We start from the raw sequence: 138,422 nt of genomic DNA, 5'->3' as shown, positions 1-138,422 counted from the left end.
GTAAATAAGCAAGCAGCCAAAAGTAGCTTTGGAATTAAAAATAATAATAAAATAAATATTCACGGTAGAATAAAAGCAAAAAGGAAAATACAAAACTGCAAAGCAACTCTAACCTAACTCAAGTAATCTCCAAACTAACAAAAACTCCAAACACTAACATGCACAAACAACTCTAATATCACCCCAGGGAGGGTTTGAGCTTCCCCCAATTTTTTAAAAAGTGGATTTACATTTAAATCAACAACAACAAAAACTTTTTCTTTATGTAAATCCAGAAATTCAATCACTACATTACAAGTCACTGATTTGAACTGTGCGGTTTTGTTTTGATCTTTTTTTGTCTTTGAGTTCGATTTCGGGGGGCAGCAGCCTGCTGTTCAACGCGTGAGCCAATTAAAAAATAATTTTCCCATTTATATTGTTAGTTAACGTAACTTAAATTATGTTGAAAATTAAATATAATGCTATGGGTTTGGGGAACTTTGTACATTCTCTAAAAAAACAAAAGCAAACTATATCACCACTAAAAACACTTGCGTGCATTTCACTTTAGTTTTTTTACGTTTCGGTTTATTAGCTTAGAGTTAGCCAAATGGTTAGCCAAACAGCCGAAATCAGTTTAGTTGAGCCCAAACGTTCCTCCGCACTTGGTTAAAGACAAACTTTTTGTTGGCCTTAGGCCTGGAGACTCTAGCCCCGCGTTATTTTTTATATTACCTAACTTACTTCGCACCTGCTCGGTCCTCAAAAACACACGTCCTTGCGCACGCTCAGGGCTAACATTAGCTTTTAGCTTGTTACCTTCATCGATATTTTGGATATGCTACAGCTATAAGACCACACAAATAACATGAAATAAAACTCACCTCTTTCTTGGAAATTAATCTACTAGACACGCAGACGCTTTCCTCTCTCGGTAGCGCGCACAGGTGTTTAAACACACGACGCACATAAAGGTTAAATGAGCAGGCGACACCGCAAAGCTCAAACTTGAGGTGAACAAACTGACATGAAACGCTCACATGTTGTTTACATCTGTGCTAACGCTTCTGATTGGCCAGAGGCTTAAAGTACATTTAAAAAGATTAGTCTATATAGTTATTTGTGTCTCTTCAGTTTAGGCCCACACACTGGAGTAAGGTTACGGTTTACATGTTAAATGTCACTGCCCTTTTATTGACTTTATTTTAATTGATGTGTCATCTGGCTTTATCGATAAATCCAGGGATCATCTGCAAATCAACTAATAATCTTAAATATTGATAATAAAAATGTATTATCTCCAATTTAATACTTTTTTGGATAACCTTTTCCTTTCATAAATGAAATAATTTACTTGTATTTACTTGTATTACCTAAACTTTTATGATGTGAAACAAATGACAAATATGCAAAACACAAAGTCATCAGAATGAGGGTGAATACTTCATATAATTCCCGTGTGCAACACGGTGCATTCATGCCCCAGGTTGACTTTGTTCAGGTAATAGGTCTGTAAACTGGGGAAGCCTCAAGTTCATCTAGATGTCAAATTCTTCCCAGGCCAGCTCCTCCTCCAGGGATGGATACAATATCACTTATTAGATGATTGTGTGCAATACCTTCGTTGTAATCATCCTCAGTCAAGAACTATAAGAGCTCTACTTTTCAATATAAAGCACCTTGAGATAATTGTTGTTGCAAAATAGCAAATTCACTGAAGAAATTAACTAAATTTCTCACTTTATACACAATATCCTTTTTCTTAGTATGTCACTGTCACCGTCTCTAAAAATTAAAAATTAATGTGCAGGGGCAAAACCTGCAGACTGATTTATTCTATTCAATTAGTGTTATATGAATATTTTAAGCGAGAGTGCACCATTATGGATCGATAAATCTCAACCACCCAATACAAAGCTGCATGTGAAAAAGGAAAAAGGAAAAACAAAATTATAACCCCTAAAAAAAACTATTTTAAATGATGAACCAGTGCAAATTATCAAAAATGATGGAAGCAATTTTAACTACTATTATAATTTACATCTACTGGTACAAATCAGATTCTTTCTGCGGGGGGGGGGGGGGAGGATCTGAGGAAAGCTCCAACTGATGCTTAATTTTATAACTGTAAGTGTATATTCTGGATTTAAATATAATTAGAGTCCCTTTTATTGAAGCCAAATAAGCCTCCGACTGAATGCTCCTCTTATAGGGGAATTGGTCTTATGGGATGTGATACAAAGATTTTGTGTAAAGCACTCTCTGGGAGACCAGATGAATGTGTGCCTAATTTGATAATAGATGGTCAACAAGGTTTTGTTAAAACGAGACAAGGCTATAATAACATAATGTACTTTATGAGAAAAACAATAGTAAGACACTGTGCTGTTATCACTGGATCCATGCAACCATCTCTTACAGGTGCTCCACAAATATGGACTGGGTGAAACATTTCTGAAATGGATCCGGTTATTGTATACAAACCCGAAAGCACAAGTTTTAACTAATAATAAAATATCAAAACCCTTTAATCTACAGCAGTCAACCAGGTAGGGCTGCCCTCTGTCACCAATTCATTTTGTGTTCGCAATAGAACCTCTGGCCATCGCTGTGAGAGCAAATACAGGAATATCATTTATCAGGAGGAGGAGGAAGAGACCATTTAATTTCTTTATTTGCAGATAATATTATATTTTTTGACTAATCTGAAAGATAGTATCCCTAATTTAGTAACGTTGATTAAAAAAAATGGAGAATTTTCAGGATACAAAATTAAAAATTCTAAATCAGAGTTAATGTTTCTTAATGAGGAAGAAAGAAGAAGGCCTGTTGTGGCCATTTAAAACAACTAAAGCAGGCTTTAAATATTTAGGCACTAGGATCACCTCAAGCCTCAAGGACATCCCCTTGTGGGACTAATAAAGGTATATCAAAGAACCTCAAATTATGTTCCCCTTGTAGAAAAGGTCACGGAAACGCTAAACCATTGGTTAGAGTTTCCGTGCCCAACTAACATCAGCCACCAATTATTTTTGCCCAACAACACCTCCCAGCCTGGGTTGACATTGAGCAAGAATCTGTTTCAGATCTTCCCTTACACACTTTTCTACATCCTTCAGACACTAAGACGTTAAAAAAAGAATACAAAGAACCCTTTCTTGAAAAATACAATTATAATTTGGCATGCAGCACATAAACATGTGGATGATCCTCCATCGCTTTTGCAATTCACCCCTATTAGGGGAAATGAAACATTTACTCCTGGTAAAAATGGAGGATTTAAAATATGGAAAAATAAAGGAATTCAAAAAGTTAAAGACTTATATGCAGATAGCAGGTTGCTCACATTTGATCAGTTATGTAAGAAGTATTTAATAATACGCCCAAAGCACTTTTTTAAATATTTACAATTGAAAAATTATTTGTCATCAAAACTGCAAAAGATTGCTGAACTTCCACCATTAACAAAAACAGAAGAGGCATGCTTTAAGAATACAAAAGGGAAAGGTTTCCTCTCTATATATATTATCAATAAATGATAATATATATAGATAATATATATATATCATTTATTGATGCTTTCCTCCACAGACTCAGCAGCAGATAACCTGGATGCTTGGAGACTTAAGATCCAGGAGGACGGATGAAAATGACTAGAACCAGGCTTGCTTAAAAGCACAAAAACAAACAATAAACACACACTTTAAACTCCTGCAATATAAAGGGCTCACGAGAACCTATATAACACCCGCCAAGTTCCATCATGTGTCCAATGATATTCCAGACATCTTTACTAAATGTTTAGTTGAAAAAGGAACTCTTCTCCTTTGTCTATGGGAATGTCCTAAAATCCAGGAATTTTGGAAAGATATCAAATGTCTGTCTGAAGTGTTTAAGGTAAAAATCCCTTTCAAGGGTAAACTCTGTGTACTTGGAATATATCCAAGGGAATTTAAACAACCGGAAAAAAACCGACGAAATTACTGGACTATGGACTACTTCAAGCCACAAAAGCCATTGCACTGTTGGGGGAGTATGGATGCTCCCTCCATGGGACTCTGGAAGAAGGAAATACTCTCTAGGCCTGGAAAGACTAACATATACTGCCATGGGCAAACAGTGGCACTTTGTGAATATGTGGAAGCCATATATGGATATTTTAGGGCGGTGAAGGATGTTTATGAGAAAGAAGGAAAAGAGGGGAGAACCTTGTTTACCCAAATTCCTCGTGAGAACTATGCTTATTTGTACATTTGAATATGATGTAGGCAGGTTTGATGTATGGATGGGTGTGTGAATGTGAGGGTGTTCAAATGTATGTTTGTATTGTAAAACACAACTTTTTAATTAAAAATATATGGGGGAAAAATACAATTAGAGTCCTGACACTGGACTGTATTTAAATTTGTCTGATTATGATTATTATATTTTTTTTAAATAAATGGCCAAAGACGACAGTAAGAATCAGCCATGGAAAAAGAACGTTTAATGCAACAATATAACCATGTTCATAATTTTTAGTTACTGAGCAAAATCTTTAAATATTTACATCAACGCTGAGTAAATATTTCAAAGAACAGTACCTAGAAAGTGCAGATGCTTCTTTGTTACTTCGTAAGTAAAACTGACATAGTAACAAATCATCGCTACTGTAAAGTAAAAATTAAGTGCAATAAAAGACGCACAAAAACAAAAGGTCCAAAAACAAAGAGCAAAGATAGAAATTGAGTCTCATTGTTATTGGATTGGAAGTCTGTTGTCTGCTGCGTTACAACCCCAGAGAGGAGACCGATTAACAGGAACACATGTAAAACACTGGCAGCCACGAGTGCCAACCCCAGCCTCCTAGTAGATCCACCAATGGTATGCTTTTGAAAATCTTAGAGGACTTCTTTCTCTATTTGAATTTTCCAAAAGATTAAGAAAACTTCACCTCTGTCCCCGAGGTCAGTGAGATTCAACGTCACCTGAGAGTTTTAGTAAATTAACCTGTGGTATAAATTTGAAAATCCGACATCACCTCGAGTTTTCACATTCACACACTCGGGTGGTCCTGGCCGCCCACCCTCAGGGTGCTCCCATCAGGCTTTTACAGCAAAGGAGTAAAAACTAACCATATGCAGAGTAAACATGAGACAAATATGAAGTAGCAAATACCTAAAATCCAAAAATCCAAGTCAGTAATTCAAGTTTAAGACATTCTTCAGTGATTCAGACTTTCACAAAACAAAATCACTGAAAACATGCATAAGTTTTTAAATTAGGAGGAACGTGCATGCATTTGAAAGAAAAGTAAATCAAAAAGCCAGAAAGAAAACCTAAATACTCAAATATATACATATACACAAATGTGTCTTGAAAGTGTAGTTTTTCCTGACGCGTCTATAAACCACAAAGCTGAGTTTACGAACACGGACTCCTTTCAAAGATCTTTGGTATCTTATCGAAGCGCTTGTGCATCAGACAGTTCTTGGCCTGCCATTCATCCAGGGTCATCAGTGCTGCTGCTGGCCCAAAGTGTCTCCAGTAATTTCTGAAAATAAGGGCAGAAGACGGCGTAACTATGAAGTTCAACATCAACAAAATGGGTGTCATGGCAGTGATTATCAGCATTCTGTTGTCTGAGGCAGTCTGCTCCCGGCGCTCCACTACATGCTGGTCTTTTAACCCTGGAGTCTTTAGTAAGTTCTTATAACACAAAATAATGATAAAAATTAAATAAAAAGAATGAATAAAATCAACAGGCAAATATGCCACACATAAATCTCATAAATAACATTAATTATTAAAAACAAGACAATAAATGTCTCCCACAGGCGATAACTGTTGCTATAAATAAGATGAGGGTAATACTTCATGACTTAATAAAGTTACTTTAAGTGCTGCTGCTTATTTCGACAGAAATTAAACCTATGAAACTTTAAACTGAGTTAACCTGGGATAAAGTACAAAAACATGAGTTTTTTGCATCACCAACTGAACACATGCAAATTCCTGCAGCAGCAGCGCTGTGTGTTTAGGCAGAAAATAGCTTTAATTAAAAACATCCGAGTATATCACACAAGTTAAATATACAGGGTTGACACTGAGGTGCCCTCTTACTGTACTTTATTTTTCCCCTCTGCAGAGGATGTGCAGATAGTACAGGTGTGCAACTACTGCAGTGTGTAGTTGCTGGAGGTTTTTAACTTTTTTTGTTCTCTGTTGTATTATTGAAGGGACTACAAAACAATACAAATTTTAATTTACAATATAAAGTGCCTTGAGATGACTGTTCTTGTGATCTGGCACTGTAAAAAAATAAGTGAATTGAACTTGTGCTTTACATTGAGGGATTGTACCATGAGGCAGCCACAGGCAGGAATGATTTCCTGTGTTGTTCAGTTGTGCATTTAGGTATTCTCAGACTCTCACCAAACCTGCTCATGTGACTGGCCAGCACGTCATTGAGTGGGTTGGAGGAAGTGTCCAGCATTGTCCTCAACTTTGACTCAAAGTCTAGCTCCATCCCCACAGTTTTACTGCCCTTGCAGATCAGTTTATGGACCCTGTTGGAACCCTTCAACCTGCTGCCCCAGCATGCAAGTAAACATAACCTGCTCCTGACAAGTGTATCCATTCAGCATAATTTACTATGCTCATCCAACCAGGAAGAAAAGCCACCTTCATAACACTGAACCTGCATGAAACATCTAGTTAACCCATTAATCTTGCTTTGCATCATTCCTCAGATCTGCCAAATGATTGCTTGAAAGTGAGACTTCAACATAGTTATAAAGAACTGCAGAGAGCGCGACGTACCTGCGGGTGAGGTCGGAGGGATGCTGCCACTCGCTGCTTTTCACGCCTGCTGATACACAGCTCATCAAACTCCGGAGCTCAGTTGTGACACCTGGAGGAAACAAATGTCTTTACCCTGCATAGTTTAAGTATTTTTAGTTTGTTTCATTTGTTTGTTTTAAAATGTCTATACTACACTCCTCCACAGTACTGTAGACAGAGCTTAAAATGTAAAAAATAAGCTGTATCGTGCTGAAATTTAAAAACTGTTCTCTGGTGTTCCTTCTCAAAATCATGTTCTAATAAATCTATATAATGTGTAAATTAATGGATATTTTAAAAAGGAATGCATAACAAAACAGTAAACAGGAGAAAGGCCTGATAATTTAGATATCAGAGTGCTCCATTCTCTTTGCGCAGACACTAGGTCAGCTTCTTACCATTACTGACTCCTGGATTCTCATACATATGACTGACAACTGAATGCACATAGAGCTCCTTTTCCTGCTCCCACTGCAATTCACTGCCGAAGACCATGGATCTAAAGGAAAATAAAAACACCAAGTTCAATCTAATCATGTCAATCATGAAATTATGAAACTATAAACACAAAGCCTGCTCAGCTAAGAAAAGATACAATAAGCTGCAAGAAAAAAACAAAACAAAAAACAATAAGGCAGATACAGACAACCTTGACATCACAAAGCCATGAAAAAAAAAAAAAAAAAAAAAAAGAAAGAAAACGTGTGAGTTACAGTAACATAGCTCCCTCTAGTGGTGGCAGTGATTACTACAATACCTCTGAGAGGCGCTCTTGCCAGGCTGAAGGGTTCTGATGGGCTTTGTCGCCTCCGTCTTTGGGACAGAAACAACACTGCTGTCCTGGGTGCTTCTGTTTGAGTTCTGTACTTTGGATTTAACCTGAGAAAAAAAAAGTCAAAAGGGCAATTTGTGTAATGTCCAAGATTTACGTAAGTGATCCCCAATATTACAGTTGATATTTATATTTAAAAAGTAATCCAGGCAAATAAGATAAAGGCTGAGGTAACATACCTGTACTTTGAGGGGAAGAGTGGCTTCATAGCTGGTTTCCACAGCAGTGTCTTCTTTCTTCAGTGTGCTTTGGACAGGCTCAGTCACATTTTCCTGCACCTCCTCCAACACCTGACAGCTCTGCTCTGCTTTCAATTTGTCCGTTTCGCTGTGGCACATAGAGGATTCAAATATTGGAGGACCGATATCCCACACCCCCTCCAATTTACAACTTTCCAAACAATTAGTGTTCACGTGCTCCAAGAGAGGTTCGCAACTACTTGGGATCAGGTTGTCTACTGTGACGGTAAGGCATCCAGAGGTTGCAGTTTGTTCATGTACCCGTGGGTCAGATGAAGTTTGGGGATGATAGTCACCCTTGGCTGAGTTAGTTGTAAGCTGTTTGGAGTTCACCAACCCGGCCTCTTTATTTTCATTGATAAACGAAAGCGATATATAGCCTTTATCCTCTTCCACGTCTTTTACACTGAGACACGTTTCCCTCTTCACCTCATCTGCTGGTTCTTCTGCCACAATGAGTCCAGCAACGGGAAACAGCCCATCTTGAAAGATTTGGCAACTGCGACTCATGTAGCCGTCTTCATCTTCCAAAAATCTTAAAGGGCTATCGGGATTGAGACACAAGATGTCATCCACGTCACAGTCAAATGTCGGTGAAGGATTTAAAACCCTCTCATGCATCAGATCTTGTGCTTTGGTCTCTTTTTCGAGAGATCCTCCTCTTTCTGTGGAAGGCCCATATTTTGCATCTTTTGAGAGCAGCTGAGAGCTCACACTTTCTTTTATTTCACTCCCAACATCTTGCGTCTTAGCTGTCAGTTCAGGATTCAATGTGGAAAAAGGGGATGCCAATTCCTGTTTCACAGGAGTGCTGTAACATTCCACAAAACACCCCAGGTCAGGGGACAAAGCCTTTGGATCAAAGGGCTTTTTTAATGGGGTCACATAACAGTCGTCAGGACTGGATTCATGCAGTTTTCTTTTATTTGTGCTGTTGTTAATGATCTTAATCTTAAAATTAATAAATGGCTTAGAAAGCCGTCTCAACTGGTGCACATCAGCTTTTTGGTCACAACTGATGATCCCTGGACAGACAGAAAAAGGTTTCAACTGGTCAAATATGGGTGGACTGAGTCTTCTGAATATATTTGTGGGATATTTGTCATCTAGGTCTATTGGAAAAAGAACGGAAAAAGCACCATTTTCTTTTTTTTAGTCATTAAATAATTGTTCAAACAGAAGTTTATATCAGATTAACATCTTTTTTTTTTTCTCCTTAATGCATTAATGGGCAACACTATACAACTCTTGGAAGAATATGAACTCCTGCGTGTCAACAGCATTTCCCCAAGACTCACTGTGGATTCTTTGCGCCATGTCCTTTTCTGTGCTCGTGATGAATGTGTCCTGGATTCCTATTCCTTCAGTTTAAGGGAAGAGAAAAAATGTACGCCTCTGTGTTTACATCAAGTCAAGGGCGCATGTTGAAAAGCACAGAAAATAAAGATTACACTGTTCCATGGAAATTTCTTTCATTTTTTCCTCTTTTTTTGTAAGTTCTAGGTTTTTAGAAACTCAGCAAGTTTATTCTGTTCATCTGGATGCAGCCTTTCCAGGGGGAGAAATATTTCATCACTCATCCAAGTAACTTCCTCAGTCTCAGCTGACTGCAGGCATGTCAGTATACAGCTGTACCGTTTATAAGCTTGAGGAAACCTGCAGTCAGCTGAGACTGAAGTCGCCATTTGGATAAGTGATTAAAAGCTTTTCCCACTGAATCTGGATGATGATATTTCAGGATTTCCCAAACTGAGTTACTGAACATGCATTTAAAGTTACCAAAAAGATTCAGACTTAAGTTTTAGTTTATGAATTAGCATTTTTATTTTGTTTTGTTTAAAAAAAAAAAAAAAAAAAAAAAAAGCTTTGGCTCTATGTTAATGCAGACATCATCATACTCTGCCCTGATTCATATTTAATCCATGCTTATTGAATACTGAGCAAGACACATGAAGCTCCAGTCATCCTTTGGAGAGCTTAACAAGTCCTAGCCACAAATGCCATTAGTGAGCTCTTAGATTAGTCTGTGAATGGGTGGATGACTGGATGTGTATAGAGCTTTGGAGTCCTTAGGGACTAGTAAAGCGCTATATAAATACAGGCCATTTACCATTTAGATTATTATTGAGATCATATTTTTTAAATTTATGTGCAAACAAAAAACAAAAAACAAAAAAATGGAAACACTATTGGTGTGGAGCAGGGGTGGGGGAACTCCAGGCCTCAAGGTTATCAATATCACCCTGGGTCAGCAGACCTGAAGCCAATGATTTGTTCATTACTGGGCATGTGGAGAAGGTAAGACATGTTAAGGAGGTAATTTACCCATTTGAATCAGCCGTTTCGGATCAAGAACACATCTAAAACCTGCAGGACACCAGCCATTGAGGTCTGAAGTTCCCCACCCCTGGTGTAGAGGGAAAGCTCTACCAAGGCCCACACTGAGAAATCAAAGTCACATCAAATCATCTCATTCAGTCTTTTCACATACAATTTGGTCAAACCACAACTATGCAGATATTTTACTCCCCATTTGAATTGTATTAATAGCAATAATAAAAAAAAAACTAGCTCTACCTTCATAAATATAACAATTACCAGTATTAATACAATGAAATCAAAATGATAACCTGCCAAAAAACAAACAAAAATAACAACGTGTGTACTCACTTGTGGCAAAGGACTTATTTTGACCCATTAAGGTAATAAGGCTCATTTACACTGAGTCAATCACTTTCAATTTAAAGACCAAATACCGAAAACGCTAAAATATTTCAACCTTAGAATATGACTGCATTACATAATAAAATTTCACACAGTGAATACCACCAACAAAATTAAATAAAACTAAATTATGACTTCTGTAAGTCTGAATCAATGATGTTTGTAGCTATCGCGGATGGCAGGCAAACATTTCTGACACTTCATGATTACTACACCTCGGGTGTATTTAAGGTAAGAGAACTTTTTTAATATTACTTAAAAATAGTTCCCATAAATAATGGTAGCTGATTTATAAAAGCTTAGTTTATTACATGGCTTAAAGCTAACATTAGCTATTAACACACTTAGCTGCCAAGTCCGCTACCCGTTCGAGCAACACCGAGACCCCCGAGCGGACGCCGAGAACCAGAGGAGCGGATGAGAGCGGTACGCTGCCCGTCTGAGAGACTCAGTAACGGGTTTTTTTATTTTATTTTTTTTAAAACAACTAAATTTAACGGCTTTAATATCAAACCAAACTCACCCGCTGAAGCTCTCACCTCCCGCCCTACTTCCTTCCTTCACTCCCGCGTGCAGGTGTTTAACAGGCGACAGGGAACAGTCGACCTTAATGGGTTGGCGGACTGTTCAGTTCAAACTTCCGGTTGCAAGAATTTAAACTTTCTTCAAATAACTTTAACTTTATTTATGTTTTTAAAATGTGTTAATTACTTATATTTATTTTTTGATTTAAAAACTTTAATAATGAATTAATTAATATTTTAATTACAATTATAACTAGAAAGTGCATTTTCTGAAGAAACTGCAGTGTGAATGCTTGAATCTGAATGTATGCACTGAAATGAATTAATTACTGAATTTAAGTTAAAAATCTTGAATGAGATAAAAAAAAAAAAGTCCGAATTTAACCTGAAAACAAAAGTGCTGAACTGCTAAAAGCTGAAGGTTACACAGAAGAAGAAGTTGGAAAAAAGCTGAAAATGTTTTAATTGTAAATTAGAAAAACCTAAGAAATGAGAAAAGAACATTTAGAGTCAGAAAACATCTGAAAGAATATTAAAAGGTCATATTCTTTGAATCACTGAATGACTAAAATGTGATCCCTCCACTTGGACCCACACAGTTTAAAAAGTTTACATCTCTGAGCTTTGAAAGACAAGATGTTGGAAAAAGAACAACGATGGCGACGTTTTGAGGGTAAAATGATGGCTTTAACACTGTGGACACAGCAGCAGTTGAAAGAGAAGTGTTTAAGATGAATTTTGGCAGAGTGGCAGAGAGAGCTCGTTAAGCAGGCAGGTGTGAGCCTGGTTGCTATAGTGACTGCACCCAATGGCTCCATACACACGACACAGACATGCACCTCACTTTTGCTGCTTAAAATGAACAGAAAAGTCAGGCCCAAACAAATTCTTCCCAAATGAAAAGTACATGTCGTATTGACAAAATTCTTTCACCGTGAGCGACAGCCATGTCTAGTCTACCAAATTCTCAGTTTTCATGCCTGTGGAGTTTATTATATGGACGTGGTGACAGTGTAAAGACACCATGCTCTTCTGATTTTCAAACGAACCTTCTGAGCCATTTTAACATTAGAGTCTATGGAAGAGTTGGAGGGAGGAGGCTGTGCATTGGTGACATTTATGAAAGAACCATAACACCTAGTACAATAGTAAACACATTGGATGAAAGAGGACAGCCATGGCTACGTTTTGAGGGTAAAATCATACCTGTAGAGCAAACGCTGTGGACACAGCAGCAGTTTTAAAAAAGATTTTAAGATTAATTTTTTTGCTCCTCTCACTCTAGCAGTTGAGCTGTCTCACTCTAGCCCCAACATTCCGTCCCATACACACCCATTATAAACTCTGAAACGGGTGAAAAAACATCATGAAACTTAAACTGGAACTGAAGAAAAAGTATAATAGATATTGAAAAGATAAATACAAGTTGAATAGTTGAATGTCTTGTCTTCGTTTTAAAGTTTGAATGGTGGCTCTATGTCAATGTATGTGGAAGTAGTAAGAGTTTAAAAATGAGTAAGTTGAATGAGGATTTGAAGGGTCTCCCCATTGAAATACATTATAAATTTTTGTTGAATAAAGTTGAATAAAATTAAAAATATAAATGTTAAAAATATGAAAAATAGAAGCAGTGTTGTCCAAAAGAATAGGAATCTAACGGTGTTTGAATGGTTTTTCTAAGTTGAACGGTTTTGAAGGAGTGAGATGCCAAAAAACGTACGGAATATATAATAATAACTAGAAAGTGCATTTTCTGAAGAAACTGCAGTGTGAATGCTTGAATCTGAATGTATGCACTGAAATGAATTAATTGCTGAATTTTGAGTTAAAAATATTGAATGAGATTAAAAAAAAACAAAAAAAAAAAACGAATTTAACCTGAAAACAAAGGTGCTGAACTGCTAAAAGCTGAAGGTTACACAGAAGAAGGAGTTGGAAAAAAACTGAAAATGTTTTAAATGTAAATTAGAAAACCCTAAGAAACGAGAAAAGAACATTTAGAGTCAGAAAACATCTGAATGAATATTAAAAGGTCATATTCTTTGAATCACTGAATGACTCAAATGTGATCCCTCCACTTTGATCCACACAGTTTAAAAAGTTTAAATGCCTGAGCTTTGAAAGATACGGTGTTGGAAAGAGAACAATAATGGCGACAATTTGAGGGTAAAATGATGGCTGTAACACTGTGGACACAGCAGCAGTTGAAAGAGAAGTGCTTAAGATGAATCTTGGTACAGTGGCAGGCAGAGCTCGTTAAGCAGGCAGGTGTGAGCCTGGTTGCTATAGTGACCGCACCCAATGGCTCCATACACACGTACACAGACATGCGCCTCACTTTTGCTGCTTAAAATGAACAGAAAAGTCAGGCCGAAACAAATCGTTCCCAAATGAAAAGTAAAAGTCGTATTGACAAAATTCTTTCACCGTGAGTGACAGCAATGTCTAGTCTACCTAATTCTCAGTTTTCATGCCTGTGGAGTTTATTATATGGACGTGGTGACAGTGGAAAGACACCATGCTCTTCTGATTTTCAAACGAACCTTCTGAGCCATTTTAACATTAGAGTCTATGGAAGAGTTGGAGGGAGGAGGCTGTGCATTGGTGACATTTACGAAAGAACCATAACACCTAGGACAATAGTAAACACATTGGATGAAAGAGGACAGCGATGGCTACGTTTTGAGGGTAAAATCATACCTGTAGAGCAAACGCTGCGGACACAGCAGCAGTTTTAAAAAAGATTTTAAGATTAATTTTTTTGCTCCTCTCACTCTAGCAGTTGAGCTGCCTCACTCTAGCCCCAACATTCCGTCCCATACACACCCATTATAAACTCTGAAACGGGTGAAAAAACATCATGAAACTTAAACTGGAACTGAAGAAAAAGTATAATAGATATTGAAAAGATAAATACAAGTTGAATAGTTGAATGTCTTGTCTTCGTTTTAAAGTTTGAATGGTGGCTCTATGTCAATGTATGTGGAAGTAGTAAGAGTTTAAAAATGAGTAAGTTGAATGAGGATTTGAAGGGTCTCCCCATTGAAATACATTATAAATTTTTGTTGAATAAAGTTGAATAAAATTAAAAATATAAATGTTAAAAATATGAAAAATAGAAGCAGTGTTGTCCAAAAGAATAGGAATCTAACGGTGTTTGAATGGTTTTTCTAAGTTGAACGGTTTTGAAGGAGTAGGCTTACAAAAAACGTACGGAATACAGAATAAAATATAATAATAATAAAGATTAGAATAACAATACTGTGAATGCTTTTCAAGCATTCACACTAATAATAATAAAGATTAGAATAACAATACTGTGAATGCTTTTCAAGCATTCACACTAATAATAATTAGACCTTTATTCTGTGACATTGCCAGGGGAAATTTGGGACATGTCCTTATTTAGGTTCTAGCTTGCATTTATTTTGGGGTTTGGGATTACAAAGCTTATGATACTGGAATTAATTTAGATGTACCTCTATCTACATAGTGCCCATGTACATTATGTGTACAGTTTCTTTCTAATATGACTGTTTTGCAGGTTCTGCAGCTGTGCTCCTGGTTGGACTATGTTTGAGTCTCGCTGTTTAATTTTCTACCACCAAACAAAAGTATCTCACAAAACATAATGAAATGCTAAATGGATGCTAAAAGAGTCAGTCAAGCATAATTTCATCAAACAAAAGCCAAGGCCCCAAATGCAGGCCTAGAAAGCAGTCTGCAACCATCTGTCAACCACTAAGGAATAATCTGTAGTCCCTGTTAAACTGCTGGTGAGTGGTTGCTGATGGTTGATGGCAGTTGCTGTAGAAATGATTCCTAAATCAATGGTTAGTGAATGGCTGCCAGTCAATTAGTGGAAAGTCAAAGAAGTATATGAGGTGAAGATGTGAAAAGTGTTACACAATTTGGAAACTTTCCCAGCCCCCACAGAAGGACCAGGATTTTCAAACCTCAGGACAAATTCTCCGAGTCCAGAGTGTGATTTCACAGAACAGTATTGGCTGCTCTTGGAGGGAATCGTGAGCAGAAAATATAAGCGATCACTATCATCAAAATTATACTAAAAAGCAAAAAGCTTTACTTCTATTGTACTGCTGATTTACCTGCAGACAAGAAGAAAATCCATCTTTACCCATGAATAAACATTTTTCCTTTGGAAAAACTTCAAGCAGTTCAATCAGTGAATGCAGTGACATTCATCATGTCTGGTCCTCGAATCCAGCATTTTTGTGTTAACCTTCTTTAACAAAAATAAAAATCTTTTGTTTTCATACTTGTCTGCTTACTATGAGAAACTTGATATTCTTTGTGATATTCAAAGTTAAACAGCATGAATCATTTTGAGTCACTGGATTAACATCACATTACATCTTTCAGTTTGCTTTTCAGTCAGGTCTTGAGTCTGTGTTGGTGCGTGGCAGATTCAGACGTTTGATGAACAAACAGAGAGAAAGCAGCATGACCTGTGGCTGTATACTACCCACACAACATAATTGTGTGAATATAAAACCTGGAAAGTACTGATCTGCTCATGTGCGACAGACGATTACTTCCTGTTTATGCCCCACTGGTTGAGACACATCACACCCTCTTCACCTTACTTACAACAGATTTTATGCAATCACCCAATCATCACCCAGACTGATGTCTGACGTCTACACTGGGGTTACTCTATAGTTCAGTCACATTGACTCACTGTGCGAGTTAAAGAAATAAAACAAAAAACAAAACATTAAATGGCAGAATTTGTTTTTTAATTGTTAGTAACAGAAAACATTTGGTCACTATTTACTGTTTTAAAATTACAGGATCAAATTGCCAGCGAGTTTTCTGTAATTTTATGAATCTATACATTAAAGTTTAAGCCAAGAGAGTCATACATGTGGTACAGTGCAAGTACAAAGAGTTCTCCTTTGGCTTTTGTTTTTGATTAGGGTGTAAGTATGGCAGCAAAATGTGAGCAAAAACTCACATGACTGACTTTGATGTAAGTGGTGCCCCATCTGGGAAATCAGACTGTGTTTCATGTGATAGCAGCTGCTACTGTGCAGCACACAACTGCTGTGCATATGATGCCTGACAGGATCTATGCTAATGCACAAATCTATGGTGTGCCCTATAATGTACACAGAGAGCTTCACCTCTGAGCTGTTGTGTTTGATTATGTGAGATGAGCAGTGTGCTCGGAGCCATTGTTTACTATCAGGCTGAGAGTGCTCTAATGTAATGTAATTGCATCACCAAGGCTCCTTCTGTTTGTCATTACTTCCTCTTTGTTTTCTGGGAAACCAGTCACGCCACAAATGTTTATACACTCTCTCTGTTACTCATAGTATTAGTAACTTTTTGTGCAGCTTAATCTCATGACTTAAACTCCTCCTGACTTAGTGAAGAATGTGAGTGAATAATTTCATAGCAGTGCAACTTTCTGCTGGGTGGATGTTATGGATGTTATTTTAAGCTGTTCATCAAGCCCTCGACCCCTTGAATTTCAAAAGTCCAAATGATTCTTAAACTGAAATGAAAGCAACTCAGGAGGGTTCAAAGAAGACAACAAAGAGCTGAAGGTGCTAAGAAAGGTTCCCAGAAGCCTTACCTTTAAACCAGCTTGTGGTCTGAATGGTTTTGTGGTCTGACCTACAGTAAACCTACTGAATCTTACTGGAAATTTTACACATGCATTGTTTGCCATACATGGACACATCAACTCACAAGGCTCGACTTCTGAGAAACCCTTTGGTGGTAAATCACGCTGTGGTGACTGAAGATGATGCAGATGAGGTTAATTCAACTTGGAAGGATTAAATAGGGCTAAATACTAAAATTCAGATCCCGTGTGTGAGAGAGAGCTGGTTGATGAGCTAATTAATTCTTGTGGTGGCGGAAGAAACCAGAGCTCTGGGAGAAAGGACAGGAAGAGCAAAATAATCAAGTCAATCAAATCAAGTCAAGTAAGCAAATAATCACGCCGTAATGTTCTTCTGAGAAATCTCAGATCTTGTGTTCAGGTGGATGCTACACATCTAGACCCTCCTTCCATCCCTGAATTGCCACAGTGCAAACCAGTGAGAGTGGACGCCATGCAGGACAGAAAGAGTCCAGGAGCGCTGGAGAAGAAGCGCAAAGCACCTAAAGTGCCAGCTCTCCAAAATCCCCCCCACTGGAACCTATTCTTCCACAAACTACACCTAAAACATCCATCCATCTATCCACTTAACTGCTTGTCCAGCTCAGGTTTGCAGGGTAAGCTGCAGCTTATTCCAGCGATAGGCCCTCAAATTGGGGTGTCAAACTTAATTTGCTTCCTTTTATATTCCCAAATGGGCCAGTAAAACCACTACATACGGTAATGACATATACTGAAGAAAGATTATTCCCCTTTTTTAGTGTATATTAAAGTGGATTAAAAAAAATCTTCCATTTAATAAACCTTTTATCAAACAGATAAAACAGACTTCTTAAGAAAAGTCAGTCAGTGTCTCAACAAACATGCATAAAATATGGATGAATGGTTAATAAAAACACTGGCTTTTGTCTTTCTGTAAGAAATAAACATTTAAGGACTCAGAAGAAAAGTCCTCCACCCTTTAGACTCATAACTTTTATCTTGTCTGGATGTCTGGAGGCATCATATTGTATTGTCAGGTATGGCTTGTGCATGAACTCTGATAGGCTGAGATCCCAAACATCTCTGCATTAGCTGCATATCCCAGAAGGAGAAGGAAGGAGGCCCACTTCCCCCCACTGACAACGCCCCGTAGCACCACCGAGCCCGAGGCAGCACCCACATTTCCCCTCACTAAAACACTTTTTTGTACAGTGATGCATGAAGAGCAGAACTGCACAGACAGCACAGCTGCCGTTTCCTAAACAGAGCAAAAGTGAGATGGTGAGATCAACGATGCTGGAAACAATGTGAAAGGGAAAGAAGGAAGTTCTGGAAATTTCAGAGGAAATTTCACCTGCTATGTTTTTTGTTTATAGAACAAATCCACAGGAAACCTCATACCCCATGTAAGGCTTACATACAAAGAAAACACAAGGCTCTGTTTTTTCCTCCATTTTGATGTAGCTGATCTGAGGTGACTCTGGGCCTGGAGGTTGGAGACCCCTGTGTTAACCTAACAAACACGGCTTTGGATGCTATACAAAAAAACCAAACACGGCCAGCATGTGTTCAACTGCTTATTAATGCAAATAAACATGCTAATGTGTGTAGACATGGTCAACACAACCTGTATATATCTATACCTATTAAAGTGGCCAGTGAGTTTATATACACACTATAAATGTGTATATACACCCAGTGATGTATCAGCAAAAAAGCAATGATGTGATGTCACAGGGCTTTACTTCCTGTATATGACCCATTGGCAGAAACACATAGTTTACAAACATGTAGATGATTATCAGACAAGGATCCTATATCATCACAAGTTTATAAACATTCATGGCAGTAAATGTAAAGCAATGACAACAAAAATGATCAAATAAGAGTATTATTGTTGTTATTATTGGCATCATCATCCTCAATAATAATAATAACAACTAGAAAGAAAGCTTTCAAGTGCATCACAAAAACAAGATGTTATCAGAAAACTGAATGTACTTGCTGACAGATGTTTAGTTCAGATTCTTTTGTCAGCAATTGTGATTTGGACAGACCCCTGCTGTCATTTCACAGTTACTGGGATCTTTCTATTTTTAGAAGCGTCACCAATTCCCGTAATAAGCTTTAAAAGGTTAAAAGAGTTCATTTACGGTACCCTGTGCAACAACAGTCGATACATAGTCACCCAATCACCACCTAGACTCAGCTCAGCTCATGAAACCATATATGGTTAAGATTGGCTCTGGCGTTTCTATTGTTCTGTCAGGAAAAAAAAAAAGAGTGTGTGAGTAGCACACGAGAGCTGGCTGCGACACAAACACAAAAACACAACACTGTAAATCACCCTGGGTGAGAACGAGCCAGGCAGTGGGTCCAACGTGTAAAACCGCAAAACAGGAGGGCAACTGCAATAAGAGGGAACAGAGAGTTTAAAGAGTCTGAAAGAATAGAGTCGTCTTACTGAAAAGCAATTTCTGATTTTGAGTTGGTGTACAGGGGTGTAGCTCTGCTGCCATTTACGGGAAATTCCCAGCTAATGTAATATCTGGCAAGAAGCCATAAAACATGACTTTGCAGGTGCACCATCTGAAAGTTTTGAGCCAATACTTTGACGTTTGCAACCACCCAGACTCTTATTAAGAATAGGATCCATGCTGACATCTTGGCAGCATAGTTTATACTGCGCTGCAAAGCTTCACAGTTAAATCACCATATTACTCAGATTACTCAGATTGCGCCGGGCTATTTGCTTTTCATTGTGTGAAACAGATTACACCACATGTTTCACTTGTATTCTTAGATATAACCTGCTGGCTCAGATTCAGAACAGCTACAATAACAACAGCAGGGCTTGTTGTGGGTAGTTGATACGCCTTAATTGTAGCAGTGTTTCCTAGAGCCCGAGACACTAAGAGAATTTCCCCAGAGGCCTCCACCTTTCAATCAGCCACACCTCAAAGGTGCACTGCTACAACCCCCATGCCCAATCAGTCTGCACAGTATGAGCACAGCTCCCCAAACAGCCTTAAAAGATTAACAGTTTCACTTCTTGCAGATCACCAAATAATCATACGTCACATTACTTCAGAGGTGTCCTAGAGGATCCATAACAGTGGAATTCAGTGGGGAAATTAATGAGGAGAAACTGTTGGTCTAAATACATAAAGGAGTCTGCAAACAAGTACATTTTCCAGTCTAGTTATCACAATAACATATCTCACTGGGATTTCCCCACATGCATTATTTGCTTTATCACACACGGACACAAGAAAGTGCACTTATTATGAAATCATAAACCTCAGACTGGACTTCTCAGAACTCATGTATATTTTGATAAATCACATGACCCTTGTTGTGATACCAACCATAGATACAGTTTCCAGGAAGAGCATAAACACAGAATAGTCATGTCTGGTTTCAGAAACCATTTTCATGTTGTGGTGAATATTAATATGTCAACATGGCAAAAGTTTTAAACCAGACACTGCTCAGGTGCTGTTGAGCGACAGTTCTCCAGGATATCTGAAGCTTATCTTTGGCTGTGGGCTGCTTTTTCACCCATTTTCAGTCTGTGAAGGAATGTTTTTCTGCTTATTAAGCATCTTGACACTGACCTAGCGATGCGTCTATACATAACAAACATTTGAGCAAAGAACCCAATTTAAACTTGGACTGGTGTAAAATTACATTTTTGCACCAACAGGTTGCTTCCCAAAGAGATGTTAGCTGGAAAATGTAAAGGAAGTGAACACATGGGGAAGTGGAAAAGAAGTGGAAAAATAAAAACACTGTGAAAGTCATGATGATTTTTGAGCCTCTGGGGCAGATAAAAAGAAGCACAACCCCTTTGATGTTTCACACAATGTGAATCCAGAGTTTGTCCTTTATCCTGTCAGTGCTGATGGCAGACTTCACATGACACTTCCAGAGGTAATAATCTGGTAACTATATTGATTTTAATGTTGTGACTGACTAGTTTAAATAATGCTTGAGCCCCGGGATAATTTGTAAATCTGTAAAGCATGCAGTATGGATTACCTAAGTACAGTTTATTTACCTTTTTTACACCCAGTCAGTAACAAATAAAGTCAGAGAACAAGACTCAACCTTTGTATTTGAATGTCTGCAGAGGCACAAGAGCAGTGTCGGGTTACAGTGGAGTTAGTGCCTGAGCTCCTCCAGACTGCTATAACACAAAGGACCTGCTGCTCACGCCACCTCAGCTGCCCACCTCCGCCAGCCTTCACTGGATGCTAAAGTGTCACCAGATATGATGTGTAAAAAAAAAGAAAAAAAAGAAACAAAGCAAAGAAACAAAATCAACTCAGGTTTTTAATCAGCAGTTTTTAATCCATTTTGAGCATAATAGGGGAACATAAAGCAAAAAAACAGAGCAAGAAGGATAATCTGGGACAAAAACACTCACAGTGACTGGCCATGCAGGTACAGAGTACACATTACAGGAGGAATCCTTTAAATTAATGACATATACGTTATATAATAAGAAAACAGTACAAATAAGTAAGCAAAAATAAAGAAACATCCACATTAGAAAAATATTTGCAGCATTTAGATAATAAGCTATTTATAGTGTTGTATGCATATATACTATGTGCTGTAATGCTATAGGACACTGAAAGTGCACGCCCTGGTGCTGCATTACGAGTCTCCGAGCTTCCACAGCTGGTTTACATCATTAACACTAACATGGGGGATCTGGCTGGAAGTAGGGGGGATCATTGTTATTATATTATATTATATTATATTATATTATATTATATTATATTATATTATATTATATTATTAGCATTATTGCAGCAAAGAGTCTGAGAGCTTCCACAGCTCATAGCGCTTTGAGTACTCCAGGAGAGTAGAAAGGCGCTATATAAGAATCAGTCCATTAACAATTTCCCAGAGAACTTTTCACCTGTGCACCAATCCCTCACAGCTAGTGGAATTACAATCAACACTGGGATCAACGCTGTAACAGGATACAGTTTCTAACACTGAGCTGAGGTTTGTCTGTGTGGGAAGAAATCAATGACCTTTCATCAGTCACAGCGTTTTTTAGCATTGATGAGGCCACAGAAGAGCCTCAAACTACTGTTGCCATTTTGCTTTCATACAAATAAAATTGAATTGAACAGTGTGGAAGGAGGAACTCTTATGTTAGAGTTTGGCACATCAAGCCTCTAATATCCTGTAACATGGATTTCATTCTGTAACTGTCCTGTCCCAAAAAGCCGCCCGGCAAAATACAGAAAAGCAAACCCGCAGAGATGAAATATTAATGCAAGCATACTGCTACTTAAGTAATGCAGGGGAAAGGACGGAGAAAGCATGGCTATAGATTTATCGTGCACCGAGAAGCTGCTCTATCCTCCTCCTGTCTCCACATCAGCTTTTGCTTGCGGAGCCTTCTTAAACATCACACGAGGGTAGATGCCTCCAGTCTGGCCACAGCATTTACTATCAAAGACAGAGCATTAGTTAGACCATATTGGATGAGCATGTCATTAAATACAGCTGTTACAGTCAGATAAATACCTCCAAAGTCTATATTTGTAGCACAGGAAGCACACGAGGCCGAGCACCAGCAGGACAATGAAAGCTACTACAATGACACCGATCTGGGAAGGAGGCATTCCTGAAAAGACAAACAGCCAACAACATCTAACATGATCTCAAAGGTCAAGTAGTTTGTTCAAAGGTACAAAAACAGGCATTTTCTCAGAGCTTAATACCAGTCTTGAGAAATCTGCATGCAGTTGCACTACAGTCATAATAACGCCACAAATAAATGCTGTAACGCTCCACAGCGAGGCCATTTCTTGTAAATATCCATGATGCTAGGATTTCCATGTAAACATCAAGTATCAAAATTACCAAACATTCTTCTAACTTAACCCCGCTGTATTGTCTCTAATAGAGATCCAGAGACTTTGGACTATATAAAAAAAATGATATTTTTATTTCACCTTTGTCTCCTATTGTTTCTTCTTTTTCTGCCAGGCAGGTGACTGTAAAAGAATATTAGATGTTCACATTAGACTTAAAAGATGGAAGAAAAACATGACAGAATGCAAATAAGAGAAGGAGATATTCAGAATAATGCTCGTCAAACATGTTCAGTCTGTTAGTGATACTCACCAGTGCAGCTGGCCGTATAGTCCTTTGGTGTCCTCTATGAAGAAAAAAAATAAAGACACCGGGATAATGATTAAATGTTTTCTGGGGGTTGGCAGAACAGCGTGTTCAAATTAATACTTTTATTGTTGTATTCTAAGTATTTCAGCATGTTTATATTTCTGCTGTTAACTAAACCTCCCCCATCAAAACTAGAGTTTCTAATTATGCTGACCACTGTTGGCCATGGAAACAGTGATACCTCAGTCACGCAGGTTCCACTGAAGATCATGTTGCCGATGCATTTGGAAGAGACAAGTTTGCCAAATCTGCTCATCGTCACCGGCTCCATTTTATTAACGTGAGTTGCAACCACGGTTTGCTGAAACACAAACCCTCCACATTCTATCACAACAAGCCAGGCTGCACGTAAATGAAGTACAACCCCATGTAACCTGCATTTTCATACATATTGATGGAAGCGCTAATGTGAAGTTAAGACTTGGTAGTAACTGTTACACATCAGAATACGTGAAGCTGCTCTGGTACGGTTTACTTACAGATGCGTTGGACCAGGTGAATGTGCAGCTGGAATCACTTGGACCCTGAGCATAAGACAGATCTGGGATGTTATATGTTGTCTCATGATCACGCTGAGTGACGTTGCACTTGTGTGCACCACCAAGATGAAGTAAAATACCTGACAACAAAAAGTGTTTTAAAGTTAAAATAAAAATATAATTGTGCACGTGAAAATGGATTATTTTCTTTTTCATGAATATCTGGAGGTTCGACGTTTACAGACAATACCTGAAGTTTAGACACAACGAACTTCAGAACTAACAGAATAACTTTGCAGATTACAACATTGACATTAATCAGATTAACACACTATGCTCTGCGCTCCTTTCCGGGTGTGGGTGAGTGGTTGGGTGTTAAAGATCCCTCGCGTGCCATGACTTTAAACTCCTCACGTGTCTCGGAGACTTTGTGAGATTTTAGCCACGGAAATGAAAACCACAAAGAAACAACTACAACTTCAGGAAGGGCTCGCATGAATATTTACTGCCGATTACTCGAACGCGTTTACAGGCTAAAAGTTTTGACGTGCCGGTGACACAAACCGGAATAAAACAGCTGAGTAGGTGCGCGGATTACTGATAAACACATAAACACAATTTCCTCTCTGCCCTACAGGTTACAGTGTTTGTTTGTTTCCAGTCAACCCTTTAACAAATAATCTGATGAAGTTACTCACTTATCCCCATGGCTGCCGACACCATCCCCATCTTGAACGTGTTCTGCTTTGCCAGCTGACTGCAGGTGTATTTCCCGTTTATGCGTGAGGGAGCAGGAGGGGTAGGTGGCGTGTAATTCCAGAATAACCAAACCAGCTTGTACACCCCTCCCACATCTCATATCATAATAATGAAAGAAAAGTGTTTACTGTCATTAACCACGAAACATTGTTTAGCTTTCTCGATTTAATGTACTCGGCAAGCAAAGGATATCCTGCACCTGCCCCACCCCCATAGATGTGACACTTGGTTGCGTCCTAACCGCGCCTTTTCTTTTCTTTGAATAGCCAAAGCAAGAAAGTAAAGCCTGAGCAACAGGCTACTGTCTATGGAAAATAACTTTCCAGGTCAATCCTGGGGACACCACCTGTTGTCTCACATGTCAAAAAAGTTGTTACTACAAAACTGACCCGGGTATAATCGAGTCCGACTGAGGGCGTAATTGACCTGTAATTAAATGGAATTTGAAATTACAATGTAATTATATTTACTTACACATCCTTAAAGGTATAGGCACACTAAGGGGGGTAACAAGTCAGATTTTTAAAGGAAACAAAGACATAATTATACTGTGTAAGTACAATGTCATGGTAACTTTGGTAAGTATTATATGGTAATATATTATATTATATGGTACCTATTCCCCCATCTTACATAATAAGTCCATATCCAGTGCATGACAGTGTACTATTATTTCGTTGTACATTCTTGTATAATGATGATAAAGTATCTTATCTTTCTTAAGTACGTGGTCCTTTTTGTTATGCGGCACTTTTTTTCTTTTTTTTTTCACATGGCCTTCATGCATTCCTGTTTCCATCTGGGGCCTCTGTCTTCCAGTGCTTAGCTAGCTTCCTTTTAAGAGGTCTTTAGACAGCTGATAGGCCACCTGTGGACACACCCATGCCTCAGCAGGTGATCACTGTCAGCTAATTGTCCCATGCCCAGCCATTCCACAGTGGATTAAAACAATGTCAAATAACACACTAAAAACATGCAATACAAACAGAATAAAATCATGCAAATAAAAACTACACTTATAAATAAGCATTAAAAATCAGAATAAAACCAATATAAAAGATAAATAGAAATTTCCACTGTGTGACATTTATATATGTGTATGTGTGTATATATGCTATATTTATTCTTATATTTGTACTCCGTCATTCCCCTTTATTTGGTGTTCCAACTCTGTAACATGCAACTTCTGTTTGTGCTGTGCTACTGGAAACTGAATTTCCCAGAGGAACCCACCTGAGGGATTAATAAAGTTTTATCTAACCTAATCTAATCTTCTGGAAGAAGATGGACTCAGTGGGCTCGGATCCCATTAAACGCGTTCTGTCTATGTGAACTTTGCAGGAGGCCCAGTTAAACCGTGATGAGCAAATTCTGCCCCATGTTTCCAGAGAACAGGCCTCCACTGTGCAACAAATTTGTGCATTAAAAGATATGTTGGATCCCGCAGAAATGAGAAGTCTCTAATCAGCCATCTTTTCCCTCTTTATCTACAAGTGCTTCTTTGATCTGTGCTGTCCACGCACCTCCTCCACCTCCCGAGTATCCGGAGCGCCCGCTTCCTTCGCCCAAAACGTTTACGGGTAAATCAGATGTGCCTTGATTTTCCACCAACAAAGTATAACTTATTAGACAGACAATGCTAAGACTGCTTTCATGGTTCTGCTCTCACGGAGGAGAGCTTTAAAGTGGGCACATTCTGTCCCTTCCTTCCCTCCCCATCTCCAGCTGCCTCCCTCTTCCCGCTCCACCACAACCACCCACACATGCAGGGCCTTGGAGTAGGGGTATGTCACCAGGGTGCAGAGGAGGCTACCCCCCCCCCCCCCCCCCCCCCCGTCCCCTTCTGGCTGCCTCTGCCTCAATTTTATCCCACAACTTAGACATTCACATTACTCACACTCTCATTATGCATACATATAGGATCTTGGGGGTGGGCACAATACACAGAGTCCAAATTACCATCAGGGTGGACACTTCACCCCTGGCGTCGTTGCCCACCTCTCAATTTTGAATACACGTAGACATTGAGGGCTAACAGGAGGGACTATGCGCTTACCTGCTGCTTCTTGGCAGGTAGCTCCATGCCCTCCTGGGTTTTAATTGCACCTTAGAACACACATGCATCAACACTACAATGAGCGGGTGGAGGGAGGTTTGGAGTCTTCTCTCACCCCCATTCTCTGCGGCCTGCTGGAGCGGGGGGGCCAGGAGGAGTTGGCCGTCCGACTGCGGTCTGGAGTGTGGGGCCTCCCTGCTGCTGCGGAGTCGGGGCGGTCTGCCTCTCCCCACCGCAGGGAAAAGGGTAACACCACCTGGGTCTGGGTGCAGTTCCCCCCTCCAGGGGCAAGGGTACCTAGACCCGGTTTGTAGAGTACGCTTGGGGAGTGTGATCGTGTGTACAGCGTCTCTTTATGTCTGTCTCCATGTTGGTTGAATGTGGAGTAAGCGCATATGAGAGCATGAGGGTGGGAATGGATGTTTGTATCTGTGTCTATATGTCAGGTTGGGTATCAGACGCCACCTCTCTGGGGACATCTCAGGCCCTCCAAGGTTTGGAGGCCTATCTCCACCCACCACTTCCCCTGCCAGTGGCGGACTCCCTCAGGTGTCGGTGCGTTGGTGGTTCTTTGTGTCTGGGGGTGGGCGTCCGGGTACACACCGGCTCACTCCTTGGCGGCCGCTTATCGGGGCCTGGAGCCTGGGGCTCGCTCGGGCCACTTCGGAGGTGGGGTGCCCCCGGCCTCTCGGCCGGGGGCTCGGTCACTCAGGCACAGCTGGCTGCCGGCGGAGCTCATGGGCGCGTCACTGCAACTCCCCCTGGCTTCTGCTCCGCGGCTGCTGAGTGAGCCCTCATCTGGGACTCTCCTCAGCTCTTACTGGGACAGTGGCGCGGCTGCCCCTCTGTTGGTCTTCCTTGGTCTCTTGTGTTCTGGGGGCCTCTGGATGTCTGGAGTTTTGATCTCCTCCATACCTGCTTCATACCCTGGAGGACGGGGCTGTGGCTCCCCACACTCCCTAGCAGATCGTTACATGGAGAAACCTTTGGAATGCAAGCGCGCTGATCCACACAGGTGTACACACGGGTATTCACAGACACGGACTACAGCTTTCTTGGCTGCTGCCTCAAAGCACATTGTGCGCTGTCTATCTTGCGTGCTGCACAATATCGTTTATTATTTAGTATCTACTGATATCTACTGCTAGCTAGTTTATTGTGATGGTGCCGTTTTTTTTATTATGTTGCTCTTTGTTGTTTGCTTTCTCTTCTGTTTTTTTTTCTCCATACAGGTGACCCAGGTGTTTTGTTTTTTTTTGTTTGTTTTTCTTTCTTTCTTCTCCCCCTTCTCACCGTCTCTTCTCCCCTTTGGTTTTCTTTCTCTCCCTCTCTTTCTTTCATTCTCTCTCCCTGTCCTATCCCCCAGTCATGTCTGTCCCGTTTGTAGCAACTGAAAATAAAATAAATTCATAATTATAATAAAGGTCAATCAAATGGACCAATATGGCAAGGCCATGATGATCCACTTGGTAAAATAAATCCGCTTGGCATCTTTCTTGGCCTTAAGACAACAATTCTGATGGCTAAAGATCCAAACGGGACACACAAAAAATAAAATAAAATAAAATAAAATAAAATAAAATAAAATAAAATAAAATAAAATAAAATAAAATAAAATAAAGTGGGCACAGGTGGTTTCAAAACTAACCTGAATCTGTTTTGAGGGGTTTATCCGCAAATTCAAGAATCTTTTTGACAAAGGATCCAACTGTGACGTGGCGGTGTATAAGATGTTTCACCTGAAGCAAGGTAGGAGGAGTGTGGCCAGTTTTTCTATAGACTTTGGGATTTTGTTTGACAAAGCCGGACCAAAGAAGAAGAAAACTTAAGATAGGAGCTGGCTGCCAAGGATCTCCGTAATTCACTTTATGCTCTTGTTTCCATGTGTATCTGGTCGGATAACCATGTGGGTGAACCACATGGTTATCCGACCAGATACACATGGAAACAAGAGCATAAAGTGAATTACGGAGATCCTGCATATAAGAAGTGTCTTGATGCATGCTGATGCAAGATGGAAATCTTCTTCTTGAGGTTGTGTTTTCAGTGGAAGAAATTTGTTCAGAGAAACAAAGTATCCTGGCTGAGTGACGAAAGGTTTCTCCCAGTGAACAACTACAACTCCCTCACCCCTTTGGAGGGCTCTCCTCCATGTGGTGAGGAGCCTAGCCGGGGGAGAGGTGGGTCTGAATACAACGAGAAACAGCCTGTGCACCTCTCACCTTCTGAAGAAGGGACGTTTTGTTGGCACCTGCCCTGTGTGAACAAAAGATCGGGTGTAAGTGTGGGGAGACTGGCAGGCAAGATGAATGATAACTCCTCCCCACCAAGACTCATGGTTTCAGCCACATTCATCATTAATGCTCTCACTCACTGTTTGAAAACCTTAAGAGACTCCTAGGCTGAACAGAGCTTTATTGATCAAGTGCTAGCAAAAGAGCTTAACATCCCACTTGTCACCCTTCCTGAACAGGGACAAGTTTCTGCTTTGAATGGTCCCCATTTCCTGGATATCACACATCACACTCAGTCCATGTCATTGTCCCTGTCTGGTGAAAATGTGGAAAGATTAGTTAGTTCATGTTTGATGCACAAAGCACCCAGGTTGAGCACACACAATCCAAATATAGACTGGGCAAAACTGTGTAAGAACCACAGATCTCTCTGTTCCAGTTTAACCCGGTCATTTCTGGTCAAGTTACCTGATCTGTCCTCAGTCCCTTTTCTGTATCACGAACTTGCAGAAGTGTTTAGAGTTCGCTCTTTCTCTCCCTCCTCATCGCCCTGACGATTGGGGAATAGACCTGCTCCTTGGTGTTCCATCACCTAAGAGTCGCCTTTACGGCCTTTCCAAACATGAAAGGGAGGCAATGGAAAAATATTTTTGACCCTGGCGGAGCTTTTGTAAGGGAGAAGGACCGTAGAAGAAGAACCACTGTCACCAGCAGCTAATATATCACAGATTGATTAGCATTTGGAACAATCCGCCCCTCGACTTCCTGTCTTCATCTATGATCCACCCTGTGTCTGTCTGTCTCATCCTGCCCCACAATATGAAGATCCATAACATTTTTCATGTTTCCCAGCTCAAGCCTGTCTGGAATGACTGTTGAATGACTGCATTCAGTGAAACCTGGCTCTAGTGATTGAGGTTCTTTTTGTTACCTGCAACGAAACTCACCTGTGTGTGGTGAGCAATTATAAATACTGAGTGAGCTGAAGTGGAGTGGAAGAAGTACCACTGGCACCTGGGATTGGGATGTATCACTACTGTAGAATTGTTTTTGCTATCATTGCAAATAAATTCCCTATTTTGAAGGAGCTTCTCACTTGACTCAAGCCTGACAATAATATGGCAAGTCCCCTAAAAAGTACAGCATACTTATAGTGTAAGATGGGGAAATTACTAAGAGACTATGTGGTACTTAAAATTACTTAATTCATTGATATTATGGACTATTTAAATTTACTTACAGAAGTTTGTGGGACTCCTTTCCTGTAAAATACCTGAAGTTAAGCAGTACTTATTCATGTACTACCTAGTTAAAATTATATACAGTTACTTGTAGACTACTTGCAGCAGACAAAGAGCTATAATATAAAACCTGGAACAACAAATTTGCATAATGCATGACTTGTGCTTTTAGACAAAGTGATTTTATTCTTTGCAGGTGCATTAGCTGTAAAATTAACATGAAACTGTGACAACAGCAAAAACAAATACAAGAAACGTGATACAGAAAAATGATTTGGTGAGCCTGATCACACACACACACACACACACACACACGTTTGATAAGGCAGGATTCATGATGCATTATTTAGGACTAAAACATTCATAATAACTGGTCATAATCACAAGCAATCCAGTACTACAATACAAGTACACTGTACTTTATTATTGCATCTCAACCCCAGGTAGTGTATTTATAATTATTATAAACATATATATCTTATATAATAGAAATAATAATAAACATATTATAAAAATATTAGCAACATTTGGATAATAAGTTATTTATAATATTCTTTATAGTGTTGTATGCATATATACTATGTGCTGTAATGCTATAGGACACTGAAAGTGCACGCCCTGGTGCTGCATTACGAGTCTCCAAGCTTCCACAGCTGGTTTACATCATTAACACTAACATGGGGGTCCTGGCTGGAAGTAGGGGGGTCATTGTTAATTTATTCATGCTACTGGGTCCTCAAAGTGCACTCACTGGTGCAGCAAAGAGTCTGAGAGCTTCCACAGCCCAGAGAACTTTTCACCTGTGCACCAATCCCTCACAGCTAACCGGCAAGTGGAATTAATGAAACAGCGCTGTAACAGGATACAGTTTCTAACACTGAGCTGAGGTTTGTCTGTGTGGGAAGAAATCAATGACCTTTCATCAGTCACAGCGTTTTTTAGCATTGATGAGGCCACAGAAGAGCCTCAAACCGTTGTTGTCATTTTGCTTTCATACAAATAAAATTGAATTGAACAGTGTGGAAGGAGGAACTCTTACATTAGAGTTTGGCACATCAAGCCTCTAATATCCTGTAACATGGATTTCATTCTGTAACTGTCTTGTCCCAAAAAGCCGCCCGGCAAAATATAGAAAAGCAAACCCGCAGAGATGAAATATTAATGCAAGCATACTGCTACTTAAGTAATGCAGGGGAAAGGACGGAGAAAGCATGGCTATAGATTTATCGTGCACCGAGAAGCTGCTCTATCTTCCTCCTGTCTCCACATCAGCTTTTGCTTGCGGAGCCTTCTTAAACATCACACGAGGGTAGATGCCTCCAGTCTGGCCACAGCATTTACTATCAAAGACAGAGCATTAGTTAGACCATATTGGATGAGCATGTCATTAAATACAGCTGTTACAGTCAGATAAATACCTCCAAAGTCTATATTTGTAGCACAGGAAGCACACGAGGCCGAGCACCAGCAGGACAATGAAAGCTACTACAATGACACCGATCTGGGAAGGAGGCATTCCTGAAAAGACAAACAGCCAACAACATCTAACATCATCTCAAAAGGTCAAGTAGTTTGTTCAAAGGTACAAAAACAGGCATTTTCTCAGAGCTTAATACCAGTCTTGAGAAATCTGCATGCAGTTGCACTACAGTCATAATAACGCCACAAATAAATGCTCTAATTTATCTGTGAAGTCATAAATAAACAGAGTGGGTTTAGCACTAGTTTATCAAAGTTTGATCTCCTCACTAACTGGTGCTGAAGATCAGTTCTCTGCTAACATGAGCCACAGCGAGGCACCTGAGGCCTGAGCACGCTACCTGTGTATCAAATGCCTACCTGTGTCATCAATCAGAGCTTGTGGAGGGCAGACGGCTGTAAAACAACATCAGAAAATCACATTAGACTTATAAATGAACACAGAAACTCTAACACGGGCTGAACAAATAAAGACAAAAATTTTATTTAATTAAATTTAGCACGGTGATACTCACGGGTGCAGCTGGCTGTGTAATCATATGCTCTTTGCTATGAAGAACAAAGACACAGTGATTGTGATTAAAGGTTGTTTTCACAGCATAGAAAGCGAGTGGACGTCTTTAAGTTCTTTAAACTTAAAGACGTCCACTCGCTTTCTTTCTGAGCTCCACAGACAACCATGACCTGGATGACTGAGAACCCACACAGACATTTTCACAGTATATTCATCTCATCATTTCCAGATTAAACCCCTCCTATGAACACACTGTTCACCCCACAATGCTTAACATAACTCAGAAAATCTCCTCCCTCACATGTTTGCATTTTTAAACGTTTTTTTATGACTTAATTAGTTCATAACAAGGTATTTTTTAAAGAGTCATACCTTTATCACGCAAGTGGCTGTGAAGCTAACGTTGCCGATGCATTTGGAGGTGATTAGTGTGCCAAAGCTGCTGCTCATCACGGGCTGCAGGAACAGGCCCCCGTGGTGTGCGATCACAAAATCCTAAAGTCATCGAATTTAAATAAATAATTAAGAAAACAATTCAACCACATTATATTAAAACAAGCCAGACTATCACACTGTAAGTAAGTCATAATAGATCCGAATGCCTTCTCACTGCACACATGTTGATATGTCATAGCTGCTTATGTTGGACAGATCAAACTGCTCTGGTTTAATCACACTTACGGTTGCATTGGACCACGTAAACATGCAGCGGGAAGCCTCGTTTCGTATATCAGGGGACAGGTCTGAGATGTTGTATGTAGTCTTTTTGCCAGCGTGAGTGACGGTGCACATCATGTCACGCGCACTGCAAAGCTGAACAAACACCCCTGGGAACAAAATGCAGTTTGAAGTTAAGTCATGTTACAGTTATGCACATGAATATTTTATCAGCACTTAGTGCACGAGACAATGAAGGTAAAGCTCATGCTGTGAGGTCAAGGACTACGTAGGTCAAAGTAGGTCACGGTTTCATTTTCTGTGTCAGATGTTAAAGTTGAGTTTAACAGTCATGTTTTGGTTCAGTAGGAAGAGATGAATAGATCAGGATGTGTGAGCTTACTACAAGCTGCCCGTTAGAAACTCAAACTACTTTCAGTATGCTGTGTCGTCCCATAAATACTGGGTCACGTGGTTAGTGGCACTACTCACACACATACACAAACAGCACCGACACGAGTGACAGCAAGGAAACCTACTCCACACCCCCTGGCCCGCCCCGTCCCGCCTCCCGGGAATTCCCTCAGTAATGCCGAAATTTTAATACTCGTGACTGGTGACCCCATGTGTGAGTGTGATATGTGAGTTACGCCGCAGATGTAAACCGTGTTTACACGCAAAACAAAATCGATGAAACCAAACCATCTGTGGCGAACACAGAACTATTAATTCTGCAATAAATACAGAATACATGCAGAATACTACAGAAATTACTACGAATACTAGTACCGCCCCGAACTGCATAAATAACAAAATCTAATAGTGTAGGAGTACAAATACTACCGGTGCAGCAGCTTTAAAATAAAGCGGTAAAAATCACAGCGAAGAATAATTATATTATAACATATTCAAATGTCCTTAAAGAAAGCCGATAGTGCTACTTCACAGAGTGACGCAACAGTCAGAACATGTATTCGCTCCAAATCTTTGCCTCTCTGTCATGCAGCTTTCACGCTTTGTTTCCAAGCAACAAAATAATAATAGTAATGATATTAATTATCGTTATTAATTAACAGGTCACTCACATAAGAGCGCAGCAGGAAACATCTTTCGTCGCGCGTGATCTCCACTTCTTTCATGAGCCTGCAGCCAGCTCCTGGAGACTTCTGTCTTGTGCTCGCATTTTTTCACATCGTTGCAGGAAGTGAGGCTTTCAAAATAAAGTTAGAAAGAAGAAGCTTAGATTTCACTATTTCCCAGACGTGGGTGAAGATTAATATTGGTCTTTAAATCAAATTATTTTTTTCAATTGAAGTTTCACTTTATTCCAGGTGTAGTTTTTAATCCAGTGTAGGGGATTTCCTGTTAGTGTGTGAGTGTGTTTGAGATGAACCAAAAATAACAAACCATAAAGTAATATGTTATTTATCTATAATAATGCAATAAACACGACCAGTTATTAAAACCGCTGCTGAAAAAGCAATGAGTGATGCATTCAATCCAAATGGAGCAGCTCCTGCAAGCTTGTTTGGCACCGATTAAGAGTAGTCTCAACTACTGTGCGCGCGCGCGCGCGCACACACACACACACACACACACACAGCTTCAGGCTAGTTTATTATTTCTCATATTTGAATATTGTGCTTTATGGTTTCAGATTGCTGCATTGAAGTTAGGCTTGTGCTTTTATTGTTAAAAATCCTAAGCGGAACTTCGTACTTTTGATGATGCAAGCGGGAGTAATGTAAATGTAAAGTAACAATACCATGAAAATGAGGGAGTCGGTGCAGCAGGACGGGAGCGGGTTTCGTCCTGATGATGTGATCCAAGAGGAATGGCTATGCACTGGGCTGCTGGGATTAAACCTAATTGAATGTGATACACGCGCTTCTGCGAGTACAAGCATGTACTCCTGTCCCTCAGAAACTAATCTCTAATCCTAAATGTAGTCAGTTTCAACAGATGCTGACATAAAATTCCCTAAAAAATCAGAGTGAAAGAAAATTAAAAGCATTCGTGACCTGATGTAGCTGAAAAAAAAGTTAAGACCGCACCAAGGTTGAGGATCAGAAACTCTGTGAGTAATGTGCAATAAAGAAGGTGCTTTCACGTTAAAGTAGACATCAAATAGAGCGCTGCCTTGCCCACATTGTTTCAAGCTTCCAAGAAGCTCATCAGCAGAAATACAGAGAAAACAGAGAAAGCAAAAAATCCCCTTCATTGTTTCACTGTATTGTCAGACTAGCTTCTTGGAACTGACGTGAGGGTTACTACAGTTCAGGTAGCTTTTCTAGAAAGAGACATAAGGACTCACTCTGAATGCAAGAAAAGAGTAAAGAGAAGGCACACAGCAGCTTGTGGTACAGTCACAAATACTGGTTTCCACAAATTTTGCTGCTTCAGTTTTTATGATAGCAATTTCCATGTACTCTAGAATGTTATGAAGAGTGATCAGATGAATTGCAAAATCCTTCTTTGCCATGAAAATGAACTTAATCTCAAAATTTCAATTTCCACTGCATTTCATCATTCAGCATTTCATGCCATAAAAGGACCTGCTGAGATCATTTCAATAATGTCCTCATCAACTCAGGTGAAAATGTTGACGAGCACAAGGCTGGAGATCATTATGTTATGCTCACTGAGTTAGAATAGCAGACTGGATGCATTAAAAGGAGGGTGATGCTTGAAATCGTTGTTCTTCCAATTAAACATGGTTACCTACAAGGAAACACGTGTAGCCATCATTGCATGCATCCTCCTGGCAACTGTGGTGGAATTTGTAGCAGAGCCGAATTGAGCTCCAAATGGCTCCAAAGATAAAATATATCCGTGTGCACGCTCCTACATGCTGCAGCTTAAGGGAAGTGGGCTGACGTTTAAGGTCCTGCGTACATTTCTGCAGACACACGTACGCTGCTGGGGGACTTCCATGATGCACCGAGCGTTTCACTTTCTCTGACCATGTGTTTATATAACACTCTGCATTTAATCATCAGTTATCTGGCTCTCTTCCACAGCATGTCTTTTGTCCTGTCTCCCTCCCTTCTGCAGGAGGATTCTTCCTGTTAGATTGGCAGTGGGAAGGAAAATCTTCCCAAAGCAGTGCTTGCGCATAGGGAGTGGTCAGATTGTTGGGGGTTTCCCTGAATTACTGTACAATACGCTGTATGATCTTTACCTTCCAATATTAAGGGCCTGGAGATGACTGTTGTTGTGATTTTCACTAAATAAATAAAATAAAATTGAACCAAATTTTCCCTCTCATCTGAAAAGCTTCTGTCCCTGAAAGATGTGAAAAAAAGAAAGAAGTTGCACCCACAACACACGATAAAGACAAAATCATGATCACAAACAGAAGATTTTATTGATTTTAAACAAAAGGAAATCACACTGCGATACAGCTGGGTTAAATATATATTTCATCTACAAAGCAAACCAGCTTAAAATTGACCCTCACTAGTGAGGAGTCTCTTCTTACAAACTTTTCCACGGAGGCCCTGAGAGGTCAAACGCACTGCAACTTTGGAAAACAAGGAAGTGAGACAATAATGTGACGGAGCAGCTGTGGAAGTGACAAACGGAGAGCAAACAGCTAATAGCACACATGTATCTACAATCTCACATCAATTATGTGATGATTGTGTTTCTACTTGTGGATGTTTCTCCAAGTTCCAGTGGATTTGATCTCTCTGGGCCATCGTAAATTTCACATTAAAACCCGAATAAAAGCCCTTCATCAAACCGTCTGCATGCATAGTTTAAAAGTGAAGAAAAGCCATGTCTTCAGCTGCTCCCATTGGGATCCAAGTGCATCTACAGATAAAGTGCTGCAACTTTAAATTTGTCAGGGTTTTCTTGTAAACTGCTGCAGGCTCCTTCTTTCTAGTACCTGCAGCAGGCGGAGGTCAGTCTAAAGAGGCACACAGCATTCACTCAATCCACTGATTTTAAAGCTTAAGTTGCTGATTTGTTTCTCATAAAAATTTAAATCCTCTAATAAATTATGACATACTCTTACTTGGTAACCCTGTAGTAGCAGAATAGCCCATGAAGTCATGAAAGTGGCCTTTGTCAGGGCCATTACAGCTCTGATCTACTGACCCGGTGGACACATTTTACACATTAATGCACTAAAACAATGACTTTATTATTCAAGCGTATTTATTATACTGGGGGTCCTGAGTGGAAACTCTGCTGTGTTTCTGTAACTGCCTGACAAAAACACAGAAAAACAAAGATATATAACGGACGAATATCATTAATAAAATACTGCAGAGGCATCAACACAAAGTTTGAATCCAGCATGTGCAGAGAAACTTTTACACGCTGCTCTCCGGATTTCCCGTCTCCACATCAGCTGGTATTCGGACTTTCCTCTGCAGTGCGGAGTCTTGCATCACGGGCGCACCATTGTTTCTTCAGTGACAAGAGAATAACTATTTAAAACACGTCAGGTAACTGTGATGCATTTATATGCTGACACAATTAAAAGAATACCTTCTAGAGCGCACGAGGCACACCATGAGGCCTGCCAGCAGTAGGACTGTCAGGATAACCATGACAGCAATCATGAAAGGAGGGATTACAGTCAAGCAGGACTCCCCTAGTACCAAATCACAAAAACAGTTTCCTCAAACCACTATTTCCTTTTTAGGAATTCTAGTTCTGTGATGCATGACTTTTGTTGTGCTGTAAGAATGAAAGTGAAAGACAGCTGTCTGTGGTTTTGCAGCTGCAGCAATTTTACTCCAAGTAACAGAAGATGCGTGTGGTTGAAAATTTCCAGCATCTTAATCACCAATTCCTTTTAACTTTGATCTAAAAATCATACGTTATGCAGATTAAGACTTTTGTCCCACCTTTTCCATCAAACAGACCTTTTGCAGGGCAGGTAGCTGTGAAAGAAAGAGAGAAAAGTCATAAAAAGCTCAAATGATATGAAAAGGAGAAGAAAATATTCAGAACATTGCTCATGTGGGAGGACGGTGACTAACTTGTGCAATTGGCTGTGTAATCTCGAACCGTCCCCTGTGGAAAATAAACAGACAATTAGATGTCTCAGTTTATCTGAGAATTTAACTGAGAGTTTATCAGTTTACTATGTGGTTGCGATACTTCTGAGCATGTTTATCAGATTTCCACAGCGAGCGAACACACTCCTAAACTAAGCCTCTGCGCCCTTACTGTTCTTCGAAAACACTTTGCCCACAAACCATGCAAGCACAGAAACTTCACCCTCACATCTTAGATTGTCTTTTATGCTCTAATGTACCTCTAAGACGACATGTCCTTCATAGACAACGTTTGGGTAGCAGCTTGAGGTGACGAGAGTGTCGCAGCTGCTACTTATCACCTGCTTCGCGTGGTCCAGGTGGTTTGCGAGGACACTTTTCTGAAGTCAGAAAATAAAAAGAAATTTTAAAAAACAGTTCATCACACAACAAAATCACATGTTCTTACAGATATATTTGAATAAAGCTTGACCTTAAATGTATGATAATAGTGTTAACCACATCTTAAAATGGGAAGCTGCTCTGAGTCGTCCTACTCACGTCTGCAGTGATCCAGGAGAACTCGAGCTTGGATCTGTTTGCATCCATGAAATCAACAAACTTCTGGATGTTGTATTTGGCTGTGCCACCACCGTGGGACACATTGCACATCAAGTCCTGTATGCTGGAGAGCTGAAGTCTACCTGTGGACAAAAATGTGCTTTTATTGGTATTTAATCTTTATATTTATGGTAAACACAAACAAGCTAATAAGACTCAAAACCGCCATTAATGTCTTTATGCTTGTATGAAAAACAGACATTGTCCTAATCCGTGCATACAGCTGTACTGGAGTGACGAGCTCAGGTATACTGATATACCAAACTTGAAAAATAAACACACTCTGCAGATTAGAGGTAAGATAAAGCTTAAAAGCGGTGTTTTGGGTTCTTTAAGTATAGGAAAAGCTCTCATGTGACAGTCTTTGTGCCGCCTTCTTTTTTCTTCTCCAATAACTGTTAAAGTTTCAGTCGGGGCATTTTTGATACATTCTCACTTCCCTTGAAGAAATACGGGATTGTCTGGACAGGTTTCATATTAGGTCTGACAGCTGGTGATTCTAGACCAATAATCACTCGCTCAGATCTGAGTGGAGCCTACAGTAATTAGTCACAGCAATCAACTCCACTGACTTCATTACACACTGTAGCAGACGTCTCCTCGGCCTCTGACTTGATTATCGATCAGGTAAACAGGAAGGAACACCACTAACGCTCACACCGCTCAAGTTCAAACAGTGAGAGCGATGCTTATCTTTGTGCCTGACTTCTGTCATGACACATGCTTGGTCAGCTTTAAATGAGCTGCAACGTCACATTTATAGCATAAATGTGCCACTTTGCTTTCTTCTTTTTCAACAAAAAAAAGTGAAGCAAAGACCCAAAAACAAAGCAACAGTGAAGCTGGGAGTGAAGGTGAGCTTTAAGTGCTTGAAGGAAAACTGAACTCATTCTAACATGAAAAACAAATAAAAGGCACAAATAAAACGATGAATGCAAAATACTCAGGAAACACATTTTAAATGAGTGCAGAAACAACGCAATGCAGCAGACTCACTCAGGTTATTCACACTGAAAGTCTTTTGTTCTTTACTCACTTGAAAGCATCGCTGCCGGTGTCTCACAGTCTTCACAGTCCTTCTGTCTTGAAACGAACTGCAGATTTCTTTTGAAAGCTCCACACAGAGACCACACCTTTAATTCATCGCAGGGCCCCGCATCTTGCCCTTCACTCCTCCACCTACTTCCTCCAACTCTTTGGGGGAAGACCGAGGCGTTTCTCAGCCACAGGTTACAAATCATAACACATCAGAAAAAGGATTTTGCAGGGAGTCACGTAGCAAAATTCAGCCGCCAAAACAATAAAAAGAAATGAGAAAAAAATAGGAAGAAAGTTTTTGGGTAGCTTAAAAAATGAAGGATGAGCAGTGCTCCTTTCTTCAAAGTCACGCTCCAACCTCCGGTTTGTGGAGAAGTTCATAATGAACCAAAGCACACCTCAGAGACCAAAAATGACTTTAAAGTCATCTCACATCAGCCACGCAGAGAGAATCAAGAAGTCCTTTGGAGAAAAATAATCATAAACCACATGGTTTATGCTATACACACACTGTTGTGATTTGGTTGACCTTTGACCCAAACACAAGGAAAGAGGAAACCAAAGAAACAGACTCAGAGCCAAAATTATGGTTTCAGATTTTAAATATAAACATTTTGCAATGTCATTCTGCAAATAATAAAAAACAGAAGTGTTTATTGCAACACTTTAGATTTCAGGAATGTTTCAGTTGAAGCGTGTAAGTGCACGAATACGAGCCGAGTGAGAAAAAAAAATCCCCTTCAGCATGACTAGACAGGGCTGGAAACCATCTAACCCACGATACGGTTACTTAACTTGACCTCATTCTTCTTCTTTATTTTCTTTGTTTTTATTAACCACTACATATATCTATAACATTTTTTTAACATCTATCCACCTCGAGCTGTTTCATTATATGGCTATGAGGATTAAAACCACTTTGATTACAGCAGCTGACAGACTGTTTTGGTTTGGTTTGTTCTGAGACTGCAAATTCTTTGAACGCTCCAGGAAATCTCTAAATTCTTCTTCCACCGCAATGCACACCAGTCACGTAAGGTCACACGGTTGTGGCCTAGTTACCTCAACGTGAGGATGACTGTATACTATGGCATGCTCTGCCAGACGGCTTCATCCCTATTGGCTGACACTACTCACACCACATCCATGCGTGTTCTGTATACTTGTAATGTTACATAAGCTGCTGTCTGACCTGCAGTAACCTCACAGAAAGGGAAACACGGTGACATCACCATGTTATGGAGTAGCATGTGTGAAAGTCAATGTTTTGGGTCAAACAGTTTGTGTCTGTGGCTGAATATAAGCTAAAGATACATACTGTATATAAACAAGCAACGAGTTTGGAGTGTCGCTGCAGGTTCATGTGCAGGGAAACTCCCACCAGTGATTTTTCTTGCAGTGAATTAGAAAAGCCCCTCTGCCCTCTTCCTTCCTGTTATGTACACACACAGTAAATGCTGTTGGAGTTACACGGCCACCCGCAGCACCAGCATGCATTCTGGATTTTATAACTACATTTTTAAATTTTACATCAGCAAAAAAAATGAAGAACGTTTAAGGACTCCTCTGTAGCTTCATCAAAAAGCCCCCACCCCAGAACAAGACTCGTGACTGTCATTGCTTAAATGTGCAGAGGCATCGTGTTCTGAAGTGGCAGCAGCACAAACATGACCAATCATTTCCTTGTGCATGTGTCAATCCACCTGCTCAGCTTCAGTTGGCTCAGAACATATCACCAGATAGAAGACCCAAAAAAAGCCCCTGTAGGAAAAACAGGAAGAAAGAAAAAACAAACTAAAACCAAGCATGAGCTGCAAAAAACACAATGAGCTCATGAGTCTGAGCAGAAGCTTTTAATGAGTGAAAAAGAAACAGTAATACAACAGATAGAGAAACAAATGTTTGATTGACAGCTTAAAATATACACTTCATAAGGACAGCGTAAAGAGGACACATGACGAGTAGTTTAAGATCGCAATGTTCATCTTTATAAGTTATATAATAATAAAAATAATATATTTATATATAAATAATATAGTTTCATATTATAAAATATCAGTAGCATATAGATAGTAAGTCATCTATATTCATCTTTATATTACTATATGTTATATATACTATGTGCTGTAATGCTATAGGACACTGAAAGTGCACGCCCTGGTGCTGCATTATGAGTCTCTGAGCTTCCACAGCTGGTTTACACGGGGGGGGGGGGGTTGTATTAATGTATTAATGCTTTTTGGCTCCTCAAAGTGCACTCGCTGGTGCAGCAAAGAGTCTGAGAGCTTCCACAGCCCAGAGAACTTTTCACCTGTGCACCAATCCCTCACAGCTAACCGGCAAGTGGAATAAAATCAACAACGGGATCGAGGCCGTAGCCAGATACAGTTACAGTAACACTAATCAGTGAGCTGGGGTTCAGCTTTGGCAAGTATAATGCAAAACAGGAGGGTTCGAATCCACTAAACAGCTACCCTGAGGTACCCCTGAGCAAGGTACCGTCCCTACACGCTGCTCCCCGGGCGCCCAGTGGCTGCCCACTGCTTCAGAGACGAATTATTATTATTATTATTATTATTATTATCATCATTAAGTAATGCTTAAAATAAAAGGTCACACATGACTTAGAGTTTAGCACCTCAAGTCTCCAGCATCCAGTCACATAAGTGTCATTCTGTCACTCATTACCACCACTGTGCTGTCATTAACTGTGCCAAAGTACGAACAAAGAGAAACTGAAGATGAGTCCAGAGGAAGTGTCCACACTCCCACTGCATCTACACAGTAAGTGTAGATGCAGTGGGAAACTACAGAAAGCATCCACTCACAGGTGGAGATTAACCTTTTCATGCACACTCTACTTCAAAGTGAAAAAAGGGGAAAGATCATCGTTTCAGATCTGTTCTTTCTACACAATTTCTGGCTTTGCTGCTTCTTTCTTCCCGACGATGTAAAGTCCTCTGGTTTGCCCACAGCGGCATCTCCTGCCAATGAAAACAGAGCAGCAGTTATGAACACGCCAGATGAGGACACAGCATGTCATTGTATGATTTATATACGGGGAGATTACCTGAGATTTTCATTTCTGCAGCACAGGATGATGCATGCAAGCGCTATCACTATCACTATGACAATGACAATGACAGGGATGATCCAGTGATGAGAGTTCCCTGAGAAGGAAAACAGATTTAATAATATTTAATATTGCATTAAAGGCCAAATAAATTATTCACAGCTAATAAAAACAGTCACGTTCTCAGAGTTTATTACCTCTCTTAAATAGCCTGAATGGGACGTCACACAGCATGCAACACTGTTATTTAAAGATGATGTCATAAATAAATAGAGCGGGTAAAAAGTACTAGTGTAACAAAGTTTGATCTCTCCACTGTAACTGGTGTTACAGATATGTGTTATCTAATAATGAGGCCCTTTCCTGTATTTGTTCATCACGTGTGAAAACATGCAGACGCTGCCAAACATTCCTGTGATTTAATCACGTTTCATTTCAGTTTCGTCTCTTTTAGTGACACACAGACACAGTGACATAAATACTGACTGTTTTTTTCACCTTGGTCTCCGGGCAAAGCTACGGGAGGGCAGACGGCTGCAAAAGAACACGAGAAATTCATATTTTACTTCAAAATTGATGAAAACAAAAACCAGACACAATGTGAGGACGGGGCAGCGATACTCACTGGTGCAGTTGGCCGTGTAGTCGAGAGGTTTCCCCTACGGAAAACAAAAAGAGACAGTTATTAGGATGAAGTACTGCTGACAGGATTGTTTTCCCTGCATATTTATTTTGTGATTAGCAGATTTGCAGAGTAAACTCAACCTCTCTTGAGCAAACAGCATTATTCACACTACAACACGTCCGATAACACAGGCAAGTTTTTTCCCTCCAGTGTGGAATAAAGTTTTTTCTCATATTTGGAGGGTTGTACCTTGGAGTTGACGTGTCCTTCACAGAAAAGGTTTTCGATGCAAGCTCTGACAGTGAGAGCGTTGAAGCTGCGACTTATCACCACAGCAATTTGATCGAGGTGGTTGGCGAGGACGTATTTCTAAAGTCAGCAAATGAAAACAAATAAAAATTATCAGCCTGTCATGCGACAAAATCCCGAATAAATACAAATTACATGGAACCCTTTAAAGTTTATGATATATATAAGAGAACATATATGTGAGAGGTCACTCACGGAGATGTTAAACCACGAGAACTCAGGCTTCTGCACATCCTTGTCAGAAAACTCGGTCTGGAGGGCGTACGTGGTCGTGCCACCATCATGGGAGACGGTGCACTTCACTGGCTGCCCGCTCAAAGCCTGCACGAACACACCTAGGAACAGAAAGATGAGGTTTCTTTATTCTGACCAATTACAGTGAGCTTTATAAATAAATGCAAACGTTATTAAGCATGTTGTACATTTAAATATAACCGTCGAGGCAAAGAGTGTGCTCAGGTGAGACAGTTACATGCAACTGATTTATATCAAATAAAGAAACACTATGCAGGGCGCATGTTTTTGCATAATCCATACAACAGTGTACTGAGTGCAGTTTGCATAAAGTTTGGAAGTTTATATTTGTGGTCTGAGGCCAGAGTTATTGTTATGAAGCTGTTTTTTTTAGCTGATGCCAAAGACGAGCTCTCTGCTGAGCTTAAATAACAACAATTAACAGATTAACTACATCCTGTGGAGATGAATGACCCATTTTTAAACCTGAGTGAATCAGTTTTAGTTTACTTTTAGCTTTGGTCAGCTTACAGTGTGTTAGTCATTCTGATCCTTGTGAGTCCCTTCTTTGTGTATTTGTCAGGCGTGTTAACATTTGTAAACATTGTCTCGTGTGGGAGGAGGGGCAGCTGATAAAAATGCTACGCAGTCACATAAAAAAAGGTCACTTGGTCACTATAGCAGTAATAACTCAGAGTGTTTGGGGAAACCTGAACTCTGTACAAAGCTCAATTTCTTTAAAATCTTTTTTTTTTAAATCACTGACAAAGTCAAATATCCGGATGTTCAAGTTTTGGAACAGAAAGGTGGGCCCGCAGGGGAGTGTCATGTCTAGGAAATGATGTAATATGGCCTGATCTTGTGACTCGTCTGGCTCGTGACTCGTGTTGGTTTTCTGTTGTCAAACAAGCACACACACACACATACACACGTGAGTGAGTGAGTGAGTGAGTGAGTGTGTGTGTGTGTGTGTGTGTGTGTGTGTGTGTGTGTGTGTGTGTGTGTGTGTAGACCTTTAGACCAACCTGAACCAAACTGTAAAAATCTGAACGAAACCTCCTCTGCTACACTAAACTAAACTTCCTCTAAAGAAAAACAGATAATCGTCAGTTTAGGACGCGGCGATGAATCCAGCCACAGACGACACGTGGAAATAACTGCAGTGCAGATTACACAACAGGAAACATGTTAGTGTTACCTTCCCGAGGTTGTTAGTAAAACAAGATCGGATCACTGCTCGAGTAAATTTAAGTAAAGACAGTGAAAGCTGTCGAAGGCTGACTGGATACCGAGTGACGCAATCTCACCCTCGGCGTGCTCCTCTCACAATCACACGGACATTCACCACATAAAAATACTTTCCCCTTCGTCATAAAGAGCACACACGCTCTGCTTCCAGGAAGCTTTTTTAAAAGTTCTTTAACAAAACTCACTCAGCAGCAGCGCAGCGCTCAGCCTCCACCCTCCAGCCATCGCTCTGGTGACTAAATGCTCAACTTCCTGAGCTCCTGTCTTTGTTCTCACACGGTCTTCTCTACCAAAACTCCCCCTCAAAAAAACGCTCAATGCCACGCCTTCAAAATAAAATGTGCTGAGAGTTATATGATTTAAAACACATGAAAGGGAAGACTCACTGCAAACTAACACATACTGATCTCTGATCAGCTTCATCCTAGATGGGGATGCACTCATTCACAGCTCAAAGGGAGTCACTGAAAGGTTAGACGAGCATAAAAATGATGTGAATCCCATGGAAATACATTCACTTAAATCTTTTAATAAGTTCTGCTGAAGGTCGACTCAACGAGCCCAAGGCCTGTTACCTTTAGTGATCATGATTGATTAGATCTTTGCCAGCATAATAAGGATTGTTTGGCAGCTCTCACTGGAACCACTGATACTCAGACCAATGAGTATTGGTCAATGTGTGGAGTCATCGGTCTTCCACACTGGAGAGTTTCACATGATCATGGATTGCGAGGGTCGCGACCATAAAAAGCACCTGCTTCAAAAATGTGCAGCAGCCCACATGGACGAGCCAAATGCAGTCTCAGGAAGAGTTTTAAAGATTGAGCTCTTTGGCATCAATGACGCGTGGTATGTTTGGACGAGTTAAGATTCGGTTTTCAAAGCTAAGAACACTGAACCAGCTGTCGAGCATCAGAAGCTGTTCTTCTGCAGTGGTGCTGGCACACTACACAAAGTGGACGCAATAAAGAAAGAGGAGCAGGACTACCTTCGAGGGGCGATCGTGGCTCAAGAGTTGGGAGTTCGCCTTGTAATCGCAAGGTTGCCGGTTCGAGCCCCGGCTTGGACAGTCTCGGTCGTTGTGTCCTTGGGCAAGACACTTCACCCGTTGCCTACTGGTGGTGGTCAGAGGGCCCGGTGGCGCCAGTGTCCGGCAGCCTCGCCTCTGTCAGTGCGCCCCAGGGTGGCTGTGGCTACAATGTAGCTTGCCATCACCAGTGTGTGAATGGGTGGATGACTGGATATGTAAAGCGCTTTGGGGTCCTTAGGGACTAGTAAAGCGCTATATAAATACAGGCCATTTACCATTTACCTTCAAATTGTCTGAGACAGTTGAAACTTGGACATGATGGGGTTTTCCAACAGGACACATTAAACCTGGTTTTGGAATAAATAAAAAAGGCTAACGCTAAAGCCACGACCTTATTTAAAATCTGAAGTCGGGTCCGTGCCAGGAAACTAACCAATTTTAATTTAGACTCCACCTTTTCTGCGGAGACTAGTGGTTAAATATCCAACCAGAATTATGCCAGAAGCACCAGTTTAGCTCACCGGGATGAGCAGGCCTTTGTTGCATGTCTTCCCCTCACCCTCCCTCCACTTTCCTGTCAGACTTCACTGTTACTATCTAATAAACGAGAAAAAAGCCCCCCCAAAAAAAGCACTTTGCCAGAAGCATGTTGATGGATACTAAAAAGCATCTGGTCAAGATACAACTTGTTAAGTTACATTTAACTATATATTAAAGGTGTGTATGTCTACACTTGAGTCTATTGAAACCTAATGTTGTTAAAGGCTGTACAATCATTTCACCAATCAGTTCAAAGAAATTATTAAAACTCACAAATTATCATGACATTCATTGACATTACATCCATGCTGAATGTAAACTCTTGACCGTCTCCATTACCATCACCAAAACACCCAATCAAGGATTTTTCCTTTGGAGATGGCACACTGACCGTGCACTCAGCCACAGTTTTTTCTGATGTCACCTGTCATCAGTAAAGTCTTTAAATCTTAGTATATTTCTAATTATTCAAAAATATATGTGACTTGATTCAGATGTGCTGGACTGAGTTAAAGATGAGCTTTAAGGTTTGTAAACAGTCAAAACTTTGAAGTGGGAGTTTGATTATTGATGTTGCTGCTAAACCTGTTGAGCAACCACTCATACTGAGCCAGCAAAAAGTGCCTGCTTTATCATTCCCCCCAGTAACCTTTTAATAACATATTTTACAGTTAATGTCTTTAATGTGTGATTTTATTTTGAAAAAAACAAAACAGGAAGGATTCTGAAAAAAAAAAGTCATATTAATGACCTGATGCAACCGCTGCGTAGGGTGGCGAAATCATTCGCTCGTGATGACGAAACGTGACGACTTCACCCAGACTGCTTTATTTTGAAAGTATGTAAACAAATGAAAGCACCATTAAACAAGTTTTATCAGCAGCTGATATTTACAGACCCTGTGTAACCATCAGTTTCACTGCATGGCAATAAATTATGTTTAGTTATGTTTAATCTCCAGTAATCTTTCTACATTAACCACACAGGTGCACACTGCTGATAGGGAGTAGGTGAGGATAGTTTTGTTTGTTTGTTTATTTTTAACACTGTATGTTCAAATAAAATAAATGTCATTACAATATATAAAGCATTCAAAGTCATCTTTTTTAATTCATGAAAAGGGTGATGTAATGTGAACACACTGACCCATTTTCAGCCTTTTCAGCCATGTTCACTTAAATCATTCCTGAATAAAGTCAAGTCAAGTTTTCAGGGAGGAAGCTGGTGAAGCAGGAAGAGAACAGTGAAGTGTTTGTGAACTGTTTGGTACAGAAGAAGGGTCTTCCGTTAGAAATATGTGTGTCAAGTATAAAAGGAGTCAACATAATAGAGCAAAACAAGACTAACTGGTTGTGCGCACCTTGGGAGTAATAACTGCAATCAAATATTTACTGATAACTGTCAGTGAGTCTTTCACACCACTGTGGAGGAAATTTGGTTCACTGTTCTTTGCAGGATTGTTTTAACTCAGGTCCACTGGAGGGGTTTCCAGCATGAACGACCTTTTTAAGGTCATAAACAGGCCTTAAACATACTGTGAGACCTGTGTCCTTAAAAATGTCTACATTGGATTTTTTTTTTTTTAAAGTGTGAGGTTGAAATTTGGAAAAAGGTCAACTGGACGTCTCCCAGATGGCCACAGTTCACCCCACAGTACTTGGCTGAACGCATGACCGAAGCACGTTGGCGAGTCGGGCTGTGGAGAGCACCTGAGCAGAGATGTTTAAAGGATGTTGGATTATACAGTACTGGTCTAATTGGACTGTTCAGAAATGCCAGGAGAGACTCCTGTCTACAGGAGAGCTGCTGGATCCACAGCCAGGCTGCTGATGTGCTCATTTCTAATCTCGTCCATCCCGGTTTCTCCCAAAGAAAATCATCTTCAGCTCGGCCTCCTGTCTCCAAACCAAACACCACAGCAGGTCTCACTGCCATCTTGTAAACTCTCCTTTTCACGCCTGCTGCTATCCTTCTGTCACACATTACCTCTGACAATCGTCTCCACCTGCTCCACCCATCCTGCACTGTCTGTTGCTTTGGATGGTTGACACCAGATACTGAAACTATTCTACTTTCACTACTTCAGCTCAATGTGTCTTCTCCTTTGTGCCTGCCGTCCACTCTCAGCACAGATCACAATGTTTTCTGTGAACATCAGAGCCCACGGTGACTCATACCTGGCCTCATCTCTCAGGCCGTCCATTGTTAATAATAATTACTGTTATTATTATTATCACAGTAGTATCATTAAAAGCAGTATTAAAATCACTTTAACAAAACAATTTCCAAAATATGGGATATTTGATGCATGACGTAACTTATAGTTAAACAGCTTTCAAAATGTATTTAAATAAAAAACTGGTCTGGCTTCACGTATTAAATATCGGCTGTATGTTCTTGTATGTTCCACACGATGGCGCACTGAGACAGCTTCTTTTACCAAGGTGAGTCATTTAGAGTTTATTCTTACTGATGACCTCCACAGAGAAAACATTTTAATGGTGTGTTTAGTGTGGACTGCTCACCTGCTGTTGGGCAGCCTCTTCCTGTCCACGCTGTGAGCTGAAGGTTGAAGCTCATGGAGGGTTGACCAGAGCACACCTGGGAGGCAAAGTATGGGCAGAAATCTGTGCCATCAGAAACTGAATTTGAATAAGTTCAATTTGAATTTGAATTGCTCAGATTGAATCTGAATTGTAACTTGAATACAGTGGGGCAAAAAAGTATTTAGTCAGCCACCGATTGTGCAAGTTCCCCCACTTAAAATGATGACAGAGGTCAGTAATTTGCACCAGAGGTACACTTCAACTGTGAGAGACAGAATGTGAAAAAAAAATCCATGAATTCACATGGTAGGATTTGTAAAGAATTTATTCGTAAATCAGGGTGGAAAATAAGTATTTGGTCACCTCAAACAAGGAAAATCTCTGGCTCTCACAGACCTGTAACGTCTTCTGTAAGAAGCTTTTCTGTCCCCCACTCGTTACCTGTATGAATGGCACCTGTTTGAACTCATCATCTGTATAAAAGACACCTGTCCACAGCCTCAAACAGTCAGACTCCAAACTCCGCCATGGCCAAGACCAAAGAGCTTTCGAAGGACACCAGGAAAAGTATTGTAGACCTGCACCAGACTGGGAAGAGTGAATCTACAATAGGCAAGCAGCTTGGTGTGAAAAAATCAACTGTGGGAGCAATCATCAGAAAATGGAAGACATACAAGACCACTGATAATCTCCCTCGATCTGGGGCTCCACGCAAGATCTCATCCCGTGGGGTCAAAAGGATCATGAGAACGGTGAGCAAAGATCCCAGAACCACACGGGGGGACCTGGTGAATGACCTGCAGAGAGCTGGGACCAAAGTAACAAAGGTCACCATCAGTAACACACTACAACGGCAGGGAATCAAATCCCGCAGTGCCAGACGTGTTCCGCTGCTGAAGCCAGTGCATGTCCAGGCCCGTCTGAAGTTTGCCAGAGAGCACATGGATGATACAGCAGAGGATTGGGAGAATGTCATGTGGTCAGATGAAACCAAAGTAGAACTTTTTGGTATAAACTCAACTCGTCGTGTTTGGAGGAAGAAGAATACTGAGTTGCATCCCAAGAACACCATACCTACTGTGAAGCATGGGGGTGGAAACATCATGCTATGGGGCTGTTTTTCTGCCAAGGGGACAGGACGACTGATCCGTGTTAAGGACAGAATGAATGGGGCCATGTATCGTGAGATTTTGAGCCAAAACCTCCTTCCATCAGTGAGAACTTTGAAGATGAAACGAGGCTGGGTCTTCCAACATGACAATGATCCAAAACACACCGCCCGGGCAACAAAGGAGTGGCTCCGTAAGAAGCATTTGAAAGTCCTGGAGTGGCCTAGCCAGTCTCCAGACCTCAACCCCATAGAAAATCTGTGGCGGGAGTTGAAAGTCTGTGTTGCTCGGCGACAGCCCCAAAACATCACTGCTCTCGAGAAGATCTGCATGGAGGAATGGGCCAAAATACCAGCTACTGTGTGTGCAAACCTGGTAAAGACCTATAGTAAACATTTGACCTCTGTTATTGCCAACAAAGGTTATGTTACAAAGTATTGAGTTGTATTTTTGTTATTGACCAAATACTTATTTTCCACCCTGATTTACGAATAAATTATTTACAAATCCTACCATGTGGATTCATGGATTTTTTTTTTCACATTCTGTCTCTCACAGTTGAAGTGTACCTCTGGTGCAAATTACTGACCTCTGTCATCATTTTAAGTGGGGGAACTTGCACAATCGGTGGCTGACTAAATACTTTTTTGCCCCACTGTAAATGCTTTTGAAAACTGAATTTGAATTAGTCTAATTTGAAATTGAATTTATGGTTTGAAAATGATCATCACTAAATTTAAATTGAATTTATATTTTGAAAATGAATTGATTTTCTTTGAAACTGCATTTTATCCTTTAAAAATGCAGCTCTCGAATAATTTCAGTTTCACTTCTCACCATTCAGTTTCAGTTCTACAATTCAGTTTTTTGGAACTTACATCCGGTTCAAGCGCAGATTAATAGAACTACGTTTTACTAGCGACCGAAAGTGTTACTGACGGGAATCTACAGCGTCTTGAGCTGAATTAAGACTTCAGAAGTCATTCGTCATGTCGAATGACCAGCGGATAAACTCTCAGGTTGGTAATAAATGTATTACATGTATAAGAACAAGCGTCATGTTAACAAATGATAGCCGTAAGGTAACTTTTATGCTTATTGTAGCTGTTAGCTAAAAACGCTAATTTAGCGTAGTTTGCCCTGAATTCAGCTTTGACAACAAATATGATCGACTGTTTCTAGAAGAATTCCAAAGTTGTCATCTTGGACCCTCTCAGAGTACCCCCTCTGTGTGCTTGCAGAGACCCCTACAGTAGGGAAACATGCAAAACGGTGTCCAAACCTTTGTGTTTTAGCTTTATTTATATCTTACACAGCATCCCAACTCTTTAGCTAACTTAATAACTTTAGCTAAAGTGAATAGTTAGTCTAATTCATTAGTGCAGCATTACTGGATCGCCTCTGTTTGAAGTGATATAATATGATATACAACTATCACTGAAACAGCAAACTTTGTAAATAAGCAAACAACACTTCTCATTCTCTAAACGTTTGGCCACAGCTGTAGATTACACTATCAGTGCTTGTTCACTCTTGACAATAATTACACTTCTAAATTCTCTTTGTGCATTTACAGGTAAACCATATCTAATATTTTATCTAAATGACTGCTTTGTCTTTGAAAAGGGTGAGCCTGAGGCCGGTGACAGTCCAGTTCTACTCTAAGTACATCCTTACAGTGGCTCACAGGACAAGGCCACATTCCTGTCCTGCCAGAAGAGAAGAGAAACTTCAGAGTCTTCATGCAGTTCAACCACACCTGTCATATTCCGTATGACAGGGGTCTCAAACTCCAGTCCTCAAGGGCCAGTGTCATGCAACTTTTCCATGCCCTCGAGGACTGGAGTTTGAGACCCCTGCTGTATGGTGTTCATGCTGTTTTCTACCACACAGTTACAGCATGTCTGACTGCCTGTTCAGCATATGCAAAAATATATGATGAGTTTAAGCATGTGATGACTAAGGCCTTCCATTATGGTGTTTGTCATCACATGTCACAGACATCTGGATGATCATTTGGAATAAATAAAATACTAAAAACTTGTTACTTCATCTTTTATCTTTATTATTATTATTATTATTATTATTGTTCTTATTTTACACTTTTCATTGTTAGGCATTAGGTTTATTTGTAGTAGTCCTTTCCAACGTCTTTCCCTCTTCCATGTTACTGTGTCAGCATCTATTTGGGTTTGGAAGTGGAACAGAAAGTAAGGAAATCCAAAGTGCCATTAAAACCAGGAGAGGTTCTTATATTTCAGAAGAAGGGATTAATTCAAAAGAAATGACCTCAATGCCATATTTCATTTAGGAACCCTAGAGAGCACTTTGCAAAATAACACATTCTTATAATTTCACCCTCAGATGAGCCAAGCTACGACTGTCAGGGAAGGTGAAACATTTATTCACAATGAATAATTCACTTTTGTGTGGTAATCATTATAACACTTCCTCCACACTGCGACTCTGATCGCACTACCTAAATCGCACTACTGCCACCTGCAGGTCGATTTTGTCATTACATACCATGAATGCAAGTCTGATATTCACTGACAAGCTGCCCGAGGTTGTATTCTAGCCCCTCCCATTGAAAAACGTAATTGACGTCTATAGACGTCAATGGCAGTCAACGTAAGTTTTTCAATTGACGTCTATAGACGTCAATGGCAGTGAATGAGTTAATATGTTTGACAGGCTGAAGTTGTCGGGTCACCTCCTAAATCGACCATCTTTTACAGGTGTTTTGTGCCAGAAATGGAGTGTCCACTGAAGACTGAAGATACTGAATCTCTACGCCTTGCCATTGGTCCCTCTTGTGCCTTCATCTAGACAAGAGACATTAACTTAACCACTCTCATATGCTCTGTACCTACATCACCTTCCCTGACAGTCGTAGCTTGGCTCATCTGAGGGTGAAATTATAAGAATGTGTTATTTTGCAAAGTGCTCTCTAGGGTTCCTAAATGAAATATGGCATTGAGGTCATTTCTTTTGAATTAATCCCTTCTTCTGAAATATAAGAACCTCTCCTGGTTTTAATGGCACTTTGGATTTCCTTACTTTCTGTTCCACTTCCAAACCCAAATAGATGCTGACACAGTAACATGGAAGAGGGAAAGACGTTGGAAAGGACTACTACAAATAAACCTAATGCCTAACAATGAAAAGTGTAAAATAAGAACAATAATAATAATAATAATAATAATAATAAAGATAAAAGATGAAGTAACAAGTTTTTAGTATTTTATTTATTCCAAATGATCATCCAGATGTCTGTGACATGTGATGACAAACACCATAATGGAAGGCCTTAGTCATCACATGCTTAAACTCATCATATATTTTTGCATATGCTGAACAGGCAGTCAGACATGCTGTAACTGTGTGGTAGAAAACAGCATGAACACCATACAGCAGGGGTCTCAAACTCCAGTCCTCGAGGGCATGGAAAAGTTGCATGACACTGGCCCTTGAGGACTGGAGTTTGAGACCCCTGTCATACGGAATATGACAGGTGTGGTTGAACTGCATGAAGACTCTGAAGTTTCTCTTCTCTTCTGGCAGGACAGGAATGTGGCCTTGTCCTGTGAGCCACTGTAAGGATGTACTTAGAGTAGAACTGGACTGTCACCGGCCTCAGGCTCACCCTTTTCAAAGACAAAGCAGTCATTTAGATAAAATATTAGATATGGTTTACCTGTAAATGCACAAAGAGAATTTAGAAGTGTAATTATTGTCAAGAGTGAACAAGCACTGATAGTGTAATCTACAGCTGTGGCCAAACGTTTAGAGAATGAGAAGTGTTGTTTGCTTATTTACAAAGTTTGCTGTTTCAGTGATAGTTGTATATCATATTATATCACTTCAAACAGAGGCGATCCAGTAATGCTGCACTAATGAATTAGACTAACTATTCACTTTAGCTAAAGTTATTAAGTTAGCTAAAGAGTTGGGATGCTGTGTAAGATATAAATAAAGCTAAAACACAAAGGTTTGGACACCGTTTTGCATGTTTCCCTACTGTAGGGGTCTCTGCAAGCACACAGAGGGGGTACTCTGAGAGGGTCCAAGATGACAACTTTGGAATTCTTCTAGAAACAGTCGATCATATTTGTTGTCAAAGCTGAATTCAGGGCAAACTACGCTAAATTAGCGTTTTTAGCTAACAGCTACAATAAGCATAACAGTTACTGTACAGCTATCATTTGTTAACATGACGCTTGTTCTTATACATGTAATACATTTATTACCAACCTGAGAGTTTATCCGCTGGTCATTCGACATGACGAATGACTTCTGAAGTCTTAATTCAGCTCAAGACGCTGTAGATTCCCGTCAGTAACACTTTCGGTCCGCTAGTAAAACGTAGTTCTATTAATCTGCGCTTGAACCGGAACCGGATGTAAGTTCCAAAAAACTGAATTTTGGAACTGAAATTGAATTGTAGAACTGAAACTGAATGGTGAGAAGCAGGGGTGTCACTAGGTTTTAAGGACAGGGGGGGCTTAGCCCCCAAGAGATGCACACGACATGAACGAACGTAGTGAATGAGCACAAAATTTCACAAACAGAAAAAAAAGACTGAGAAATTGTTTTCCTACTTTTTTGGACAGATTAAACATCCTAGGCCACCAATAGATCTATTGTTTTATTTCAGTCTGCTTTATAATACAGTACAACAAAAAAACAGAGGAAATGTGTTTGCTGCATCAATAACAAGAAAAAAACTGAAAATAAAAAAGTACATTTTTCTGGCTGCAATCACCAGTTACTTGGTGGGTGGAAGCATCAAAGAATGACGTCTGTTTTTAAGAGTGGCAAATCGGTCAATCACTCTGTTGTGACTCAGATGCTGAAGCGTGTCTTTTTCAATAGACATGACTGCAAGACTGTGAAGTCTTTTCTGACCCATTGTTTGACGCAGCCAGGAGTGCAGCCGACGCAGTGCACTAAAGGACCGTTCGCACGAGCAGCTGCTGACAGGCACTGTTAGGGCAACTTGGATGGTTGCCTTCAGAGAGGGAAACATGTCTGAATCAAGGAGGTTGTACACAGACAACATATTTTTGGGTGGACATCCAGCCTCTGTTTTCCGGGTAAGAAAGTTTCTGGCCACCAGAACCTCCTCTTTTTTCAGGTCAAGTCTGTAGTGCTTTGCAAGTTCATTCAAGTGTGGTTCACTCAAGAAGTTCTCAGATTTAGGACTGCATGCCTGGACGCCTTTTAGCAGCCCTGCATCTACACTGCAAAATCTTTGATCAAGCTCGCCAACCATCCGATCCACACAAGGGAAAAGTAACTCTCTTTTCAATGTGTCTGAGTTGTTCAATTCAGTGCGTGAACCCACAGTTGCCTCCAGGACAAAATCCTCCATTTTCCTCTGTTTGTGCCTTGTCTTGGCACCTGGTTCAGGGATACTGTGGGTGTTACACAGGGCCTTGGTTTTCTCATACAGCTCTGTAGCAAATGCATCTGAGTGTTTGCCCTTAAGTGTGTCACACACAGCTTGTTTGCAGATAAAAGCTTCTGCCAGGTCTAAAGTCTCTTTCTGCAGGAATTTGTGGAGTCCTTCGGTTACAGACAGAATCGACTAAAACATCAGTAGTGCATAGACTGCTGAGAACTTGTAGAGCTTTGCTCTGAGACCAACAGCTATGGGGGATCCAATTGCAGATAGGCACTCCAAAATGGCAGGCAATGTCTCAAGAACTGCACTGATTGATCGCAACTGACATGCCCAGCGAGTGTTTGAAAGTTGCACAAGCTCAGTTTTTGTCAATCCAAGCTTTGCCTGAGTCTCCATGAACTTATGATGATTGACTAGGGAGGTGCTGAAGAAAGAATACACACACTCCAACAAGCTGAAAAGCTCCACAGCCTCTGGGACAGCCTTGCAAGTATTGCACAAAACCAGGTTGAGTTGATGAGCATAACAATGCACATAGATAGCCTCAGGATGGAGCCTTCTAAAATGTGCTTGTACACCTCCAGTGGAGCCACTCATAACGGCTGCACCATCATATGTTTGTGCTACACACTTAAGCTCTGCAAGACCATAGTTTTGGATCTGCTGCTGAATCTCATTTGCAATGGACTGGGCATCAAATGATTTTATCTCTGCAAGTGCAAGGAAACGCTCCTTCACTGCCCCCTCTGACACGTACCTGACACAAACAGCTAACTGCTCTGCCTTTTTATCCCTTGCCTCATCCACCATGATGGAATAGACTTTAGACTTTGTCATTTCAGATACAATGACACTAGTAACTTCCTGGGCACAACAGTCAATCATGTCATTCTGGGATGTTGGTGAGATATACTGTGCATTTGATGGGGGATTATGTTTTTGAAGAAAAGCATCAAACTCCTTCAAAAGCTCCATGCATGCAAGAAAATTCCCTCTGTTTGGGCTGTCTTCACCTTCATCATGACCACGAAAAGGGAGTCCCTGTCTCCCTAACATAGAGGTGACTGCAACAATTCGTCTGAGATACTCTCTTCTTTCGACTATCTCCCTCACATTTGCAGTTGCTATCATCTGTGCAACGTTTCCCTGTTTGCTAGTTCCCTGGTAGCTTTTCCATGTAACAACACTGTCCTTATGTGTTTGTGCCATCTCATGCTTGCCAAAGATGACTAAAGCTTTCTTCCAGTTCTTGCAACCGTTACTGACCAAACTATCATGTTTGATGTTTTTGCCAAACACTCTACATGGGAAGCAGAAAGCTGCATTCTGGTTGACTGAATATTCTAACCAGTTGTGCTTTTCAAACCAGCTGTGGTTAAATGCTCGCTTCTGTGTACCAAACGTATCATGTGGATAGCTCTTCAGCTTCACCTGTCTGGGCCCTGTGTCTTTGTCACCTAAATCAAACCCTGTAGTAGAATGAGTTGCTGCAGCTGCTTCATCATTTTCCCTCTCTTGGCCTGTTTGCTCTCCTCTCTCTGTAATAACTTGATCTTCCTCTGCCTCTCGATCTATTTGCTGCAGCTCCTCTGTCTCTCCTTGCTCTCTCTGACTTGAACTTGCCTGTTGACCTTTTTCTCCCTCAGCCACTCCTTCTGCCTCACCCTTCAAGATACATTAAAACATACTGAATTGTAATGTAAATTGCTAATATCATGACTTCTGCTCCCGCTCCACAGTAATTTGTTGCTCCCAAATATTTTGAAGTTACAAACATTATATTTTGAGCACGCATGTGACTAAAATGGTTGCAATTTAAAGCCCTGAAAAATATTACTAAATTACTTGAATTGAAGTAATATTAAAATAGAACCCTCAAAAATATGTGAGTCAGGCTAATTTGACTTATATACATATCTCTCTCTTTGCTCTCTCCACTTTCTAACCTTGACTCTCCTAAATAAAAGCTCAAGTTAAACAGGTCTTATATGTTGTACCGTGACTGAAATGTTTCATATTTCATATCCATATTGAGTCCCATAAAATTCTAATCAGACTGTCTCCATCACAAATGACTCCATCCTTTGACTCACCTCTCCAGCAGACGTCTCTCCCCTCTGCCTCTCTGTGCTCCTCTGCCCTGACTCCTACAGGTTAATGGGGATGGAGTGATTATTATTATTTCCACTGATGATAACCATACCTGAATGAGCTCAGCTGGATTTTTCAGAGCTAAAACGAGTGACAGAAATTAACATTATGCTAACAATTTAACTTAGTGCGCTAGCCAGGTTTTTATTTACAAAATGGGGAGCACCTGGTTCATTATTTACATGGGACTCTCTGCTGTTACCTGGAGCTAACTAATTGTTACTACCAGCCAGTGATGAAAACTTACTTTCTTGAAAAACTTGCGTATATCCATGATTTCTTGCCGTTTGCCACATGCACGCTAGTGTTTCTGCAGGTGTATACGAGCGGAGTGTAAAGTAGCAGTGAAAACGAGGACTGGATTTTCAGTCATGTGGATGTCCCCTGTGAACAACTGGAAGGGATTGGATAACGAAGCACTGACGCTACCTTAACAATGTAAAGCGAAAGGGACCAACCGAGTTATGATCATATTTGTGTGAATAGCGACAGGTTTATATTATTATTTCTTTAAACTCATATTCCTGCATCTTTATATTGAATTTGTCTGCAAGTTCTGTAAAAAAAAAAAAAAAAAAACCACCAAATTATTTAGGGGGGCTTAAGAATATTTTAGGGAGGCTTCAGCACCCCTAAAATAGGCCTAACGACGCCACTGGTGAGAAGTGAAACTGAAATTATTCGAGAGCTGAATTTTTAAAGGATAAAATGCAGTTTCAAAGCAAATCAATTCATTTTCAAAATATAAATTCAATTTAAATTTAGTGATGATCATTTTCAAACCATAAATTCAATTTCAAATTAGACTAATTCAAATTCAGTTTTCAAAAGCATTTATTCAAGTTACAATTCAGATTCAATCTGAGCAATTCAAATTCAAATTGAACTTATTCAAATTCAGTTTCTGATGGCACAGATTTCTGCCCATACAGTGAAATAACCGAGATCCGTCTGTAATCCTGTGCGCATGCGTCTCCAAATGCAGAAAAAACATGAGGATTTGGCGCCACCTTCTGAGTTTTGCTAGTTAAATGTACACATTTGTCTTAAGGAAAAAGAAACGTACAATTACAAGCTACAAGTATTTAAATATTTTTAAATAAGAGGGTTGACTCATTGAAATAAGCCGATCTGTGAGCGCGCAGTCTCAGAAACAACAAATGTTACCTGTGAGGCTCACCAGGTCCCCCCCCCCCCCCCCCCCCACCCCCCTTCTTGGACGCTGACAGATGTCGTCTCAGGACTCCGACAAGCAACAGCACCAAACTCTCCTGAGCGCTCATGATCATAAACTTTATTTTTAGTTATTCAATTTTTTAATTAAAATTTTAGATTTGTGCAGATTTGCCTCACGCCACTGTGCGAACAAAGGTATTTATATTACGATGTCTACAAACAATTTGTGATTATTTTATTATTTGTTTTATCTATAAATAAAAAAATATACATGCAAAAGCAAGCAGACAGTTTTATGAGCTCTGAATTAGACAAATCAGTCCATAAAAAAAAAAAGAAAACAGGCAGCAAATCCCCACAGTGGAGAAGACATGACATAAAAATAATATTCAACATTTAGATTTCAGAATAAAACGTGACACACACTGATAATTGGACTTTTATTGAAAACCAATGAATTAAATTAAATGAATATATTAACAAATGCTAAAATAACACTGGGATCCATCCCTGAGAAAAATATAGTAAACTAGTGGAGTGAACATAATTTAACATATGGTGATGGAGCGCCGCGTAACACCTGCGTCCTCTCACACTGCTTGTTTTTTAATAACTGTTTTCAGGTCGTCTTCAGCGATGGTGAAGTCTCACCGAGGGTCAAATATTTAAGGATGAGAAGGAAGGGCGAACAGAGGCACTGCATATAGTCCTAAATGATGAGGCTGACACGTGTGGACATTAAATTCCCTTACATGAAATGTGTGCTTTCGAACACGGATGAATGCAGAGTGCAAAAATAGATTTTGCAATACAAAAAAAAATAAGATTGTCACTTTGTTCTTAAATACTCTCTGACCGACACATACACACTGTTTTTTAAAGCTTTTGGTGCCCAACAAAAGGCCGAAGCACGCAGGTAGTAACCTCACCAGTGAGTTTCCTTCAAATCCAGTTACAGTGCTCCATGTTCAGGTATATAAAACACCAGGGTTGGACTGGGACAAAAAATCAGCCCAGGCATTTTGACTAGAGACCGGCCCACCAGGTATTATAGGAAAAACCATAAAGCCTTTGAATGAAAACAAACGCTGTTGTCACAGTGATGTACACTGTCTTGTTGGTATATATGTATCAATCTAATAAACTTAAACCTACACCATCCTCCCTATTCTGGTATTCTAAACAGTACCTGAAAGTAGACTGCTTGGTCGAGTTAACCTCCTGAACTATCTACAACACATGGTGAAAACCTGAAATTAAGACAGAGAAGACTAGAGGTGAGACATGATCATTACTGATTACTGATGGCAGATTTAGATATATTTTCATAAACCATTCATTTGCCACATCAATAAACAGCATGGCAGGGCAAAATATTTTTTCTAACATGGCAACCTTTAAAAAGTGAAAGGAGATAGAAAGACAGGTGAGAAACAATAAAACTTAATTGACTTTTTGATGGCATTTTACACACAGTACTGGTACAGTATCTAGAAAATGTGGGTAAATACTGGCATCATATACAGTACTTAGCTACTTCTGAATTTTCAGTAGCAGAAATTATGATGGGACCCTAAAAAAATTACTATGTACAATAATGGATTTCTATACATTTTACATCAGATGAAAACGTTTGTTGTAAGATTCAGATAATTATTTGTTAAAAGCGACACATTTTAAATGAGAATAAGAAAGAAAAGTATTTCTTTGTGCCCCCCTTTCCCTGTTAATGCCCTACCTGGGCCCTGGTAAAACTTTGCTAGATCCGCCCCTGCACAGTTACCAGCTGTTAGCTACTTAGAAAAGGATCCTGGTGTTATTTCTCAGAAACAGTTCATAACTTCTCTTCAACTCATTCATGTCACCTAAAAGGTAAACCTGTTTCTCCATCACAGCTCTGATGATTCAGTAAGGACATCTCCTGGTTTCATCTTCATGTTTCCCTCTCACCACATATTCAAACCATATCATGACCAGCAGCTTTTTTGCAGCTGTGGCTCCAGCAAACATCAGCTGATACTAGAAATTAATATTAAATAAATTCTAACAACAGCTGATCAAGCTTAAAAGTGCTGCTGTTGTTTAGCGCGACATCCGCTGGTTTCCTCTTTCTGGCGCAAAGTGAGCGATAAACAAACAAGAGAGAAAAGCCAATCAGCTGATCATTGATCAGTTTCATGATTGAAGTAGCAACAGGAGAGGGAGGGGAGAAAATGAGAGAAGAAGAGGCAGCTGTGCAGCAAAGACACAGAATAAATCCAGCTTTGTGTCTTTTTCATTGTAGCTGAAGTCCAGGACAAACTGTTCCTTTTCACCTCAATACGAAACGCTTGATATTTTCTCTGAATACCAGACGATTCCGTTTTTTACGGAACGGTTGGAAACTCTAATAACTAACCTTTGTGGAGCAGGGAAATTATTTTACCGCTATTGTTAAATAATTGTCATCAGTACCATTGCATTAAGAATATAATCTGTAGTTTATATTGCATTTAGAGGTTTAAACAGTGTCTCTCTCAGAAAGACTAAGTTGCAGGCTGACAGGAAGTTGCAGAAAGTTTGCAGAAGTGAAAGCAAAGTCTAAGTTATTCTGAGGAGCAGGCCAGACGAGGCCATTTGAATCACTAGGTTATTTAAAATGATCATTGCTTTAACAAAGTAACAGATAGCTTTAAGAAGGCCTTAAGATGCTTATGCACACAGTTATTATGTTTAGTAGAGGTTCTTGATTAAAACATTTATTTAGTAGAAGACATACACATAGTCTCAGTGAGCCTCCGTTCTGGTGAAAGGTCAGAAGTGCAACAGGTGACACAGAGAGCATGTGAGGTCAACACACACACACACACACACATTAGTTAGATTTATTTAGAGAAGAGGTTACTCATGTCTGGCTGTAACTGCAAAAGTGTCTCGGTAAAAGAGGAACCGTTCCTTGTTGTCTCGGCAAGAAAGAGGAACAAGACAAGAACTGAAAGGTAGACAGGAAGGGCTAGCCATGAAAATAGAAGATGATGTTCTGTCTTAAAAGCCATGGTGGTGTTGATCTGATCTATGTATAAAATGTATCTGTGACGCATGAAGGGGCGTCAGTAAATCAAACCCTGATGCTATAAAATATCTGTTTATGCTTTGATTAAGTCGAGGACTACTGGTTGTCTGCGTACAGAGTGTCTTCCCACACGTGTGTTCATTAAAATCATTGTTTGACCAAGATCCTCTGGACCATGGGTGGTTTGTACTCTCCTTCCTCAATTTTGAATCTTAACATTTGGGGGCTCGTCCGGTGGTTGAGGAGGGAGGATTGGAGGTTTAGATGGAGAAATTTGGTGGTCTCTGAGGTGGTCTGACGGGCAGACATGAATTCCAGTGGTCAAAGTGAGTGGGCATAAGCCGGCTTATCCAAAAGGTAAGGCACTACCTGTTGAATTATTTCCAAAGTGTGCCAAATTGGATATGATAAAATTTAAGTCTACTCACTGAAGTTACTGGTGGATGTCTGTTTTGATTTTGATGAAAATTTCATGAGTTGAAGCAGTTAGAGTTCTGCTAAGAAGAAATGAAAGCAGTAAAGTCTGCTAAAGCAGTTAGAGTCTGCCAGGAAAAGTTTAAATACTGGGTTGAAGTCCCAAAGAAATTGAGTTAGAGTCTCAAGTAGTTTGGTAGGGAATTGGTTATTGTGTTGGTTAGAGTCCAAATTTGGTCATAAGAGTGGACCTGAGCGGTCATGTTGTGAGTTGGAGTCTCCATTGACCACTAGGTTGCACCTGCCTCAGTTATACACTTGTTTCGGGTGTTGATTGTTGTTCCAAAGTATTATAAATGATCTTAGAACGGAACCGTGGGGGTTCTAGGAAGCGCAGAGCCCGGAGGTTACGCTCCCTCCTTGTCGTGGACGCGCGACATTGACCTGTCGGCGAACAGGGTTAGTTCAGTTTGGCTTAACTGTGGGGTACAGGGCATCCTGGAATTAAGCTAGGAGTTAGAGTCTCCTTACCGTTTGGAACGGTACCTGCGCTTTTTTGGTCAGAAGAAGTTGGACTTCGGGCGTGTAACTTTAACCTAAAACTTCAAAGTTTGGGTTGGTTGACGCTTTTAAATTGAGTTAGGGATTTTAGAAATGAGGCCAGAAACAGTTAAAGTCTTGATACTGGTTAATTGGTCGCAAAAAACTCAGGGAGTTTATCCGCTGGGCGGTTATTTTAAATTTGTCGAAATTGTGTAGGCGCTAAAGCTGACAGATCTGACAGTGGTTGTAAATATAAGACGTCGTTGTAATATAGAATAAGAAAATTTGGTGTGAGAGATCTCTGTGTGTCGAGTCAGTAATGCACTGACTGCCTGCTGCTATTTTTAGACGGTGTGTGTGAGTGAAAATGCAAATGAGTAAGCAGTGAACTGTTTAAGCCACAGTTGGTTTTACAAATACTGCTGCAAACATTGTTGAGTGTGTGTTTAAAATGCCATTTATGTTTATTAGAGGACTATAAATAAAGTTTTGAGTTGCCGTAGGGGATGTATAGTAATTGACTGAAGTTGGATGTAGATATATAAATATATTGAGTGCACTGTATATACTTAAGACTAACACATTACTTTCAGTAGTAACTTTTCTCCAGCATTAGTTGCTGGTGTGTTTTATTTTTAATATCTTGTGTGTGCGGTGAGAATCAATGGAGGTTTCAATTTTTCGTTTGTTTGTTTTTGACTTGCTCTTTTTGATTATGACAAGCATGTCTAAAATACTCTTAGGAAAGTGTGTTTTGAGTTATATTCCTCAACTCTGGTCACACTTTAAGTGTGTGAATGCGGTGACTAGAAGGTTTTGAATGATGAATAAAGGTGTGAGAGGTATTTCTTTGGTGATGTAAAGTAGGATGTTTTAAAGTTTGAAAGTGTTTTTAATTTAAGAGATGCATGAGTGATGTTATAAGAGTTTAGTTTATTTAAAAGGTGTGTGTGTGAGAGGATTATGAAATCATTGTGTGAATGAGGCTACATTTTAGATCAAAAGTTAGTAGAATTACAGAGGGTTTGTAGATTGTAAATATAAAATACGTTTGATTAGCCTGGAGAAACAGCAAAGCAGCTTGAGCTGCTCTGAGCAGCTGCGTGCTGTGTGTGTGTAACAGGAAATGGTGTGGGTGACAGGAAGTTTGCATGCCCATATAAGGTGACGAGTGAGCACCCAGAGAGAGAAACAGATGAGTTAAACTCTAGGCAGATAAAGCGAATGGAGGTTTTGAGAAAAGAAATGAAAAGGATATTAATTGTATGTTTTAGTGTGTCAACACAGATTATTAATTGTATGTTTTAGTGTGTCAACACAGATTATTAATTGTATGTTTTAGTGTGTCAACACAGATTACAGATAAATAAAGGTGGACTTCTCTCAACCTGGAATTTTGAGTACGGCGCCAAAACCACTAGAGTAGCATAATTGGGAGAAAACAGGCCAGATTTTGGCTTAAAATTTTACAGCTTGACCTCGCACTTGTCCCCATCCTGAGAAGAAGCTCAAAGGACAGTTAATCTCCTGATGAAGACCAACAGAACATCGTGGACTTGAGAAGAATTAATAGCAGGCAAAAGACAGTGCAACGGAAACCACACTGACGACACCAGCAGCAGCATGTAAGGAACCACGAGGTGGAAACATGTACTGTAAATTACAGGCTGGGCAGTTGAACAGTGGGATAATGAACGGTGGTAAAGCACTGGACACTGATTGTCAGATTTGCCATGCTTGGAGTAATCTTGAAAGAGATGACTGAGAGGATCAACAGAAAAGAAGAAACCACGTGATGAAACATGCACGGTGGACAGCAGGCTGGTAAGAACAGTGTGACATGACTGTTTAAAGGCACTGAATGTGGTATTTTGCCAGGCTGGGACTTGATCCAAAAGGAAAATACTGAAGAGAAACAGAGAAGAAACAGACTGTGTTTGCTGGAATTCAAGACAACAAAAGGACACTGAGAGAAGAGGACAGTGACCAGTGAGAGGTGAAGCCGGACGAGTTCGACTGTGAGAATACAGGGTGTAATTGGATTGAAATGAAAGCCTGAACTCATGATGGTTTAGAGATGTCTACCGTCACAAACAAAGAGGTAAACAAGAATAGAAAACACACATACACAAAGTGTTACATGTGAAATTATTTCTGGAAAGAATCAGAAGTGAGATAGTTTTGAATTAAGAAATCAGAGAAAAGATGCATGAATGAAACCTGACTATAACATATAGAGGCAATGAAGAAAGCAGCTTACACTCACTGAACATTAACAAAATACATAGGAAAAGCAATGAAGACCTGCTTACACGTATATACATGACATAAGTTGGGATTTCTGACCAGACAAAGGGAAACGGGTAGTTTAAGTACTTATGATAATAATGAAAATGTCTCAGTTGTGTTTCTTTAGGGGCTAAACAGACCTGGATCAATTCTCCCCATGCAGCGGTCGGAAGAAACCTGTAGGTTAACTTGACTGGACATGCCAAGGCAAGTTTCTGGTTGAATTGTTTACAGCGCCATGTCTCCATAAACATGACAAGTGGGCCCTAACTTCTGGCTAAGGAGCAGGAATGGTGTTAATAAGGTGGGAACTTAGAATTTGGGTTAGCAGATTTGGGAAAGAAACTGACGGCTTAAGTGGAGAATTGTGCAGGAGTCTGACACACTGCAAAAGCAACATATGCAAGTTCACATACACAAACAGAAAATGCATTAACCTTATAAAGACAAGACAAGCTCATGGAGTTTAATGCATAGACACTGATTAAACCTGGCTAAGAACACAAACATATGCAATGAAGAACAGCTTGCTATTTTGTATGAATGATACAATGGTGTGAATGTTTAATAAAATACATTTGAGTTTGTCATATGGCTTCTTCTATTCCTCAATTACAAAGGGAGTGAGTTATGTAAACAAAAAGTGATTAAAGTAGTTTTAAAAGAGTGACTTAGGAGTGCTCTCTCGTACTGAGTGATCAAAACCAGTGATCACTGTAGAAAGAAATAAAATGATTTAATGAGTTGGGAATGTTTAAACATATGTTTCTGTTGTTACAGCTTTTTGAGAGATGACTCAGTATGCACATTAGCTGGAGTGAGTGGTGACGTAGGAGCTTCCTGTATGTGTGTGACTGAGGAAGTGACTTTCAGAAGAGGAAGCATGGCAGACGAGAAGTGCAGATTGGGGTAGGGAATTTATAGTTTAGCGATTATATGATGTCGTAAGGGGTCTTATGCTGAATTTAAGAGCATAAGGGGGTGATTTTTGTGTGCAAATTGTGTGGTTTTAATGAGACTTTCGGTGTATTGAGGAGGCGAAATCATGTGGTGGCAAAACTTTTGTGCGTTTAAGGTTGTTGAGGTTGTTGTGGTGATGGGTTGATTCTGTCAGTTAGGTTCGGGTTGTTGTTGTTTTTGTTTTTAATAGAGGGAGTTTTAGGAAACATGGACATGTCTAAAATTGGGCCCATTATTTTGTAACAGTGCACTTAAAGAAAACCTGTCAGGTGATTTTGTTTTGTTTTTATGAGCTAACAATCAGCTCTATTTTTTCATTTCTGTTTTAAGCAGGCCTGCAACAGTGAATAACGGCGCTGAAAATTCTCGGGAAGAGCAAATATAAGGTGGGCTTTCCAGATGACAATTGGCTGAGGAAAAAGCTACCTGGGGACAATTCAGGTCGTAAGTCCCTGTAAAAAGGATTTTATGCGAGTCAATCCAGTCCAAAAGCATAAAGAAATATTTTCCTATGGAAAATAAAAAAATGACTGAGCTCATTTTGCTGAGGGTGGAGAATCTGACGCGGGAAGCTCCACTATTAGCAAAAATATGGAGTGAATGTGTGAGTGAATGTGAGGATGAATAAATGTGGACAAACAATTTGCTTTTACCAGAGAAAATTTCTGTTTTGTTTTGTTGACTGGGGTTAGATTATGGGATTATAGTATATTGTTGGGAGAAGGCCAAATGCTAAAGGGGAAATATTTTTTGATGTAACTCAGTTACCATTAATTGAAGAAACACATGACTGATAATTGTTCTGTTTTAAGTTTATTTTTATGACATAGATTGGATCATGAGTGGGGAAAACTGAGCATTTTTAAGTTTTGTATAGTATCTTGACACATGAAATGTATCAAGATAAAGGGGGTTTAGGGTTTATTAATTTAATTGTTTAATAATTTAGGATCATTTTAGGACTTTTGGGGTTTTTGATCATTTGGATATGGTAAAACTGAAACTGTTATTTTTAAGTTAAGGTTAAAGGATTAAAGTGAACTTGTCACGGTTTGCGGGGCAAGCCGTGTGGAGTTGTAGAAAAGGACCCAAAAGGCGGCAGCTCTGGTGCAGGTGAATATTTATTTACAATGGTGGGCACAAAACAGCACTGGTGGAAAAACAAGAAACCGGAAACCTAAACTGGGTAAGCTAATAACACAAACCAGAAACGAGGATGCAGGGAGGTCCGGGGAAATACACAAGAGACGCAGGGAGACCGAGGGGAAACAACACAGACGAACCAGCAACTACCATAACAGAAGACACAACTTAAATACACCCAGAGAACACAGGGAGATTACACACAGGTGGGGAACACAGGTGACACTGATAAACATAACGAGACAGGGCAGGAATGAACACAACATTACGCATACTGACGAGAGACTGTCAAAGTAAAACAGGAAGTACACAGAGGTTCAGACAGGAGGAGAGAAAGCACGGGGAGAACACAGACATAACAGGCTGGGGGAAACATGGAATAAACACAAAGAGAGACGAGAGCTCATAAATACACAGAGGGGCACAAGGGGGTAAGAGTCACAAAGGGAAAAACACTTAGGGAACACCACAACAGGACACCTCAGAAAACCTGGCCTAAATAAGGAGCGAAAATACAAGGAACCAAGAATACTGGGCCAACATGGCCCAGGACCATGACAGAACTGAATCCTGTTTAGAAGATACAATGCCGGTTTTTCAAAGCTGTGAATAATTCTTAGAGGGAAAATTAGTGAGGGTTGAAGGAGTAGAACCGCTTTGATTTCTTTTTGATTTCTAGAAGTAGTGGTTATAATGTAGGCTTACACATACAGATATTACATAGGAGGTATTTTTAGGATGAAGGGGAGAGCTTGTAAATAGAAATGATTTTTATACATATTGCATTTTGTGCCTTTAAAGGAGTTGTGGCTCAATTTGTCTCTTGAGGGTCATGAGCCTTTGGCTAGCGCTATGATTAGCCAATCTACTGTGAGGATAATATGAGTTCATGAAGGATTGCACACGCTTACAGACACAGAGTCCAGAAACACACATGACAGTATTGATTCCAGGCAAAAGGCCTCAAATTCATTTAGCTTTTAACTGAACTTAAAAGAAGGACCAAAGAGGAAGGAAAGCATATATTTTGGTTAAGTCTGATAAACTAGAATTAGAAGGTATTGTTAAATTAAAAGGAGCAAATGAAATAAAAAGGCTATACCAAAAACGGGTTATAACATAGGAAATGTGAGGTTTTAAAATGAAGTTAGTGTTAACATACAGGAGTTGTTTCAAGGCAGCATTTAGCTATGATGAAATGTATACAGGAGTAATTGCTTATATGCTTAAACTTAATTGATTAAAGTGGTTGTTTTCTTTTGGATCTTTTAGAGTAGAGGAACTTGCAGCAGCAACAATTTGTGCACAGGATGTTGATGATCAGATAAGGGAAAAATAGAGCGAGCAACCGGACGTGAAAGCAGGGCTTAAAGAGTTTTAAAGGGATGAGTAATGTTGAAGAATATATATAAATATAAGTCAATAAGTTAAGAACATAATTAGGATCAGGCTTTTGATTACAGAGTCCCAAAAAGGATAAGTTAGGGAGATGCAGGAAAAGGTGTTTTGTTTCCTTTGCAGAAGATCTCGGCGACCACAGGAGGGGCGAGGATCCTGGAGATCTCGAGGCCTGCTGAACCACCAGAGAGGGTCTGAGCGAGGACACAATGTATTGCGACCTCTGGTGTTCCAGAGGTCGAGAGAGGGAGTGTGGAGCAGGGAAATTATTTTACCGCTATTGTTAAATAATTGTCATCAGTACCATTGCATTAAGAATATAATCTGTAGTTTATATTGCATTTAGAGGTTTAAACAGTGTCTCTCTCAGAAAGACTAAGTTGCAGGCTGACAGGAAGTTGCAGAAAGTTTGCAGAAGTGAAAGCAAAGTCTAAGTTATTCTGAGGAGCAGGCCAGACGAGGCCATTTGAATCACTAGGTTATTTAAAATGATCATTGCTTTAACAAAGTAACAGATAGCTTTAAGAAGGCCTTAAGATGCTTATGCACACAGTTATTATGTTTAGTAGAGGTTCTTGATTAAAACATTTATTTAGTAGAAGACATACACATAGTCTCAGTGAGCCTCCGTTCTGGTGAAAGGTCAGAAGTGCAACAGGTGACACAGAGAGCATGTGAGGTCAACACACACACACACACACACATTAGTTAGATTTATTTAGAGAAGAGGTTACTCATGTCTGGCTGTAACTGCAAAAGTGTCTCAGTAAAAGAGGAACCATTCCTTGTTGTCTCGGCAAGAAAGAGGAACAAGACAAGAACTGAAAGGTAGACAGGAAGGGCTAGCCATGAAAATAGAAGATGATGTTCTGTCTTAAAAGCCATGGTGGTGTTGATCTGATCTATGTATAAAATGTATCTGTGACGCATGAAGGGGCGTCAGTAAATCAAACCCTGATGCTATAAAATATCTGTTTATGCTTTGATTAAGTCGAGGACTACTGGTTGTCTGCGTACAGAGTGTCTTCCCACACGTGTGTTCATTAAAATCATTGTTTGACCAAGATCCTCTGGACCATGGGTGGTTTGTACTCTCCTTCCTCAATTTTGAACCTTAACACCTTGTAAATAAAATAAGATACAGCCACATTTAAACCATTTAGGATGACATTTAAGGACTCCTCTGTAGCTTCCAAAAACATACTTCTGCCCTTCATCAGAATGGTACTGTGTAAAGAGTGGTGAACTGGTTGATGCCTGGGCTGTGAAAGAGGCTGGATATTCCTGTTTAGCATCTCTTGTGCCACTTAAACTTCCCTTCACTGACTAAAATAGCATCGATACGCCCTTGTATGATGTCACAAACAAATCCCGCACCTGTTCTACAAAACTGAAACCAAAATAAATCCTGATTATAAATAGAATACTAAACAGAAGGACTCAGGATGAATCACAGGGCATAACCAGTAAACAACAGAATGTATCCAGTCCTACCATACATACCATACACACACTGCAATAGTTCAGAAACAGTACATATATTTGACTACAGTAAGGTTTAGGACAGAAAAAAAATTTCAGGAATTGAGAGCAGTTTGATTCTTACAATAAAAGAAGTTAAATTCACATACTGCTATGACATTGAAATAGATCACCCTTTAGCAAACACTTGGTCACAGAACGTAAAGAAAAAATGTCCCCAATCCATGATTGATCAAGACTTTGAGGTAGGAAACCGTCTCCATCAACCAGCTGGTACAGAGTGCACAAGGAGGCAAAAGTCTGTGTAATAGACTTGTTTTAGTATATCAGTAAAACAAATATTCTTGTTACACTACCTCAATACTGTATGCTGACATTAGGGTTTCTACAGTTCATCAAGTGTCTGGTCTAAATTTACAAGGGGAAATGGATGGAGAGAGATAAGGACTTGCTCCAAATACAACAAAATTTGATTTAAATATTTTTTCTTTTTTTTCTTCTTTGGTGTTATAAGAAATTGTATAGAGGATATCACACCGAGTCTAAAAGAAGGCACACAAACAGATGGTTGATTTAGTTTCTCTTGGGAAACATCAGCATAGGATATGTTGTAGATCTCAACAGTTGAAAAGCAGAACATGAGAAGTTCACTTTTGTTGTACTATTATTGAACCACCATGATCACAGAATACATTCAGAACATTGTGGGCAAAAGATTTTCCGGTTGTATTGTCCAAAGTTTTGTACAGTAGTGTTTGATTAAAGACAAGAGCTTTGAAATGAGAACATCTGAGACCTGTCTTTAATAAACTACCAGGATTTACCATTTAGAATTATTAAAGTAGAACTCTGCATTTGTTTTAAAAGCATATTTATGTCAAACCAAAAGTGAAACAAAGCAGAGCCTTTTCATCTTTTCTTTTCTAAATTCCTACATTTCTTATGTAAAGCAAGTCCTGCAACCTAAACAACACCTGAGTTACAAGAAGTCAGTAGCAAATTAGAGGAAGTGAAAGTGAAAGTGTTTCAAAAACACGCCAAGCTCCTCCTCTCCCTTATCTCTGTTATATTGGTTTCACTGTATTTTTCCATGACAGTAGAAAGTTTACACTGGTCTCTCCTGAGATCTGAATTCACTTTAAACAGGCAAACAAGATTTTTATCTTGGTCTCCTTCAAAGGCACAAAGTTGACATCAGGACAGCTCTGTTTCTGCTCCAGAAACCAGTTTAAGTAAGTAACTGTTAACATTCAGAGTGTCACTCTTGATCTCTTTGATAGTTTTCTCCAAAGCAAGAATAACTAGTGTAAAAGCAGAAAATATGAACTAAGTTTTGTGTGTGTTCTGATGAATCATCTGAAGTCAAATGTAATATCATTATATCCAATCATTGTAGTCAAGATAGTAGTACTTGGTGAAACAGTTCAGTTGTTTTTTTAACTCTACTATGATTTTAGAATCAACATGGCGGATCTACTGGATTTCTATATAGTAGATATTGCTGAAGTGAAAGAGGCCCTGGAAAACAGTGATACTGCTGCAGCAACTGAGAAAATTCAAGAATGTTTAGAAAAGCAAGAAAAGATTCCATTAAACATTGCCATTACAGGAGAGTCTGGTGCTGGTAAATCCACTTTTATTAATGCCTTCAGAGGTATAGACCACAAAGATGAGAGGGCAGCCCGCACTGGTGCTGTAGAAACCACCATGGAGGTTACAAAATACCCACATCCAAACTATCCTAATGTCTTATTCTGGGATCTCCCTGGTATTGGCACTACCAATTTTCCAGCTGATGAGTATCTGAAGAAAATGGAATTTGAAAAGTTTGACTTCTTCATCATCATCTCAGACACTCGTTTCAGAGAAAATGATGTGAAACTCGCTCTGGGGATTCAAAAGATGGAGAAAAAGTTCTACTTTGTCCGCTCCAAAATTGACAATGATGTTCGTGCTGAAGAAAGAACTCAGAAAGATTTCAGTCTAGAGAAGAGTCTTAAAAGGATCAAGGAAAACTGCATTCAAGGTAAGATTGGGTTTTGTTTTGTTTGGTTTTTTTTAGTTCCCTTACCTCTAAAAACCAAACAAGATCTTCACTTAGAATTCTTTTGTGGACCCTAATAAATGCCACCCTGAAGATTGTCATGTTAGTATATTTAGAACTGGTCACACTGGTATGACCAGGTGTGAGGTGTGAATAAACCGATTTTAGTCCAGTCAACATGCTGACTGAAAGACTCTTTGTCTTTTTAATAACATGTCAGCTTTGTTAACTAGTGTAGATTCTCTAGAGCCAGAGTCATAAATATAATTTATGTATCAAAGACGAAATTTAAGGATATCCGCTAATATGCAACTTTTTAGATTTCAGAGTTTAAAAAAGGATGTAATTTTTTTTTAATGGGATTTTGGATTTTCTTAAAACACAGGTCTTGAAAAAGGAGGGATGACGTCTCCTAAGGTCTTCCTGGTGTCCAGTTTTGAACTCCACCTTTATGATTTCCCTCTCCTACAAAATACCTTAGAGAAAGAACTCCCAGCACATAAGAGGGATGTTCTGCTGTTTGCCATGCCCAACATCAACATGGAGGTCATCAACAAGAAGAAAGATGCCTTTCAGGCCAAGATAATATTATACTCTGCTGGATCTGCAATGGTAGCAGGCGTACCGATTCCTTGGCTTTCTGTTACTGCTGATCTAACCATAATGGTGAAAGCTATAGTAGATTATCTAACTGGTTTTGGTCTAGATGAGCCTTCACTGGAAAGGCTTTCTTCCACCTCAGGTGTGTCTTTAGATGAATTACATGCTGTCCTTAAGTCACCACTTGCTGCCAAAAACATAACCAATGATCTCGTCCTGAAGGTGTTGTCCCACTTAACAGGCACAACTGCATTAATGGCAGCAGAGGAGGGGTCCAGATTTTTTCCATTATTTGGACTCCCATTAGCAATGAGTCTGTCTTTTGTCACAACCTACAGAGCTCTGAGTTTTTTCCTCAACATGCTTGCAGACGATGCTCAGAGTGTGTTTAAAAAGGCTCTGGGTTTGGAAACTGTGGAATAAGGGAAATATTTTACTGCTACTCATATTCATCATTATTACCATTGCATTAAGCAACTTTGCATTAAGTCATTACCATTGCATTGATCAAATTAATCATCATTTCAGTAAAACATTTATTGAAGCTGTTGGCATTACATTAACCTTTTTATTACAGGTACAGCTAAGACCATTTTATACACATTGCATTTTGTGCTTATTAAAGAGTTGAAGCTCGGTCAATTAATTGGAGGTTGTAAGCTTTGTTTGGCACGATGTCCAGACAATCTATTGTGTAAGTGACTTGGAGCTATAGAAGGTTAAAACTGCGTACACGCTTACAAAACACATATAATACATATAATCTAGAAACAGGCTTGAGTGAAGGCCTGAATGTATCTGGCTTATTGTTGCATCTGAGTTTGCTTAGTAACAGGTGACAGAAGATGGGCCAAAAAGGAGGACCAGTCCCTGGGAAACGTCAGAACCTGAATCCATCGCCATATTTGGAGAAGATGCTAGAGAGGGGAACTTCAGTGTCTGCATTTATCTCTTAAGATTGCTCATTGTCTATAAAACATGCAAATGATGTTCTTAAAATACAAATTATGTTCTTGTACAACGCGAGAAGGGGCGTTAACCAACCCTGACGTTATAAAAGCAATCTGAAGTGTATTTTTGGGCAAAGATCTACATCTGATGTTTTGCAGTGTACATCTTCCCACGCGTGTGTTCAATAAACCCATCTGTTTGATTGCATCCTCCTGGGCCTCTGGTATTTTGTTTTGGTCCTCAACATCGCGAATCGGGACAAAATCTCTCAATAATATTGTATGAACAAGCTTTCATCTGAGAAAACTGCCAGCATTTTCATTTTCTTCTCATTTTTTTTACTAAATAAATCACTCAATCATCCAAATCATAGCTTGTCTTAACAAATGTGCTTGTATAGCTGATAAGTTTATGAGATGCCTCAGCAGATCTCATTTAATGCAAGATAATCTTAAGTCTTTGAAACTAGACTCTAGAATGTAATCTTTAGGTTCCTGTTAGTTCCGGTTTTATTTTGGTTCTTGTGATCACTGGTCCTTGTATATTATTGTGCATTTTATATCCCCTTCTTGTCCCGGGTTCTTACTTGAATTATTTGCTTGAAAATATTTTGAATGTACTAATAAATTGTCATGTAGTAGGTAACCACAAAATTATTTAACAATTGTAGATTTAATATTACTATGTAGGTGTCATAACTAAAGGTTTACGAAATATTAGAAAACCATTCTGCCTTTCTTTTGAATATTTTTATTATGAAATTGATTTGATTGATTGATTTTTATTATGACAAGCGTTCACTGTCCTTCAGTGGTCACAATGAGGCACTACAACTGAAAAAATACCAATAGTAAACAAAATGTTTGTCATTTTTGAATCATTAAACATGTACACAAATATAAGCATTAATGTAAGCATTTGTTTTGTTTTCTTTTTTACTATTTGCATACCAAATTTAAATCCACTGTTAGTTTTGTCCATTAATAAATGATATGAAGCAGATCACACAGATAAGGAGGAGCAAGGTTATGGATGCACTTAAATGTGAGAACTAAGATTTTAGTTTATCTTAGCTTCTATGGGCAACCAGTGAAGATGTTGAAGAACTCTGGTAATATGGTCTGAATAAGTTGAAGTTTATGCAGGGCCTATTGGATCGATCGGGGAAGTAATAAGACTATGGACAAGAAATACAGCAGCATGGGGAGTAAGGAAGGGATTAAGTTGGTTACTGTTATGTAAGTGAAAGTATGCAGACCGGGTTATGTAATTAATGTGAGACTGAAATGAGAGACTGAAATGAGAGAGTACTGTCAAATATAACACCCAAGCTCTTTACCTGAGGGTACAGAAGGAGAAAGACATCGCAAACGCTTCCTGGCAGTACTCCCTCTGTGAGTAGGCTGCCCGGCTTCCAGCTGCTGCGGGCGGACAAGACAGAGAGACAGCGGTGAGAGGAAAGGAGGGGGGCTGGCTGTGTTTGTTAAAGACAGTTGTGGTATCCCTGGGCACGTCGCTGTGAAAGAACAACTCTGCAACACAGACATTGCGCTATTAGCCGTTAGCATCCGTGGAGGCAGCCTGTGACTCTCTGTGGTCCGCAGGCTGCAAACGCAATCTCCGAGAGCTCTTCTATCAAATGACTTTAATCATGTCTCGCTGGACTCCACACTGCCCACCTTCACCCAGTATGTGACCTGCCCCACCGTAGGCAATAAAACATTGTACTTATTGTATGCCAATGAAAAAGTGGCATACAGTTCATCACCTCTCCCTGCCCAGGGAAGATCTGATCGTAACCTAGTACGCCTTGTCCCTGTGTGCAGCCCTTAGTGTGCAGGGAGCCACTAATCACCCACGCAGTGCAGAGATGGTCCGCGGAGGGCATATAAATAAATAATAAAAGCAAATAAATGACAGAATGCTTTTTTTTTTTTTTTTTTAAACAAGTGGAGACATTAACTTTAGTCAAAATCTTTTTTTGGTCTGTCTAAATTAATACCACTGTATAATAGCCTTCAATTGTAATATTATTAACAGCATCTCAGGAATATTTTGCCCCTTCAACATGCATTTAAAAAGAACCTGATATGCAGTTTTACACCACTGTCATTGGCCTCATTCTAGATGTTGAGTCTGTACACCGGCAGGAAGTTGAGCGGCTAGTACTCTGGTGCAGTCAGCACAAGCTGGAACTGAACACGCTTAAGACTGCGGAGATATCCCTCAACACTGCCTCCCCTCACCATATCTACACTGCAGTCATTGAGTTTGTCCTGTGCTCCTCCATCACAGTCTGGTATGAAGCAGCCACTAAGCAGGACAGGAGCAGGCTGCAGTGGACTGTACTGGCAGCAGAAAAGATCATTGGCACCCCCTGCCCTCCATCCAGGACCTGCACCTTTCAAGAACCAGGAAACGGGCATGGAAAATCATCACAGACCCCTCACACCCTGGACATAGACTTATTGGCCCACTGCCCTCTGGCAGACAGTATAGAAGCCTGCAAACCAGGACCACCAGACATAGGAACAGTTTCTTTCCCCTCGCCATCTCCCTCCTAAGCGGTTGAACTATCACACTGCTAGACTGCAACTGCACTCTTTGGTATTAACTTCTATAATCCTGTAATTTCTGTATAAAAGAATTAGATTGTGTATTATATTGTTAGTTTATACACCTGTGTGCATATGTGCATGTGTATTTATGTATGTCCACCAGTGTTGGGTAAGTTACTTTAAAATAGTAACTTAGTTACATTACTAGTTACTTCTCTCAAAAGTAACTCAGTTACTTCAAGTTACTTGTTACTTTCAAAGTAACTAGTTACTAGGGAAAGTAACTTTGGTTTTACTCAGAATTCTCTTGTTAATGTGTTGCTTCCATAACTTTGCCAGTCTTCTAGCTTGCTTACTTGCCACAGTGCACTGTGCCACCTACCAATAGAAAGTGTGAGATTATTTTGTTATCATATGTTACCTTATATATGAGATCAAAGTAGTTGCATTATGATACTGTTCTAGATCATATTATACTCTTAATATAGAGGGGGTGATCAGTATGTAGTTTTAGTTTGCCTTAGACCTCTGACTTTAAAGAGTGTGAAAATCATTAGATCTGTTGGATTGACCTGTATTATTCTTTCTATCTGCTTAGGCTGTTGCACCATCACCACTCGAACTGGTGGGTCCAGCTGGACTGTTACATTCAGTTTGCACGTAGTCAGGCCTCACTAACGTGCACATATATACAGACTTATGAAAGACACGCACGTTCCCTCACATACACACTTATTAACAAAGGGAGGTCGTCTCAGGACATCCTCTCTAGTGGACTCAGTTTCACAAAATGCACAACAGATCACACACTTGTTTTTCTCTACAAGTACCATCTGATGTCTATATAAGAAAGACTTTTGGGATTGTGGGGACTTGATATCATTTCCAGTAAGGTCTGTGTGACGTCATCATGAATAATATAAAAGATATGGAGAGCCGCCGCCCGGCGGAGATCTGTGGCTGTACGCTTGTCTTCCCATGCTTCTGTCTTAGAAGTGTGTAATAAAGATCACTATTCTGGCATCTACTGAGACCATGCAGTCGTTTGTCTTCTCCTCAAAACTCGAATCATGACATTCTTGGTGCCGAAACACCGGTTTGGGGGGAGACTAATAATGGAGCTTGGCTGACGGTCTAGTGGTGTCAGACGGACAGCCAGGAGCTCGACTGAGTGATGGGCCCTGAAATAGGAGAGGTAAGCACCGCCTGTTGAGTGATGTCCAAAGGTGCTGAATTGGAGGAATTAAGATAAAATTAAGTGTTCACTCAGTGGGGCTTCTGGTCTGTCCGGGGTGATCTTGGGGTAATTAGTGTTAAAGGCAGGGAATAGTGAACTGAGTAAATGTATTGCTGTTTATTTTGAGAGTGAACTGTTGAGTTAAGAGGTTATGTGTTTAAGTCTATACGGTTTAAAAGGTTTAAATGTGGGTTGACTGGGAATGCCAGCCAGTCAATCGGTAGTGTAGGGTATTTGATCCAATCGATTAGCAGAGACGCGGTCTCGGGTGTCAGGTAATGAAACTGGATGGCAAGGGTCCAACAGTGAGGCTTTTAAAACAAGTAAATTCATTTAGGACTGAGAGCACGGCTCTCTAGGAATGCAGTCGTCCAGCAGGTGGCGCTGACCCCTAATCGCGGACGCGTGGTTAGGTTCTAGCCTGGAGTGACCTTCCACGGAGATTCGGACGCCCGTTAACAGGTCAGGTAATCTACGAGTGATTGCCTTCTACTGCATTGATTGATTGACAGAGTCGGACTCGGCTGTATCCTGTTAACATTGGGGCTTGGGAACTTTAAGTAAAGCCAAAAGCGTGATCTGGGATAGTTCACGCGGCTGGTGGAGGTCCCAGTTTTTCCTGGTGGGGAAGCAGTTATAAATTACTAGGACTTAGGAATCTGACCGTTTTCAAGGCGGCGTACTTGAAACGTGTAATTGATCAGTAAGGGCGCGGCCCTGGGCTTAGAGGCTTTTTAATTACTCAAAAGTTTAGGAACACCAGCAGAGAAATAGAGAAGTGAGATAAAGTTGTTCTGGCATATGGTGTTTTTCTTACGGGCCCGTATGTAAATAGAATGTAAATTACTTGTGTGCGTGTGTGTGAATAAAGTGTAAATTAGTGTATAAACTGTCATCTTGTTAAATCTGAAACTGCCAGTTGAGAAAAAAAAGGAAGACTCTTTTCTCTTTTCTGTTCTCCCTCTGAGAAGGGATTTTGTGTGGGTATGTGTGCTGGAGGAATAAAAAAAAAAAAAAAAAGAGAAGAGTAGAGAAACTCTCTGTGTTGGAGGAAAAAAGGTTGGGGCTGTGTGTGTGTGACAGGAAGTGTGCATGCCCATATAAGAGTTAAGCTCTAGGCAGATAGGAAAAAAAAGGAAAAGTGTGTCTCTCTCTGTCTCAAGCAGCTGCAAGAAGGGGGGCCTGTAACCCCGCATTGAGTGTGTGTATGAGCACAGAGAGAGAAGGAGAGAAAGGGGGGCCAGCGTGCGTCCATTTAATATTAAAGGAAAAAGTGCAAAACTGTTTTTTTTTCTCTGTTTCTTTGGGGGTTGAATGGGCATGAGGCCATGGAAACTTTAAGGAAAGAAATGAAATGATATTAATCGTATGTTTTAGTGTGTTAATACAGGTTACAGATGACTAAAGGTGGACTTCTCTCAACCTGGAATTTTGAGTACGGCGCCAAAACCAGTAGAGTAGTATAATTGGGAGAAAACAGGCCAGATTTTGGCTTAAAATTTTACAGCTTGACCTGGCACTTGTCCCTATCCTGAGAAGAAGCCCAAAGGACAATTAATCTCCTGATGAAGACCAATAGAACATCGTGAGCTTGAGAAGAATTTACAAGCAGCCAAAAAATAGTGCAACTGAACTGTTCACCAAACTGACATGCACTCTGAGTTACAGGCTGGACAGTTGAACGGTGGGAAAGCACTGGACACTGATTCTCAGATTTGCCATGCTTGGAGTAATCTTGAAGAGACGATTGAAAGGCTGGGATTTAATCCAGAAGGAAATACTGAAGAGAAACGGAGAGGTCACGGACTGTGCTGGAGAATTCTGGACCACAAAAGGACACTGAGAGAAGAGGACGGGAACCAGTGGAGAGGTGAAGCTTGACTGCGAAAATACAGGGTATAATTAGATTGAAATGAAAGCCTGAACTCATGATGGTGTTTAGAGATGTCCACCAGAAAACTAAAAGAGGTAAACTGAAGAAGATAAAATAAAGAAAGAAAATAACTGACAATTAAATGAGTGAATGGAAAACACACATACACAAAGTGTTACATGTGAAATTATACTCTTATAAAGAATCAGAAGTGAGGTAGTTTTGAATTAAGAAATCAGTGAAACGATGCATGAATTCACTCTGAATATAACATATAGAGGCAATGAAGAAAGCAGCTTACACTCACTGAACATTAACAAAAACATATAGGAGAAGCAATGAAGACCTGCTTACACTTATGAACTTGACATAAGCTGGTATTTCTGGCCAGAGGGGGAGACGGGTAGCTTAAGTACTCATGATGATAATAAAATGTCTCAGTTATGTTTTTTCAGGTGGAAAATAAACAGACCTGGATCAATTCTCCACGTGCAGCGGTCGGAAGGAAAACCTATAGGTTAACTTGACTGGATATGTTAAGGCAAGTTTCTGGTTGAATTGTTCACAGCGCCATGTCTCGATGAAACCTGACAAGTGGGCCCTAACTTCTGGCTGAGGACCAGGAATGCTGTTAATAAGGTGGGAACTTAAAATTTGGGTTAGCAAATTGGGGGAAGAAAACTGACGGCTCAAGTGGAGAAATGTGTAGGAGTCTGACAGACTGCAAGAGCAACACATGCAAATTCACATATATAAGCAGAAAATGCATTAACCTCATAAGGACAAGCATAACGATTAATGCATAAACATTAATTAAACCTGGCTAAGAACACAAACATACGCAATGAAGAAACATCTTACATACGTGTGCACGCACAAGCAGGGTTAAAGCAGCGACACTTAACATACACCAGTTTTTAAAAGGATATAGTTTATCCATTACGGACAAATAAACTCTCTGGGTTGCAGAACAACAACTTAACTTGGAAAGACAAAGACATTGGTCTGATGATTAAGTGAGGACACGACAAATTTAGTGGTTAAAAGGGTCGAATTGGGACATGTTTTTGTTGATTGTTTAAGACAAATGACTACTGAATGACAGAAAATTCCTTTTTAGGTTTCTAAACAGGATCTTAAGAATTTTAACACGTACCTGTGTTGTCCTGCCAACTTGGGGGGTTATGAGTTGATTATAGGGGGAGAAAAAACAAAAAGGGGAGAGAGGAGGCCTCGTTGTTTCTCCCCTCTCCGAATAACACAGCCAACACAACATCATTTTCCTGTTCGCCTGTTTTTGTTCTGTTTTTGTTTTTTCTTTGTGAAAAGCCGAGGCTGACCTGGACTCCTACCCTTCCCTCTATCATCGTTGCCCTTTCCGCTACCATCTTTGATCCTTTGACCCCTGAAGGCAACAGCTGGACCCACAATAACGACCAGAAAATGTCAACAGTGCTGCAGGAATGCGATCTCATGCAGCAGAGATGGAGAGCACTAAACCTGAAGCCCGTTTCACTACACGGGGGAAATTCCCAGACTGCGTCAGCTGACAGAGCTGTGACGTGACGCGCATGGAGCTAGGAGGAAAAGGGAGGGTGAGCAAAAGAATGCTGACCTCTGAGAAGAGCCGAACAGCAGAGCTGCAGAAGGCCGTGGAGCAAAGTAAGGACAACATAAATAGACTCTGATCTGACGTGGAAGGAAAAGACTCTGAGGTTTTTGCCCTCAGTAAGAGCTTAAGGTATCAGAAGCAGAAACTGAGCATGGCTCCGGAGGAGCTGGCTGCTAATTGAACCCATCAGTCAGACTTGGAGTCCCACATACAGGACTTGAAATCAGGCGGCAGCTTGCTGGAGCAGGAGGTCGCCAGACCTGACCCAAAGCTCCAACAGCAGGAGCAAGCCCTGAAGGAGCTACAGAAGCAAAAGGGTCAAGTTACAAGGAGAAGAAGAAGAGGCAGGCAGCTGCAACAACGGATGCAAACAGACCCAAAGAGGAGGGCAGGACCCCAGGGCATGCTTCAGGCCGCTGGTTTACCCAAACAACAGAACAGGAAGGTGATGAACACAAACACACACTTCTGCATGCGCCGACTTAGAAAAAGAGAAACACACACATGAACACTCATGCACTCGTTGAGTGAGTGAAAACTGATACACACCCATGCACCAAAATCAAAATGTTGATTCAATTCACTAAGAAGTGACACACAATGCTCCAGCTGCTGCAATGAAGAATGCTTTATTGACAAAGGCTCAATGCTGCACACAACAAATCCAAATACAGAATCTGTTATAATAATAAGCCCAGAGGGCATTTGTGTGATTTGGGGAGCAGAGTCTAGAGTACTTTGGTTCTGTACTAAATTCTGGTTTCCAGTGTGAGAAAAGTCACGCAGTGCCAGTCTTAGAGCTAGGTTGAGTGATGATTTTAAATTATTGTAAGTAAATCATTGTAGACCCGTTCAAGTTTCATGATAACTAGGATCTAGACTTTGTTGAACCCTAGGCAATTTGAACAGGTAAAATCTGAGTGACCAAGTAGCAGTTGAATGAAAGTTATTGAATGAGTGTTGGGGTAAACTGCCAGAGTTAAGAGCACTAAAACATTTCAAGAGCTCAAATTACTTAATATGGAAACGGTTCTATTTTGTTTCACGAACGCAAAACATATAGGTTTATGAATATGAAAAGGTTGAGGTGGTGTTGAGTTGACTCTGTTTAGGTTTGGCATTTTTACTGATAGGAGGAATATTCAGTGACAAGTCCTAAGACCCGGGCGTCTGCATTTTTGTTTTTGTTATCTTTCTGACTAAAGTGTTATCGATGCATTTTCAGCAATTAAAAATACCAATATCACGACATCAACAAATCTGAAAGGAGGATTTTCCAGCATGAACGACCTTTTTAAGGTCATAAACAGGCCTCAAACATATTGTGAGACCTGTGTCCTTAAAAATGTCTACATTGGATTTTTTTTTTTTTTAAAGTGTGAGGTTGAAATTTGGAAAAAGGTCAACTGGACGTCTCCCAGATGGCCACAGCTCACCCCACAGTACTTGGCTGAACGCATGACCGAAGCACGTTGGCGAGTCGGGCTGTGGAGAGCACCTGAGCCGAGATGGTTAAAGGATGTTGGATTATACAGTGCAGGTCTAATTGGACTGTTCAGAAATGCCAGGAGAGACTCCTGTCTACAGGAGAGCTGCTGGATCCACAGCCAGGCTGCTGATGTGCTCATTTCTAATCTCGTCCATCCCGGTTTCTCCCAAAGAAAATCATCTTCAGCTCGGCCTCCTGTCTCCAAACCAAACACCACAGCAGGTCTCACTGCCATCTTGTAAACTCTCCTTTTCACGCCTGCTGCTATCCTTCTGTCACACATTACCTCTGACAATCGTCTCCACCTGCTCCACCCATCCTGCACTGTCTGTTGCTTTGGATGGTTGACACCAGATACTGAAACTATTCTACTTTCACTACTTCAGCTCGATGTGTCTTCTGGGGTGATCGTGGCTCAAGAGTTGGGAGTTCGCCTTGTAATCGGAAGGTTGCCGGTTCGAGCCCCGGCTTGGACAGTCTCGGTCGTTGTGTCCTTGGACAAGACACTTCACCCGTTGCCTACTGGTGGTGGTCAGAGGGCCCGGTGGCGCCAGTGTCCAGCAGCCTCGCCTCTGTCAGTGCGCCCCAGGGTGGCTGTGGCTACAATGTAGCTTGCCATCACCAGTGTGTGAATATGTGTTCGAATGGGTGGATGACTGGATGTGTAAAGCGCTTTGGGGTCCTTAGGGACTAGTAAAGCGCTATATAAATACAGGCCATTTACCATTCTCCTTTCTGCCTGCCATCCACTCTCAGCACAGATCACAATGTTTTCTGTGAACATCAGAGCCCACGGTGACTCATACCTGGCCTCATCTCTCAGGCCGTCCATTGTTAATAATAATTACTGTTATTATTATTATCACAGTAGTATCATTAAAAGCAGTATTACAATCACTTTAACAAAACAATTTCCAAAATATGGGATATTTGATGCATGACGTAACTTATAGTTAAACAGCTTTCAAAATGTATTTAAAATTAAGAAAAAAAAACCTGGTCTGGCTTCACGTATTAAAAATCGGCTGTATGTTCTTGTATGTTCCACACGATGGCGCACTGAGACAGCTTCTTTTACCCAGGCGACGGCTGGCCTTTGGCTCGAGGAAGCAGTGAAATAACCGAGATCCGTCTGTAATCCTGTGCGCATGCGTCTCCAAATGCAGAAAAAACATGAGGATTTGGCACCACCTTCCGAGTATCGTTTTCCTAGTTAAACGTACACATTTGTCTTAAGTAAAAAGAAACTTACAATTACAAGCTACAAGTATTTAAATATTTTAAATAAGAGGATTGACTCATTGAAATAAGCCGATCTGTGAGCGCGCAGTCTCAGAAACAACAAATGTTACCTGTGAGGCTCACCACCCCCTCCTTCTTGGACGCTGACAGATGTCGTCTCAGGACTCCGACAAGCAACAGCACCAAACTCTCCTGAGCGCTCATGATCATAAACTTTATTTTTAGTCATTCAATTTTTTAATTAAAATTTTAGATTTGTGCAGATTTGCCTCACGCCACTGTGCGAACAAAGGTATTTATATTACGATGTCTACAAACAATTTGTGACTTTATTATTTGTTTTATCTATAAATAAGAAATATATATGCAAGTGGAGAAGACGTGACATAAAAATAATATTCAACATTTAGATTTCAGAATAAAACGTGACACACACTGATAATTGGACTTTTATTGAAAACCGATGAATTAAATTAAATGAATATATTAACAAATGCTAAAATAACACTGGGATCCATCCCTGGGAAAAATATAGTAAACTAGTGGAGTGAACATAATTTAACATATGGTGATGGAGCGCCGCGTAACACCTGCATCCTCTCACACTGCTTGTTTTTTATAACTCTTTTCAGGTCGTCTTCACCGATGGTGAAGTCTCACCGAGGGTCAAATATTTAGGGATGAGGAGGAAGGGCGAACAGAGGCACTGCATATAGTCCTAAATGATGAGGCTGACACATGTGGACATTAAATTCCCTTACATGAAATGTGTGCTTTCGAACACGGATGAATGCAGAGTGCAAAAATAGATTTTGCAATACAAAAAAAAATAAGATTGTCACTTTGTTCTTATTACACAAACACTCTCTGACCAACACATACACACTGTTTTTTAAAGCTTTTGGTGCCCAACAAAAGGCCGAAGCACGCAGGTAGTAACCTCACCAGTGAGTTTCCCTCAAATCCAGTTACAGTGCTCCATGTTCAGGTATATAAAACACTCACCAGCACCCTCTGTGACCTCACTATGACACAAACAGCACTCTGCTCACTTTGCACACATATACACTGCACATTCACACAAACACGTGGTGTACACAAGCACAAACACAACAGTAAACAGACACAGGAGTGACACACAGACTGCAACGCACATTAACTGACTGCATGTTTTTCTTTTTAAAAAAAGGAATAAATGGTTTGTATTGCTTTGGCCTGTTCTGTGAGCAGCCTGCTCGTGTCGCCTTCCTCCTCCGGTCACGCAACTACGCATGCATCAGAGAGAAGACGACAGCAGGGAGGCGGTGGGGAACATGGCGGATGTCACAGTGTCCGTTTCGTCACTGCAGTGTTCGGACACGTTTACCACCGGGATCCTCGTTTTCCTGGTTTTCCCTTCTTGGCCCGAGGCTTCACGTTAGAACCCCCACGTGTCTTTTTGTGCCGTGAAGTCCGACTCCTCTTGGTCCCATTTGCCGGGGGACAGGCACTCTTCAGTGCTGAAGTCCTGAGGGTTCACCCCAATGTCCAGGACCTGGGGGTTAGTGCGAGACTCAGCGAGTCTGTAGCGACAAAGGGGAAGAAAAAAAAAAGAAAAGACATTTTATTAGCGGCTTTGGTAAAACTATAGACTGTACATAAAAGATGGACATGGCTTCCATCTGAAGCTCTAAAGATGACTGGGGTGCAGGGCAGAATCGCTGAGATGGAGTCGGCAACGTCTGGAGGAAGCTCAAAGGAGAGATGTTTCTCCTCTGTGCTGATAGGACCCAGTTGAGCTTGCTCGGGGTCTAATTAGGCTTCCTGGACTATTTTTGAGGTTCCACACAACTGGGAGGAGTTCCCCGCAGAGATCGCATCCGGTTTGGGAATGTCTAAGGAAGCAGTGCTTTCAAGTTCCCAGAAGGAACTTGAAAGCACTGCTGAAGAAAAGGACATCTGGAACACTTCAAAGGATAATGTCCATCTTTTGTATACAGTCTATAAAATCTGATTTTCTGTTTGCAATGTTTACAGATCTTTGATAATGGTCAGTACAGCGTGCACAAAAAACAGGAACATAAAAATGGACATCACATTTTTAATGAAAATGATTAGAAAATAATAACAATGTGGCCAGATGTGGAAATGAAACAAATCCCGTATTTAAACAACCATAACAATCTAACACGAGCTCCTCTGATCATAAACAGAAGGGCTTTTTTTTTACTTCGTATGAACGTGCCACTCTCCGTCTCTGTGTTAAAGCTGACGGATGTGAGGCAAACACTCAAACATCTGTGATGACGGCGTGGACAAAGTAGAGGAAACATCAGGATCTGTGGCAGAAACGTCCCTCATACTTTTTTTAAACAGTGAAATGGTAAAAGAGTGAAGGCTTCCTCCTCACTGTGCTCTAAAGTTAGTCGACTGGCTACCGTTCTGTGTTATGTTAATGGTTCCTGTCATGAAACATGATGCGGAGACACGTGGGGTGGTTGATCACGGCTACCCGCACAGATGAGCAGGCTTAAACAGTGAGGTTGACGACAGGACGATGAGGTCACAACATCCAGTGACATGATATTATTACCTGAGTAGGATTCAAAGCTATCCAGACTGCGGCTGAGGGTGCAAAGAAAACATCACAAGTCAGGCAACAAACTCTCCTGAAAGGCCTAATTATAAAGCAACTGGACTGATCCAGCCAGCAGAGGGCAGTGCAGAATCTCAAATCCCAACAACAGTCAGAGCTGACAACAGAGACAGTGGACAGGCTGGTGACAAATTAAAGGAAAGCTCTGAAAGCTTGTTGTGGCTCTGTTACTCTGTGTGAGGGCATCTTGGCAGCTTTGTTTAGAACCACCGAGCTCACCTTCAGCCTAGCAGGAAACACTGCTGTGCTGATGGGAGGCTGACAACACAGCGACATGAAATGCAAGTGAAAGCCACATGACGGCCTCGATCGGTTCAACAGATTTTGGAACGACACGTCCATCACTGCCCTCGAGCACCGACGAGGGGTGCTGCATCCCTTCAGTAGAACTCTGAGACTCTTTCAGACGCGCTTTTAAAAACCATCACTGTGGGAAATGTTACCGAGTCTGAATGCATGCTCTCACTTTAAGAGTGAGCGGGTTTCTGAGCTCAGTAAAAAGCACGATTATTTAGGAGCATGAGAAAAAAGAAATGAAACAAAAAGTTCAAGCATTGCTTGTTACTTTATGAACTGTGAAACATCCTGCAGTTTCACAACACTGTATACTTTGGCTCATTCTGGGGATCAAAATCGGGCCTTTAAGGGAACAATCCAGCAAACCATAGGGCATAAATTTAGCACTTATAGCAGTACTTCTGTCAGCTTTACACCCTTCTTACTGACATCACCTATGGCCATCTAAAAGATAAACTATTAAATAACAGGAAGGTTCCAAAAGAGTCATACGGATGCGTTTCTTTTATTTAAGACAGCAAAATGTCTTTAAAATGCAGAAAACCTTGACTTATCCTCTGAGATGTACCTCACTGACAGTGAAGATAGGGGAACAACTCAAAGGTGCTTTTTTTTTTTTTTAAATTAAAAATGTTTACCAGAAAATACTTTGACTAATCGACATCAGGGAGACTAATATTTTTAACTACTGTCTAACAAAGTTTATTGATAACACTTTCCTGAAACAGTTCAAATGTCCTGGATCACAAACAACAAGTTTATTTAACGCATTAAGAAACTCTTAATTTGTGCCTGTGTGCAAAGCAGCTACATATGGTGCGTGTGCTGCTCGCCCCTAATAATGAGTTACAGACCCTCTGACCACTAATCTCTGCTGCTGCTGTTTCTTTAATCTGAAATAATACCGAGCTGTTTCTTAATCAGACAGAACAGTGATTAAAAAGTCACATTTACTGTGCTGTAAACAATCCATTAATCTGGAGCTTATTTCACTCCTCGTGCTAAACTGTAAACTGTAAATAACTTCATTACTCAGTGACATCCTCATTCACAGACTCATAAATTGCCTCTAATTTTTTCACTCTCTCGCTCTGACCCCTCATCAACCAGCACAATCAGCTCCTCCTGACAGACAAAGAAGTCGACCTTTCCCTCGGGGAATCCGAACTTCCAGTTAGCGGATGCATCTCTGCTGATGCTGGGAGCATCCTCGTTAATCACAGAGAGGGCAGCTAATGGTGCTAGGGTGTAATTACAGTGTGTGCAGACAAATAATCATCTGATAACGGGGCTAAAATGGCCTCTTAGTGCTTGATTACAGAGACTGAGCCGCCCATTCGCCCGCCACTAAATGAAAAGTGAGAGGATGTGAGGCCCACTGCAGAATTAAGAGGGAATGAAAAGCGGAGCCAAAGGAAATAAACGCAGTCGTAAAAAGCTGAACGAGTCTTTATGGCAGTAAAATGAAAAGCTGTAAACATTTGCAGAGTGCAAACTTGACAGCAGACCACCGCCGCTTATCAGAGAGGCCTGCCGATGGAGCCCAAATTGAAGCATCGGTCACAGCGGCCTCCAGCTCCACTCTGACCAGTTTGTTGATGGTACAGACAGAAGTTAAGCAGAGACAACCGACTTCCCAGTCAACCTTGAACCTGAAGACCTCGTGTTTCCTGTGCTTCATATTCAAGTTCCTAGTTTGATGTACAGTCATGAAAACATTCAGTTTCAACAAACAGCCTCAAACTAAACAAACTTTCTCCACATTTGTGTTTCGAGGCAGTTTTCCAAGTACAAATTATCCTTTCATTTTCATTCCTTCCAAAGAGCTTTTGTTTTTTATAGCAGTTAACTATTTTTGTCCTGCATCCACTTTTTTAAATTTCGTTTTTGGTTTATTTGAACTATAAAAGCCTCGCTCGGTATGCACTCAGACGTCTGCTCTGTTGAAAGTGTCATGTGTAAATGTTCCTGTGGTCCAACTTAGTAAGATATCAGAGTTAGATTAACAGCTGTGAGGGCAAAAAGACTTTCCTATACTGCAAATAACATCTTCACTGGGCTTGGGATATAAATACCAAGCAATCAGTCTTCTTTTCCCCCCTCGTAGGAAATCGGTGTGTGGCAATCAAAGCCTAGAAAGGCAGCATGACTCAGGGAGGGTGTCAGCTGAGTCAGGGCCTGTAAACTGAGCCGGGGTGAGTCAAGCGGAGGGAGAGGCAGTGTTTACTACAAGTGCAGCCCAAACTACAGACTCCTGATCCCAAAACAGCAGCTCATTAGAGCCTGAGCTTCAGGGAAAACCCAAATTAACTCATCTCCTCACCTTGAGAAAGCCTCGTCCAGACCGTCCTCCAACTCCTGCCAGACAGAAAAAACACACACACACACACACACACCGGTTAAATTCAGAGTTTTTGTCTTATGAGGTGATAACAGTCCTTTTTTATTATACATTAACATGCACAAAGTCTCCTCTATGCTCTCAGGAGGTTGAGTTATGCTGTTTGCAGCCCCACACCCTCGCCAGTTATGTGATAAGGGCCGTTCTGTTCAATAGGCTATTGTGTGCTTCATCACGGCAGCGGCTCGGCTGTAGAATACACTCCTTTGAATACAACAGGTACAGTACATCACTCGGACGCTTAATCACCATTTCCAGCACGGCAGTCTTCTTATCAAGCTGAAACAGCTGAAACGTACTGACCAGCCCTTCTCTCGTCTTACCCATACAGTATTGTTGTTCTCTGTTGCGTGATTATGCACCGTAAAGGGATCCGACTGGGTCTGCTTTGTTCCTGAGTGGGTCAGCGTCGCGTTCGCTCCCTCAGCCAAATCCAAAAGTTTCCCCGTGGCGACCTCTGAAAATCAAAACAAAGTTCGTAACATTAATTTACTCCTAAAAACCACACGGGCACCTGTGATGGTCAACAAACACGAAGAAGCAGGAAGTCAAGTGGCTTAAGTGGGCACATGAGATTTTCCTCATGTTCGAGGCCGAGGGCTGGATTGATCTCTGTAAAAGTTTGTGCTGAAGGTCGACGATGGGCAGCGACGAACACAATCATATCCAAATAAACTAAAAAGCACAGAAGCAAATTAAAAGACGAGACTCTCGTCCAACACAGGAGGCGGTTGGAACTCAAACACAGCTGATGCTGAACAGATTACATGCGGTCAAAGTTTCAAATCAACGTGCTCAGCCTTAAAAATAGTTTGTTATGATGTCATAGAGCGTTCCATCTGTCCATCTCCCACTTATCCGAAGATGTTACAAAGATCTCAGGATCATTGAACTCTCTCCCTGCTAATCCAGAGTGAGAATTGCACCTTTTTCGTACAGAACCATGACAACCTGACGAATCGCCACCTTATCATAGCGGCGGTGTTTGTGCATTCCTGGTTCCTGGTGTGATCCTGGCAGCAAGAGCTCCTGTTAGGGTCTCCCATGCCAAACTGGTCCCAGGCGACACAAAGGGACCCTCAGTAGCTTCTTGGGCTATAGAGACATGGTCATCTCAGTCTCTGTGAGCACAGAAGCCCCACCCCTTTCTGTTTCTGAGGGGCAACCAATCAGAAGACAGTTGATTTAAAGTAAAGGCCATAACAGCTTGTTTGTCGGGGGCCTGTGTAGCAGCTCAGTATGAAATAAAAGCTGGTTTAAAATGTGAATCATGCAAAGAATGAAAATATGGAGCTGGGAACAGGCAGAACAGCCCCACACTTCTCTTTATCAAGCTTCTAATGCATCTCATCAATTCAGCCATATGTGGCACGTCACTTAGTGATAAGTGAGCACGCAGTAACCCCACGCCTGACTACAGCGGCACTGCTGAACTTTAATGGGATTGGCTCGTAATGGCCCTGCCTGATGATTAATGCGTGTCAATAATGTGTGTCAACACTAATTTCAGTCGAGTCTTTAGGCTAATGTCACCCTCTGAGAACAGTAAAACCACAGTAACTCTTCTAATGGTGGGATATAAATACTCTTCAGTCCTTAGCTGACCTTTTTACTAGATTTTATGCTCCTTAAGGGAAAATGGTCCCGTATAACTGAGTCAGCATGCAATAAGATTTTCATGCAGTCTGTCCTGTGTGTCAACAGAAGGCATTCAGACCTTCTGCTGTTATGAAAAAGGCAATACTGTGAGACAGACCTTCACGGGGAGGGGAAGGACTCATCTGATGATTAATGCTGCTCACTTAAAAGCTTATTTATTACTATAGTGAAAGACAGGGTCTGTGAACAAACAAGGTAGAACTAATTCATCAATCAATTACCTGAAAGGTGATTAACAAGCAAACTTTTTTTAAAGTGGATAAATATTTAAGATGATACCAAAAGTTTTTTGTTTCTTTTGATTTTAAACTGACAGTCGTCTTTTTGACGTCTAAGGTTTTATAGATCAGGATACAACAACAAAAAAATAATCTATTCTTCGATGAACAACAGCGTTGCAGTCAGGCTGAGGTCTGGATTTCGTCTGGGCCACTGCAGCACCTCCATTCTTTTCTTTTTCAGCTAATCTGCAGATTTGCTGCTGTGTTTGGGATCACTGTCCTGTTGCATGACACAATTTGGATCAAGCACATCTAACTCTGGAATACTTTAAAGTTCACGAGAGAGAAGAAGCTTTCTCCCAGTAATCCTTCCAAACAAGCTATACTTTGTAACTGTGCTGTCATGAACTTTAAACCTTAAGCGCTAACTGAGGCCTGCAGAGTCTAAGATGGAGTGATCTGGGGGTTTTGTTGGCTCTTAGTCTTTTTGCATTGTTTGACCTTGGGGTGACTTTGCTGTGGTATCCACTCCTGGGAAGATTGGCAGCTTCCTGAATGTTCGCCGCTTGTGAATAATCGTTGTCACTGCAGAATGATGGACTTGAAATTGTTTGAAAGTGTAACACTTCGCAGCAAAACCTGCTTATTTAAGACCACTGTTGATGTTTTTCCTCCTTTTCCTCCTTGGCATTACGTTCCCACACCTGAAAGCTTCCAATCAGCCTTTTATAGATGTGCTCACACTTGCTGATGATCAATTAATCGAGTACATTTGACAAGCAGCACCTGGCTGCTGCTTACCCTCTTAATTCCTACAGAAGCAGTGAGAGTTGACTTTTTCCACACTGCTTCTTGCATTTTAACTTAGTTTGATTAAAATACATGTTTTATTGTTCAGTTCCATACTTTTAGGACCAGATTAATTTGTATTACACCTTGATACGTCAAGCCCTGGAATAAGCATGTACTGACTGCACATGCTTGTTTAATGCTGCCTATCTCTTAATCACAGCTGTTTTACTTCCTGTTGAAATAAAGACTAAAGTTTTTAATTTGCTGCTTCATATCGTGTCACAGAACTATGCATAAACACTTGAGTGCTGAAACTTTTAACCAAGAAAACGATCATCATCTCCTCCATCAGATTAAATTATAAGGAAACTAAGCTCTACTTTTAACCTTGTGAAGAGGAAGAGACTGAGAGGCTGATTCATCTCCTGCAGGCAAAATCCCCCAACAATCAGGTTATGGCAGGACGTGGCATTTACAGGCCTGGCGCTGGGAGAAAGTCGAGGGTATCGTGTGTCACGAATAAAGCTGACTCACCTCCGACAACGCCACTGATCCCGAGAGTTTCTGACACGCTGCTAGTGCATCAGCCACACAGTGAAGAGCAGATAAATGTAAGAGCTCTGCTGTCCCTGATCACTGCTTCAGGGCTGGCAGCGAAAACTCCAGAGCACCGAGCTTTACTCTGCTGTGAAATTATGCTAATTTGCCTCACAGAAACGCAGTCCACTGGCAGCTAAATGACCCACCAGGGGGTCAGTAGGATAATGTTAGTCCAAAAAAAAGCCTCTCTGCTTGCAAAATCTCTGCTTTGTTGAGTCTTCTCACAGAGGATCATCTTTAAAGCCCGTGTTGACCATGAAGCGCTGCACGTGTAGCACTGCAGAGCCAAATAAAGCATCAGAACACATTTAGGGAGCTGCGCTTCTCTGACGGGAGGCCTGCTGGCTGAGCAGAGGAGCACAAAGCTGATGTTTTTAAGACTTTCCTGTAAAAAAAATGGCCACTCCAAACAAATATCGAAAGGATCGGGTCGGGACAGGGAAAGGCATGCGCAAACACAACATGCACAAAAATAAAGCATCGTATAACAACATGATGCTTTTCGTGTAATTTATTCCCTGGATGTGGACATGTATGGGATTAATAATGCCTTCAGGTCGTCTGGCTCAGCGGATGTTTAGGGTCTGATCGAACAATGGGGGCAATAGAAATGTGAAATTCTTTCATGCTTTCTAAACAAACAGGGCTGTAATTGTGCTTCCAGAGTCAGGCGGAATAACTGCATGATAGCAGTCCTTTGTTTTCATAAAAATGTCAGGGGAATCGCTGAACCAAGATTCAGTTTAATGCATCCACAATGACTGCAGTGTGGCTTTTATGTGTTCAAATTAACCAGATCATCAGCAGCACCATTATCACCGCATGTAACTGCCTTAAACAGTCACCTACTGTTAACTTTTGTGATGTTAGTGAGAAATGGTAACCAATGAAAAGCAGACTGTCATCAGCTGACCTGCAGCCTCCATGTAGGCCAACCTTTGACAAGTGGCTGAACACTCTTCCGTCCCTTGAGGCTACGATCGCTGCGACACGGAGAGAGAGAGACAGAGAGAAAGAGGAAGAGAGAAAAAGATGTGATGATGGGCGACGTGACTCACCTCCTCCCTTCAGGCTGCCCTGGCTGGCCGAGCTGTCCGACTGAGAGCTGCTGGCTCCTTCCCCATCTGAGCTCGACTTTACTCGTTTCTCTTTCTCTGAACAGAAACACAGAGCAGGACAACAAAAAGGAAAAGAAAGAAAATGAAAACAGTGCAGTCAGTGAGGACAATCTGTGATTCAGGAAGTTCTAACCACAGGGCCAGAGTGGTTGTGCTGCAAAGAACAGTTTGCCTTCATGCAGCTCAGATGTGGTTAAAAGTTTCACTCAACAAGCATACATTCAGTGTTAAATGTTCACAAATTCTATATTCATTATGTGCAAAGTGAAATATCCCAGGGCGTCTTTTGCTTCAATTTTGATGATTATCGACATGCTCCATGAGGACAGTAAGACACAGAAGGTCACTGCTGAAGAGCCTGAAAGCTGTATTGAAGAATATTAAGCAGCAAGCGCAACAGGAAAAGGTGCAAAAACAACAGAGACGACCGCAGACTTTAAATGGTTGTAAAGAACAGTTGAAGAAATTTTGAGAGCATCACACAAGCAGACTCAGGCTGGCGTCACAGCATCAAGAGCAACAACGCACAGTTGTTTTCAGGAAGCTACAACCACATCATTCCCAACATCACCAATCCTAAACCAGACATTACATCAGAAGTGTTTGGTTTAAAAAAAATAAACATGATGGTTTCTCTGTGGCTCTAAATCCTCTTTTCAGATAAAAGATGCAGTTTGGAAACTGAGGTCCTGCAGTCTGGAGGATGAGGCTCAGAAGCCAAAGTCAACACAGCGTGACCCGGGAGGTTTTAGAAAGCGTCACGCTTCCGTCTGCAGACAAGCTCTCTGGAGATGCAGATTTCTTTTCCCATCAGTAGAGGAAATTTGCAGTAGTACCAAATGTGTCCGGCCTACCAACTTGTCTGACCTGAGCCCCACAGAGAATCTATGAGAAACCTCGAGGAGCAACAACTTTCAACAGAGCGTATAAATGAGCATATTTTTCAGACATTTGATATTTCAGTGTTGAAAATCATGTTTGGTTGATCTTCTCAGAATCAGAGACACTAGATTTGTGATTTTCATTGGCTATAAGCAATGATCAGCAAAAAAAAGCTTGAAAGATTTCATTCAAAGCTTAATTAATGAATCTTTTCAAAACTTCTGCTGCTGTACGTTATACAATCCCCCCCCAAAAAAGGAGAGAAATCTTTGAACATGTTAAGACTATTACTGAAATCATCTGCCAGCTACAGCAGGGTGTGTAACCGTAGCCTTTAAACAGGGAGCGCCTGGGTCTATGTTTGGCCCGGGCGTTCCGCTGAAAAGTTTCTCCATGCAGAGCAACAGCTCCCTGCGACTTCCTGCACAACATGTCTGTTAATCTCAGTCCAGCAGAGCAGTTTCAGGCCCTGTATTATTCACACGTCAGAGCCACAACTTCAAACTGCATGCAGAGTTAACTGAGGACAGAAAACACTTCCTTTAGGCAAACCCTGGGTGCATGTCTGTGACGCCATGTCTCAGACACATCTTTGTCCCACTCTTTGCACGGCTTTAAGTCACACCAGAAGCATTTTAGCAGTACAGGATCTTTTAGTGTTTCATTTTCTGCCCTCCTCAAGTGCTCTGTGCAGCTCGAAGCAGAAAACTTCTGTGGGGCTTTTAATGTGGACCCGAGTAGATCTGATCGGCTCCAGGATAGCTCCTGAATAGAATCGAGGACTTTCAAGTCATTTATTAGGCTTACAGAGCTGTACTGGACACAGAGTTTGACCTGAAACATAAAAGGAACAGAGACGCGACTAAATAAATCCTGGTCGATGATCTATGCGGGGGGACTGGAGATGATGGTTGTCCTGCAGCCCCAGAAGAGCCAATCAACAGTCAAAGCAGGAAACATGTTAGTAGCTGTTTGACTGGCACGTTTCTGCATTTGCAAACGGAAACATGGCTGCAGAGTGGCAAAGCTCGCTTCTAGAGGGACTCTGAAGGTACTGCTGTGCAACAGTAGTGGTACAGATATCACACTTTGTGGCAAACTGTGGTTTTACACATAACAACAACAAAAGCCATATAAATATTTACAGACATCAGAGGGTAATTAGTCAGTAATCTGCCTGAGCTGTGTCACATACGACCACATATTTCACCAGTTCTTTGAGGGCGCTGCTGCAGCTTGCACAAGCGCATGTTGCAACTCCTCTCTGGCATGCCATTTAATGAGCAACATGAAATCTCTCGCTTCCACTGATACGCCTTTGAGCTGCATCCTTTGTTCACTCCTATGGCCTATATGTGGAGGAACAAGAGAGGATCCACCAACCCGAGCAAAGCACAGCGGCTCACAGAAATCTCTTTCCCACAACATCACATTACAGAACCGTACACGCAGCTACAAGCTCAAACTGATCTCACACGCTTTGAGTTTCACAAGTGTTTTTGAATTGTGTTAAAATATTTTAAAACTTGCTGTTTAAGCATGAATCATCAGAATTACACAACTACACGTGAAACACTGCACGGAAATCCGTCTGTGCAGAGACGGAAAGTACTCGTGTGCAGTTTGAGAAATCTTTCAATGAGCCCAGTGTCGTCACACGAGCGCTAGCATCACTCCCTGATTTTCAAACCTCCGTTTATTTGGGGCCAATCACAGCGATTGATCAAGTTAAGAAAGCCAAAATATTTTTTTTGCCACTTGTTAAGCAATTCTGTCCAAAGTTTCAGTTCACAGTCTCTCCTGCTCTTTTACCTTACATGTGTATTCATGTCATACATGAGGAAAGGTGTGCATTTTCTATTCACAGATTCGTGATTGACCGCGCAGCCCATGACCACTTCTCTTCAGCCCACTGTAATCTGGTTTTCTTCCATTTAAGTGTCCGTCCTGGTTTTTGTTTGGAGTTTCTCTGCCAAAAACACTGATGCCCGCTTTCATTTATTTCGTGGATTTTCTGTTTTCGGGGCAGACTGCGTTGAGTTTTCAGTCTTGCAGCTTTGATGTGTTTCATAAAAACAGCCGTTTGTTAAGAAATATTTGTGAGTCATATCTGTGATTTGTGCATTTTCTACAGTTTCCCAAAAAAAAGAAAAGAAAAAAAGGAAGCTGAAGGAGAATCCTCGAGGTTTATCGATTCCACCGTTTTTGTGGGTCGGCAAAACATCCATAAGGCTCGATAAAATTTTTAGTTCAGTCCAATTTGATTAAATTGGTCAGAAAAAAACTAATAAAATTATCACGTTGTGAAATTTACCAAAAACAACTGCAGCTTTGAAGTTTTAAAAATGCAAAAAAAGAGAATAAAGTTCATTAATAAGAGGATTTACTTGGTCTTTTTCATGTTGTTATACAGCATTTTTACATTTCTATACAAGCTTGTTTATTTTTTAATAATTTTTCTGCCCTTTTAAACTTATTGAGCCATTTTATATCTGTATGTTTTATGTTATTGAGTTATTCCACTTTGTTTATAGGCTGTGTTTAATGTTTTGGTTGTTATAAATCAAACTTTCAGCATGAATAAAGTTCTACAGCTCGTCTTAAAAATAGATTATAGAGCTTTATTCCCGCCTCACTGCTTGAGATGAAATGTCGCTTTCTGCTTTTCTAACCACAACTTTCTTATACGCACCGTCATTCTTGGTGCAGTGAAAATAACATTTCCCATGAGCCCGGGTCGCTTGGTAATAGCAGCCTTAGAAAAATTTCCCAGGGCACCCGTTTTTTTCTCTCCTGCAGATCCTCACGTGTGCACTTTTCAGTCGGCTGCTAAACATGGAGCCAACTCACAGATACGGCAGTTCAAAGCTTGCTGTAGTGTTTGCAGTGAATATTCTATGAAGGCAGATTTATGAGCAGAGATGGGATCTGTAATATACAGAGGAATGTGGGTCAGGAATGTGCAGAACCACGGTGGGTGGTGGTGGTGGTGGAGAGCTTGTAAGAAACAAGCAAACCACACAGACATGCGGTGGATATCTCCCTTCCTGCCCTCGTCCCCGGGGTCTTGCAACTTTAATGAAAACAGACTCCAAAGGATTTTTTTTTTTCCTTCTCCCCATCTCTCTTTCTTCTTCCCTGTCACAAGAGAGCACCACGGCTTCTTTATAAAAAAATATATATATATTCCCCTCCATAACCCCACAGAACAGATAACAACTCGTTCAATTAAGCGACTTCGCCCACATTAAAAATTCGAGGTGAAAAGTATAGAGCGAGGGAAGGAGAAGGATGGGGCGAGTGAGGCTGTACTAAATTGTACTCTTTAATATTCGACTCAGAAATACAAAAAAAGACAAACGAAGAGGCGTGAGGCGAGGAGTCCGTGGCCTTGATTTTGATGGGGGGAAAATAAAATAATCCCTCGTCAAAATGGAAATGTGGCCACAGTGGAATCTCCACAGTAAGAGCAGAGGAAGCTGTGGAAATGTTGCAGGAAAGAAAGAGGCGGCTGGATTTTCAAATAGAGCAAGCGTGCGTCTCGAAAGGACTGAATAAATAAGCACGCCGTCGCTTGAGACGGGATCAATGACACTGACACTGAATCTGTCAGGAGGCTGAGCTCCCGCCGACACACACACACACACACACACACACAATCATTTTCCTTTCTCTCTCACACACTCGCCATCCAAACACCCCTCCCTACCCTGCCTTTCATGCTTTCTTGCCCCTCTCTTCTCCTCATCCCCATCCCCCTCAGTCGCTCTTCTCCACTCCTTCGGAAAAGAACCAAAAACAGAAGAAGCGATGGATTTGGATGGAGAGGGAATAGAAAACAACTAAACTGTGCATGCACGGGGAAGGCAGGTGTAAGACAAGACGACAAAGGATAATCACAAAATTCAAAGAGCACTCACAGGGCGATACAAACGTAAAGATTAGAGAAAATGGTTGAGGGGGTGCCAATGCAGAAACTGATATTATGTAGCAAGAATTGCTCATTTACGCTGGAGTCATACGTGCAGAAAATTACATGCATGTTTCTGCTGAGCTGCAGAAACACCGGCCTCACACAGCTCTCTGATTGGCTGCCGCCTCCACGGTTCCTTTGACACTCACACCAACTGTTCAACTGGGTTTTAGAGAGGCTCAACACAACTCAACAAAAATATAAATATACTTTGTTAGCTTCCAGCTAAATTTCTGTTTTCTTAATTAGTTTTGGTGGAATTTCTCAGCTTTGATGGCAGGTTTGTTGATGGAGAGTCGCAGGCAGCTTAGAAAATTGATGGATGGTTTTATTAATACCTAAAGGTTTATACATTTTTTTCTGTATTAAATGTGTACCGTTTGTGTATTTTCCCCACTGCCATCTTCCCAAGCTCAATCTTTCTGTGTTTTTATTTTTTACATTCAGAGTCAGGTCCATAAATATTTAACTTTGGTAATATTGCCTGTGTTCTCCACCACAGTGTATTTTAAATCAGACGGTCCAGATGTGGTTGAAGTGCAGACTTTCAGCTTTGATTCAAGAGGTTTAATAAAAACATGCAATGAACCGTTTAGAATTAGGGATTTTAACTGGACAAAGTTTTTAAAAAGAAACACGTTTGAACTCAATGACTTACTGAAATCTAGAACTCGTATTCATCACCAAATGCTGCGTTTCCTCCCTTGAGCCCCTCTGCATTTACATTCATGAAGGCATTTCCTGAATGTAGACTTTGACAATGATGTGCTTTCCTCTTCGAGGGTGTTCTTGACTTGGTTAGATGCTGTGCAGTTGTTGTGCAACTCTGTTTTCATGCACTTGTCTTCCTTGAGCTGTTCGGTGCATTTACTATTTTTTCAAAACTACCTGATTACAACTACTAAAAATGAGTGCTTGGAATCAACTCAGCTTTTCTCTACTTTGTCATGTAACATCTGTCACCTGTCCAATTAACTTTTAACCTCTGTGAATAAAAATGGTTGTAATTTTTAAACAGTGCAATGCTTTTATTAAACCTCTTGAATTAAAGCTGAAAGTCTGGATTTTTGATTTAAACTCCACTGTGGTTGTATGCAGATGCAAGATTTGCATCTCTGTCCGAACACTCACTGACCTAACTGTATGACTTCATGCTTTGCTATGCAAAGTGTGTCATGGGGTCAACTTTGCATGAAAAAAAGAGCCCAACAGTTAATCCAGCGACTAGCCTTTTTGCATAGTAAAGCAGAAATGCACATGGAAGTGAAGTAAATGCAAAATAAATTGCATTTACAGAGGAAAATATGGAAAATTGACTGCAATGTAATGTTAATCCAAAGTAAAAAAAAAACAAAACATTGGTGCATTTAACAGCTTCCACATTTGAGTTATGTCTCAGTTTGGCACTTTTGTTCTTCCATATAATAAACTACATGAGAAAAATCCCACTTCCCACACATCTGAGTCTTTATTTTGTTGTAAAGGGAACAGAGAAGATCTATTCTAGTCACCCCACCTCTGCCCCAGGCTAATCCTCCTGTCCACCCCTCCTCACACTGATACCTTTAACTGTGAGACTCTCTAACCATGACTAAGTTGCCTTTAATAAACTGAACCAGGTGCCTTTGGCTGGTGATTTCACCGCTGTGCAGGGAATCGACGAGGACATCACTCTGTGAGTGAGAGAGATCACAGGGAAAGCCAAGCAGATCTCCAGTATTTCACGTGACCTCTCTGGAGGGTGTAAAAGCCAAGAGCAGAAGAAAGAGAGGAAATTTTCTGTGGTGATGAAGAGCGACCATGCGTACCTTCTTTGGCAGCCTGCCAGAATTCAAACGCCACTTTGAACGCCTGAGCCACCGTTAGAGTTACCGCCTGGGCCTGTTGGGACGGAGGAAGAGACAGAGACAGGAATGAGGGATGAATAATACACGATACGCATCTCATGCATTACAGGAAGGAAGGGAAGGTATGGCTGTGACACAAACAGGAAACGACCATCGACATAAGAAGGATTTTCTTCACAGATACTCGGAGAGAGGGAAGAGAAACTCGCGGACAACACGACGAGTTGTTTATGCAACTGGGAGGATACGTGGCCTTTTGACCACAATGAAATTAGTGAAGGGAAGGAAGAGGAGGGAGCGGCTCTTTCGGCAGAACTCCAGGGATGGTGAGAAAGCCGAGAGAGGGATGACAACCTGCTCGCCTTTCATGCTCCCGCTCCTTTCTTTTCCCGACTTAATATTTACACATTTGCATAAATACAAGTAAAGTGTCAGCGCGGCGACTCTCAGGTCTCTGAATAAACTGTTCTTCATGTGTGGCCAGGTGCAGAAGCTGCATGTTTTACCTGAATCCAAAATTGTATTAAGGCTCTGAAGCTGCAATGTGTGTCCTTAGCTCACATTGCATTTATTCATAGAAAACATTTCGCAGTAGATTTCTTTGCATTATGAGAAATCTGCCTCTTTAATTTCAGTTCCTTCACTCAGGGATTACATTATATTTGTTACATTATTACATTTATAACCCTATCATGTCATTTCCTGTATCCCAGCTGGGTAAGCTTTAGTCTGATCAGCAGTGGTACTGCTGGTTACAACAGTGCTTGTTTTTTAACAGACCAAAAAACAGATTTGCCAAAATGTTCAATTTACCTTTAAAATAAAGGGAAAGACAGGAAGTGTTTCATACAGAAAGTAAGTGCATATAAGTCACCTACACTTGTGTAAACTGGAGGCTGATTCTGTTATTTTTTGTGTGTGCCGGGGAAAAGAAAGAAACCTTCATTATAAAAACTAATTGCTATGACAGATTAACCTTTTATTAAACCTTCTCTTATGTCATTACTTGTCGAGCAGATTAGCACAATGACCCCGCTGAATAAGGTTTTCGCCTTTTTTACAGTGATGGGGAGCTTTGTCCTTCCTTTATCCACCCCAAAAGTTGTTTTAATTATAGTGTGAACATTAAGTTATGGATCAGGCTTTTTTCCTGGGCGAGCGATCCAAACCACACAGTAACATATTGATGACTAACCTGTGGATCATCTCCAATCCTGTCTTTTCTGAGGTTTGGTTTATTTTTTGCATCTTCTTCCTGCCGTACGATGGTGCCATCAACATGAACGACATCTTCATTATGCTAATGTGTGTATATTAGCCTAACTGTAGCTCAGTTGCTGGCATTTATTTATTGCAGTGCTGTTAAACCCTGTGGGCAATACCTGAGCAAACAGACATTTTATTGAAGCTGAATCTGGACTGTTTTGGGGCTCAAAGAAGAACAGGACTCAGACGTCCTGTCGCCCAGCGACAGTCGACAAGCTAACGTCAGCGACCACGTCGACTCTTCACACAGCAGGAGGCGTTTGAAAAATATCAACTTACTCACCATTTTCCTCTTAGCGCAGAGGAAGGCGTGACACTCGAGGGTCTCGTTGTGCTGACTCTGGACGATGTAGGCAAACACTTTGTCGTGCATTTTGTCCGCAGTGCAATATGATATTCTGAAACAAACACACACATTCAGAAAGCCTTTAATTTAAGACTCATCTGGGATTAAATGAAACTTTATCTGCTCTAAGCCCTTAAGCTATTCCAGAAATCTGACTTAAAACTGCACACGTGATCAAACAAACACACACACACACACACACACACACACACACACACACACACACACACACACACACACACACACACACACACACACACACAAGCTGTGTGCAGGTACACAGCTGGACAAAGTCATAAATCTGAAAAGGAACGTGTGCAGTGGACATCTGGGCTGTTTGGTTTCTGTTACTACACACACCCACAGTGTCAACCCATAAATCACAGTGGGGACATTCCATATAAAAAACAGTTTAATCTGGAAAACAATCAGCTGCTAATAACTCCAGTATGTTTAATGATGCCACGCAAAATTTACCATGAATATTTTCCGATCTTGTAAGCCATCCGTGTTGAAATTTATGCCGTTTAATTTCAGCACTTTTGAGCCATCCTAACTTCATAAATACAGGAGATATCTACATGGATTTTTATAGGGCTGAATCGGATTAATTTAACTCCCACTGCAAGCATCACAATCTAAAATCAAAAACTCAACTTTGTTCAAACAGGTGTCATTTAACCCTGCTGGTACCCTGTATGTTTGATGGGATTTCTGATCATTCACCAGAGAAAACTTTCAAGTCTCATATCACCGTGTGATTGAAGGAGCAGCCATCAATCTTAAAACCTCTCTTTTTTTACCCGGGGCGCTTTTGGAGCCATGATTCCTTCTGTGTTCAAATAACTTTCTAATTTTCTTTTGACAAAGAGCCGTCATGCTAATAATTTCTCTAACATAGTTTGGACCTAACATATCACCCCTGAGCTAAAACTGAAGGTTCAAGAATCCTAAAACTCTGAGCTCACAGATGAGCCTCAATCACAGAAGTACAAGCCAGGAGCTCAAGAAACTGCAGCAGCATGTTCCCCTCCAAAAATTATTAAGAGTGTAAAAGATCTTACAGCAAAAATAAATAAATAAATCAGAAATGCTGGAAAAACTAGAGCAAAAATTTCACCCTGCCTTAATGTAACTGGAGGAGCTTTAATTTCACTGTATGCTGGTAAAATTTTGCATGGCTTTGTGAAATAGGCTAAAGTTACTTTAATAAATTACAAGAATTCGCCTGGACTCTGTGCAGACCATGGGGAAAACGTGCACACGCAGAAGGTCATCTTGATGTGCGAATCCTCTGCATCGTCTGTCGCTCTGGCTCGTCAGTCTCAGGTGCAGAGTACGCTTTCAAATTAAGCCATAATAGCTTTGCTCCACTATTTGATCATGATGCCATCACTCTAACGCCAAAGACTCGAGCGCGACGGCCAGTCGGGGAGGGGATACCCAAGATGATGGAAGAAGGATATAATGAATTTCTGCCATCTGTCCTTCCTTTCTCCTTCGTGCATCATCTTCACTGTGCGATAGTCACACAGTCTGCTAACCAATGACAGACATAAAAAACTTTGGAGGGGTGAAGAATCACAGCTGTGATCTGAGGAACACAACCGAGATTTACGGGCAAATGTTTAGGCGGGAGGGCGTCGGGGAAAATTGGGTGTCAGGCAAATCTGTTTATTGGCCGTTCATCTTCTTTACGTCTGAGCTCTATGCCGAGGTCACAGCTGGACTCGCCCGGTACAGCTTTTTAATTACTATAAACTATTTATTTCTTCAAATAAGCAAGTTCATAATTAACGCAGCGTTTTTCTGGAGTAGAGGGTTGGTGCTGAACAATGACGCCAACACGGACGTGTCAGCTTCCTCTGATATCCACTTGAGTTCACGTGGACATTTTAACAAGTAAGATCGCTTACAGCCTGCAACCCAACTTCTTTATGGCCTCTTCATAACATCTGAAATAAGGTTGAACTCATCTACCTGGATACTGCAGTTACAGCTGGAGCTGGGACATGCCCGTGACTTGTCTTAGGTCCTTTTAAAACAAAACAGTAGCAACCACTCCATGGACCTGGTGGTGGAGGGATTTGGGTGCCCGAGAGATGCCAGGAGCCACATGAGCTCATTTTCCTGTAGCACACCACCTGCGGGTGGAGCTGCAGATGTGAAGTGCTTTGTGGCAGTTGAAGGCGGACGCCTTGGAGGTCGAATCCCGGATACTTAAACTAGCTTTAATGGAGTAAGGAGGGTTGTTTTGTGGACATAAAGGTTTATGCTGCATTTTTGGGCCTGATTTCACTTTTCAGACCTGGAAGCTCTGTTTTATATGGAGTCTATTAGTTAAATAGCGAGGGAAAGATATGAAACAAAAGAAGTTAGCTGTACTAGCTCCACCCTGTTATTTGGCTCTCCTATCACCAGCTTTAACAACACCCACATAACCCACGGGAATAGGAGTGTCTACTCCTGCATCTCCCCAAATCCCACAGTGTATAAATTGCTGAAAATCGGCTCAGAAATCACAACTTTCAGGTTTTCTTCAGTATCCAGTTAATCCAGTGATAACAGGACATGCTGTCAGCTCTTCCTGCATCATTTTAATTTGAACAAATATGGAGCTCGGGGCTAAAACTGTAGATGCCCGCATAATTTTCTGAAGCCCATTTCGCTCACTTCCTCCAGAACGTCCTTGGTTTAAAAAAAAAAAAAAAAAAAAAAAAAAAACATTGCTCACAAAAAAATGATGCAAATAAAAGAAATTCTTACAGAGCAAATGAAGAATTGATCTTAATGTGTTTGGATACACTTACAGCTTCCAGCAACACAATCAATCAGCTGAGTTTTATCTCCACCCAACCCTGTGACATCTGTCATTCTGCCTCACCCTCCCTTTGCACAACAGTGAAAATGTTAGCCAAGTTTAGTCCCCCAAAAAAAAAAGAAAAAGAAAAACAGCCTGGAGATGGAGAGATGAGATTTTTAATATAGATAAATGGTGCATGCTGGAAAATTAGCTCCATCTTGCACAGCTAGGCGACAGTTGTTCAGTGATAAGCGATGCAAAATTGAGCAGGTGGGGAGACTTTCCTCTCAAATACAGGCAGAAACACGACTTGTCCATCACATGGCTCCATGATACCTTGAGAAAACGGTCAATAATTTAAATGTTGTCCTCAATCTGCCAGCTTTGAAAAGAAATTAGTGTACACAGCCCACATTCGTGCTGGGAAAAACGCTGGAAAGTCCCAACTCTCCTTGATTTGTCAACTCATATAAGTGGAATTTGAGAAAAGTGAATCCAGCTCGGGGCCAGCATATGCAAGCTCTGGCAGGCAAGTGAGCTCTTAAGACAAGTGTGTGTAAGACACATCTGAGGTAAAAGCTCAGACACACAGCTCCCGAGAGCACCGAGACTGATTAGAAACAGCGCTGATAGACTCCTACCCTCCCTGCCTCTCCCACCGCCTTGGGAGCGCCACACCTCCTAACACACATCTATCCAGTGATAAATGACAGCAAGAGGCGGATAACAACTTTTGCTTTATTGTGAATGATAAAGACAAGCTTAGGGTGAAACTATTTCACAAATCCAGACAACCTGGTCAGGTCAGCGGCACACAATGTTTGCCTGAGGAGGTGAAAGAGGCAGACTGACCTGTATATGGAGACGTTTTCTATCAGCTGGTTTGAGGCACTGTCACGCAGGATGATTCCACGAGGGGAGACCGTTAACGAGACTTTCTGGAGCTTTTTTCCACTGGCTTTGGCCTGGAGAAAGGAACATGTAGAGAGAGGAAAGGGTGGAAAGAGAAAGGGTGGAGGCCACAAAAACAAAAAGAGGGAGAAAGAGTTAGCTAACAGAAGGAAAAAGAGGCTAAAACCTCAGGTGCTAATCTTCATTCAGCATGGTTAAAAATAAAAACTACATAAAACATTAAAGTGGCATGTTAGACCCACTCTATCTGGAGTGGGCTGGAACAACCAACCTATTAAATGATAACTTGTATCTCTCGTAGCAGTTTTATTCATAAAAAGAATATTTTAGCTAAAAAGAAAAAAAATGTGTTTTATATCCTCAAGTTTAAAATTACTCTGAGGTTGAGATGTAGAAATGCTTTAAACCTTCCCTCCGTTTCACTTTAGTGTAGTAATGTGAAGATCATTTTAACCTGGGCCTAACTGGGCACGGAGTTCATTTCCAGCTCCACATTTTCATTCCTGGATTTATCAAAGTAGCTTCGCATGATGCGCTGCTCAAAACAATCCTTCTTTATCATTTACCAAGGCTTGATGGAAACAAACTATTTTAGCTCTTCCACCTTTAAACATACTTGCATCTAATTGGCTGCCCATTGCACACACAAGGTTTGAATGGCAGGTGGGCGGAGCTTCTGTGTCCATCTCAGGGACATCATCAAGTTTAGAAAAAGCACCTGAAACTGTGCGCTTAGAAGAGTCTAAAGCCTGAACTTGTGGCTCTCAGGATTACTTGTACAAAGGCCTGTCATGTAATACTTCAGCCATGTTTAATATGAGCACCTCTCGTGGTTAGAGCGCCTATGTGACAGCAAATAATTCAGGGTATCGTATACAATCTATGTGGTGTCTATCGTTAGACAAAAGCACTGTCACACAAACCTGTGCGATAAAGATTATTTACTTTATCAAGTCTATTGCTTAAAATCACTCAATTCCCATTCAGGAGTAAGCATCCTCTGCAGGGGGGCATTAAGGGCAGGCAGCAGATTAGACCCAATCAGAGGCTGTGACTTCATTCACCGTGTCCCACTATTCTGCCACCGCTAACTTCATTATCCACTGAGCTGCCAGATCAATAACATTAAGCTCTCCACCATGATAAAGCTGACTGAGTCACACAGTGTCCACATACTAATTGCATCCTCCTCTAAATGTCAACCTGGGCCTCAGGGAAGCAGCCAACCAGTCACTTTTCACCGAGGTGTCGGCGAGGTCAGGTCATAACGGAGCACGCTTCTGAATGACTAAAATATTTAAGCGGCAGAGGTGATGATGAAGAAAACGTCACGTATGCTCGAGAGAAACTCATTTTCTTGGAACCGTTTTCTGAACATTAAAAAGAGATTTTAAACTACTCGTGCGTGCGTGTCTCACCGTTGCCACTATCCTCTTGACAGCTGCTGCTGAGAGCTCCTCTCCTTTGGGCTGCTCGACCATCGTGACCCCCAGATACTTGAGCTGGAACGACATGCCCTCCAGTAGGGTCTCTCTCGTGTCCGTCCAGTTCTCCGGCAGCTCTGCAACATGAGACACACACCATTGACACTTCTGCTCACCACCATTACTAGCCGTTTGCACGGCAGGCTGCAAATCCCCCCGTCAGACATGTCACCACAGCTTGCAGGCTGGCAGAACGTGTCCTTATCATGGGTCTGTACACCCTCCTTTCACAATGGTAAGATTATGCTCTTGTATGGAGTATATTACACTTGCTACATTAAAGACCGTGAGCTCAACTTAGGTGAGTAACAGGAAAAGCAAGGCCTTCAACCTGACCCTCATGGATCAACTGATTTGTTTACTAATAAACAAAACCTTAATACTAAGAATAGTTTTTGATTTAAGGGCCCTCAAGGGCAATTTACTCAGCAGCAAAACTGCACAATTTCATGTCTATGTTGTAGAGGAACAGAAACAAGCACTGGTGCCCTCCATGTTAGAGCTGTTTCCTGATTTAAAAAAAACCACTTCGGGCAAACTTTCAGTGGCGTTACCACCATGTGGTATATGTGGCTAGTCATAATAAAAGAAAAGGTTTGCTGTTCACCAACATTCAGATAGCAGACTCATGTTCTACCTATGAGTTCTTCTGTGCTTTTCAGTATCGTCACATTTTAACACTAATATAACGTAGCTGTGTGATCTTGTAAGACCAGCAGAAGAGGTTCGCAACTGTTGCTTCACTGCCTCAGATTGCAACAGTTTTCTTTTTGCATAAGACGGGATGTCCTCATCTGTGGCCTCACATTCAAATTGCATGAAATTAACAGTAGATTAAAAGCACAAAATATTCTGCTAATTCTGAGGGGGATGTGGGGAACCCACAAGGATGAATGCATAACTTTATATCATAAAATTATACATCCATTTTTTGCATCTCTTTATACTTCATCAGTAATCAAAGAAGAAGCAGCTGTAGTTTCTTTTTAATCATGCAATAAACATTTTTCCATTCATAAAGAAAAGGTGGTTTTGGCCTCACTGATACTAGTTTCAGTGTTTCTTTTAGTTTTATCTGATTCAGTGTGTGTCAGGGACAAAACCTGAGCAGTTCAGATTAGACACGACAACAAAAACAGCCGTTGAAGGCAGCTGACTCGGAGTCATGCAAACGTCCTCAAGCCTCGAGAAACATGTGCATCCATGCCTCCATAAGCTGTCTGTGATGGCGCATGTGACCAACACGAGGAGGACTAAAGCTAAAGACAAGCTTTGTTAACTGAACTGTTTTTCATACTTTGTTTTGGTGAACTATAATGACCTCTAGTTAAAAAAACAAAAAACAAAATCTATGTGCTTCATAAGGTGCCACAAAGGCTTTACCCAGACGTCACTGCTGTCACCCCAACTACATGGAGTATTTCCATCAGTAAAAATGACTCCATCAGCAAATCTCCTGTTGTTTGGTACACGGGAGAAAAGGGAAACTTCAGACAATGAAACAATGGTGATAAAGTACCTTTCAAAGGAAAAGAGCTTTATCATGAAGCTGGAAGTGTGTAGAGGAAATGTGGAGCTGCAGTTACTGACAGCCAAAGACTTTAGTTTGTTTAATTTGCATGAATCACACATTAGCAAAGCATAACGGCAGTTTTTTTAATTACTCTTCACTGCATCTGTTCTCTGCTTTCGCACTTCAAATCCGTTTCAATATCAGTAAATACACACAATTATACACACAATTAAGCACAGCCTCAGTTTCACAGTTATCCCGTTCTTTCCCATCATCAACCTTTATTCTGTTAAAAACACTGATTACAAAAACACCTACATTTAAGGGGAAAACAACATGAGCAGTGCTGTGTAGATCATACATCTCTTGCAGATTCAAGAGGAAAAACTAGTCGCTCTTTCCTGTTTGCCACATTTCATTTATAATTCTGCCAACTCCTGACAGTGAAGCTATTCATAAAAGACGGCTCAGGGCGAATTTGTTTTCGTCTTATTGTGCCATTATGAATAAAGCTTCTGCATCTGGTCAAGTAGTGCCAAATCCCCGACACCTATGTTCAACTTATGCCAGCACATCGCATTAGATACCCAACAAAGCAGAGCAAAACTGAGTAAATTAGAAACCAGCTGCATAAACAGCAGGAAAAAAGTTTCTGAGTGGAAGTTCACACAAGTAAACAACTGCTGTCACTGTTCAGCCATTCGCTCCAACAACAAACAAGCCGAGCTCTCCTTGAAGCTTGTAAAAGGTTTAGGGCTTGCCTCTGTGTGGTGTGATTGAGTGAGGGGCAGAGGGAATCCATTTCCCCCTTCAAAAGGTCCATCGGAAAACATTATCAACGACAGCACTAACCCAGGGTCTTCAACGTGATCGGCTGTCAGTGCCACAGTGTTTCTGTCCAAGATGTGCAAACAGGTGTAAGTGGGAAGAGTTTAGGCCTTTCTAAGGGCTTCAAATTAGGGCTGAACGATTATGGAAAATAATCTAATTGCGATTTTTTGCCCCAATATTGCGATTGCGATGCGATATGCGATTATTTTTTAAGGTCTTTGTCTTCTGTATTATTAAACAAAGACAAGCAATACATCATATAGTATGGCCAATACTATATTACATTAATTTTAAACTGTTCTTTCCTGGAAGACAGACCTCTGTTATGATGACATGAGGTGATGCATGAATTGATGACTGACATTTTTATTTAACTTCTTCAATCACAACAGTATATTTGAACATACACAATAGTTTATTTTTAGCTTACAAACATCTGAGCATAAAGTGCTGGCAAGGTAAGGTAAGGTAAGGTAACTTTATTTATACCTAAAGGCAAGGTAAATTTGCTTTACAGAAAAATGACAGGATTTGACATCCCTTTAAAAACACAAGGAACCCTGGTGTAAACATTAAAATGAAAGTCAGTACAATGTGCAGATTGCAGAAATATACATAAAAAAAAAAATCAGTGGCTTTACCACACTCAGTTTTTCGACATCTGTGAACTACTAGACAGTCATTCAATTAAAAAATAATATTAAATAAATAAAACTAATAAATAAAAAATACACACATCTTACTGATCTCTGCAGTCAGTAACATTACACATAAAGTGCAAACATAATAGCAATTGTATAAACACACACACAAACACGCCTTTAAAATTTAAAGGCGTGAAATTGGACGGTCTAGTTCTGATTAGCGTCACCGCTGTCTCGGTGGAGTTTAATAAACTCGGCCGTCTGCTTCTTGCTATCTAAAATATAACCAGACACTGGTGTAAATTCTCGACTGTCTCATACTTCTGTTTAATAAGTTTTCTGTTTGACGTTTAGTCAGCTGTGTGAAAACCAAGGAGGAACCCACCCGGGGGATTAATAAAGTTTTATTTTATCTAATCTAATAACTTTAATCTCAGCCAAACCGATTTACTCACGAACAAACAAAACACTGAAAAAAGCCCAACAATAACATTTTTAGGTTGTCTAAGTGACTTATATATTACGTTTAACCCGAGCAGCGAAACTCCGCGGTGATCTGAAAATGATGTGCCGGGAGTTGTGCCGTTCTCGGCCGCATCAGTAACCCTCGAGCTCCCGGCTAGCTGTCGAGCTGGTGGGTAGCAGACGCCTCTGAAAACGTCGAAGCACTTTTGCAAATATGGGATATCTTGATAAACCGAGCAGATATTTGATGTTTACACAACTACTTTCTCGCCTGAAAATATGTTAAAAGTTTATTTTGTGACCCAGAAAGATTAGTATGAGTAATTTTAAAACTTAGTAGCGGCCGCCATTGCTGGAAACTGGAGTTTGGCTGGGCCGCGCTATGAATTCTGGGATATGGTAGTAATTTGGACAGCCTTCGGCACGTCGCTGTGACGTAATCGGTCTACAAATGCGGCCTCAGGAGGATGCAGCCCATGAATTTGGACATGTCCAGAGTATAATCGCAGCCTTTGCGGTTAGAAAATTGCACTTGATCATGTCGCGATATTATCGCAAATGCGATATATCGTTCAGCCCTACTTCAAATGTAACGTTTGTTAACCTAACGTTTCTCCTACTGGTATTGGTCTTCTCTAAAAGGAATTTCACCCAGACTGAAAATAAAAATATACAATTCAGCCATTTTTTACACCAAGTTTAATTAAATGAAGAAAAGGGATTGGTGGTGTTAAATACAGTAACACAGACTGCTTGTCTACATGCAGACTAATCGTTACGTACACTGTCACGCTCGAAAGTCCCAAATGAGCAGCAAACATCTTATTAGACATGCAGCATTTAAAAGATTCTGGGCCACACCGATGCTGAAAATACCAGTATGGGATATAACACTGTTATAAACAATAACAAGATTTAAACTTTACGTCATACTTGCTTTAAACACTTCCATTCCATAAAACTGACACACCAAAAGCCGATAGGATGATGGTCGCCAAGAAGGCAGATAGCACTGTACAAAATATTGTGATTCCAATCATTTAGAATGTTTAATGTGAGGGGTTTCTTTGACCCCATTGATCAAAATAAATAAATAAAATCACACCAATCCATTAACACTGATACTGGTGTTTAAAGCAAGCTGCAGTCTAGTCCTGAGCAGTAGCTTATGCAACCCAAAGGTCCCTGCATCAGTGCTGATATAGGAAGTGAGGAAGTCAAAACAGGAAACAAAGTGATTGCAAAGAATTATTCAAAGTTTCTACAGAAGGTCATTTCCAAATTTCCCTCTGAGCTCCGGCGCTGATTTATCTTTGAAATGCCAGTAAAGACCAACCCACGCATGCACGACACCAGTGACATTAGTTTTGGCGCACGGCTCCCTTGGCAAGGGTGTCAGTGGCGAGCGTAAACTGCCAGTTAGGTCGAGACCAGCTGATGGGGCTTTGATCATAAAGCCCATTTCACAAGGGCAACCGCCCGTCCCTGCGTGCCTGAGCCTCCACCACAGGCTGTGGGTGCAGATGGCGACAAAAAAAAGCCCAGGCTGCGGGGGACTTGGCAGCCGCAGCGAGACACCGAGGGATGAAGCCAGCCGTGGACGGATACCATTAACTATGAAAACGCTGTGAGTTCTTCCCTTGTTGACCAGTGGCTCACTTTTACACCATGTTGGCTCGAGCCGAACTAAACAGAGAGTGAGACTGGGCTTTTTAACCGAAAACACGTAGCTGTACAGGACAGGGGTTCAACTGATTTTATTAAAAAAAAAAAAAAAAAAAATCGTATTGATTTTGTTTTCATTATATCATGGAGCAAAAACGGTAACTGATATAAAAATGTAGTTAATGGCACAGCACGAAACAATGTTATGCCTTTTCTGAGGAACATTTTAACTAGTTCCCATTTTGTAAATGTAAATAAGTACTTAATTTAAAAACTGCTGAACAAATATAAAAGGAGACCATTGATGTGCAAAAAACTATTTCAGTTTTCCAAAGCTTTTTGAACACAGTTACTGTAAACAGCAATTTAAGACACCATATAATTTAGGGAACATAAACCATTTGGAAACAGCTGCTAGCCTATAATATTCCTTTGTTCTCCAGCCAAACCAACCCAGTGCAAGTGGTTATGGAGAATGGTTTTTAATGGTCTAAAAGCAGCTCCAACCAAACCGACACTTAAGTAATGGGCGAGTCTGACAGTGAACGCCCCACTCCAAGGTCGAGCTCTTTGAGATGAAGCTCTCCTGCTGAGCTGATCCTGCAGTTACATTAGTGCCTGGATAAGAAAAACACTCACTATAATAGAATCTGTGGTGGAGAATCACTAGCTGCTATTCATCACTGAAACCAAGTTACAAGGAGTCGCTCGAGATGTTTGCACACAAACGCAGCATCCATCTGTTCTCTCATGTTAATACAGTTTATTTCACTGTTAATCTGAGACGCTGTAATCTCATCTCATATCTGCTGTGCTTGTTTTTGGTTCGTTTTTCTTTTACTACCCACAGTAAGCTTTTTATACTGCATTATAAAGCCACTTTGCTGTGCTATATTCTGCTTTTATATAACTAAAGTGAATCATAGTTTAATATTTTGTTTAAATTTTACTTTTCATTGTGTTTTATTTAAGTTTTAAATTATTCCGCTCCATACTGTTTTATGTTTAACTTCCCCCCCCTCGCCTTTCCCTACCTCTCCTCGTCTTTTTCACTCCTTGCTTTGGCTCACCTTTCATTTCCTTACATTCCCTCTCCATTCCTTTTCTTTCTTTGCCTCACCTTACTTCTCCTTATCACTCTTCTTTTTCTTACCTCATCTCACCTTTTCTGTAATGGATAGAAACACAGGCTTAACCTGCACGGTCATAACATCTCTAACCTTGGATGCCTGCTGGTGTTTGTAGAAGAGACAGCGAAGCTTCAGCTGAGAGACATTCAGTGTTTACACAAAAGTCACGCCGCTGACAGGTCTGCTCCAATGAATTTCAACAAACTGTCAGACATGCTCAGTAAATGCTCCGAGTGATTCAAGGATGAGGAGAGATGCCAATCACAGAACACGCACAGGCTCTGAAAGGCGAGCCGCTGAGCCACGCGTGACCAGCAGTTCACCCTGACTGCAGGGACTCAGGAATCCCTTATCGAGGGAGGATCTGGGAAGGCAATCGTAAGACAAGACTGCACAGATAACAAGCCGAGACTTCAAGTTCAGCAGATGAGACAAATGAGAACGAAACAACAGCTTTCTTCAAAAGCTGGCACGATAGCGGTTCAAATGAGCAACTCTGGAACTGGAGCTATTTTTAGCCTGGTGCATACACCCAGAGTACTACTTCATATGCAATAATAATCCATTTTCATATTGGTCACATTTGCATTAGCACAACTAACACCCCCACCAGCAGCAGCCTCTGTGCAGCTGCGGTGCTGATTAGAGCAAACTTCAAAGGCTTCTCGGCCGGTCAGTGAGAGCTGCTCACGGGTGACACTGCCTGTAAATAAGCCTGAGAGAGCAGGTGATGGAGAGCTGCTGTTAGCTGAGAGGAGGGGGACAGGACAGGTAGAGCCTGTGCTTATCAGTGAGCACGATGGTCTAATTAAGCAATCTTCTTCAAAGGATGGAGCGGATAAATAAAGCAGGGTGCTACATTTTCGTGCCTTTCTGGGTCAGATGGTCATGTGCTGCAAACACAGCTGGTTCTGTCCAAAGGATATAAGTATAATTAGCTGCCAGTGTGTTTTCTTTATATGTAGCTCTCAGTCACAGAGGTCTAGAGACCAGCCAGTGATCGGGGAATACAAACTCTTCGATAGTAACCTGTGGCTGCAAGGTAAAAATGTGTATTGCCCAGCAAAATGGCGAGTTGATGCTGGAGGTTACTGGGAGTCACTAGGTAAAACTGGTCACGAAGACGTATACTGCACTGCTCTAAAAACCTCCTCCTTACAATGGCTTTGGTTGCAAGCAGGTTGCAGAGTTTGTAGCTTTCCTGGAAACTATGACTGACTGCAGCAAACTCACATCAACTACTCACTGAACTTGATGTGAAACTGAACAGTGTGACGCATACTGACAGCAGAGACCGTTTGCCTTCAAAGTAAAAGTTGCACCAGTAAGACACGACTTTTACTTTTACGGAGAACAGTCTCCATTTTCAGTATGCGTCTTTCGTGCAATCTGCCTGCAACCAAAGCAATAACGAAGCAGACTTTTAGAGCTTCTTTTCGACACATTTCACCCAGCAACCACTCACCAAGCAGTCTGTCTCCAGTGGCCTGTGGTTGTCTAGGCATGTGTGACGTTTACATCACGTACATTATCATACGTTTACATCATCTGCAGCGTTCACATTATAAGGAACAAAGACTGGGAAACTGAAATCTCAGCACAGGAATGGAAATCAGATTGTGACTTATAGTTACACTTTAACTCATTCATTAATTTCAATGTCCCTCCTCTGAAGTTAAATCATTACAATAGGCATAAACCAGACATATGCACCAAATGCATACCAAGGAACTCTTTGATTGATTGTCATAAAAACACAGCTCATTTTTCCCGGTTTTCCTGCTGCACTGAAAGTTGAAACAAAGTTATCCTTGGAAATAAAACAGGTTTGACAGAGTCGCCCACACAGTTCATGTTGAATCCACACATTTCTTTACATGTTTACATTTTGATATGACAAAGGTTAAAGCAACAGTATCACAGACTCGTAATAACCCTTAATAAAGGAGCCTCTGACAATCAGTCACTGAGGTGTATGCAGCCCATAATCACACAGTTCACTCTGCCAATCAAATCCTGCTGCCATCCCCTCAGTCTCTTCCTGCCTCGGACAAGTTTCAACACTCCCAGCTGCAGAAGAAGAGGCGAACCAGGAAAAATGTACTGCTGCTTCATCGCTCAACTGCTGATGTGAGAAACCTCTAAAAAAAACACAACAGCTCACAGTAAACTGAGAAGAACGTAATGTGTGTGATGTCTGGATCAAATGTTCCTGTAACCAACTGTGATAACAGGTCATTAAAGTGATGAGATTTCTGCACAAAGAGCATCTCTGACGCATTTCGCAATGTATGACAATGTCAGATTGTGTTCAGCTCACACTTCAAGCTCCTGAAATCTGTGGTTATTTCACTGAATTTCAGTTTTATAGCCAGTCTGCATATCAAAAACTGGAGCACAGAAAGAATTATTCATGACTGAGTCTTTGTCACGTCTTACAACCTTTTCCATCACCTCTGTTATTTTACTTTGTCTAATATCTAAAAGTTGAATAATCTTCCATTTATCCATCCATCCACCTTCTGCTGCTTATTCCCAGTCCGGATTGCAGCACTGGCAGTCTAAGCAGAGACGCCCACACATCTCTTTCCCAGAATGCACCATCCAGCTCTTCTGGTGAAACCCTGAGGCTTTCCCAATCTCACCAGTGTGGACATGCCCAAAACACCTCACCTACAAGGCACTCACGAGGCACCTGATGAGGAGAAGAATTGGCTCGACTCTCAGCCCCTCCTTAATGGTTTCACAGGAAGCTCATCTTTGCTGCTTGTCTCTGTAATGCTTATTCTTTTGGTCATTTCCCACAGCTCATGGCCACGAGGGGAAGGAAATCAGATCAACCAGGAACATTAATAGCATCACATTTACACTCAGCTCTCTCTTCAAAATAATTGGAGACGTTACACTAATCCTTCTGCCAGTTCCTGCTCCAGTCTCCTCTACCCGGGAACAAGAATCCCATTCCAGATAATCCTTGTCCAAATTCATTCATAAACATACAGCTTTTTCCCTCCATGTTTTACTCCAAGCAAACCAAAATGTGTCACTATTAACCATGAGAGGACGTCCGGTCCTCTTACTGTCTGGGGACAGCAGCAGCAAAAGTAAAAACAGGAAGAAGCCGCTCTGTTCTAAAGCCGCGAGCCCCCACTTACTTTTACACCTATTTGCTACATGTTGTGTACTGTGCACATATACTGCACTCATATCAGAGTAGACATATCCCAGAAAGCAATAGATACGTGGCTAGAGCAAGGTAATTAGCTTAAACTTGCAGAGTGCACCTGGTAGTTGGGTCAGATGAAGGTTAAATCATGTGCAATCACTTGGCATCAAGGGTTTGGTCTCAGTCTGGTTGATCTGGTCCACGCCTGAGTGCAATTACTGTGTTCACACCTGCATAAACAAACCCACTGGGGAGGGAGATCCATTTAAACTGACAAAACACCGCAGGAGCGAAAACACAAAAAATAGGGTTAACCTATAACAACTGAACAACTGTTAGGAGTGCAATGCTGAATCACAATATCAACATACACACACTAACAGATACATCTATGGTATCCATCTCAAACTTCTACATCGCCTTGTTCCCGAGTTATCACATTCACAAACTTGGGTGTCCACACTCCCCACCCAACCGCTGCTTGCCCAACAATCATTATCCCATCAGGTTAAATTAGAACTCATAGTGTATTTATACACTATGTCTCCGCCTAAATTTTAAGATTAGGTCTGAAGGGTTAACCAAACATGCTATTAGTGAGATATGGCAGCAAGGCCCAGCTGCAGCTGTCCATCTCCTCTAGTGGTAAAAGGCAGAAAACATAACGTGATGGTCTTGGCTGCTACTTTAAGATTCGATCATTACCCAGAAGTTTTCATGAAGTTTTAATGAAGCTAAAACTACAGAGGGAGATGGGTCCTTTTGATGCAACAAGAGATTAGGAGAGGCAAGACGGCACAGAAGTCTTGGGAATTATAATCAAAGGGATTTGGTCGATGAGCCTGTGCAGAAGTGGTAAAGCAGTGGTGATGGTGCTGAGTCTTTTGGTCAAAGCCAACACAGAGGAAGGTCAGAAAGGATGAGTATCACTCTGCTCTTTCTGGCCATGCCTCTATTTTCAGATGGACAGAGGGTGACAAAGGACAGATGGAGGCATCGAGACATTTTAAGACAAATAAAGACTGAAGACGATGAAAGAGAAAAGGGAAGTGAAATATTTGTAAAATATTTTTAAAAGAAGTTAAAAATCTGCAAATGAAGGCAGCAGGCGCACGTAAGTGCCGCCTTTGTATGACAAATGTAATGGCCAATTAGGGAGATGCAACAGTTTAATCACTGTGGAAACAGCAGGACCACTCCGCTGCGCCGCGAGTGCAGACTAAATAATTCAGTTCATACGGTGGAGCTCCCAAAGAGGGAGAGAGGTGCAGCCATACAGGCACAAAAAACACAAATCACCACCAGAGCCATGCTGTCAACAGAGTCATTTTGTCACTGCGATCTATTCTGCTTCCAGCTGACATTAATAGTGTTTCTCTGCTTGAAAATGGATGAAAGCTCATCTCCAAATACAAGACATGATTGCACAAGCGCTGAGAACAAATAAAAGATAAATAACAGTAACAGTCTTTTCAGCCCGAGGGTCGCATGATTTGTGTTTGGCCCCGACAGCTTTATTAAGGAGGGCGGCCACAAAATTGGTCCCCCTCGCCTGCGACGTCAAATCAGCTGCTAAGAATGACGGTATTATTGTTCGGAAACATTTCAACTTACATCTGTAAACTCATCCAGTCTGGTTTCTTTTATCTAAAAAAAAAAAAAAAAAAACCACAACACACAACAGAATTCAAGCCTTTACCATCAGCCTGTAACTTGGAACACACACACAGGTAATTTTCTTCTCCTAGATTACTGTGAGCTATTTTTCACACGAACTGCTCCAGATGACACAGCAAGGCCACTAAATTCTGCGATCCAAAGTGTCCACATTCCAGCTCAGGTCGCACACCCTCGAGGTGATGCTTGCAATGCCATTTAAAATAACTGTGTCGAATTTTTTACAGAACTTCACGCGGTAACTCAACAACAATGTGACCTGGCTTTGTGAGTCACGAGCGGTGGGCAAAGGATAGCAATGTTGCTGTTGCTATGGAACAACAGCATCGACTGTGTCTCTGAGGTCATCTTTGTTGTGGTTGTATTTATCTGAAATGAATACAGAGAATTTCCAAAGGGATAATAAACACTACTAACTCACTCTCTAACCAGGTAGCCTGTGATTCCACATCACCCCTACGCTTGTTTCCCTTCACTGGCTTCCAGTGAAATTTAGAAGGTGTTTTACAATTTTAATGGAAGTACATACAAATGGCTCCTGCTTACAGACTACTGTAGTCAGCCTCTCTGGCCCTGGGATCAATGGTTTTTCTTTAATCATTTCCTTTTGAATATGGGTCACACTAAATGCCTGAATGAAACTATATATAAGAATGTATGCCTGAATCTGTGTTTGTATCAACTCTAGGTTTTACAAAATGCTATACAGGTAAAGTTACTGTAACTTTGGAGTGACTGAGTCAGATCTCCTTCATCTTTGTGTGAAGGAGATCTGACTGATCACAATCAGTTCCACCGGTGGGAGTTAATGTTCCAACAGGATGTGGGAAAATCCTTTTAAATTCCCGTTATTGACATCATCCAACAAGTTGTTTGCCTGTGAGTAATCTGTTGTAGTGTCAAAATGCAACAGGTATTTATTCCCCCATGTTTGCTATGAATCATTATTTCAGATTGCAGAAAGTGGGGAAGGGCAACTAGCAGCCAGTGTGACACAGTTTGGTTTGACACAAGCACAGATAAAGATGTCACCACCAAAGCAGAGTGCACGGGTCGAGCCTGCAGCACTGACAGTTTGCTCCTTTGTTAGGCTCAGAAAGGAGCTTCACAGCACTGAGAACTCTCTGCATGGTGCCGCGTGAGAGGAAAGGATCCCAGTGCACACGTCTGTAACCTCTGGACTCAAACTGTGAATGACTCATTGTTTTGGCTTGGCTGGACACACTCCGGCACACCTGCATATCTTCTCATGAGCAAAATGGGAAATTCAATCTTCTCTGCAGTTTCAACTGGTTTAAAAACACATTTTATTGTCATACAGAGGAATCTGCACAGGAAAAAATTAAAAAAATAAAAATCTGGCAACCCACAGGGTTTCAGTCTTGCTATGGTTGGAGATGTGCGTCACCCTGGGATACTGGGAAAGGCTGCACTGCCTGGCTGCCTTTTTATATGGTCCTCCAGACAATCATGGTTTAACAGAGGTGCTGTTAAACACCACTGCTCTACAGACAGCGAGGGAAGTCAAAGCCAGCTGTCAACCTAAACAAACTGGCACAGATGTCTCCTGCAAAATGTCAGGGAGCATTTAAACCACCACGATTAACATGATACTGTACAACTAATTAAATAAAAAGGGCCAAACACAGCAGTTTAACAGTCAGATTCAATCTTCACAGCCCATTATTCACACGCATTATGAAAATTTATAAAAACATCACATGCAGACTTCACATGGACTGACTTTAAAAAACACACTACAGCCTGTCACCACGACGGGCCTCATTTACACAAAGTCATGTTTATAGTTTTAAGACCTGCAGGAATAATAAAAATACCCATTAATCAAAGCACATATACTGTGGTGTCCTCAATGAAAGCACACGGCCTCTAGTGACTTATTAAATAAATGCAAATACAGTGACATATTTTATTTGCCAAATATTTTATACCAAAAAAGAAAAATAACATCCAGTTTCTCATCTCCCAGATAAACTACAAATCCACAATTTCTGCAGTAGTACTTGTTCTGTTCTGCAGCTTCGGTGAGATCACTGCAGGCTCTGGTTTGAGTTAGAGTACATTCAACTGCAGGTCGTCTCTGGGGAACAAGCTGAATAAATGTCACAGAGCGCCACAGGAACAACCCAGGCCTCCAAGCCAGCCAACAGGAAAAAGAGATGGGAAGTGCAGGTACACGCTGATTGGCACGCCTTACTAAATTAGACAGGGGACTGTCCATGAGTGAATCAATCGCAGGTGGCATCATTTTTTATTTAAGTGGTGGGTGAACAGCACTATATTAACAGGTTGCACTTAAGACTACAGAGCAGATCCCACAATCCCATCTCTGATCCTTTGGGTCCTCCAGGTTGAGGTGTGGGTCCTCCAAGAATCGAGCTTAACCATCAAACTGTTCCTGAGCAGTTTGAGTCAAAGCTGCATCAGGAGACCACTGTCATTGGGGAGTAACGCTGCCATAAGACTGTGTCAGTTTACAATGTTAAAACTATCTGAAACAAGAGCTGCATAATTGCCAGGACCAGCTTCCTCTGTAGCGCTTTGAATTATTCATCGTTTTACTTTCAGTAAAAAATTAAAAAATGCCTCACCATCTCATGCATTAATACCTGTGCTCCAATTACAAAATCTTAAACTTGTGAGAAAATAGTGTAACATGGATCCTTTGAGACCTCAAGTGACCCATATCTCTTGTGAGATGACTTTTTTTTTTTTTTTTTAAGTCTCACAGCAACAAGACGTGTTCAAAAAAAGCCCAATTCCAGCGTTATTAGATTCCAATCAGGACTTTCTGGGCTAATTTAGAAACTGCTGACTGACGCAAGGAAAGATGCCTGAAGGTATAAGCAGAGACAAAAAGCCCAGAGCTTGTTGAGAAAGAAACATTCAACTTCTAAGTGTGCCCAAAATAAAAGAAAGTTCTACATCTAAGCCAATATGTTCTTTTCAGCCTTTTGATTCCAAGTGTAGAGTAAAATCATCACTCACAGAGCTGGGCATTATGGGAAAAGGCTGAGAGGGAGCATTGTTAAGAAAAGAAAGACTGAGTGTTAGTCAAAGGGAAAAACTGTGTTAGACCACATGGGACAATTATCATTGTCTGTCTCGGCTGCGTACAAAAACTGATACGCTACTATTGTCCCGTCTTCCTTTGAGCTCCAGCTTCAGTGGAAACTGTTTAAGAAATGACTGAAAACCCAGGTCAAAGACTCTATGTGACATCCACAAATAAAACCATTAAGCACAAATGACCACAGAGGCATAAACAGACCAGTTCACTAAGGGAGCAATCGATACGAAACGAGATCAAATGAACAGTCAGCGAGGATCCATTTAGCGGCTAAATGGATCCTCGCTAAATTTTAGCCCATCAGCATGTGACCTCGTCTGTCTGTCCCTGAGCTTCAAGATGCTTCTCTACTTTCATCCTCCAAACCTGTGGGTTAATCATAATAATCATAATCAATATCAGACGGTGCACGTGTTGCATGAGCGTGCAGCCATCAGCGTTTAATTTTTAGGCCCGTCTGAAACAACGTTCAGTGTGAAGGGAAGGATTTGTAGAAAATAAGAGTCTTATAATTGATGCCTTAACATTGAGACACATGTCACTCAGTATTGGCCAAATCCACTCAATGAAGGAAAGTGAGGAGATGAGAGGAGAAATGAAAGGTCATGCCAGTCAGGGATTACAGCGGATGACCAGCTGAGGCCAGAATGTACTCTCAGCGGGAATCTGGGTTATGAAAGTGATCCTTAAAGCGCTCTGCGCGGAGTCACGGCTAACAGGAGCGGCTGCACTCCAACGCAGCTCAAATCACTCTCACTGAAAGCGATGCAGTCTCCACAAAATCGAGGGATGCACGGTGCACCTTGTAGTCTATGCAGATAAATATACCACCAAATCTCTAAATTATTAAAGACAGGTTTGCTCTTACATCAGGCATGATAAAAATCCTTGAAAAACTGGTGAGAAATTTGAAGGCAAACAGAGTGTGCCTGACCCCTACATACACTACACATACACTAGGCTAATGTTACTTGATTTTTCTTATACGAGTTCAGCCTCATATTTCAACCAGCAGGTCTTTAGAACAATTTTGTGGAGTGGATTCTTGGCTTCCTCATAAATGGAAGTTTTCTCCTCACAAGGATTCATTTTTATCTCATTTGTGCACAAATGAGCCCGAGCAGGTATGAAAACAGCCCTATGTTAAAATGGACTGATTCAAATAAACATATCTAAATTAAAAGATATAACCACTGCGTTTAGAAAATGCTCTCATACGCTAAAGATCATTAAAGGTGTGATACTGGAATGTGCAATCATTTATTCATAACTGAACTTTGAAGCAAACTGGAGCTGTGTTTAAAAGGACGCCAGCATCTCAAGATTCAAAAACCATGATTACCTTATTTTATTGTGCTTCTATCGAGTCTGTTTTGTCTTCCTTGGTGTTGTGGTTTGGACGCTTATCTGTAAAGAACAGAAACTCCACAGCCGACAGTTTCAGCAGTTGGTTAGATTGATTGCACTCTACTCCTTTGCATAGAGTTTCAGTTTCTTTTTTCTTGCTCAGGGCTCATAGCACCAAAACGCAGGCAGCTTTTTCCAGTAGCCCTCAGTCAAAAGAACAGGTTGGAGGTTTTATATCCAACAACAATGTGCTGTAATTGTTTTGAAAAATCTAGGTGTGGGATGGATGGCTCATCCACAGCAAAACAACAGAATAAGATAATCGAGTAAAGTCTGCCTAAAGTGCAGATCGATGTTTGTCTTGTTTAACACATCAGCATTTCACACCCGGGACCACAGATCTACAGCATGACCCTGAAATTTACGCAGTATGCAGGTCAACCCCTCTACTAGTGTACTCTCTGCACACGACTCCAGTGCGTTTGGGTGTTTCTTTGCAGATGTCTTTCAACTTCTGGCACCAGCACAGACACGCAGATCCAAGCAGGATTGAGGAATCCTGAGGCATTTTCAGCACAGCAACAGTTTTCCAAAAGGTTTAGATTTAATAAAAAGGTCAGAGATATAAACCAAACAGAACCTGCACCAACCCGAACCCACATGTGCCTTAAACTAAAGCAACAGTCAAACCAAAGCAAATGATAACTAATCTGAAAGACATGAGCCTCCCAGGAGAAACGAGACAGACATCTTGGGAGGAAACAAGTTCATACAGATGCAAAGCAGGTGAAGTAATTTCCTGTATAAGCCTTGGATTGTTAACCAGTAGAAAAATTCAGGTTCAGCAGCCAAAATGGACACGAGGCCAAGGGCCACAGGACAGCACAGTGACTCTAGATTTTGGACTGCTGGGTGGACAAAACAAGTCATTTAAAAACACGTTGGAAGAATGTAATTATTCGCTGCCCAGTGTTTCCTCCAGGACAGCTCTGACGGGTAAAGCCAAGAAAAGTTCAGGGCTGCAGTGTTGTGTGAAAATAGCTTCACATTCATAAATAATCCTCTTTCCAGTCCCACAGACTTCATATATAGAATGAGTTAATGGTAAAGAGGAAGCGTGAAATGTGAGGATTGTGCTGATGCTGAACAGGGATGGAGGGGGTGGGGAAAGGCAGGGTGTTTGATTCCTTCCTCCTGGCTGAACACTCAAAAGAGATCCATAAATCATTACAGATACACTCAGTCAAGTTACAGAAAGGAGGACTGTCTCTAGTGTAGGTGCACAGTAATGCTTGAGGACTTGTGTAGGTATTTAAGTATTACTGACACCATTGCTCGACAGATTAAACAGAAGGAGCTGTAACTGTGGACTGGAGCACTAACTGCTAACAAAGAGAAGGCTATCCAAATACACTTAATTGGTATTTTAGGCTCTCTTCTTGCCTCAAGTGGTGTTTATTAGGCACCAACACGGCCTACTAACAATGAACCAAAGCAACACTGACCATATGTCTAGACATATGGCTAAAGGAGATTACATGAACTATTTCTTTCCTCGAAGTCATGCTGTTTAGACCCAGACGTCCTTACTGGTGTCTCGGAATGACAGAGTAAACTGGAAGCACCCTGCACTGTTAAAAGCAGGTGTAAATGTGTTACATCCTATTATTTAAAATAGAACGTGAAACAAAAGACAGAGTTAGTGACTCAAGACTTCATTTTCTAGCTTTTTTGCCATAAATAGACTTATGCTTTCATTAAAAGATGCACTTTGGAGAACTAACAGTGGTTAGTCCAAAATAACGCCACATAGAAAAAGTTCTACTTTTCTGATCACAAACTCAAAGCAGCCAGTTTCACCAACACTGAATACCATGTTTAAGTCCAATAATTCATTTTCATCTATTGCCCTGACAGCATCTATTTTTAATATCGTTCTCTGGGAGAAACAGTGACGAAGCATAGTTGTGCAGCCCTACCAGCACATGCTCACACATGACCAAACACAGAAGCAGCTTATAGATACAGATCACAGTAAATCAGTAAGGATTTTACACTCCATAAAGGAAGCCAGCAGGATGTGATCTCTATTACAGCCTGGCAGATACTTTTGGATGACTTTGCACCGGGTGACCAGGGCTGGAGCAGGGATGATGGTACTTTTACAGTTTATGGAAACAGCTCGCCGGGTTTGGCTGATAACTTGGCACACCACCCTCTTACATAAACATGGGTGGTGTCTGAGGTCATGTCTTTACTCACCACACCCTATACAGACAATTATATATTGATCACTAAAATATGTTTAAAACTACTTTTGGACACTGATTAATGAGTCAGTATCTTGTATTGCATTTGCGGCAATAACTTGAAAATCTCTGACAGCATGTCGCAATTACACCAGTAAAGTCCAGACCTAAACCTGGCTACACTCACACAAGGTTGCAACCAGGATTATTGTGACATGTGGAATAAACTTCTGATCACATTGCCTTTGAAATGGTTGTTTTAAAGAAAGGCATGTCAGGTGCTGTCTTCAATGCTATTTTGATGCATAAAGTTGGCAATAAATTGGCAACAAAACAGTCTCGTATCAGTCTGTGATTAAATGTGGTCAAGCAGACAATTGCATGCAATCTGCTTGCAATAACACAACGATTAACTAGCCTGTAACCATCTGCGTAAACAAAAAATTCATATTATTTTATAAATTCTGTATTCACAGTCCAGACAGAACCTCAGAGATCTGGAAAAATAAACAAATTCCTCCACAGTTACATGCAAACCTTCACTGATCCAACTCAGAGGGATTGCAGTCAGTTCAAGTCAGACCGCGCTTCTTTGGAGAAAGGCTGCCTCTCACCAGGAGAGATATACAGTCAAAAGTTTCTAGGTTGCCCATTTGGTTGCCATAACTACTTGTAAGTGTAGAGAAAAACATTCAATGCAATCATCAGTCACAATGAAGTTGATGTGAGAGACTGATAAACTCCAACAGAAAGCAAATACTTCAAGTTGTTCCTGCTTTATGTGAATCTACAAGCAACTGAATCATGAGACGGGTGGCTTCCTCAAACCAACAAGGCAGCTGACATTAATCCACGATAATAACAGTTTAACATGCAGTACTATCTGAAAAAGGTGTAGAAATACACATCATGATAACTTTGATCAACATCAACTTTGGTTTCCACATAAAGGTCTTAAATGAAACGTAGTCCACACTCTCACACACACAAGTCTGGTCAACTCAGACATTCGGTAATCTAGCAGTGTCAGTACCAATAACCTCAGAGGAGACAGCCTCTTGACCATGAGAAGAAAATGTTTTAGTCATATAGGTGGGGATTTCCTGTCTCACTCACACATGCACACAAACACGTTGCTTTCATGACCTAAAAAGAGGTCTAATGTTACATACCACTCTACCACCTACCAGAAAAAAAATCCAAACTATGTCGATGTAATGAGAGGGCAGCGCAGGAAAGCCAAGAAAGAAAGCATGCTCTTTAAAGATATGCAGGAAACGAATGCAAAAAGGAGAGCAAAGGGAACGAAGCAAGCACTGACGTCAGGCTATTCTAAAAGGCTGACGAACAGCAAGCATTCAAAGACACAGGAGCTTAATGAAAACAATAACAGCACCTGTTATGATCTACCACTGACAGTAGGAGAAGAGGAATTCAGTGTTGATGCATGCCAATGCTGTGAATAGGCTGCTCTGACAAGGCCAAGCCCACACACGGGAGGAACAAGACTGTAAAAAGGCAAAACTTTACCCTAATTGCATATACAGACTGAAATGTTGTGCCTTTAAGGCAATACAATCCAAGCCAGAGGGCACGAGGTTAAGTGAACCTTTAATTAGGGCTGAACGATTATGGAAAATAATCTAATTGCGATTTTTTGCCCCAATATTGCGATTGCGATGCGATATGCGATTATTTTTTAAGGTCTTTGTCTTCTGTATTATTAAACAAAGACAAGCAATACATCATATAGTATGGCCAATACTATATTACATTAATTTTAAACTGTTCTTTCCTGGAAGACAGACCTCTGTTATGATGACATGAGGTGATGCATGAATTGATGACTGACATTTTTATTTAACTTCTTCAATCACAACAGTATATTTGAACATACACAATAGTTTATTTTTAGCTTACAAACATCTGAGCATAAAGTGCTGACAAGGAACCCTGGTGTAAACATTAAAATGAAAGTCAGTACAATGTGCAGATTGCAGAAATATACATAAAAAAAATCAGTGGCTTTACCACACTCAGTTTTTCGACTTCTGTGAACTACTAGACAGTCATTCAATTAAAAAATAATATTAAATAAATAAAACTAATAAATAAAAAATACACACATCTTACTGATCTCTGCAGTCAGTAACATTACACATAAAGTGCAAACATAATAGCAATTGTATAAACACACACACAAACACGCCTTTAAAGTTTAAAGGCGTGAAATTGGACGGTCTAGCCTTCTGATTAGCTAATCAGAAGGCTAGTTCTGATTAGCGTCACCGCTGTCTCGGTGGAGTTTAATAAACTCGGCCGTCTGCTTCTTGCTATCTAAAATATAACCAGACACTGGTGTAAATTCTCGACTGTCTCATACTTCTGTTTAATAAGTTTTCTGTTTGACGTTTAGTCAGCTGTGTGAAAACCAAGGAGGAACCCACCCGGGGGATTAATAAAGTTTTATTTTATCTAATCTAATAACTTTAATCTCAGCCAAACCGATTTACTCACGAACAAACAAAACACTGAAAAAAGCCCAACAATAACATTTTTAGGTTGTCTAAGTGACTTATATATTACGTTTAACCCGAGCAGCGAAACTCCGCGGTGATCTGAAAATGATGTGCCGGGAGTTGTGCCGTTCTCGGCCGCATCAGTAACCCTCGAGCTCCCGGCTAGCTGTCGAGCTGGTGGGTAGCAGACGCCTCTGAAAACGTCGAAGCACTTTTGCAAATATGGGATATCTTGATAAACCGAGCAGATATTTGATGTTTACACAACTACTTTCTCGCCTGAAAATATGTTAAAAGTTTATTTTGTGACCCAGAAAGATTAGTATGAGTAATTTTAAAACTTAGTAGCGGCCGCCATTGCTGGAAACTGGAGTTTGGCTGGGCCGCGCTATGAATTCTGGGATATGGTAGTAATTTGGACAGCCTTATAATCGCAGTATAATCGCAGCCTTTGCGGTTAGAAAATTGCACTTGATCATGTCGCGATATTATCGCAAATGCGATATATCGTTCAGCCCTACCTTTAATTCTTACCCTGCATGAATGTCATGTTTAAAAGCAGGGTACACTTTAGAGAAGCTATCAACACCACAGGATGACAAGTTGCTTTTTACTCACAGCACCAAAACAGCCAAGTGTAAGATTATATTAACAGATTGGGGGAAAAAAGGGGAAGGTGACGCATTGTTTGATCATACACAAAAACAGGAACCCCAAATAAATTAGTAATGTAGGTGAAAGAATCAAACAATATAAACAGCTGCTCTAAAAAGGCTGACTACACTGTGTGAGAAATGCCTTCAACTTAATACAAAGTTTAAAGTATACTTACTTATGTTCAGAGGTTTTTTAACCACACTAATGAGTAAAGATTTGCGTACTTGTTTCTAAAAATGTAACATATGCATTAGTAAGAACAAAGACCTGTGGTTTGAACTCTTACCTTCAAAATCTTAAGTTAGCAGTGTTATTATTTTGGTACATATTGTGTTTAGATTTTGAGTTTGGTGGATGTCTAATTTGGTTTCCAGTGTTTGTGTGGTTGAAAACAGCGCAGTAACAGCCCTCCATGACCGAGTCTCTTGTAGTGATTAAAGATCCAAATCAATGGTGCTGTTCAGATATTACCGATAGCTGTACAGTATATGGGGTACATCAACGTGACAGAAAGTGAGATCTTGAGACTTATCTGGATGCGGCTTCTGGTGTTTGTGTATCCAAGAACAGTGTACAGTTTGAACGCTCCGAAATGATTAATAACTTCAGGTCAGTGCTCAGATGTTAATAAAAAGTAACCGTCTAGTGTATGGGACACATTAAAGCAACAAAACTTGATGTGAATTGACAGAAATACATGTTGGGCAAGATAAATGAAACAATTCTGCTTTGGTCATATATTCACTTCAAACTGGGTGGTGGCTGTGAACATCAGGTTGATCTTCTAACACCATCTAACATCAGTAAAGAAGAGCAAGCTCACAGTTTGTCATGCACAGATAGGAAAGAATAAGAAAGTGTTGTGGTAGGTAGGGCTGGGCGATATATCGAGTTTTTAAAACGTATCGATATATCTTTATACGAGATATAAGATGTGACAATATCCTTTATATCGATATAGTCTATGTTACGTTATAATTATAGTTGTGGAGCCGCAAGTTTGCCTCTTTTTCATCCACTTTTGTCTCTACGCAACGTTACTCCGCCTCGCCTCTCTCCTTCACTGAACACAACTCCCCCTCCTCCCCCATCGCTTCACCTGCAGGCAGCAACAAGATGGACACAGCAAATCTCTGTTAACGAGTTACTGCGCATCGCCCCGTGCGTGGGGCTGGACGGCGTCAATGTGTTAACGAGCTAACCGCGCTAACGCTATGCAGCCCGGAGGGGCTGCACAGCCTAAAATCCTTTCATTCTCTCAAAAGTTGACAGCGCGCCTTATGTATGAATTCTGGTTGTGCTTGATGGCCGCGAACCGCTTTTATGTGGTACACGGCGCTCAGCAATCTGTCAAAAATGTTGGAGTACGACTTTGGTCAGCTACGGAGCTGCACCGCTTGATAGATTGTCGGCGCATTACGGCTACTGAGGAGCCTCGCGGAGTGATACGTACTGTGCTTCAACGTAATATTACCGTATTGTGTGTGTATAAGGACCATAAATGGCACCTGTTAAGGGACGTGGTTATGAAGCGGATTTCAAACTCCAGGCTGTCAGTCACGCAGTAAAACTTGGGAATAGAGCTGCTGTGACATCTGTCTGTCTTTGTTACTATGTTCAGCGTCTTTTAGTTTACATTTTGACTGCACAATTGTGAGCTCTATGTTATGCACAAAAACAACATTGTTTTCTTTTATTTATGGAGCATTATTATTTAATGAATGCTCATAATTTATTTTTGAGTAATTTTTTATGTGCATCTGTGTTAATAAAAGTGCCTGTGTGACATCTGGGACACAGCTTTAACTAAGAACTCTCTTTTTGTTCTTACTTTATGGCTTAAAAAAATATCGAGATATATATCTTATATCGCCATCCAGCTAAAAAATATCGAGTGGTAGGTTTCAAAAATAATTTTACTGGATTCCAGATATAGGTTGTAGTCCTCCTCCTTGGCTGTTAGAAGCAATAAGCACTCCAGCGACTGTGTTCACAAACATTACTCTAATTGTTCGGTGTATGGGGCAGATTCAAGCAAACAAAAACAGAGATGTCTGTCACTTAACACAAACACACAAACTAGAAATTCTGCTAACATATTTTGAGTTTGTGAGTTTATTCCTTTTTGATTTAAATTATTTTTTTAATTCACTCCTATTTTGTAGATTAATTAAGTATCATTTCACAGTACCCATTCATATTACATGCATCTGCTGATATTGTTGCATCCAGAGTTAGAGTATCTTCGTATGGACACTGGCTAATATATTAAGCCCACTTTATATCAATTATATTTTCTGTTTGTTTCATTATGTTTACAGTTGTGGGGTTTATTTACTGTCATGTTAGAACAGTAAAGCTGTAAAGCGAGGGGCTAGGTTAATGACCATCAGTGTGGTAGCAACATAGGAGAGTGCAGAGCTTGCTGAGAGTGGGTAATCACTCACAGAGACAAGAGTGATAAATAATGATTATATTTAAATATCAGTAATTACAGTATTTAATGCGAGATGCTTAGCTGGTGCCATAAACTCAGCTCCTGGTCCCACAGGAAAGACAGGATTATGCAGCATTATACTAAAAGCAAGGTACACTGATAGGTGCTCAAATATAATTATATCCAAAATTCATTTTAAGACAGAAGTGATCACGCCTAAAGGATGTGCCCAGTATCATGATGTAGGCAAAAAAAAGTCTTAGAACTTACTTAAGCTGCTGCCTATCCCACGTGGTGAGATGAGACTTGAAAGTTCACAATCCCTCCTAACAAGAACTAGCTAACTTCCCAGAATTCAATAAATGATGTAGCTTTCTTAAATACATGAACAAATCATACCGTAAATGCGATAATAGATAACAGAGCTAATGTCTCAACCTGTGGATCGACTCAGACTCCACCAGCTTAAAGAATAGTTTTTACCTGTAATGCTTCATTTGCTCAGTTTAGGGGCACCTGAACCAGCACTCCACCTGCTCCAGGTTCTGGTTAGAGAGACCTTGCAGCTCACAACAGATCTTCAAAGAAGAGCAAGGACTACTATCTCCAGCTGTCGTTCCAGACGGTGGAGCTGGAGTCTGTCGAACCACAGGCCAAGTCTCACAATAGTGAGTAGTTTACTGATGCGGACCAGAATTTTAGCATATATATGTAAGATGTAGCTGTACATCCAGCATTTTGTGTATTTTTCACCACAGTGAAAGTAATCAATGATTTCTAGCAAATTTCTTGGTTTCAGGATTACTTTATTCTGTCATGTCTACAAATATAATGCATTTAAAATGCATTTCATGGTGTGATCATTTGATTATCATTTCTACACCTCTGAAAGACCGTTACAATCTTAAAGCGTTAAAAAAGGCTCCTCAGGAGTTCTGCCAACTTTTCTCATTTTTAAAAACATCCAGATAAAACTCAAAACCTCTGAAAAAGACTTAGAGGTGTGACCTCTGCCACAGATTCCACATGGAGGGGAAACTCCATTATCAGCTGAGCTGATCGATTACTCATGGAGGGGTCTGCGTAGCTGCTGCCCGATCGCATGTGGAAGGACCCTGCTGATTGTGCATCACTCCCAAAACAAAGCATCGATTGGTCTGGCACGTGTAAGCACGGTCAAGCCAACAGCTCCATTGTCTGTGAAACAAAATAAAAAAAAGCCAGAGAGGCATGGGGAGCAGGGGGTAACCCCCCACTCTTTGTGCAAGGCAGCTGAGCATGCATGCAACGATTGAAGAGCATCGTCATCATAGTGCATCCTAAAGACACCTCCATGGTGTTTGAAGAATCCCCCCTTTAACACAGCCTCCTCATTTTTGTGTTTCCCAGTGTGCATCGCCTAGCAACAGAGTGAGTTGTAGGGCTTGTAAAGGCTTGCCAGGAAGGAGACCGCTCATCTCTCCGTGCCTGCTCCTGCCTCCTTAAAGTCCAGATTACAGTGTTTTAGCTCCCACCGATCCTCTCCTGCACGTTTCCGAGCGCGTCTGAGCGACGTGGCAGGAAAAACAGCAGCACTCCTCAAACTTCTGACACGTTTTGTTTGCGCCCCTGTTCCAAAATAAACTCAGCGGAGTGGGCAGGGAGCCGGCGTGGAGGCTGAACTTGTTATTCCGAGCCTCACAGGGAGTCAGTTTACGAGCTGCGGGGCGCTGCTGTCAGTTTCAGTGTCAAGTTAGTTCAATCCCCTCACTAAACGTTTCCTGATGTGAAACTATTCGGGTTGCTAGGTGTTCACGCCACTACGACAACTGTAGCTAGGTAACGCTCGGAGACCACCGGTTTTACAGTTAGCTACTTGTGGAGGCTAGCTCTTCTTAGCCAAGTTAGCTTTGGTGTAGCCAAATTAGCACCAGCTACTGGATAACACATGAGTGCAATGAGACGGCGAATACTTACTTTTATGTCTGCCCGCACCCCAGGACTGTTTGGCGATGCTGGGGCTCCGTATAATTGCCCTTCCGGCGGATTTCAAAGCGTCCATATCGTAATCCAAAAGTGGGGCAAAGAGCCCGACGAGCGCCTGTGTGTGCGTGTCGAAACACTCCGCTCGGTTTAAAACAAACCTCTGTCGTTCAAACTTTGTTTCAGCTGTTCTTCTCTCCCCTCCTTCGTACGACTAGCTCTCAGCCGACGGTAAATTACCATGTTCGTCCCCCTGGGCGGTGTTAGTATGTAAATTAACCGGATAAGGTGCGTGACGCCCGCTTGTGGAGTCACGCGAGTGGGTGAGGTAGTAACAGCAGCCGCGGCGGCGCTGGCAGCCCGGACGGGCGGTGCTAGTGTTATTCCTGTTAATAACGCCCTCTAAGACCCGGCCTACAGTTTCTACTGTCCCCCCGCGTCTTCTGCGACGACTGACGTGATCCTCCGATCGCCGGCTGCTCATAAGGGGGTTCAAAAATATGGTTAGGGGGCCAGAAGCGGCCGTCAAAGGCACCCAACCCGGCCCACAGGTCCTCTTTAGAAAATGTGCAACTTACAAAGCAAGAGGTCAAAAAATTTGAACTGTATTTTTGTTTGTTTTTATAGCCTTCATTCTGACATACCGTAAGAAGACAAATGGCATATCTGCCTGGCGTACTATTAAGGAAGTAAAAACAAACCATTAAACTGTCAAATTTTATAGCCAGTTGACCTGGAATGTCTAGCTGCGTGTCTCAGGCAAAATAGTATAATTTTACTATTTGTGTATTCAGTACGGGTGGTGTTTAGAACTGCAGTGTACATGTTGCCAAATGCAGTGGTCTGATTGGTCACATTTGTTTATTTGGATTGGAAAAATCGCTTCTTATTGTTATTAGTTTATTGTTAAGATCATAAAATCATATATTAATATTCAAATATTTGCATGAATTTTAAGTGTCCAGTGTGTAAAGGCCTTTACAGTGAGTCCACAGTAAAAAATAGAAAATCTTTGATAAATAAACACAAAATGTAAGTTTTATAATCGCAGATAATGAGCTCCCAGTACCTTCCTTTTGTTTTTGCATTCTTCTTCTTAAAGATCAAGCCCAAAAAGTCATGCTGATGGGGTTTACTACAGCAGAATATGTGACACATTACAGGAAAAGCCAAATGAAGACACATACGTGCACACACAAACAGCCAAACAATGACACAAATTGAGATAGATAGATAGATAGATAGATAGATAGATAGATAGATAGATAGATAGATAGATAGATAGATAGATAGATAGATAGATAGATAGATATGGTGTCACTTCACGGTCATTTTACACTCCACACTCCTTTGCAGAAAAGTTTTAATGGCGGTGGGGCATGCTGGAAAATATCTCACTCATACTTCCTGACCTTGCTCCCTGTCATTTGTGCAAAATGCTCACAAACCCGGGTGACTTCCACTACGCAGCAATTTATTAGGTTTTTTTTGGCAAGTGGCTTACAGAGTAATTAGCTGGGGAAGTGGTATTTTAAATTATCTTTAGCAAGCAAAACAAAAAAAAAACCTGTTGCTGAAAAGAGGAAGGAGAGAAACGAGAAGGACGAGTGCACCCCTGGGACTTTGGACTTGAGCTATGACTCTGTGAGCGTGAGGCCTGAAAGATGAAGCTCTGATGGGTGAGTCATCTGTGTTTTTGTAAAGGACTGAAACATTGTTAACACATCAAGTTAAAAATATATACTCATACTTTAAGGTGTGTCTGTGTGATGTGTCTAGATGTATCTGGAATGAGGAATTCTGTGACTGAGTGACAGGGAGTGCAGAATTATTAGGCAAGTTGTATTTTTGAGGAATAATGTTATTATTGAACAACAACCATGTTCTCAATGAACCCAAAAAACTTATTAATATCAAAGCTGAATGTTTTTGGAAGTAGTTTTTAGTTTGTTTTTAGTTTTAGCTATTTTAGGGGGATACCTGTGTGTGCAGGTGACTATTACTGTGCATAATTATTAGGCAACTTAACAAAAAGCAAATATATACCCATTTCAATTATTTATTTTTACCAGTGAAACCAGTATAACATCTCCACATTCACAAATATACATTTCTGACATTCAAAACAAAACAAAAACAAATCAGTGACCAATATAGCCACCGTTCTTTGCAAGGACACTCAAAAGCCTGCCATCCATGGATTCTGTCAGTGTTTTGATCTGTTCACCATCAACATTGCAGCAGCAGCAACCACAGCCTCCCAGACACTGTTCAGAGAGGTGTACTGTTTTCCCTCCTTGTAAATCTCACATTTGATGATGGACCACAGGTTCTCAATGGGGTTCAGATCAGGTGAACAAGGAGGCCATGTCATTAGTTTTTCTTCTTTTATACCCTTTCTTGCCAGCCACGCTGTGGAGTACTTGGACGCGTGTGATGGAGCATTGTCCTGCATGAAAATCATGTTTTTCTTGAAGGATGCAGACTTCTTCCTGTACCACTGCTTGAAGAAGGTGTCTTCCAGAAACTGGCAGTAGGACTGGGAGTTGAGCTTGACTCCATCCTCAACCCGAAAAGGCCCCACAAGCTCATCTTTGATGATACCAGCCCAAACCAGTACTCCACCTCCACCTTGCTGGCGTCTGAGTCGGACTGGAGCTCTCTGCCCTTTACCAATCCAGCCACGGGCCCATCCATCTGGCCCATCAAGACTCACTCTCATTTCATCAGTCCATAAAACCTTAGAAAAACCAGTCTTGAGATATTTCTTGGCCCAGTCTTGACGTTTCAGCTTGTGTGTCTTGTTCAGTGGTGGTCGTCGTTCAGCCTTTCTTACCTTGGCCATGTCTCTGAGTATTGCACACCTTGTGCTTTTGGGCACTCCAGTGATGTTGCAGCTCTGAAATATGGCCAAACTGGTGGCAAGTGGCATCTTGGCAGCTGCACGCTTGACTTTTCTCAGTTCATGGGCAGTTATTTTGCGCCTTGGTTTTTCCACACGCTTCTTGCGACCCTGTTGACTATTTTGAATGAAGCGGATCTGAACAGTCAGCCAGCCAAATTTGCCCGGTGACTTTTCCATCTTTGGTTGGCATTGATATGGCTGTGAGGATTGTAACCGATGTACAGTTTCTTGTAAACCTATTAAGTTCAATTCAATTTTATTTATATAGCGCCAAATCACAACAACAGTCGCCTCAAGGCACTTTATATTGTACAGTAGATTGTACAATAATATATACTGTAGTTTAATCCAAACATGATACAAATAAGTTTTTCATCCAGGTTACCAAACCCTGGATGAAAAGCAAAAATGGTTTTTTTGTTACATAAATGAGTAAGTTATAATCTTATATATCACCACTGTGATTTTTTTTTTTTGCACTAATCTCGCTAAAGTTGTTAAAGCAGGACCCAGTAGTATTCCCTGAGGAACTCCTTTCTTTAAAACAATTTCTTACAATGTTATAATCTAAAAGTAAACAAAGTGTTCTCAAAAAGTGAGCGCGCTCCTCCATCCAGCACAAGTCTAAACTGCAATGCTTTATTGTTGTGAGGGATAAATCTGTGCCTGTTTTTCATTTTGCAGTCATGCCAACACTTTTAATTCCTGTTTTGCACAGAAAGCCCAGTCATGAACTTTTGCAGCACACCACTGACATCCATCAGCCACATGCAACACAAAATGCCCATCTCAGCTTGTATTTTGGGCTAAACTGGTTTTCACTAGAGGTGGTTATTAAAGTTTAAACACAAGATTTTACTGCGGCTAATTTAATGTAACCTTTGACCCCATATCCTGCACTACAGGGAACTGTTGCAGTATGGAGGAAGTACGTGGGGGGGGGGGGGTTCTCCTCAAAAAGGACATTTTGCATCAGTGAATCTTTGCTTAGATTAGAAAGCCATCTTTCCACTGCGGATCTGATAATAATTCTGTCTCTACAGAAAATTTTGGTGTCTCAAGTTATTTAACACAATTTTCTTTTATTTCTTAGCATGAAAACTGATTTTCTCATGCAAGTGACAGAAAGTTTTGAAGCTGGAGTTCTTAAAGCTGTGGATGAACCAGTAGTGTTCCCTGAAGTACTCCTTTAAAATCATGTGAACACGTTCGTTTTAGTACTTTAGTACTTCATATTCCAGCTCAGTTTCAGAAAGAAATTCTTCACATTTCTTCTAAAAGTCAGATCAACCACTACTTAACTCTAAATCAGAGCTGTTAAACACATTTTACATCATAACTTACACACTGCCCAGTTTGATCTCAAGTGGCTCAGATGGGTAAAATAACCAATAACCTTGTGGTTATAAGCTAATAACCTATAACCACTTCCAACATGTTCCGCTTTCTGTCAGGGTAAGGAAGTTTAACTATATGTGTCCATATTTAATGTCTGAGATTCTTAAAAAGAAGAAGTGCAAGTTCAATAATACGCCCATGTTTTTAAATAAAGAAATGCCACTAACATAAATCAAAGAAAATCAAATTTCCACACAAAATAGTGAAAAGCAGGAAGTGTTCGTCATGTTTTGGTTTATCTTTTTCTTACTTTGGTGTAGTGTGCCAGGCCACAAATTGTGTCTTTGTCAGTAAGAAAGGCAAAACAAAAGGACAAAATTTATGTCCTTCTTTGTGATCTTTTCACATTTTTCGAGAAATCTCTTGGGTCGAATTGGACCCTTTGTTGGGCCAGTTCTGGCCCCCTCAGGCCACATGTTTAACCAATAGTTAATAGTTAAAGGTATGTTCTGGGAATTTTCAAGGACAGAAAGAGGCGGTTATAAAGAGTATCATAAAGTAGTCTCATAGTGTGTGTTTCACTAAATTAAACTGATAAATCTGAAAACTTTCCACAAAATATAAATCAAGTCAGTTCATTTGTATAGCACCAAATCACAACAACAGTTGCCTCAAGGTGCTTTATATTGTAGAGACCATACATTAATACAGAAAAACACAGAAACCCCAACAATCAGATGACGTGATCAAGTGCTTTGGTAACAGTGGGAAGGAAAACTCCCTTTTAACAGGAAGAAACCTCCACAGAACCAGGCTCAGACAAAATTCAAAAAAATATACTTTTTGGTATAAACCTGTAACTGGCAGTGATGCTCAAGAGTGCATTTAACAAACCTCTATGACCTCTGACCCTTTTATTGTTCTTCTTTGGTTTTCTCCAAAGTTAGCTCCATGGATAAGACTTCTGCGAAGATCCAGCAACAATTCTGGCATTTGAAATTTAAAATTCACCCTTTGTGACCCTTGGTTTTATTACACTGGTCAACATCTTTTCAGAAGCTGCCTGCTTTGTATATAAAATAGGCGATTTCATATGTACTTTTTCCTGCTACCAGGAAGGTCAAATCCAAGGCCAAACAGAAGAAGTCAAAAGTCAAACAGATAATTGCATTTAGAATTCATACAAGACCAATGTCAACACAACAGAGTGGCCATGTGAAGATTAGTACAGGTAATGGCAATTTCGGCCATTGCTGCAAAAACTCAGAGGTGTGTTTTAGTCATTTCTGGTTTCATTTAAGAAATGATCCAGGAGCATGCCATCAAAACTAAACCAAACCACAAACTTTAAGCATTATTTGTCTTTTTCATTGACTCAAAAAAGTACCTTCAGATGCATTATGACTGTAGACTGGTGTAATCTTTCCTTGTGATGAAAAAACCCAATTTGAACACTTTCTGTGAGAAAGTGAAACCAAAAAGTGGAATCTTTTTCTAACCTCAATCATTTTTGAGGCCCAGATAAAATACAGTGCAGAGCATCTCTAGCAAACATGCTGATTGACATTAGGAATGTTGTCTCATATTGGTTCCTGTAGTCGCAGAGCTACATTTCTCTGGTGAGTTTCACTGAGCTTACATCACCGCCCTGTGTGTGAATCACTCGAGGGTTTGGCTCGCAAAAAAATCCAGCAGTACCAGATTTCATGGGAGATGACAGTTTAACTGGCCACAGCGTCCTCAGGTGCAATCTAAAGCTCAGTTTTAAGTTACAACACAGCATAAAAAATAGTTTCTAGAGAGACTGATCACTGCTTTAAGTCCCTCTGTGCTCAGGCAGGTGAATTCCTTTTAAATCACTGTTTCTTTGTTAGCAGATACAACTGTGCCTCCATGCAATGGGACAAAGAGTGACTGTAAACTGAAGCATGCAGCACGAAGCCTGGCTTTTAAGGAAGCAGCAGTACTAGTTGGAGAAGAAAGATCAGAGAGTTTCTGCCAGAGGAGAGAGAAGACGCATGTTTTGGTTCTTCACTCTGAAGGTGAGTATAAGAGCCAAAACACACACAGTTTAATTATACATGAGGACAAACACAAGTAAGCAACCCTCAGAGCAAGCATGGGAGTGTTTCTGCTGCAAGCTCACCAAAGCTTCAGTGATCGTCTGCAAAAATAATCTTTTTCTAATCCTTTAGGGTGAAAGTGTTTTCAATCAAGAAAAAAAATGTCAAACCGA

The 138,422-nt window shown here is 40.8% G+C and overlaps 5 protein-coding genes and 1 pseudogene across 7 annotated transcripts; 1 reads left to right on the top strand and 5 right to left on the bottom strand.

Annotated features, from left to right (window-relative positions):
• Window positions 1-5,385: 5,385 nt before the first annotated feature.
• On the bottom strand, window positions 5,386-8,385 carry s100pbp (S100P binding protein). Its single transcript, XM_085343567.1, has 5 exons — window positions 7,816-8,385; window positions 7,562-7,683; window positions 7,203-7,303; window positions 6,784-6,874; window positions 5,386-5,515 (listed from the first exon to the last, which is right to left on the bottom strand). Exons 1-5 carry the CDS (start codon window positions 8,383-8,385, stop codon window positions 5,386-5,388), a joined length of 1,014 nt encoding a protein of 337 aa, XP_085199693.1.
• Window positions 8,386-30,962: 22,577 nt separating this feature from the next.
• LOC146611891 (uncharacterized) lies at window positions 30,963-35,332 on the bottom strand. The gene is made up of 8 exons (XM_085343566.1): window positions 35,262-35,332; window positions 33,452-33,576; window positions 32,391-32,536; window positions 32,082-32,204; window positions 31,711-31,744; window positions 31,556-31,591; window positions 31,135-31,234; window positions 30,963-31,056 (listed from the first exon to the last, which is right to left on the bottom strand). The coding sequence occupies exons 1-8, from the start codon at window positions 35,330-35,332 to the stop codon at window positions 30,963-30,965; spliced, it is 729 nt and encodes a 242-aa protein (XP_085199692.1).
• A 5,793-nt stretch (window positions 35,333-41,125) lies between these two features.
• Window positions 41,126-44,748, bottom strand: LOC146611890 (uncharacterized). 2 transcript variants are annotated; one of them, XM_085343015.1, is made up of 7 exons: window positions 44,694-44,748; window positions 43,222-43,361; window positions 42,967-43,086; window positions 42,718-42,751; window positions 42,579-42,626; window positions 42,090-42,189; window positions 41,126-42,003 (listed from the first exon to the last, which is right to left on the bottom strand). In XM_085343015.1, the coding sequence occupies exons 1-7, from the start codon at window positions 44,731-44,733 to the stop codon at window positions 41,928-41,930; spliced, it is 558 nt and encodes a 185-aa protein (XP_085199141.1). In that variant the 5' UTR covers window positions 44,734-44,748; the 3' UTR covers window positions 41,126-41,927. The 2 variants fall into 2 exon arrangements, with proteins under 2 accessions (XP_085199141.1, XP_085199142.1); XM_085343016.1 differs by having other exon boundaries at window positions 42,591-42,626.
• A 9,682-nt stretch (window positions 44,749-54,430) lies between these two features.
• LOC146611889 (zinc finger MYM-type protein 1-like) lies at window positions 54,431-56,526 on the bottom strand (annotated as a pseudogene).
• Window positions 56,527-71,209: 14,683 nt separating this feature from the next.
• On the top strand, window positions 71,210-72,815 carry LOC146611888 (interferon-gamma-inducible GTPase 10-like). The gene is made up of 2 exons (XM_085343132.1): window positions 71,210-71,774; window positions 72,178-72,815. The coding sequence occupies exons 1-2, from the start codon at window positions 71,213-71,215 to the stop codon at window positions 72,813-72,815; spliced, it is 1,200 nt and encodes a 399-aa protein (XP_085199258.1). The 5' UTR covers window positions 71,210-71,212.
• Window positions 72,816-83,820: 11,005 nt separating this feature from the next.
• ldlrap1b (low density lipoprotein receptor adaptor protein 1b) lies at window positions 83,821-132,257 on the bottom strand. Of its 2 annotated transcripts, none has more exons than XM_085342625.1 (9): window positions 131,938-132,257; window positions 106,525-106,667; window positions 105,047-105,159; window positions 101,329-101,443; window positions 99,741-99,813; window positions 93,018-93,113; window positions 89,011-89,144; window positions 88,610-88,644; window positions 83,821-84,916 (listed from the first exon to the last, which is right to left on the bottom strand). In XM_085342625.1, exons 1-9 carry the CDS (start codon window positions 132,020-132,022, stop codon window positions 84,772-84,774), a joined length of 939 nt encoding a protein of 312 aa, XP_085198751.1. In that variant the 5' UTR covers window positions 132,023-132,257; the 3' UTR covers window positions 83,821-84,771. The 2 variants fall into 2 exon arrangements, with proteins under 2 accessions (XP_085198751.1, XP_085198752.1); XM_085342626.1 differs by having other exon boundaries at window positions 89,050-89,144.
• Between the last annotated feature and the right edge of the window lie 6,165 nt (window positions 132,258-138,422).

This window comes from Diplotaxodon limnothrissa, linkage group LG19 (assembly GCF_057381915.1).
Source record: "Diplotaxodon limnothrissa isolate DT_005_m linkage group LG19, D_limnothrissa_male_GT1.1, whole genome shotgun sequence".
NCBI lineage: Eukaryota > Metazoa > Chordata > Actinopteri > Cichliformes > Cichlidae > Diplotaxodon > Diplotaxodon limnothrissa.
Note: the sequence above shows the minus strand (reverse complement) of the source record. Positions and strands in the feature narration are given on the sequence as shown.

Bases quoted from the DNA above. Each gene is read 5' to 3' on its own strand.
- s100pbp (XM_085343567.1), bottom strand. From the start codon at position 8,385: ATGAGTCGCAGTTGCCAAATCTTTCAAGATGGGCTGTTTCCCGTTGCT. The intron at 7,304-7,561 runs GTATTGTAGTAA...ATTTTCCTTTAG, and splicing joins GGCAAGAGCGCCTCTCAGAG to ATCCATGGTCTTCGGCAGTG. The intron at 5,516-6,783 runs GTACGTCGCGCT...CCTTATTTTCAG, and splicing joins CCCTCCGACCTCACCCGCAG to AAATTACTGGAGACACTTTG.
- LOC146611891 (XM_085343566.1), bottom strand. From the start codon at position 35,332: ATGGTCAGAGAAAGTGAAACGCTCGGTGCATCATGGAAGTCCCCCAGC. The intron at 32,537-33,451 runs GTGAGTGACCTG...TTTTGTTCCCAG, and splicing joins GTTTCCTGCTGCGCTCTTAT to GGGTGTTTGTTCAGCTTTGC. The intron at 31,235-31,555 runs GTAGGCATTTGA...TTGTCTTTTCAG, and splicing joins AGCTCTGATTGATGACACAG to GAATGCCTCCTTCCCAGATC.
- LOC146611890 (XM_085343015.1), bottom strand. From the start codon at position 44,733: ATGGCTGGAGGGTGGAGGCTGAGCGCTGCGCTGCTGCTGA. The intron at 42,752-42,966 runs GTACAACCCTCC...TGTTTTCCGTAG, and splicing joins AAGGACACGTCAACTCCAAG to GGGAAACCTCTCGACTACAC. The intron at 42,004-42,089 runs GTAATCTCCCCG...TTTCATTGGCAG, and splicing joins TGCAGAAATGAAAATCTCAG to GAGATGCCGCTGTGGGCAAA.
- LOC146611888 (XM_085343132.1), top strand. From the start codon at position 71,213: ATGGCGGATCTACTGGATTTCTATATAGTAGATATTGCTGAAGTGAAA. The intron at 71,775-72,177 runs GTAAGATTGGGT...CTTAAAACACAG, and splicing joins CAAGGAAAACTGCATTCAAG to GTCTTGAAAAAGGAGGGATG.
- ldlrap1b (XM_085342625.1), bottom strand. From the start codon at position 132,022: ATGGACGCTTTGAAATCCGCCGGAAGGGCAATTATACGGAGCCCCAGC. The intron at 89,145-93,017 runs GTGAGTCACGTC...TTTGATTTTCAG, and splicing joins GGGCAGCCTGAAGGGAGGAG to AGGTCGCCACGGGGAAACTT. The intron at 84,917-88,609 runs GTGAGGAGATGA...TTGTCGCTACAG, and splicing joins CTGGACGAGGCTTTCTCAAG to ACTCGCTGAGTCTCGCACTA.